The sequence below is a fragment of the Anopheles gambiae genome, chromosome 2, assembly GCF_943734735.2.
Source record: "Anopheles gambiae chromosome 2, idAnoGambNW_F1_1, whole genome shotgun sequence".
Taxonomy (NCBI): Eukaryota; Metazoa; Arthropoda; class Insecta; order Diptera; family Culicidae; genus Anopheles; species Anopheles gambiae.
In genome coordinates this window covers 102,880,890-102,991,634 of record NC_064601.1, presented here as the reverse complement: position 1 = coordinate 102,991,634, position 110,745 = coordinate 102,880,890, and the positions used below count along the sequence as shown (strand labels likewise).

The window sequence follows — 110,745 nt, the reverse complement described above, 5'->3', positions numbered from 1 at the left end:
TTTGTCGTTTATCTGTTGTTGTGTTATTTTTTTCTTCTCCTTCTTCGTTTGCGAAGTAATTGTCATTGTGTTTCCGTTTGCGTTGCTAATATCGCTCCACCTCCGTTTTTGTGACCGGCTTTCCCTATCCATTACTCACCGCTGCCTGTCATGTGTGATTTCGCAGTCTCAAAGGGGGGGGAGGGACGCGTGACCTTACCGCGGTAGGGCAACGACCAACATTTATGCGCAAACGTACGCAACTCCACGCGCCGCTCGGTGTACTGGATTTCGTCCAAATTCGGTCAAGTTGCACAGTGGTAGAGTCAGCCCTTTTTGATGAAAGTGTGCCAGACACCGGCGGGAGGGTGTGCGTGGTGTGTGGGGTAATTTGTCATGTGCCAATTTTGTGATAAGGTGTGTTATCATCCCCTCTTATGCCCATCTGCTTGTTCAATCGTTGTCGTACATGATGCACACAGCTTTTCCGGGCACAGCTGTGTTGCTATTTTGGGTGTTTTTTTGGTCTCTCTTTCTCTAGAAATGAGTGTATCGGCTGTGGGGATATCTTTACGCTTGATAAGCTTCATATATTTAGCAATGATGCACAGTGATTTCGTCATTTTCAAGGTAATTCTTTGGTGTGACCTTTGGAAGGCGGTTGATTAAGTGTGTTTTAAATTAGAAAACAAAAGTCTGCACGTACACGTTTTCTTCCTTCTTCGTAGCGACTATGATTCAGTAGATTTGTTTCTATCACAATTAAATTGTATCACAAGACAGAAGCTGGTATATCAGTTATTTTTGGGTAATAATGAATTAAAACTCAATTTAAATTTTTTTATTGATTTGAGTCTACATTAGAATTGAACCCAAGACGGCCACGACGTTGACGCCACGTCCATATGACAGCTGTGCCTGGGAAATGATGCAACATATTTCTATCTTCAATCTGCTCGTCCTTGGTTCAAATCCCGATGTAACCAGGTCTATCAAATGATGAGTAAATCATCAAAATCTTCTTGGTGTACAGATTCTTATTTGTTTTGAACAGAATCCTAATATAAATAATTAGTGTAAAACCACAAAAGATACTTTGCAACAAGAGACGCAGACACCATCAATCTCCAAACTACTTGATTAGGTCCCACAAGTGACGCGATCATCTTCTCATTCGCATTTCTCTTTCCCCACTTCATACACCCTCTGTCCATGCTATCCTCAACCGGCGGCAGAACGCTATCGCGATCATGCTCCAAGCATACCGGCGTTTCGCACAGACAAAAGACGAGAATTCCCCCGTCGCATGCATAACTCCGTCGGCATCAATTGTGTCCTGTGTGTGCCGGGTGTACGCGGCGTGATTGCGCATCGTTCGATTGCGCTTGCAGCCAATGGGAGAGTAGGACGTGCGCGCTAGCGTCTGGGGCTCGTACTCACCATCATTCCGCTTCCACCAGCCGGTTCTAACGCGCGCCCCAGTAGACCGATAATTGTGAATCCGTAACGTCACAATGTGACGTCATGGAAAAGAAGCGCGCTTCTTCCGCGTGGTGCGCCGCTACTGTAGCGTTCCCCCGTTCCTGCTTGTTGTAACGCACGACCGGCTGCGCTGATTGCGCCAAACACCTATCGCGCACGAAAACCCATGTGCTATCGCGTCGACCATGCACGCCTGGCGCGGTATTGCTGCCCTTTGCGCGTGCTAATCTTTTGGAGGTCAGCCCACTCGCTGACTCCGGAATGCTCGTGATTGTTGTGTGTGTGCGCGAGAGGAGGCAGGAAGGAAGTGGATTGTGGAAGCAATGCAGCTGGCAGCCCGCTGCTACTGTGGCTGGATCGGTCGACGGTGTGAGAGGTGTGTCCTTTGCATGCACGTCGTGCCTGATTTCTCCTGCCGTTCGGGGGGGAATTGCACTGAGAATGTCCGAGTGTCTCAAGTTACAACTGAGTGAAGTGGTATAAAAATGTATAAAATTATACACTCTACTTATGACCGCAGGTGTGTGAATAGGCGAACAAGCAAGGCCAGTGGCCTATCGACTGGAGGCACAGCAAAAAAACAGAACAATGAAACAAAATGTAGCCCCAGAGAGAGAATATCAAATCAAATATTTCCGTTCGACTTCACTTTTTTGCTTGGAGCACTTCTACCGCTGACCTTGCGTTTCTACATGGCGCGTGGCGGTTGATTTTAATTATCATGTTTAAGGAGCGGAGAACAAAATCGAGAACAAGACATGTTGTTGCCAGGGGTCCAGGGCGTAGGTTAGTGAAATCGTACCAGCGAGAAAATATAATGAAGCGCGCAACTTTTAGACCGTTCAACGTCAGCTGAGATGATAAAAGCAGTTAACCATCGCTAAAAGCGAAACGGAGCTTAATTTGAATATGAAACATCAAATTTCTGCTCACAGTGGGTAGTCTGCAAGCTTCTACGGGATAAAGGTCAAAGAAGTTACCTGATACAACTTCCTTTTCATCACAGACAACTTAATGAATTACCGATTCAAAAAGTTTTCAATTGCTGTATGAAGCAGAATAATCCTATCATTTTAATAATTACGGTATGACTTACAAAAACAAGGCGCAAAAGCATAAGAAAAGATAAAAAATTACCGAGAAGTTGCCCTTTGACTACCTTTTTTTTATCAATCATTAAGCTGTGTTCCTCAACCAAACAAGCCTTACTACACGGAAAAATAATCGAAGGTTCAAATATTGTGGCAATAACCAGCAGAATTAAGCATCGCTAAAGGCAAAACAAAGACCACATTGAATATATGTAGAAACTTCTTCACAATAAGGAGGATAGTCTGGAAACTTCTACGGGTTAAAAGGTCATGAAAGTTACCTCACACAACTTAACTCGCACAAATAATACATGCCCTCAGTTTCATCACTATACATACATATATATGAAAGGAAGAGTTTATGAAGCAAAATACGGTAGCGAAGAGGAGTGTAATGTATAATTTGCACAATTTTCCACATTGTAGTGCCGTACAACACACCACCAGCATATGTGAACCACAAAAAATTACCGAGAAGTTGATTTGACTATCTCTTTTTTACGACGAATAAACACGATGTGGTGATGATGAAGCGAGTTAACCATCACTACCCAAGTGCCACAAAATTTCCGAGAGATGTTGATCATGACTAAGCTGATCTTTTTCACCGAAGAGGTATTCTTTTGCTAACAAACTTAGATGTTTTCTATAACTTGAACTTTATAAGAACATGACGAATCGTGCTGAAACGATGTATCAGCTCGACTGTCCTTATTCAGCCAACAGATCGGTGAAAGAATGAGCATGAAAATCTGTGCTCGAGATTCCGGACATTCTCGGTGGACAGATCGATCCGGACAGCGCAGGAAACAGATACACAGGAAGTGAAACATAAAACCATGGCCAGTTTTCGTAGGTTTCGGTCTAGTGCGAACAAAATTTCCCCATTCATGTCTCACACGGAACAAATTGAGATAAACATCAACCTCGGTTATAGTTCCATATAGCGTGTAGGACATAATTAGCAAATTTCAACGAAATGAAGAAACTAGAAGTGCCTGTACTGTTTCTATTTCTTTGCATACGTTAGTTTGTGTCGCCGAGAGGCGTTATGAATCGCTAGAAGCAGAACAAAACTTTGATCGAATATAAAGTGACGATTGCTGATTTAAAGAGGGTAGTCTGAAACTTCTAGGGGACATAGGTCGATTTGAAAGTTACCTTACACAACTTGTAATATAACAGCCAATCTTGTTTAGTTTGTTACTTCATATTCGCCGCTTTTCGCGTTCAGTTTCATCTCTACGGCCCAACAGAAAGAGATGGAGAAGATATGCGACCAACTGTTTTTATAAAAGGTGTAATACATCTCGGGGCATACTGCCACTCACGATGAATACAATATTGTAAAAACATCTCAAAAAATTACCAAGAAGTTGATTTTGACTACCTTTTTTCCTTCTTGACTTTCAATTGAAGTGTTGATTGGACTAAACTAGTGATTGAAACTTCATTCCGTATCTACAAGGATCGCATTATTCAATTGATTAGGGTTTATTCAGTTGTAGTTATATGCAACATATGAAACAAGCTGCCCTCCTCCACGTCCTTTCCTTATGCTCCATGAAAAGTCTTGAGATGTTTTACTACGCAGCTGCCAGGTGGATGCTATAAGAGTGGGGTCCTTGTAGAGATCGTGTTGCATCAACCACAAAACTACGAAGCACTTAGCAGGAATGGTTGAAAGAAAACGTTACATTCGGTTCAATGCAGTTAAGAAGAAAAAGAAGAAGAATTTAAACAAAATTAAAGTTGCAAAGTTAATAGGGATTTGAGCGCACAATCTACACATCGCTAACTCACGAGGAAACGATGTGAGTGTGCCTTTACTAAAATAAATCATCAGCAAAAAGTGCTACAGGTTCTCGATGGATTCAGAGCGTCTAGCAAAATTTGCGCACGCTGGGATGTTGGCAGTGTTAGATACAACGGATGCTGTTAACATGCTGTCTAAACAATCACTAGAACCTAGACAAAACACGTTGACAGGTTATATAGTAACAATATGCCCTAACTAATCGAGTAGTCTGAAAACTTCTACGGGGCATAGGTCAATCATGGAGTTACCTTACACAACTTCATTGTTGGAGATATGATGAGATGGAATGGGTTGGATTATGTATGCAGAAACTAAGAACCTATAAGGAATGCATCAAGAAAACACTTACCGAGAGGTTGATTTGACTACTTTTTTTCATTTAGAATGTCAGGGATGTTACTATGGTGAAAATATATTTTTATTGATTATTGAATTTCGTTAATAAACCTCAGAGGTATTGGCAGTCGTTATAGCATTATTCTCCATAGTATCATCATTATGCAATGACAATGTGTTTTATAAAACTCAACATCGAACTGCAACATATTAACCCTGCATAACTTAATTTGTTACACAAAACCTGTTGTATAAAGTAACCAAGAACACGTGTCCGTTACAAACCGGCCGAGCATTTAATGTTTTACGTCGACGTACGTGATGATCAACGGCGTAGCGCGTAGGAAGCGATAGTATCGCATGCGTCGAACCCATATAAAAGCATGAATCCCAATCTACATCGGCACTCATTCAACGGGGGAAAAGGTTTTGTGAGAATTATTCATCGAAACCATTGGAGATGAAGATGAAGTTCTTCTGGCTGATCACAATCGCTGTGGTAGCGCTCGCACAGATGGTGCTAGGTGAGGAGAGAGATACTTTCGTAACATTAAACTAGATCACACCAACTAAACCGCATTGATCGTACAGGCTACCAAAATTACGGACAGTCCCTGGAACCGGCCGAGGAACAGTTCTGCCTGTCGGAGCAGTGCGATACGCCAACAAAGTGTCCGTCGGGCTCAAGCTGGAACGGTAAAGAATGCAGCCCAGACTGTCCGTGTGGGATGGATCATTGATGAATTATGTGGAGTCATTTCTAATTGATGTTACAAAAGTTGAATAAAAATGAAACATACGGACGTAGTAATATGTTCAACGAGGTTATTATATACAATTGGACGTTGATTGTGGCAGCTGTGGTGTAAACATGCGCACTGTTTGTTTGTAAATATTGCACGTTTGGTAGGGTAATTTTAAGCATCTTAATGAGCTTTTGTGTGAAATACCAAAGCTGTTGGGAGAGGAACATTAGTGTATGTCTCTCCACTATATAAATGGATGTAACACATTGAACAAGTAGCACATCGTTTCTGGCCCATACTGCAACTCTTATTAAAAAGGAACAACTTTTGTCATACTACAATGAAGACGCGCTCGTACGTGCTGCTAATTGCATTTCTGCTGATAGCTGTGCACGTTTCCACAGGTAAATTCCTAACGATTTCAGTGCACAATAAGTACAGCATATAACCGAGATTTTCCTTTGCAAAGGCTTTCCCACCACCGATCATCATTCGTCATTGTGCTGCAAGCAGTGTCTCGTTTGTGAGACCACTTGCAAACTGGTCGACTGTCCGGTGGAACCCGACACGGAATGCAATTGCCCGGATGGGTTCACCTTCAATGGGAAGGCGTGCATGCAGGACTACTCGAGCAAAATTCGTGTGCAACCCCTTTGCTGTTGCGAGTGTAGGAAACATTGTTAGGAATGTTCGTTTGTTTGGTGTCGTGTGTTAGTGTGTTGAAACATTCCTTTCCTGAATCATACAGTTGTCAGTGTATAAACTTGTTGCTGGAAATAAATAATCACATGCCATAGTGACATACAGTGTGCATGGTTGCAAATGATCGTTGTTTTTAAAATGCTTAACTTTTACAAGCTACCTCAAACATTGTTCCGCGAAAACTGTTTCAAAAATAAGGCTACGAGCACGTGCAGGTACCATCGATATGCCCGCTTGCACTGCGCAGTGCAGTGTAATAATCGGACTGTTTAGCAAAATACTTTGTTGTACTGCTGGAGCAGTTAAAGACATCTCGTTTATACATTACCAACATAGAAGCGTGTACTTATCCATACTTACATATTATCATATTTCCTCTGTAGCCGAACAACGACGGGCGCTATAAAAGGGTGTGCTTTCACTTACACGTTCCTGTAAGTAACGCTAGACAGGGGTCGTTCAACATGAATAACTTGCATGTAGTTTTTCTGCTGGTCGTGTTAGTTATGGGACCACAGCTCTCCTCAGGTGATGCACAGAGCGCGCGTTGATTTTGTGTGTCAGTGTTGCGGTTTTTTAAGAACTAATTTCTCTTTCCTTCCATCTAGGAGGTTGCTTCCCGTCGGCCAAGCTACGTCGAAACAGTTTACTACAGCTACTAGTGTATCGGGAGCATTATGCAACTGCGATTAAACGTAGTGCTGGTGAGAGGTGTTGTCCTGCTGGATACAGATACGACGGATGTCGATGTGTAAAATCAAGCGTACACGTTAATCCTTCCTCTCTCACTGGGATTAAAGCAAGTTTATGAAAAAAGGGTTCGTGTTCCTTATTTTTAAGACCGTTTTTCATTCGATTGATGAGGTATAATATGTGATATCTATCCAAATTAATCAATTAAAATTCAACAGAATATTGTGTTAAGTGGCTCGTTTATTTTTTAATTTATGACAAAAAGTCCTAAATGGTTGTTTATTTCATGTTCGTTATCACACATCTTCCGTTCAATGGTACGTATTGCATGGTACGTGCTGCTGGGTGAACAGTCTCGGACTGCATCGCGGACACTTGCAATCTCCGTATCCGTGGTTTACTCCAGCACATCGATACGGGTAAGGGTAGTTGTAGACCACCTCCTCCAGATAGCCCGAAGGATGCTCCTCGGTGTAGAAGACGTTCCCTCCGCACGACGGATATGAGACTGTATGATGGAAACATACGATTAATACATGTTTAAAGGTTCGAGAGAAAGTCCTGAGACTGTGAGTAGTTACTCACAACAATGGATGTGTGCAACACAGGCGATAAACAGAGCGAACGCAACAATCGTCTTCATGGTGAGGCTAGAAGCTTCGTTTACAATGGTCCGATGCTTTATCAACAATACAAAAAATTGAACTGACTGATACCAGTTTTTGTTGGCAGTATTTATATGAAGACCATGAACTCAGCATCCATTGTTAGAACCTAAGCCTACTGGAAAAACTAAGAAGGTCACGTCTAATTGATAAGGATTGTAACAGGTGAGGACAGAATAACAGAAAGTAATACAATAGTAAGTTAAAAGTAATGTCGAAAATATGTTTACAATGTTATACAACTTGATTATTATTTAATATCTAGGATCCTATTCTGAACACTGAATCGGAATCAAGTAATTTTGTCACAGCTATCTCAACAGATTGTTGATATTCCCTGCATAGACAAGTGTTTTCGAGATCAGTGCTTTGATCGAGATTGATGAACAAACTGTTTTTAAGTAAGCTGTATTGTCGCTTATTTTAGCTGTCCCTAAAGTTATCTCGATCAGATTTTCCAAATAAAAAATTAAAAATAAGAAAAAAAAAATCAAGATCTTGAACATTGATATCTTTATGTTGATCGTATGTATTAACTGGGTGACATTTTAGTGAGATCTATACCTCGATACATGTTGATTCCATTCGGAATAGGGCCCCTTATCTACCAGAGTAACACTTGTAAATATATTATATGCATTAATAAATTGCCCAAATTCTAGGCAGTTGAATACGGCAAGATGGTCAACACAATTAAAGAATGAGCGATTCCGATGGCGGTCTACGTCTGTCAGGCCTATCACTTGCATATTTATACGATTATTCATGATGTAGTAATAAATAGAAAATGTAACTCATTACTAATTTCTATACTATCTGCTTTTGAGTATTTATACAGGTTCATAATGAATATCGAACTGAGTGCAATAGGAACTTTAATGTTTTTTATGAATAAAACAAATACAAGTTATTGTTTCAAAAAAGCATTCGCCCCCTTTTTGTACAACATTTTTGTTTCGCCAAACGTGCACAGTGTTCTCTGAACTGTTTGCAAAACATGCGTGTACACGTGCTAACGCAGATAAACCCAAACAAGCCTCGTTTTAATCACTGACTGCTTCATACAAAGCCACGAGCTGTGAACACTTGCTTTTTTCGTTCTGTAAGTTTACCAACAATCAAACAAGCATCTTCAAAACGTTTATGTTTGATCTATATAAGGAATCTAAACATACTTCCCAAATCATTGCACAAAGAACTGTTTCGTGATATAAAATGATGCATCTGTTCCTTCCACAATCATATAACCATCTGCATCAGCTCAGTGTCATCGTCAACTCAACAATCAACAGCAATCAACATGAAGTACTTCTTCGCAGCATTTCTACTGGTTGTGGCCGTAGCTCAGCTTTCTTCGGGTTAGTATACAAATCATAGCGAATCTTGAGGGCCTAGAATATATAACATTATGTTCATTTTCACAATAATAGGAGCTTGCTGCCCTACGACAACGATTTGCAAGACCTGTTTCAAGCCGGTACTGGAATATCGCAACCATTACGTGGATCCAATCCAGCGTTGTTCGTGTGAAAAGTGCTGTCCCACGGGATACAACTATGATGGATGTCGATGCGTCAAAACGAGCACGTGTCTGAAATTGGTTCCCAGCCATTACTGAGTGTGCAACAGTGTGGGTTTCATGGCTTGTTTCGAAGTGTAACCAGGAAGAGTAAAATTACAATAAAAACGTTCCCGAACAGAACCAAACTGCGTTTATACCATTGAACTGTATATGAATATTCTAGGAGCTTTAGTAAAGTATTGTGAAAGCTATGATACTTTGGTTCCCAGCCATTACTGGGTGTGCGACAGTGTGGGATAAGTGTTTCATAGTTTGTTTCGATGATAAACTATATCCATCAAGAGTAAAATTACAATAAACACATTTCCGAACAGATCCAAACTGCATTAATACAATTGACCTGTATATGAATATTCTAGGAGCTTTAGTAAAGTATTGTGCAAGTTATGATAGTTTTGGAAGTATTTCGTAAAATACTGTAGTTTATTTCATGCTTCAGATCTCCATACCATTGAAGATGGGTTGAGGTCGATCACACATCTTCCGTTCAATGGTACGTATTGCATGGCACGTGCTGCTGGGTGAACAGTCTCGGACTGCATCGCGGACACTTGCAATCTCCGTATCCGTGGTTTACTCCAGCACATCGATACGGGTAAGGGTAGTTGTAGACCACCTCCTCCAGATAGCCCGAAGGATGCTCCTCGGTGTAGAAGACGTTCCCTCCGCACGACGGATATGAGACTGTATGATGGAAACATACGATTAATACATGTTTAAAGGTTCGAGAGAAAGTCCTGAGACTGTGAATAGTTACTCACAACAATGGATGTGTGCAACACAGGCGATGAACAGAGCGATCGCAACAATCGTCTTCATGACGAGGCTACAGGATTCGTTTGGATTAGAACGATGTTTTATAACTGTTTATTGAACTGATCTGTTTGTCGCTAGTTCTGTTGGCAGTATTTATATGAAGAGGTAGGTCTCAGCATCCATTGTCAGAACTGAAGTCCATGGAAAATACTGAGAAGGTCACGCGTGGGTGATAAGAGTTGTTAACACCTGTTAATCTGGGCAGAAGAACAATAGAGTAATAAAAGAGTCAGTTAAGAGTAATGCCGTAGAAATCATTATATTGAAACAATTATTTTTATTGTCACGATCAAATTAATTGGAATAACATACATGGAGTTAGTCAGAGGTCTTATGTGAGAACAGTTGGTATTTTCTTGTGTTAAATAGCGCCTCGTGCCTGATGACGGGTTGCTGTCGAACTCCTTTAGAATATGGCATGAATTTGTCATTTTTCTCCAGCATAAGTAAGAATGGCCGGGATAGCGCAGTCGGTAGAGCCTAGGACTTTGAATCCAATGTATCAATGGTTGGCCGGGGAATGCGTCGCTCATATACGCCGAGATTATTTGTATCCACCGTGATGATGGTTCAAGATTCATTTTCAATTAGGCATTTGAACATGAGTCTTAGACCATCAATCCATTTCACCAATCCAGTCGATTATTATTATTTTCTACTCGCATTGCAAGGCAATATCAAAAAGGGAACAGAAGAGTATGTCCCTTTTCCTCAAATCCCTGTGAAATTCGAATTAAATTTATCGACCATTAATGTGACGAACATAACTTCTACCATCCAACATAATATCGGTAAATTGATGGGTAAAAGAGATTTTTCTAAATAGTTACCAATTGCAGAGTGGGTACCTAAGATAAGATTTATCATTATCTAATGTACAGGATTTTTATATCAACTATTTCGGGAAAACTAGTCTCACAGTAATTACGGTATTGGCTTCTTAGAACCTGGCATGTCGATCACTGAGACAAGAAGTGAAATAATTTATACAGCCAATAGGCACAAATTCAATAATCAAATATTTTGTATCTAGTAGCTTCAGTTTGATCCTTGCATTCTTAGCAGTAATGTCGTTCAAACCAAGTATTCTCTTTTTCATAAGCGATCAATACCCACCCTCGTTGGACATCATTTTTGTCTCGCTAAACGTGCACAGTGTCTTCTGAACTGTTTGTAAAACATACGTTTACACGTGCTAACGCAGAAAAACCTACAAATGCCTCGTGGTAATGATTGACTGCTCAATACAAAGCCACGAGCTATGAACACTTGCTTTTTCGTTCTGCAAGTTTACCAACAATCAAACAAGCATCTTCAAAACATCGATGTTTGATCTATATAAGGAATCTAAAAATACTTCCCAAATCATTGGACAAAGAACTGTTTCGTGATAATAACAGGAGCTTGCTGCCCAACGACAACGATGTGCAAGACCTGTTTCAAGCCGGTACTGGAATATCGCAACCATTACGTGGATCCAATCCAGCGTTGTTCGTGTGAAAATTGCTGTCCCACGGGATACAACTACGATGGATGTCGATGCGTCAAAACGAGCACGTGTCTGAAATTGGTTCCCAGCCATTACTGAGTTTGGATTAGAACGATGCAACTGTTGCACAACAGTGTGGGTTTCATGTTTTCTTTCGAAGTGTAGCCAGGAAGAGTAAAATTACAATAAACACATTCCCGAACAGATCGAAACTGCATTAATACCATTGACCTGTATATGAATATTCTAGGAGCTTTAGTAAAGTATTGTGAAAGTTATGATATTTTTGGAAGTATTTCGTAAAATACTGTAGTTTATTTCATGCTTCAGATCTCCATACATTTGAAGATGGATTAAGGTCGATGGTTCCGTTCAATGGTACGTATTGCATGGCACGTGCTGCTGGGTGAACAGTCTCGGACTGCATCGCGGACACTTGCAATCTCCGTATCCGTGGTTTACTCCAGCACATCGATACGGGTAAGGGTAGTTGTAGACCACCTCCTCCAGATAGCCCGAAGGATGCTCCTCGGTGTAGAAGACGTTCCCTCCGCACGACGGATATGAGACTGTACGATGGAAACATTCGATCGATATTAGCTCATGGGAAAATGTTAAATTATAAGATAGTCCTGAGACTGTGAATAGTTACTCACAACAATGGATGTGTGCTATACAGGCGAGGAACAGAGCGAACGCAACAATCGTCTTCATGGTGAGACTGCAGGATTCGTTGGTATAAGACCGATGTTCTGTTAAGTGTTATTTGAATTCAACTGATTTATAACAGTTCAGTTAGTAGTATTTATATGAAGAGATGGATCTTTGCACCCATTGTTAGATCAAAATCACACGGTAAATACAAAGGTGGTCACGTTCAAATGATAGAAACTAGATACAATATCCCTATTCAAGTATACTTTTAATTAAAAAGTATTTTCTATTACAAAAACATGCATGACAATGAACACGTGAACCATCATGGATCGATAAGAACAGTTACAGTCAATTACAAAGCATTCGGAATTCAATTAGCAAAAGGTTTGGAAGGAACAGGTCATAAATACGTAACACGACTTTATATTGTGTTAGTTATTGAATATCTGCTGTTTGATCGACATGAAGTAGGTTGAATTCCCAACACGACAAAAACATAAAATAAAATACAGCAGTTCCCAACATCAGGCTCTGAACAATTTCATCAGCCATCAGCCATTCAGAAACAACTGACGGTTTCAAATCAATAATTATATAATCTAACTCTTCAAAGATATAAATTTTATAAAATGATTACATAATATTTACTGAACAAGTGATCAATTCGGATACCTGATCGAAATCTCGACCTAATCGTTCACGCGCATAATCATTTATTCATACATTGTTTATCAAATTGAAAATTAAGCTCCTAAGCGACCAAGGTTGTTCCGTCAAGTAAGAAATTATTTGAATAAATAGCCTCGATGTTCGCTAACTGTACTTGAATATGGCTATACGGATAAAACGCAACAAACTATAAACAGTTATATGAAATAAAATATTATAATAAAGTGTAATTTTTTTTTAGCATGTTTCATTGGTGCATTTCTCAAACATTTCTGTTCAGTTTACGCTCGCTCAATAGAGGTTAAAAAGAACAAATCAATACAGGTGTAAGGAAAACGTTATTTCTATGTTAAACAAGAGCAAATATCAGATCTAATACTTGTAAGACGATTGAATGTCAAATGTCATAACTTCATTTAGTGTTTAGAATAAATAGATTCATAATCTTGGTACTATTTTCGTGTTTGCAGTAAAAATAATGTATTTCAATTGCTCTTCATCGGATACATTTCATTTCCAAGTTTCTGTTTAGTACAGCGATACAAGCTGCCGAAGACAGGCACAATCCGGGACGCATTTGCATCCGTCCCACTTGTAGCCCATCGGACACCTCTTCTCCTCACACGTGTTGCACACTGGAGCTACATAGTTTACTCGATATTGCACTGGCACCGGCTTCTGGCAGGACGAGCAGGGCGCGACCGAGGGATAACATCCTCCTATAAAGGACATAAAGATGACAAGTAGTGAATTAATTGAGTCTCGGTAGTGCCAAGCATACTAAATCCTTACCTTGAGCAAGCTGAGCTACGGCCACTACCAGCAGAAAAGCGGCAAGAGTGTACTTCATGTTGAATGTTAGTGTATTTGATTGTGCGTCTGCTACTAGAACAAGGGTGAAGATGTGTCTGAATGGTTAGCGAATAGTTGTTGCAAGCTTTTATACCGCACGCTCTTTGTTCGTTCACCAGTTATATTGCAGAAGTTGTCAAGTGACTATCCATAGATGGTATTGCGTAACTAGCATAATACAGACCAACACGTGCAGATACGTGCTGCAAAAGAGGGCTATGGTAGGAGACTGTCTATACGCTGAATGAATATGAGGTGTTGTTTTTCACTTGCCTTTTGATTTGACTCTGTCCGACAGTCTATTTGATCTCACAAGGGACGGAAAATGAAAGGAAATTCACTATATAAAGCGAATGCATTGGATAACGATGCATTCATTGATTGTGGTGCAAGTAGTGCAGATACTCCAGTTTTTATAGTGATTACGAAGATCATACAAGATGAAGTGCATCATCAGCTGCATACTCCTGTGCATGTTTGCTACAGGTACGGTATATCAGAGATTCAATGTGTGATGCATACAAGCGTACCATAACAGGACTTTGTTTTCCTATTTCAGCATGTCTGACCTCGTGTCCATCCAAATGTGGTCTTCCATCGTGCCAACAGTGTGCAACGGTTCATGAAAAAATAACTTATCTAGACCATTACGTGGTACAGGAAGCACCGAAGCATCCGTACTGCGGTGTTCCAACGTGTAACAAATGTGCCAAGCCAGTTACTTGCAGACCAAAGTGTGTAGAAGTTCCCGAATACCAAAATGTGTATACGTTTGAAGAGGACCTTTGTCCCGAAGGATATTACTGGAATGGGTATTTCTGTGCTGTGGGATGCAAGTGTAAAACTCATAAGCCCTCTTACTACTGAAAGCGTAAATAAAAAAATGATACATTTATATCGAAATAAAATATGGTGATTGGTTTTTTTCCCAACCTGTCGATGTAAATAAGTGAGTCACCTAAAATTTGCTCTAACAGATCTCGAATAATCCCATGTTATCGACGATACTCAACTAGTAAATTAATGTAGTGTAGCATAACTTATTCGTGCATTTGTGCATGGGCAAATCAAACTCATTTTTGCATTGATTGTTTTTGTTCTTTATTTTATACTAGTTTTAGGAATTTTGTTAGAACAATGGAAGGTTAGAACAGGGTTAGAACGGAACTGGTTTGCATTGTCATTGCTTACAGAAATAAACCACGCTCTTCTTGAATCCTCATCTTTGATGAAAAAAAAAACTATGTTCTAACCTCTACACCGAAAGAGGACGGGACGGGGCGGGACGGAACAGGTCGGGACGAGACGGGACGGGAAGAATCAGAACGGGACGAGTCGGAACATTAACAATTGAATGTCGGTGCTTTGAATGTCAGATTGTGCGTCTGCTAGTAGAACCAGGATGAAGAAGTATCTGAGTGGCTAATGAATAGTTGTTGCATCCTTTTATACTGCAAGCTCTATGTTCGATCTTTAGTCACATGCGCCGGAGTTGTAATAAAATAATACAATCAAACATGTGCAGACGTTTGCAAAAACGGACCATGGTATCCAACGCTCTATTCAATCCCACTGGTATGGAAAAATGAGGCGAATGAGGCCAGTAGACTCAAAGTCTCTATAAAATAAAGTAGAATCAAAAACCTGGTATGGGCATTTTGGTACTGTAACTTATAAGCTCTCACGACAACGGGTCTTTTTCTCTATGCCTTTTTATGGTCTTTTGAGACTTTTTGGATATTTCAAGATATATTAGAAACTTTTCAGATGCTGTTAGATTCAAACATGTTTTATTGAAAGTTCTTTATCGTCAGTTTGGAATTTGTTATTTCTGCCTCTAATGCTTGCATTCACACGGTCCATGCTGTCTGTACGGGCACGGATACAGCTCGCTGCTCTTCTTTGGCTTGTTGCAAGTCTGGCAACCGTGGCAACTCTGGCACGGAACGTGAGTCAGACGTGGATGAGCTACGGCGCGGGGATAGCTATAGTAAGGGCTCAGATGGTTTTCCGGACATCCCAATACATGATGAGGAGCGACTGGATACGACAGATGGACTAGAATTGCCAATACAACGTTAAACTTGTATGTTTCCCTTTATACAAAACTGAGGCGTTTTACTTACATGAGTACACCTGAGTGGCACAGACAGCGAGGAAGGCGAACATTACCAGGGACTTCATGATTGTTAGTATTTGAAATTCTTTTAGATGTCTGAAGCACAAGAAGCGAAGGTATTGAATGATGTGTGAATGTTGGTTGCAATTGGCTTTTATACAGGTGTAGTACTACAGACTGCAGTCTCGCGGTTGTTGTCCATTTTTTGTGACCTCGCTACACGTGCTAGCGATAAAGGTTAAATGGTTTGGTAGTGCATAAAGGCACAATGCCACAAGCAAGTAGCTTAGACCACCAATAAAGGGCGAGGAATACATTTTGTCACTAACTAAGGCTTGGTGTTGTGGACCATGATGACTAGTAGAACAATTTTATTCATATGCACAGAGGCGTTTTTGCAATCTTAATCCTACAGTCGGGAGAACAGAAATATCCATTCCAAAAGTAACCATAAGGACAATGTTTCTCTTCAGATGAATTATGATCTTCTGATGAATTCTCACAGCTAGCCTCGGTCGTCGTGGTCACTTCGCATTTTGTGAACAGGTTTTCCTTTTCTTCACAATGGGACTGTTCCGACGAATGATCTTCTTCCGATGAGTGATCTTCCTCTGATGACTCCTCACAGCTAGCCTCGGTCGTCGTGGTCTCTTCGCATTTTGTGGAGTAGTTTTCCTTTTCTTCACATGCGGACTGTTCCGACGAATGATCTTCTTCCGATGAGTGATCCTCCTCTGATGACTCCTCACAGCTCGGCTCGGTCGTCGTGGTCACTTCGCATTTTGTGGACAGGTTTTCCTTTTCTTCACATGCGGACTGTTCCGACGAATGATCTTCTTCAGATGAGTGATCCTCCTCTGATGACTCCTCACAGCTCGGCTCGGTCGTCGTGGTCACTTCGCAATTCCTAGAGTAGTTTTCCTTTTCTTCACATGCGGACTGTTCCGACGAATGATCTTCTTCCGATGAGTAATCCTCCTCAGATGACTCCTCACAGCTAGGCTCGGTTGTCGTCGACGTCGTCGTGGGTGTTGGCTTGCGACTCTTTATTTTTTTGCCACACCGAACCAAACAATCTGGCTTTAGAGATGTAGCTGAGATGCATTTGTTGCACACTCGGTTTCTAAAGTAAGGGGTATGATCTTCCTCTACCGAGTAATGGTCTTGTTTGGCGGTATTGTATTTAGCTCTTTCACACTCATTGCAAGATGCAACACCACACTTTGTAAAACACCTGGCTAGACATCCTGTAAATAATATGTTCGTTATTTCAAAGCAATCATCTAAATTTTTAGTTTGAACATTTTTATCGTACCTGTAGCAAACACAAATACTAACAGACCGCTTATGATATATTTCATGTTTTATAGTTGACAAGTTTCTTCCACGAGGGCTACAATCATTATATGGAATCGGTGTCTGACACTTTCGCCTTATATAGAAGTTTTCGACACGTATTACATTCTAAGAGGGCGGATATATGCTCATACATTTAAGCTAAATGCTGATAATTAGCGCTAATTAGCGACAAAGTGCATAATTCGTGCAAGCACAGAATTTTTATTATGTCTGAAGCTATAATAACATACGTGTTGGTTTGCATCGTTAGCTGACTGTTATGCAATGGCTCCGATCGGAAGTCACGGGAACTACCTTCGATAACTCCTGCACGTGTTACAGGCGATCGAACAAAGGGCGTGCGGTATAAAAGCTTGCAACAACTATTCGTTAACCATTCAGACACATCTTCACCCTTGTTCTAGTAGCAGACGCACAATCAAATACACTAACATTCAACATGAAGTACACTCTTGCCGCTTTTCTGCTGGTAGTGGCCGTAGCTCAGCTTGCTCAAGGTAAGGATTTAGTATGCTTGGCACTACCGAGACTCAATTAATTCACTACTTGTCATCTTTATGTCCTTTATAGGAGGATGTTATCCCTCGGTCGCGCCCTGCTCGTCCTGCCAGAAGCCGGTGCCAGTGCAATATCGAGTAAACTATGTAGCTCCAGTGTGCAACACGTGTGAGGAGAAGAGGTGTCCGATGGGCTACAAGTGGGACGGATGCAAATGCGTCCCGGATTGTGCCTGTCTTCGGCAGCTTGTATCGCTGTACTAAATGGAAACTTGGAAATGATACGTATCCGATGAAGAGCAATTGAAATAAATTGTTTTTACTGCAAACACGAAAATAGTACCAAGATTATTATTATGAATCTATTTATTCTAAACACTAAATGAAGCTATGACATTTGATGCATTTGTTTTACAAATATTAGATCTGATATTTGCCCTTGTTTAACTTAGAAACAACGTTTTTCTTACACCTGTATTGATTTGTTCTTTTTAAGCTTTATTGAGCGAGCGTAAACTGAACAGAAATGTTTGGAAAACGCACCAACATACTCGAATTGTATAGTTTTATTGATATATTATTTTGTATTTTATTTCATTTTATATAGATGTAAACGTTTAATCCCGTCATGGGTTCATCCCCTAACAGACCGCGCCACCATACGTAGGACTGACTATAATGCTATGGGGGGGAATCAATTAGTCACTGAAAGCCAAGCCCACAAGTGGGTACAGGCAGGCCTTGACCGACATCGGTTGTTGAGCCAAAAGAAGAAGAAGAAGAAACGTTTAATCCATAAATCCGTATTAAATTACAGCTTGCGAATATTGAAGCTATTTATTCAAATATTTTGTTACTTGACGGAACAACCTTAGTCGCTTAACTTTAAATTTAGTAGACAATGTATGACTAACTGATAATGCGCGTGAACGATTAAGTCGAGATTCCGAACTAGTATCTGATTAATTGTTTGGAATGTATTATGAAAATTATACAATCGAAGAGTTAGTCGGATAATCATGTGATTATTGATTTTAAACAGTGTGCTTTGGAAACTAAATCCAAGACAGAATAAATGTATTGCCAAAAACGATTTATTAAGTATTACGCGCCAAAGAATTTGTCGGTTTTCCCGGGGTATGGTTCTAAAGAAAAACTCGTTTCTACTATTAAATCCTTTTTGCATCGTGTTTTACATATGTGTTCGTTTGAACTTCCCGTTTAATCGTTAAGGTAGTTTACCGTTGGTGCAAGATCCAACAAAATGGGAATTCAACGAATGTCGCACAAGTAGCCAAGATTCAATTACTATCACAATATGAAGGCGTGTCTATGATTTTGGCCCGTTTCCTTCAAAAACGTTTGCTAATTGAACTCCGTATGATGCAAGAGCTTTGTAGTTGACTGTAACTATTATTATCAATCCCAGAGACTTCACTAAACAATTCATAGGTAGTAGTGACGGGTGGTATGTACAAAGGGCAGGGATGTAATCAACACTAGGTAATGAATAGCACTTACTAGCAATTACAGGTTTATGGAGACCATTGCCGTGTTTGTTTTTTCCATGTTTCTTTAATAGAATTCCCCTTTTGATAAGGTGTATAGTTATACAGGGATAGTATGCCTAGTTCCTATCATTTGAACGTGACCCCATTTGTATTGACCACCTGATTTTGATCTAACAATGAATGCTGAGACCCATCTCTTCGTATAAATACTGCCAACAGAACTAGCGACAAACAGTTCAATTCAATAAACAGTTATAAAACATCGTTCTAATCCAAACGAATCCTGCAGCCTCACCATGAAGACGATTGTTGCGTTAGCTCTGTTCATCGCCTGTGTAGCACACATCCATTGTTGTGAGTAACTATCACAGTCTCAGGACTTTCTCTCGATCCTTTAAACTTGTATTAATCGTATTTTTCTGTCATACAGTCTCATATCCGTCGTGCGGTGGAAACGTCTTCTACACCGAGGAGCATCCATCGGGCTATCTGGAAGAGGTGGTCTACAACTACCCTTACCCGTATCGATGTGCTGGAGTAAACCACGGATACGGAGATTGCAAGTGTCCGCGATGCAGTCCGAGACTGTTCACCCAGCAGCACGTGCCATGCAATACGTACCATTGAACGGAAGATGTGTGATCGACCTCAACCCATCTTCAATGGTATGGAGATCTGAAGCATGAAATAAACTACAGTATTTTACGAAATACTTCCAAAACTATCATAACTTGCACAATACTTTACTAAAGCTCCTAGAATATTCATATACAGGTCAATGGGATCAATGCAGTTTGGATCTGTTCGGGAATATGTTTATTGTAATTTTACTCTTAATGGCTATAGTTTATCATCGAAACAAACTATGAAACACTTATCCCACACTGTCGCACACTCAGTAATGGCTGGGAACCAATTTCAGACACGTGCTCGTTTTGACGCATCGACATCCATCGTAGTTGTATCCCGTAGGGCAGCACTTTTCACACGAACAACGCTGGATTGGATCCACGTAATGGTTGCGATATTCCAGTACCGGCTTGAAACAGGTCTTGCACATCGTTGTCGTAGGGCAGCAAGCTCCTGTTATTGCGAAAATGAACACAATGTTATATATTCTAGGCCCTCAAGATTCGCCATGATTTGTATACTAACCCGAAGAAAGCTGAGCTACGGCCACAACCAGTAGAAATGCTGCCAAGAAGTACTTCATGTTGACTGATGTTGGATGTTGAGTTGACAATGACAATGAGCTGATGCAGATAGTTGTATGATTGTGGAAGGAACAGATGCATCGTTTTATATCACGAAACAGTTCTTTGTGCAATGATTTGGGAAGTATGTTTAGATTCCTGATACAGATCAAACATAAACGTTTTGAAGATGCTTGTTTGATTGTTGATAAACTTACAGAACGAAAAAAGCAAGTGTTCACAGCTCGTGGCTTTGTATTGAGCAGTCAGTCATTAACACGAGGCATTTGTAGGTTTATCTGCATTGGCACGTGTACACGCATGTTTTGCAAACAGTTCGGAAGACACTGTTCACGTTTAGCGAGACAAAACTGATGTCCAACGAGGGTGGGTATGTTTTCATAGAAGAATAAGTCTACTTATGTACGTTTAAATTTGGACGACATTACTGCTAAGAATACAAGGATCAAACTGAAACTACTAGATACAAAATATTTTATAATTGCATCTGTGCCTATTGTGTGTAATAATTATTTCTCGTCTTGTCTCAGTGATCGACATGCCAGGTTCTAAGAAGCCAATACCGTAATTACTGTGAGACTAGTTTTCCCGAAATATGTGATATAAAAATCCTGTACATTAGATAATAATAAATCTTATCTTAGGTACCCACTCTGTCATTGGTGACTATTTTGAAAAATCTCTTTTACCCATCAATTTACCGATATTATGTTGGATGGTAGAAGTTATGTTCGTCACATTAATGGTCGATAAATTTAATTCGAATCTCACAGGGATTTGAGGAAAAGGGACATACTCTTCTGTCCACTTTTTGACATTGCTTTGCAATGCGACTAGACAACAACATGTAGGGCACAATAATTTACTGTTGTTTACATTATTTGGTTATGTAGATGTTTTTGACTTCGTCGTCAAGAAAACAGCGAAGATGTAAGCCTTACATACTTTGATATGATTAATCGACTGGATTGGTGAAATCGATTGATGGTCAAAAACTCATGTTCAAACGCCTAATTGAAAATGAATCTTGAACTATCATCACGGTGGATACAAATAATCTCGGCATATATGAGCGACGCATTCCCCGGCCAATCATTGATACATTGGATTCAAAGTCCCAGACTCTACCTGCTGAACTATCCGGGCCATTCTTATTTCTGCTGGAGAAGCATGACAAACTAATGCCATATTCTAAAGGAGTTCGAAAGCAACCCGTAATCAGACACAAGGCGCTACTTAATACAATAAAATACAAACTTCCCAAAATATCATAGCTTTCACAATACTTTACTAAAGCTCCTAGAATATTCATACACAGTTCAATGGTATAAACGGAGTTTGGTTCTGTTCGGGAACGTTTTTATTGTAATTTTACTCTTCCTGGCTACACTTCGAAACAAACCATAAAACCCACACTGTCGCACACTCAGTAATGGCTGGGAACCAATTTCAGACACGTGCTCGTTTTGACGCATCGACATCCATCGTAGTTGTATCCCGTAGGGCAGCACTTTTCACACGAACAACGCTGGATTGGATCCACGTAATGGTTGCGATATTCCAGTACCGGCTTGAAACAGGTCTTGCAAATCGTTGTCGTTGGGCAGCAAGCTCCTGTTATTATCACGAAACAGTTCTTTGTCCAATGATTTGGGAAGTATTTTTAGATTCCTGATATAGATCAAACATAAATGTTTTAAAGATGTTTGTTTGATTGTTGGTAAACTTGGAGAACGAAAAAAGCAAGTGTTCATAGATCGTGTCTTTGTATTGAGCAGTCAATCATTATCACGAGGCATTTGTAGGTTTTTCTGCGTTAGCACGTGTAAACGTATGTTTTACAAACAGTTCAGAAGACACTGTGCACGTTTAGCGAGACAAAAATGATGTCCAACGAGGGTGGGTATTGATCGCTTATGAAAAAGAGAATACTTGGTTTGAACGACATTACTGCTAAGAATACAAGGATCAAACTGAAACTACTAGATAAAAAATATTTGATTATTGAATTTGTGCCTATTGTCTGTATAAATTATTTCACTTCTCGTCTCAGTGATCGACATACCAGGTTCTAAGAAGCCAACGCTGTAATTATTGTGAGACTAGTTTTCCCTGAATATGTGATATAAAAAAACCTGTACATTAGATAATGATAAATCTTATCTTAAGTACCCACTCTGTCATTGGTAACTATTTAGAAAAATCTCTTTTACCCATCAATTTACCGATATTATGTTGAATGGTAGAAGTTATGGTTGTCTCATTAATTGTCGATAAATTTAATTCGAATCTCACAGGGATTTGAGTAAAAGGGACAGGCTCCTCTGTCCACTTTTTGACATTGCTTTGCAATGCGACTAGACAACAACATCTAGGGCACAAATAATTTACTGTTGTTTACATTATTTAGCTATGCAGATGTCTTTGTCTTCGTCGTCAAGATAACAGCGAAGATGTACGCCTTACATTCCTTGGTATGATTCATTGATTGGATTGGTGAAATGGATTGGTGATCAAAGACTCATGTTCAAATGCCTTTGTGAAAATGAATCTTGAACCATCATCACGGCGGATACAAATAATTTCGTCGTATAACAGCGACGCATTCCCCGGCCAATCAATGATACATTGGATTCAAAGTCCCGGGTTCTACCGGCTGAGCTATCAGGGCCATTCTTTTTTCTGCTGGAGAAGAATGACAAATTCATGCCATATTTTAAAGGAGTTCGACAGCAACCTGTAACCTGGCACGAGGCGCTAATTAACACAAGATAATACAAACTGTTCTCCCATAAGACCTCTGACTAACTCCATGTATGTTTTTTCCAATTAATTTGATCGTTACAATAAAAATAATTGTTTCAATATAATGATTTCTACGGCATTACTCTTAACTGACTCTTTTATTACTCTATTGTTCTTCTGCCCAGATTAACAGGTGTTAACAACTTTTATCACCCACGCGTGACCTTTTCAGTATTTTCCATGGACTTCAGTTCTGACAATGGATGCTGAGATCCACCTCTTCGTATAAATACTGCCAACAGAACTAGCGACAAACAGTCAGTTCAATAAACAGATATAAAACATCGTTCTAATCCAAACGAATCCGGTAGCCTCATCATGAAGACGATTGTTGCGTTCGCTCTGTTCATCGCCTGTGTTGCACACATCCATTGTTGTGAGTAGCTATTCATAGTCTCAGAACTTTCTCTCGATCCTTTAAACATGTATTAATCGCATGTTTCCATCATCCAGTCTCATATCCGTCGTGCGGAGGAAACGTCTTCTACACCGAGGAGCATCCTTCGGGTTATCTGGAGGAGGTGGTCTACAACTACCCTTACCCTTATCGATGTGCTGGAGTAAACCACGGATACGGAGATTGCAAGTGTCCGCGATGCAGTCCGAGACTGTTCACCCAGCAGCACGTGCCATGCAATACGTACCATTGAACGGAACCATCGACCTTAATCCATCTTCAAATGTATGGAGATCTGAAGCATGAAATAAACTACAGTATTTTACGAAATACTTCCAAAACTATCATAACTTGCACAATACTTTAATAAAGCTCCTAGAATATTCATATATAGTTTAATGGTGTTAATGCAGTTTCGATCTCTTCGGGAATGTGTTTATTGTAATTTTACTCTTGATGGCTATAGTTTATCATCGAAACAAATTATGAAACACTTATCCCACACTGTCACACACTCAGTAATGGCTGGGAACCAATTTCAGACACGTGCTCGTTTTGACGCATCGACATCCATCGTAGTTGTATCCCGTAGGGCAGCACTTTTCACACGAACAACGCTGGATTGGATCTACGTAATGCTCGCGATATTCCAGTACCGGCTTGAAACAGGTCTTGCACATCGTTGTCGTAGGGCAGCATGCTCCTGTAATTGCGAAAAGGAATATAATGTTATATATTCTAAGCCCTTAAGATTCACCATGCTCTATATACTAACCCAAAGAAAGCTGAGCTACGGCCACAACCAGTAGAAATGCTGCGAAGAAGTACTTCATGTTGATTGCTGTTGATTGTTGAGTTGACAATGACACTGAGCTGATGCAGATGGTTGTATGATTGTGGAAGGAACAGATGCATCGTTTTATATCACGAAACAGTTCTTTGTGCAATTATTTGGGAAGTATGTTTAGATTCCTTATATAGATCAAACATCGATGTTTTGAAGATGCTTGTTTGATTGTTGGTAAACTTGCAGAACGAAAAAAGCAAGTGTTCATAGCTCATGGCTTTGTATTGAATAGTAAACCGTTATCACGAGGCATTTGTAGGTTTATCTGCGTTGGCACGTGTACACGCATGTTTTGCTAACAAGAAGACACTGTGCACTTTGTGCGAAACGAAAATCTTGTGCAACGGGTAATAACGTAAGAGTTGCTTCAATGTTAGAGTATTTCAGCTTTAAATACCAGTACTAATAATGAAGTTTGCAAAAACTTACATTTGTTACATCTGAAAGCTAGAAATCATGAATGACCGTGTATACTTCGTTTTTATGCATAGAAAATCATTTCAAATAATAAAACGAAGTATTGTTTATTAAATGAATACAGTCATTATCCGATATACGCTATCGTACGGGACCGAGCGCAATAGCGTATCTCGAGTTTTCGCGTATAGCGGATTTGTATGGAAAAATAGTTTACACTACCAGTTCGAGGGTTGAAAAATATCGCCACAGAGTTTTGCATTAAAGTTTTTTGTTGTAAAACAGGTATCTTTTGCATAAATTTAATGCAAAATGCAAAAAGAACATTAAGGAAATTCAAAAAGAGCATAAAATATTTCAAAGTATTAAAATATTTGCAAAAAACACATGGAGCTGTCAAATTTAGAGCAATCGCGTACTGCGAATTCGCGTATATCGAGTATCGCGTACTGCGGATAATTGCTGTACAATCATAAAGTTTAAATCTGTTATTAGTGATTGAAAGCCAATCTTTTTCTGAACCGTAAATAGCTATAAAATATAGTCTTTTTGTGAAAATTTGATATCAAAATTTTATTACTAAATTTTATTTTCTTGCAATTATATGCATAACTTCGTAGTATGTTAGTTTTTCAAACAGTAAAGAGAGTTTAAGTTATCTTTGAAATATTGTTTTCCTGTACACTATTTATGCAAACAAAAAAACTTTAACCTTCATTCCTAACTCCTATCCTTTTCTTTCCAAGCATATTATATATTTAGTGACGGGTCAAACATATTACCTAATAATTTAAAATGATACCTTATCGCTATTTATCAGCCAGATTTTGTCAACGACTATCGTCGAGTAAAACATTGCTGCTTTGTTTTTTTTTTTAATTTTAGGGCCTTAGTTAACAGCTAGGAAAAATGCTTTGCAAAAGAGAACGGTTTCTGCCAAACTATACAGGTCTTTAGGCTAATTTATACCATTGTAGGTCTCGTGGTACAGTCGTCAACTCGTATGACATTATCAACATGTCCGGGCATGGGTTCAAGCCACGATTGGATCGTGCCTCCATACATAGGTAGGACATGACTTATCCTGCTATGTGACTACCCTGCTATGGGTAATAAAAAAGTCACTAAAAGCCAAAGCCTACTAGTGGTTTAGAGAACCTTGTACCAAAAAGAAAAGAATATTTGAGTTCGTACTACGAAGAGTTTGTATAAGAATTGTATAAGAAAAAAGTTTATATAAAAAATAGGAATAACAAAACTACATTCATTTCTATAGACGTTACTGGTGCTAGACATCCCGGTATAAGATTTTTTAAAAGTTAAGTATCCTGTTGGCATTTCGTTTTCCTTATTTTATACAGTTTATGTCTTTATGTTTCATTATAAACCACACAGTCATATTGGAGGGTTAAATAAATAAAAACAGGCACAGTAAACAGATAACTGAACCATTCGGACCATAGAATTTTACAATTTATAAGAATAATAGTTAATAATTGCAGTACGTTTAACGTGTTTATTCAATTTCAAAGCATAGCATTTCATGGTTTATGATATCACGACATATTGATCGTTCAACTTCAATAAAGTGACACAAGCTGCCGAAGACAGGCACACTCCGGGACGCATTTGCATCCGTCCCACTTGTAGCCCATCGGACACCTCTTCTCCTCACACGTGTTGCACACTGGAGCTACATAGTTTACTCGATATTGCACTGGCACCGGCTTCTGGCAGGACGAGCAGGGCGCGACCGAGGGATAACATCCTCCTATAAAGGACATCAATATGACAAGTAGTGAATTAATTGAGTCTCAGTAGTGCCAAGCATCCAAAATCCTTACCCTGAGCAAGCTGAGCTACGGCCACCACCAGCAGAAAAGCGGCAAGAGTGTACTTCATGTTGAATGTTAGTGTATTTGATTGTGCGTCTGCTACTAGAACAAGGGTGAAGATGTGTCTGAATGGTTAACGAATAGTTGTTGCATGCTTTTATACCGCACGCTCTTTGTTCGATCGCCAGTAACACGTGCAGAAGTTATCGAAGGTAATTCTCGTGACTTCCGATCGAAACCATTTTTAAGTTCTTCGGTCTGAACCACACGTGTATCTGCAGCATGCCGGGACAAAGAAGTACTGCGTATATTTTCTTTTAGTGGGTACATAATGATTCCGGTTCGTTGTTTGTCACATGGAAACAAGAAGGTAAAGTTCCTATATAAAGCGGAAGCGTTGGATATCAATTCAAACATTCATCACGGTGCAAATAGAATCAACTCATCTTCAGAATCTTCTCGGTTCACACTCCTGCAGGATGAAGTACGCTTTGAGCTTCCTTTTCGTCGTGGGTTTTGCCACAGGTACAGTATGAATTATTCGATTGTAAACATATAATAACAATACTCTTTTCATACTTTCAGCATGTCTTGCCTCGTATCATGTAAATTCCTGCCGGAAATGTACTAAACCAACAACTCCGAAACCAAAATGTGTGGTGCATTATGTAGAAGAGGAAAAGTATCCCAATGATTGTGATGTGACCACGACTACTACCGAGTCTAGCTGTGGCCATTCATCGGAGGAGGAACATTGTCCCGATGGATATAATTGGAATGGGTATTTCTGTGTTCCTGAATGTAAAACTTCAACCCATAAGCCACCCTGTTACTAAGTGTTGGGTTTAGTTTCGGTTCTAAACAGAAATAAAATTCTATCGTGTCTACAGTTCTGATTGAAACAGTGTAGTTTTTCCATTAGATCCTAGATATGGATATGTTGGGAAATTTGCATCGATTGAAAAATGAAGTATGTTTAAATGATATCACATAAATTCATTCGATTAGTTTCATCGGACTAGGGGATGCAATGACCCACCAACACTATTATTGCATTCGTGTGGATGCCACATGCTACGCCGCTCAACCTTTATCGCTGAAACGTGTCACTTCTTAGCAAAAACGGGTCCCAACCATAATAGTGCACCTGTATAAAAGCTAATTCTGAACATCATCCAGGCATCATTCAATACCTTCGCTTCTTGTGCTTCAGACATCTAAAAGCAATTCAAATACTAACAATCATGAAGTCTCTGGTGATGTTCGCCTTCCTCGCTGTCTGTGCCACTCAGGTGTACTCGTGTAAGTAAAACGCCTCAGTCTAGTGTTAACGAGAAATGATAATGATTAAGCTACATTTGTCCTTCTAGTCCACCTACCGTACCCTACTCATCATTTGTTGGGATGTCCGGAAAACCATCTGAGCCCTTACTATAACTACCCAAGCGTCAATACTCTTCCCTGCCAGACTCACGTTCCGTGCCAGTCTTGCCACGGTTGCCAGACTTGCTACAAGCCGAAGAAGAGCAGCGAGCTGTACCCGTGCCCGTATAGACAGCATGGACCGTGTGAGTGCAAGCACTAGAAACAGCAAAATGACTATCGAATGAATCGAATGCTATGAAAATGAACAATAAATGGCATTGGATGTATAACATTGAAAATGAAGACTTCAATTACTCATTTATTATTATTATTTTTAGTTGTTTTGTGTGGGGTTGTTTGATTCTGCTTGTGATATTTTTTAAACATATTTTTTTCGACATATTTTTAAAAGATGCCAAGATGGCAACCAATCCACCCAAAGCCTGGTGTCCGTTGGTTGAATAAAATACTAACAACAGTTGTGTACAAAGACATTTTAGTTCGATTTAGTTTTTTTAAACTATCCTATTCAAGGCTTAAAATAAAATAGACTGCTAAAGTATATACAGATTCTTGTTTCTATTTAGAGATAACGTGCTACGCGGACATGCCGGTCTGTTTAGGCTTTTAATACTTATTTCCAGTACCATGCAAAGGGATAATCAGTGCTTGCTACGGGGGAACGGAGGCTTGAACGAGCATGTCATTGAATCGTACAAGTTGACGACTGAACCACAGATTAATGAAGATAATTACAGATTGAGAACATTATTTGAGCATGTATTTTTATTTGGTTCATTGTTTACGAATGGTGAAAAAATTATTTCTCCTTATTACTTTATTTCTTGTTGAAATCCGTCAACCGCAGATTGGTACAATCGGCAATTTGTACTACTTACCAACATACCTAACATGGGTACAATACCTGTGTAGATCCTGCCCTACTTACGAAAGAGTATTTGTCCCGTAGAAGAAGAATTTGTCAGACGCTAATCTTTCTTTTGGATAGTGGTATCTTATTGATTAAAATGTAACCAATTTACCCATGTCTTTGTACATGAGCAGCCTAAAGTATGTGGTCAGATTTGATAAACTGACATTACTCAAAAGCTTTCTGTTTTTTAGTTCGTTACAGAACTGTTATCAGAAAGCGGAGCGCTTCAAATATTTCATTCTTTTTTTCAGAAATTGTAATTTGATTTTTTTATAAATATATTATGTAACAGATTATGTTTATATGTCGTTATAAGCTTGGAAAAAGCTACACCGAAAATGTTTGTTTAAAAACAAACACCTTGCTTTGCATAAATTTTGGTACATATGAAGAATTTTTAAAAAGTGCATTTTTTTATTGCTTTACGAAAAGAAAAGATTTTATTGACAAAAAATGGTATGATTGGAACAATCATCAAACTCACAAATGGCCTAAAAAAATTTGGATACGCTGTTCATTATCAATAGTTTAATTTTGATCAGCTTAAAAATCTTTCATTTTATATTACTTTGGGTTAAATTTTACGCTTAAATAATTGTTCTAATACATGTAAATTGATACTTAGCTTCGAAGTATTCCCGAAGTAAGACTACTATAAAGATACCTAAATTATGTACTATGTGTACACATGCCATAACGCAAACTATCTTAATTAAAAAGTTTTACTTTTAGTACAAAGTGTATAATTTACCATTAAAGAATTTACCATTCATATTCTTGATTTCTTTGTTCCCCGAGAGCCCGCGTCTCCGTGATACGTTTTTGATATGGCCCACATTTTTTATAACCGGTTCACCACTAAACAAAAACGATCGTTTTGTCTGGAGTATTTGAAACGTGCTTCGACGTGGAATTCGAACACGAGCCAAACTATACGGAGCAAATGAGTACTGTTTTTCATATAAAAGCACCAGTAACGTATTGAAAACATCATCCAAACGCCTTCACTGCTCCTCACAACATCAGCTAAACAGCTCCAACCAGCATTCAACATGAAGTCTGTCATCGCTTTCGTTCTGTTCGCCGCCTGTGCCAGCCAGGTCTACTCAGGTAGGGTTTGCTAAAGCATCAAAATCGATTAGTAGTCATGTTGCTAACGAGTTGAAATGTTCTTATTTCACAGCTTGCACCAAAACGTACCCCAAGTACAGCCATAAAGTAGCGACTCCGGAAGAGCTCGGTGTTGTCGGTCATCATTACGGTTACCCAGTCGGTTACCCAGCCGGTTACTATCCCGGTTTGGCTTACCCCCACGGTCCTGCCTACTACCCATACGCGCCATCCTGTAACAAGGGCCCTGTTGTTGTCAACTACAACCACCCGTCTGTTTCTTCCTACAAGCGTCCCGGACCCTGCAGCTGTGGAAACTGTCTTTCCTGCAAAGCCCGACCAGAAAACCTGTACTACTCGGAGCCCCTCAATCCTACCTTCCATTACTAGGGATCTCGATTAATGAGACACAAACCGAATGATGCACTAAACACAGGAAGAAATAAAAACTCAAACATTACGAAACTTTAAACTCTATGCTGTTAATGCGAATCTGTTAGTGATACTATCCTCATGATTGAGAACAAAAAATTAAAATCCTTTAAGAGAAAATTAATCTTTTAGACGAATAACTCTCCCACATTATTCAAAATACACGTACGTTCTCAACAGAAGAAAAAATACCGAATTGCCAAAAAGGTTAAAAAACGATCTTCATACTTACTGCTTGGCAATAGTTTGAATTGCTGCGGTGCTGTCCAAAACTAATCCTCTTGTTATAGTCATGTAAATTCGTTAATCTAACCTTGCTGACCGAAACATCGACACCATCTAATCACAATATATTGGGCCTACCACGTTAACACTGCTCTTTTGAATATAATAAAGCGATGTTACGAGCTAGATTGACATATTATATGACCGTTGAAGCTTACTTTTATTTTCTACAACTACAGATATTATCTTTTTTTTAACTTTTAGAACATGCACACATAGTAAATGTATCTAAAATCGAATTTGTAGGTTCGCTTCTTCACCACTGTTAAAGTTTAACACTGTCTTTACATTATTTTTTACGAAGGCGCGAGACCGTGAACGGTTCCGGACACTCATGTGGCAGGCCAAGACCACAAAGCAAACAAAAAGGAACACTAAAAGGAGAACACCAAAACGGTTTTTAAACAACAATTTATTACATAAAAAATGCCCCCCCTCCCCCCCAGGGTGTCATCATTGGTAATATAACAGTTTTACTTAAGTTTATACCACAATTGCACGTACGTTCTGATATTAAACTTTACCCGTGCACGTGTGGGTACTACCATAGATAATGGAAATGTGCAACATCTCCTGCAAAAATGTTTATAATACGCAACAAACATTTCCAAGTCGATGTTATATTTAAGTTGTAACTAAACTCAGTGCCAAGTCGATGTTAAGTGTATATATTGTAGCTAAACCGAAACAATAAACCTTTGTCTTCAAGCAATTAGCAAGTGCAATTGTACTAAATCAATTGTTTATTCCATTGTATGCACATCTTAAGCCGTCCTATATAAACTCCGTCTCGATGTACAATTAACATCAAACAGCAGTAGCAGCATCTGAAGATTTACAGCAGCTCACACGAATCTATTCAACCCCTTCACCATGAAGTCAATCATCGCTCTCGTCCTGTTCGTCGCCTGTGCCGCTCAGGTTCAATCAGGTATGATCCATCTGTGAACCAATCTTGAGTATTTGATGATCATGTTTGATCGATCATTTCTATTCCAGCTTGCGTCAACACGAACTTACTCTACAGAAACTATGACTACGTGCCGGGGTACAGCGGTCTCGGATACTATTACAACGATGCGCTCGGCCTGTATCCTGGAGAAGTCCTTACATACGGTACGCACTACCCTCGAAGCTGTAGCTGTGGCAAATGTGATACCTGTACAAAGGTCTCCTATCCCTATGGATCCTACTACAGTCCCCTTTTGAGTGTTCTGTAATCGGACGCGAAGAGATATGTATCGGATGAAATGAATAAATTGAACGGATCTTGGTTTTGACATCCTTGGACAACTAATGGAACTTTTCTGTGTTTTTTCTTATCCTATTTTGTGTTATGATTGATTTAGTTATTTTATACTGAATTTCATTTTGACGATTCTATTGAATTTTCATCCAACTAATCAGTCTGTGCATGTGTGCATATTGCTTTTGTAAATAGTCCATGAAATGTTAATGTTATAAATAATCATTAGTAAGTAGTGATTGACTTCTAATGAAATTCTTCATTTGTTTCCAATATTATCAACACATAAAATAGATCACGATAAGATCTACTTCTGGTGATAAACCCTGAAAGAATTTCAAAAAAAGTTTATAATTTTACGAATCGATAATTTTATAGAGCAGGCAAACATAGTATAATTTCTGTATAAAAATTAAATATTATTTGGGTGATATCTCAAGATCATTAGACGATCCATTTTCAATAAGAACTGATACAGATCTGATTATTCGACAATTAGCAAATGATTTTAATGCTAGGAAAATTTGTGAAATACTCAATTTCATTCAAATTTGTTTAAAGAAGAATTAAATTACTCCGAATAATTTCAGTAAACATATAAATATCAAAATATCCATTGAAGGAATTCAAGAAAACATAGAAATATCATAAGAAACCTGCTGTTAGAGGACAACAACGAGCTCGAATAAATTACTCTTCCTCGTCTTTGATTCAACAACCGTTGTCGGTTAAGGTGCAGCCTGTACCACCCCTTGTGGGCTTGGCATTTTGTGGACTTATTCCCTCCCCCCCCCCCCCCTCCATAGCAGGATAGTCAGTCCTACACGTATGGCGGCACGGTCCATTCGGGGCTTGAACTCATGACGGGTATGTCGTTAAGTCCTACGAGTCGACGACTGAAAAAATAATCGTAGATGTCTAGCTGGCATGGAAACAACAATACTCAACATCCTGGACAAGATACAAATAGATCCCTGTAAATAGAAGATAATGGCGAATTACACCAATCAACGAAGAAATTAGTCGGGCTATTTTTGATCGAAATTCTCTCAGCCAAGTATACCCAGGATAACGCAAAAAATAGGGAGTAGAAGACACTCATTTGATCAATGTGAATTCGTCGGAAAAATCTGATAAAACGGCGGGGCCTCAACAATGAAGTGAATAAATACACAAATAAATAAATAAACAAATAAATATAGAGGTCATCTTGAATTATATAGCGAAATTGCATATCCGTTGCTCATGACAATAAAGGAAAAACTGTGCCTTGTTTTAGTTATGTATTGCAAACCAAGTTCTGGATCATTTATTCGTTTCGTTTGATGTATCTTTTTCGTTGGTCAACACGTGATGCTGACCTACCAAGGATTAATGTCCCTTCATTTCCGATTACAGAACACTCAGGAGGGGACTATAGTAGGATCCATAGGGATAGGAGACCTTTGTACAGGTATCACATTTGCCACAGCTACAGCTTCGAGGGTAGTGCGTACCGTATGTAAGGACTTCTCCAGGATACAGGCCGAGCGCATCGTTGTAATAGTAACCGAGCCCGCTGTACCCCGGCACGTAGTCATAGTTTCTGTAGAGTAAGTTCGTGTTGACGCAAGCTGGAATAGAAATGATCGATCAAACATGATCATCAAATACTCAAGATTGGTTCACAGATGGATCATACCTGATTGAACCTGAGCGGCACAGGCAACGAACAGGACGAGAGCAACGATTGACTTCATGGTGAAGGGGTTGAATAGAGATGTGTGAGCTGCTGTAAATCTTCAGATGCTGCTACTGCTGTTTGATGTTAATTGTACATCGAGACGGAGTTTATATAGGACCGCTTAAGATGTGGAAGGTCTAGTAGATGTATACATACACAGAACAAAGCTTTTTTGTTTTAAATTAGTCGCTACATGTTATTGAAAGTGTTGACGTTAGCAACATTGTACGGGATGTCTAGTTATGCAGATGTTTATATTATGCAAAAGTTGTAAGTGCAATAGGTGCAACTGCACGTATAAATTTCACAATTAATGTTTGCGTTAAACTTCTGGTTTCATGCGATTGACAAATTGTTGATATGATTTACATATTACTTACAACCTCAAGCATAACCGCATCAATTAAATTAATCAACTACCTTACCATTACTCTATTTAGTAACATGAAATCCTTCCATACGTCAACCTACTCGAAAGTGTTACAATGTAATGGAAAATCTGAACAATACCACGCGCCTTACTATAATCACACGTAAGAAGCGCTGCCATGGCTAGTAATAATAACAACCCAACGGGGTTTGTTTTGTTTTCTGTTCAACAATTCGTTACTATTATATCCTACGCTGTCCTATCACTTTATTGACACGTGCACATGCAGAGCCAGACAATTGGATGCTTTAAAAAAAAAAATCATTCTCTCGTAAGTTACTATATAAACCGAAATTAAAACTACCAGAGCATCAAACAACTACCACAGCTCATTCAGCAAACGAAAAACCAACAGTCCATCCACACCACCATCATGAAGTCGATCATCGCTCTTGTCCTGTTCGTTGCCTGCGCCGCCCAAGCGTTTGCGCTTCCTTGTGGTAAATACGAATAATGAGTTACGCAGTCAGACCAAAAATGGTAATCCGATTCCTGTTGTTACTTATCCCCTTCCAGATTGTAAGAAATACCCGTCCAACGTGGAGCGTCATTCCGTGCCGCTACACAGCGTGTGTGGCAGCTACTCCCCGTACGAGGTAGGATCCAACTGTCTGGTTAAGCACTTCCATCCGACGGAAGTGGTGAAGAGCTGCGGTAACTGTGGTAACTGCCCAACCTGCCGCCAGGAGTACTATCCGCACTATCCCCGCAAGAGCTGTGGCAACTGTGGTACCTGCTCGTCCTGTCGCCAGCCGTTCTACCCGTACGGACATCCTCTCTACGCTGCGCATCCCTATTTCTGAACGGTGCACGCAATCGATAATGAATGATGACTATCAATCGATGGGAATAAAACGATATTCTAAAGCAATTCAAATAAGTAACGTGTGTAGTTGTTATTGATAGGGTCTTAAAACTTGCAGTGACTTCATATGAGCTATTTTCCAATACCGAATATCAAATTCCCCTGGCGAAAATTGGCATAATCTTCTTATTTGGTGCAACAACTAAGGGTAGAAAATTAAAGACTAATAATGAGTTTTGCTTTACCTTCTTCTTCTTCTTCTTCTTATTTAGCGCACCAACCATAATCGGGATAAACCTTTCTAAGTTATTGTTGCACTTGCTTTCTAAATCATTTTGGTTGTCAGCCGGGAGGCAAAAACCTGTTTTAGTAACAAACCAAAAATCATGGAAATATCCCTGTAATGAGCTTGACTATATGCGATTCGTTGGTGTACTCATAAGCGTGATAGTCTACCACTGAGTATAGAGGATTAGTTGATTTCGAGCTTGAAATCACACCTAACAAGAAAAACTTTGGCTTGTTTATTTATCAACATCAAAAAATCTATTTCAGGGAGGGCTTGGTCCATCTTTAACCTGTTCGCGGGCTTTTTGTTAGATCTTACGTCTTGAGGAACGACCCACAAAAGTTGTCAACATGCCCCTCGTGAGTTCAAGCCTGGTATGGAACGTCGTCGCCTCGACGCAAGTACTGACAATCCGGCTGCATGGTGCAGAATAAGTCGAAAGCTTGTATAATCCAGGCCAGTACGACCGCATAGGTCGTTAAGACAAATAAAAAAACCATTTTTACACATTTGGCGAAAGGCCAGTGTTTCTAATGACAAACCTCTTCATATCTTTTTGCTCATCAGTTAGTATAGAGCCTTGAAGGAAAGCCTTGGAGGAGAACCTTATTTAAGAGAATCGCAGCAAGTAGGGTGTAGGGACTATGTTTCTTGTGCTGGGTGGCAGAAGCTACCTAGGTCAAGCGAAGATAAAGTAATTAAGCACAATTTCATTTTTTTAAAAAAGGTACAGCCGTTGTAAGTCGTTATTTCATCGGTTTCTCACATGCGGCGTCAAAAACGTTTCCTCTCGAACGCAACTAAGCGAGTTCCGTCACTTTTGGACTGTATCCATATTACAGAGGCTCATGTGTGTGAGTTCTGGTACAATGAATGTACGATATAGTTCCAGCTTTGTCCGTCGCGGCAGGTTATTTGAGGTAAATTGCTTTCTTAGTCTACAGATGACCGAATAGCTGCCGTGATCCTTGTGAGCAATTCAGCTTCCATGCTGTTGTTAGTGTTGACCTTTGACCCTATGACATTGAGTCGGTTATGAATACCTCTTTTGCTTTCGGTATTCACGCCTCCATTGCCCTTTTTTAGTTCTTCGTGACGGTTTTGTTTAGCGTCGAGTTGACCCTAGACGATTAAATTCCCGGAATGATGACCCCCCTCCAGATTTGCCTTGTGTAACCATACGCTCGAGAGGATGGAATAGGTCCGTGTACCTAAGCTTGGATATGTGATGACCGGTGTTACCACTCATGCAAGAGCTGGGACGTGTCCGGAACGTGTCGTGGAGTTGGATAAAAGAGCCTATATTATTCCTCTGAGGAGCTTTGGATGCTATCCGGATGCGGTTCTGATGGGCTTCGTTAAGGTATAATTCAAATAAACTAAGGGCTTAAACATACTATATAGAAACTTGTTTATTGTTTAGAACTGTTTAGTAACTTGTTTAAAAACAGTGTTTTATTGACACACGTTTATTGACCGTGCTAAAGATGATAGTCACGAACGAAAGTAAGTGCACGTAGACATCGAATCCAAGACATCGAATTCCTGTTCTGAGATACAGAAGGACATCGAGCCTTTTTTAAATATCTCGTAAGACACACACACTCTTGCTGAAGGCTGAAGATTTGAAGGATTCAAGGAGATTTTTTAGTTTGAAATCTCGTTAGAATCAAGTCCTCAGTACGCAGCAACTTTCAAGGAAGGACAACTGTAGGAAAAGCAAAACAGTCACACAACAACGAGTACTGACTACGATTGAGTAACATAGCCATTTATTATCGTTATCGAAATGTGAGTTTCAACCCACACGCATAAAACAATAGTCTCAGCACGTGTCGGTGTAGGAAGAAGAAAAGCTATTATGCCTTTAGAGCAGTATGTTACTGCTGTTAGTGTGTATTCCAGGTAATATGTTTGTATAAAAACAATACGTGTTGTATGACAGCGAGTTAGTTCAACGACATCCTTCCTCTGGCAGAATTACTAACTGGTGTTAAAGAACACGATGAAGCTGCTCATTGCCTTTACCCTGCTCGTCGTCTGTGTGGCCCAGAGCCAGTCAAGTAAGCAGGGCGGGCTTTACTTAAATTACTCCCTGTGCGATGATTGCAGTTGATCATACTTTCGGCTTCCAGGATACGCACCAGGACGTCATACGTACGATGTGGATCCAAACTGCGAACATCCGTTTTACGGCTTCCGAGGCTGCCCGTACTATCGGCTGAACAGATACTTCCCTTCGCTTCGGCCGTATTCTGCCGGGTGTGGATGTTCCAGCTGCGCAAAGGTGGTGAACCCTTATGGCGCTCCCTACCGCACGGATGCTTACGTTAATTCGATAGTCTTTTGAACCGTTCAGTCTTGGTGAACCGTTTGTGTGTTTCCAATAATAATAAAAAGTGTGACTTACTTATTGCACTGTATTTTCTATGTTTTTTTTTATTACAAATTACAACTAACAAGCATATGCAAAGTAAAAGCTTGTAAAAACTATGGCAAGCTGAGTGTATGAATTCTTCATTGAAGGAACATTTGGTGTTTTTTTTGGCATTGTTGACCACGCACCGGTATATGTAGACCAAACAAACAATGCAAACTTCCGTATGATTATGCAACAGTTCTGCGAGTTATTTACAAAAGACAGGCCCGTGTAGCAAACGACACCAGAACCGGCAGTTGATAAAACACAGTCCAGTGTGAAGGAGGTTTCCGATAGGTGTGGTGCTTTTAGTGCACCATAATATTGTTTATTTATTTATCTTTGTTTTTCGAAAGCTTCATAAAAATCAGTTGCATGAAAAATAAACAAACGTGTTTGTTTTATTTTATTTCACCAAAAGCAAAACGATTCATTCATTTTTTTTGCACCACGATAAAAATGCTGTCAGGTAAGTCTTACTTAATCATTTAATGTTTTTTTTTTTTCATTTCAATTATGCAATGTTGTATCTTTTACTATCTTTCATTAGATTAGATTATAAAACCACCATCGAAACATGCTTAGACAGCTTTCGGTCCAGACCAAGGATAATGTATTTAGAAGGTTGATTTTTATCGCTTTTGCTGGGCGACATTGTGGGGGACATCTGTCACTCTCTACATACAAATTTCATCACCCCGCACCAGCCCTCCTTGATTTTTATACCGGAGCCCCAGGAAGAGAAATGTCAAGTCGAGAAATGTCATTTTGCTCTGAACAACTTCACCTTGTCATTTATAACACCTTGGTCCAGACGGGATTTTAGACGGGTGAAGTCTTGTGGAAGCCCGTGCCTATATAACTTACACCACTGTGACAAGGGCTCCGCGAGGGATTTAAACAGTAATAAAAGAATATTATCCACATTATTCCTCGTTCACATATTCCTAGACCTTAAATACACAAAGCTTTGTTTTTTACAAATTGTTTTATATTAAGCTTTTTGTAGTTTGAATTCGTACACACTAACACATTGTAGGCAGATAGCAACATACATTCAGGCACGGTTGAAACGGTATCCGCAAAACAGGAAGCGAACATAAACACCTCCCCGCGATAGGGCTGATTCGGTAAACAGCAAATTGCAGGTTCGTCGCTTCGACCCCTTCCACGTGTATCTGCGAAAACGTGCGCGCATGCGGTACTGCTGGGCGCGAGGAGCTGCCAGAGCTACCAGAGCCTCGTTTCTCGAAACACATTTATCGTTTCACCGGGCATCAAATTGTGACCGTGTATAAAAGCGCTCCGCCGAAAACGGTCCACATTCAGTCAGCTTCATCCCACACAGCTACGTGGATACAAACAATAGCATTGTTAAGGTGTTTAGGAAACCAAACCCAATAACGGTGTAAAGCCAAAATGCGTTCTCTAATTGCGCTGATCGCTCTGTTCGCTTGCGTTGCGCTGGCGAATGCTGGTAAGTGAGAAGAAGAAAAAACAGGGCGTCAAAAACACTTCAGCGCTAATAAAAAAAAACATTTTCTTCAAAATTTCCAGGAAGCTTACCCCACAAGTATCCTTATACGCGCGGGCGCTGTTATGAGAACAGCTACCATGAGTATCCTTTGATGCCCGCGAACTTTGACAACTACTTCATGTACAACTACCTCAAGCCGTCCCCGAACGACGGCTTCCCGTACTATGGCTACCCGTACGGTGAGTGCAGCAGCTGCCGCAAGTACCAAACGGAGGAGGTGGCCGTCGTCAAGCCGGAGTGTCCCTGCCAGCAGCAGCACTAAATGCTGCTAGCCTTGTTTCTAGTCTGTATGCTCTCCAATGTGCAGAATGACGATTCAAAACAAGAACCTGCGTTACAAATAAATTCTGTCACAGTTACTGAAATGTTACGAGACGTTTGTCATCTGTTTTGTGGTTTTATCCTCATACTCTTTCAACACTTTGCGATTTTGGTCGAGCGCCAGTATTAATCATCGATTAGTTACTCACAGAGAATGTTTCATTTATTTCCCAAAATCAAACACTCGCACACTAGTTATTGGCATTACGGTAGAAACTTAAAGGTAGAGTAAAAACAGTAAACGGGCACACGCCGCATGTACACACGTGGTCGGCGGCACACTTCTCTAATGGTCAGCAGTTTTCAAAAACTCCGTATACTGCTCTTCGCTCATCAGCTTCGACAGCTCGTCCGGTTTGGTGAGCTTCAGCTTGAACAGCCAACCTACGGAAAAGCGGAAAAAGAGATGAGTTTTTCATCCCATAGCGCGTTGGCACGCTGCGCCCAATCACACACACGTACCATTTTCGTAGCAGGATGAGTTCACCAGACCGGGCGTCTCCTCTACGGCACCATTTTTCACCGTCACCTCACCGGAAACGGGTGAGTAGATTTCGCTCGCCGCCTTCACACTCTCCAGTGCGCCACACTCGTCCTTCTGCGATAGTTTGGTTCCGGGATCGGGCAGCTGTGCGAACACCACATCACCGAGGGCCTCCTGCAAAACGGAAACGGCACGCAAACAAGAAAAGGTCAATGAAGGCGCTGATTACAACACCGATTGACTCCCCCCGGGAAGGAGATAATTACCTGTGCAAAGTTCGAAATGCCAACCGTGCCCACATCACCGTCCACCGACACCCATTCATGCTTGTCCGTGAAAAGACGCTCTGAGGGAAAGGGAAATGGTACAGATAATGGATTAGCGGCACGCAGTTTTCGCCACGATCGGCACACGATCGCACTCGATCGTTCGTACAACAATTCAATGGCTTTCGCTTATCGGGCAAATGACCCTCAAATGGGTCTGGTATTCCGGGAGTTCATGCTTTAGCGCACCCCATTGCCCAATCACCACACAACACTGCCGATTACCGAATCAATCACGCGTTTCGTTGTCAACAGTTCGTGCACAAGTTTTTAGGCTGACGAAATCATGCCGCTGGCTCATGCAATCCACCACCACCGCAAGGCTGGGCGACATTTCGGGGGCCATTGTGATCGCGAACATGAGCGGGAAGGTTCTGGAGTGAGTTTTCTTATGTTTAAAGGTGATACAAACATTTTTGAAAAGGATTTTGCGATTCGGTTTTCGTTTACGACCTTATTGAACCATCTTCGCCGTTTTTTCAACCGCCACCCAAAGGTCATTTGAATTTTATAGCAACTGTTTGACGTTTCCGATACGTGTGTCACCCTGTGCACGATATGCGTTTGACAGGTGGACCGTATCCACACACGATCAGTGTGGCCAGATTATTTTGGTGGTTTTCGGTAGGCGCATCAAAATTTTTTCGGTAGTTTTCGGTAGGTTAAAACTCGAAACTTAACTCGAGTTGAAAGAAGTGAAAGCGAAAGAAGTGTTAAGCGTGATTGGGGGGGGGGGGGGGGGGGGTATTAATGCGCAAAATTAAAGTTCCATTTCAAATGAATATGCATCCTTTACTAAAGATATGGATTAGATTTGGTTCAGCGGTTACACAAATGTCTTTCTGAAGTGTTGATCTGAAAATAGTACTAGGAATTCTAAACCAAAGGATAACTAAGATGCTCATTCTTTTTTCTCAGTGGTGGCAAGTTCTTTTTCTTGGGGCTCCACGCGACCGCTTAGGGCCACTGCAGTGCTCCTGTGGATACGATTTTATCGTACGTGCTGTAATTTGATTCTCGCTGGATTATTTAGATTGATTTGATTGTTTGGCTGAGTTTCATCGTTCAATGATTACAAAAAATTGAGATTTTTTCCTTCAAACCCAAATATATATACATCGTTATTTCTGGTCACTTTGCCCACAGGGCAAGGCGAGCTTTTGGCGGCCACCGTCGCAAAACCGTCGCAAAACGTCAAAACCGGCGTCGCATGTACTGCAAACCGACGTCGCCAGCGAGCGAAACTCGCAACGATTTCGAGGCGCTGGCGACCAAAGTGGGTATAGGGACTAGGTGGGCTTATAGGTTTGGCGGGAAGGCCATATTGGACGAACGAATGACAGGAGGGGATTCGATTGTGATACGTAGTTTTTCACCCACACTACGACACATCATCCAAAATAGCCATTGGAATTCACACGCATACATCAACAAATGATCGAATCCCCTCCTGTCATTTCGTTTTCATTTTTCTACAGTACGGCTGTCAATTTGTTCGGGATAAGCCCACCTGTATAATAAACCCACTTTGCTGGCGACGGTCGTTTTTGACGTTTTGCGACGGTTGTTGACCTTTCGAGTGAGCTTTTGCCCTGCGGGCCAGTGTGACCAGATTATATTGGCAGATTTCGGCAGGAGCACTGTTGAGAACGCAACCATTTAACCGTCTTGTGTACGACCAAAAAACTTTACGTAATCGTACAACCGCCTACCCGGGTAGGCCATACAATTTGTATGGAAGAATGATGTTTTTTGTGATTAAAAGAGTATATCTTTTGAATTTGTTGTAAGATTTGAATGAAAACTGTCTTATAGGTTCATAATAATGTTTTATAACATATGGTTGTAAAATTAGAATTTTAAAAATCCTATCAATATTTTTTTTAATCAAAAATGTGCAGTAAGGCACGTGTCTGTGCTCCATTGCATGCGATTTTATCGCACGTGCTGTCAAACGCTTTTTCGTATAATATTGCGATTATTGGGATGATTTTAATAATAAAACGATTATGAAAAATTAAGTTGAGATTGTTCCTACAAAACACCACACATTTAGTTTGACAGATAAAATCGGATGCGGCGTCCGACGAAATCAAAAATTTTTGATTCCGTCGTACGACGAAATCACACGTCCGACGTTATCTGTCAAATCTCATATAAAATTTTGACAGACCTTCCGATAAAATCGCATCCGATGGAGCACAGACACGAGCCTAACTCCAACACCCCAACCGGCCTTGCCGCATGTTTTAAGTGGATGAATAGTCTTTTTCTAAGTTTTACTTACGTTTCTTTCAAAAGTTATATACATTTTTCAATTGTTTTGCTTGTTGTATAAACATATATGTTGACGATCTATAAAATATACTCATCTGTGTTGTGTACAGAAACAGTGCAGTGTAACCGCGACTCGATGCTGTCGTGGAACTGACAGCATCCGACGTCCGAATGGCCGTTAAGGGCTTCGGGAGCGATCGGGCTACCGAGGGTTCGCACTCGATCATAGGCTGCGACCCGACGCACACAACAGTCTTGTAGCATATACAGTGGAACGTCGATTATCCGGGCAGCTCGGGACCGGGCGTTTGCCGGTTAATCGATTTGCGCGGATAATGGTCTAAGAAATGTCAAATTCATATAAAAAATAAATAATCCACTAGTTTTATGATTAATTCACCTTGAATCAATCGATAAATCGTTAGTAGAATATTATTTTAATCAATAACTATTGGTTGTTGTTCATGAACAACTGTTCACGAACAAAAATAAATTTCGAAAACACCACTAGACACTACAGAGCTGCACAAAAAACTGGTTGCCCACTTGACAATCGCAGCAAATGTTCACTGTACGTTTGAACAGCTGTCACATTTATGCGCACGGTTAAGGCGGCGCTCTAGCAGCAATCGAACACGACATCCGACACGAACAAACCCATATAATCATATGGAGGTGCACTGTCAGACACAAACAAACAAACAAGACAAACATGTCAAATCCCATACATTTTTCATGTTCGATGTCGTGTTCGATTGGTGCTAGAGCGCCGGGTAAGCCGCCCGCCGGTTAATCCGCCCCCGGATAATCGACGTTCTACTGTATATTATTTATATTAGAATATAGTGATTGATACAGAAGAGCCGCGTGTATCCTTTAGTATCCTCAATTGTGCACCAGTCCGAAACACAAAAATCAGTTTTATTAAAAACTGGCTCCGACCGGCTCCAGACAACTTCGGAACCTCCTCCACTCCAATCCAACGGAGCAGGCTCTGCACCCACGGCTCCGAAGCTGACTCCGCTCCAGCTGCTCCGGAGTCGGCTCCGCACCTACTACTCCACATTCACGGCTCCGGAGCCGGTTTTTACAGATTGCACCAAAACAATCATTTTAAATATTTTTTTAAAACAGGAATATCCATAATTAGCTGAGTAAATAATGTTGAAAGGAATCTATAAAAAAATCGATAAGTTTTGAACATTGTTCAACAATCACACAATCACATCGGGTGTTATATTCTACACTTGCGAGATGATAGATTCGTTTTATACGCTATCATACAATGCCGTCTCTATTTGTTGTGGGCAACCGTGCCGACCCCTGGACTTGCCGTGGCAGTTGCGCTGCCACCGGTCAACGTCCAGGGGGACGACAGTGTGTCACGCACACTGTCGCACACACTAAGCAGCGCAAGGCTTAGTGTGTGCCGAGCGCACAGTTAGAGTGTGTTTGCGAGCCGATCGAGCAGGAGCTTTCGGCAGGGGCGCTCGGTGCGGCTGGTGCGCGGCCACCGCACTTGTTATTTTAAAGTGTATTGTGTATCTTATTTATTTTGTATGTTGTATGTTGTAGTGTAATAAAATATTTAAGTATAAAAACATTTAAGTATAAAAACATAAAACTATTGAAACGTTAGTCCAGAGCCGTTGGTCCGGAGCCGTTGATTCATCGCCGGCTCTGGAGCCATTGATTCGCCGCCGGCTCCGAGCTGTTGGTACGGAGCCGGCTCCGGAGCTGTTGGTGCGGGTCCGGCTCTGGAGCTGTTGGTGTAGATCTGGCTCTGGAGCCGTGGGTGCCATTGGTGCACTCCAAAACACCCATTCCTATTCGGCAGTAACACTATGACAAAAGTATGAATGTATGTGTTAACTTTCAGCCAATTATATTTCGTTTGCCTGTAGTGGTTGGTATCATTTTAAAAGAGATGATTTCAGTGTTAATTTCAAAATATTGTTACACATCATGCAATAAAATTTAACTGTACACAACTGTAATACAACATTTGAAAGAAAAGAAAAAGACATAAGCATCCACTTAAAACATGCGGCAAGGCCGGTTGGGGTGTTGGAGTTACTGCACATTTTTGATTAAAAAAAATATTGATAGGATTTTTAAAATTCTAATTTTACAACGATATGTTATAAAACATTATTATGAACCTATAAGACAGTTTTCATTCAAATCTTACTACAAATTCAAAAGATATACTCTTTTATTCACAAAAAACAGCATTCTTCCATACAAATTGTATGGCCTACCCGGGTAGGCAGTTGTACGATTACGTAAAGTTTTTTGGTCGTACACAAGACGGTTAAATGGTTGCGTTCTCAACAGTGCTCCTGCCGAAATCTGCCAATATAATCTGACCACACTGGACCGCAGGGCAAAAGCTCACTCGAAAGGTCAACAACCGTCGCAAAACGTCAAAAACGACCGTCGCCAGCGCCTCGAAATCGTTGCGAGTTTCGCTCGCTGGCGACGTCGGTTTGCAGTACATGCGACGCCGGTTTTGACGTTTTGCGACGGTTTTGCGACGGTGGCCGCCAAAAAGCTCGCCTGACCTGCGGACCAGTGTGGCCAGATTATATTGGCAGATTTCGGCAGGAGCACTGTTCAGAACGCAACAATTTAAATTTAATCAATTATTGGAATGATTATCCTGCTAGCAAAGAGAATGAAAAAGTGTGCGACTTTCAGACGAGGGGCATGTAGAAGCAGGGGGAGACGGTTGGAAATACACGGAATTACGCAGAGCCGCGAGCGTGTTTTGGTTTCCACACAGTTTTTGCACTACTGAAAAATCAAATATCTGTGATTCTCGGTAGGATAAATGGAAAATCGGTAGTTTTAGGGCGGTCATCTGTGAATCGGTAGGCATATAAAAAATCGGTAGGAATACAGATAAATCGGTATTTCTGGTCACTCTGCACACGATACAAAAAGGGCCGGTGTTTTGTTGTGATTCTTCTCTTCGTAACACATCCTCACAGCCTTTTCCCACACCCCGCAAGGGGACCGGGTACGATGAACCCGTTCTGGAAAACACAATTTTCACACCCCCAATCACACACACACACACACTGCAGAGGAAAACTTATATCTTCATTTACCTTTCAGCGCCACACTGCTGATGCTGAACGGACGGGCCCGCAGGGTCCAGCTTTGCGCGCTGGCCTTGGCCACGAAGCTGCCTAACCGCACTGTCGCACGAACGTGACATAACACCATCTTGATGGGCCGACAAACTTTATGTCTCTATTGCGGGGATCGTAACGCACGTATGGAACCGAACGGACTGAACCCGGCACGCTCACTGGTGGACTGCTCCGGCGGACGGGTACGTTCCACCCTGCTGCTGCGATGGCCGGGCGCGATTAGTGCTGGTAATGGCGGCTGTGTACCGATTGACCCCGGAGGGGCTGCCGGTTATCAGCGATACGTATGTTGGCCTCGGCCGGTGGTGGAACAGAGAGCAGCGCCGTACTCTATCGACAACGGTGCCCGGTGATGATGGTGATGATGATTTTCACTCACAAAACAGCTCGCACGAAGACGGAGGGCCGTGTGGGCCGCCTATCGCTGGGCCGTTTTTGCTGGTAAGTTTATTTACACACCCGCAGCAGCAGCTCTGGCCGGTGAAACGTTGGTTTGCGATAAGTTACGAAAGTGTTGGGAGCGGAGCGGAACGTCAACCGCTCGTGGAAGTTTGTGTTGTTGTCAAAGCACAGGGATTCGGCACAGGGTGACTCTGTTGTTGCGCGGGTAGGCCCGTCACATGGTAGCGCCAACGGTCGTTTTTTGCGCACTTAATTTCGTATTGCGTATAACCGCAAAGAATGCTAAAACGTGATTTTTGTTATTTTAAAATTTATTTAAAATTTAAAGTTTGCAACATGCTGCTTAGTGTATTTTGCAAACTTTAAAAAAAAGGTCAAATCTTCCCATTACCTTTTGTGCTTCAAAAAGCTATGATTTTTACGCATTAATCACGCGCAGGAACGGGTTAAGCGGTGGTTGCGTTTGCGACGATTATCAGCGCGGTTGCGCGGACACCAGCTCGACATTGACCCGCGTGAACTGCATCGTGAATGGTTGTGCCGCTGTGCGCTCTCCACTATCCCCTACCGAGCTGCCAGCTCCCCGGCTTCCGTAAACCGTAATCTCGCTTTCGTTGCTGGTGCTGGAAATCGCAAGAAGATTGTGGCCGTTCTCGATTCGAATCAAAACAATCGCTTGTAGACACTTTTCACTTTTAACTAGGGCAGCGTATTGGGTTGTGCGTGTGAAACATACAGAGAGCGAGAGAGAGAGGGAGAGAAAATAACCCACTCCCAGTCCGCTTTATTCATTCCTATCTGTCTACTTATCGACTAAGGGGGGTTATAGTACTGTGCATGAAAGCCCTAAGCATAGAAACACTCCCTACTGGAAACGCGAATTTCGCAGCACCGATCGCAACGGTGGCCGGTTTTCGAACGGATTGGTGCGCGGCATCGGCGGGCTGTAGTTGGGCGTCGGCAGATCCGTCTCCCCGCCGAGCGGTCCCGGGTTGGTAAGGTTCAGCCCGGTGGGACGCAAATTGACCGCGGCAATGCCACTGTTGTTCACGTTGAAGCTGTTGCGATAGTTAAGCTCGCGCGCTACCTTTGCCGCCGCCACGTCCCGTCGGACCACCGTGTTCATGAAGTTCTTTGGCGGGGGTGGCGGTGGGATGGGACGATTGTCGACTGTCGGACGTTCCTCCGGTTCGTTCGATTGCGGTCTGGCCAGGGGCTCGAGCGTACGGCTCACGACGACGGTTGGCTTTGGCTCGAAGGACCGCTGCTGCTGGCTCCAGTCCTGCTGCGGTGGGACGGGCGACTCTACCTGAATCGGTGCCTCGCTGATACGTTCCAGTGGGCGCCGGTACTCGGACACGACCGGCTGGGCGAACGACTGCGTGCGGGGTTGACTAAAGGGATATGTGGTGGGAGAAGAAGCAGTAGGACGGGAGAATACGGAAGAAAGCAGACGGCAGGGCGTGCAACAAACACTCACCTCATATCGTACGCATCGATGGGTGGCCGTCGCATCGTATCACCCTCCGGCACGTAGCCTCCGTTTGCCGTGCCACCGGTGGACTTTTGCTGCAAGCAAACCCCGAACGACAGAGAAACAGAGGTATGAAATATAAATCGCTGTGTACCGCCGTCTACACCCGATGATTGATCACCGATAAAGGTGGACGGATCGCACGGGCGTGTGTTAAGTCGGGTGGCTTTGATGCTTTATCAGAGCCAATCGCGCGTGGCCTTTGCTTACCTTGCGGCGCATCTGATTGTAGTCGTATATCTTAAACGTTTGCGTGAACATGAAGATCGCGAGCGACACGTTGACAATCCAGAGGATCCAGCCGCGGAATGCCATCACCATCATGATGCCGGAGACGTGCGCGGCCGTGGCCAGCACCTGGACCGCCGGTAGCACCTGCCCCATGTCGAACGGATACTCGAACAGTGCACGCTGGAGCAGGTAGCAAGTAAACATGTTCAATTGAATTTGGAAGGGAAAGAGTAAGCTTTTAGCGACCACTTACAACAATCGTATCGTAATCGATTGCAAACAGTATGCCCAGTGCCAGATCGAGCACGCTGATGATCATGGTGATGATGATCCAGATGTACAGGAACACATTTATGTAGCGCACATACTTGTGCCGTGCATCTGCAAAGGAGATTTTGGGGTGAGAAGCGATGGTCACTGGTTTGGAGCTCTTTTTCCTGAACAAAGCTGAGCTTACTTGTGAGCAGCGTCAGCGAGCTGATGCCCCAGAAGAGATGTATGATGAGGTAGACCCACACGAACGCGTGCACGTCGCCCGCGGGCATTAGATTGAGCGGCTGTACCAGTGACATGTCAATCGGTGGGATGTTCTGCTGCACGCAAGTACCTGTACGGAAGTCGTTTGAAGATTAAGTGCACATAAGTGCGTCTGTTGAGTGTTTTACTACGCTACTTGAGCACCGAGCCGTTTCTTTGCCAATTAGCCTTATGCTTAACGGGCAGTAGGCATTCTTCCAGACCATCATTAACATATTCAATTCAATGTTTCACGCATGACTCGACCTCCAACTCTATCGGGAGGAGGTCATAAACAGACATTCCTGCCAGCCTTGTGTGGGAAGCGATAAATCTGACTTCGTCATCGTGCCGTTTCTTTTATCGTTCTGTACCGCGCCTGAGGCTCGGGGATTAATTTGAAAGATTAAATCTTATCTGCATGTTCGCGCGATTTATCGTGGTCGCGTATCGATAGTGTGCCACAGAAGAAGGGTTCCGAACCAAAAAAAAAACCTAAGGATTCCGGTAACCGATTACTCAGAATTTATGTCACCCAAAGGAACAGGGTATGGAAGGAATTATGTTTTCGGAACCATTTTGGCCCGGGCGGCCGATTGCACACACACACACCGGCCTCCCACACACCGTCCTCTTCCTAATCGTGTCTTTCGATTTAGATAACGAGGCACCGTAAGGACGGTGTCTGCTTGCCCAAGGCGATTCATCATACGACGCCCCAAAACCTCGTTAGACACGAGATAGGTGCTTCTTCTTCGCTCGGTCGGTCGCATCCGCTACGTCAGGGTTTACTCACCGCGGAAGTAGATGTTAAAGAAGGTAAGCGTTAGCAGCGAGCCCATCGTGCTCGATTGGCCTGAAAAATCTATATCGCAATAGTACGAGATGATGCCCGTGATCGCGAAACCGATCCATATGAGGGATTGAAACTTTAAAGTGAAACAACAAAAAACAGACAAAAAAAGGGAACACATTCAGTTAGGATCACGATTAATTAGCACCAGCACCACCTTTCCACAGCCGTTAGCGACGATCACTTACAATGCCAAACACACCGGCAAAGATGGCAAACGGCCGAAAGACGTTATAGCTTGGGAGCATCATTTTTGGATGGCAGCGTGTCACGGATTTCTTCACTCCTACCAAGCAAACACTAGCGTAATCGCGTATACAAACACTAAGTTTTTTTTTCTTTCCTTTTTCTTTTCCTTTTTCTCAACACACTCGCACAGGTTCTAGCGTTGATGATTCACAGTGTCACATTTTCAAGCACACCCGTCGTAGATGGATGGGTTTTTGCCGAAAACGGTTCCGAAAAGGTACGTCGGAAAAGCGACGGAGAGCGCACTGTTCACACCTGCCCACCGGGACTGGTCAGACTGACGGGGTAAGTTAATATTTGTTGATCGAGACGTCCACCAAACTTCTTATCTGGTGCCGCTGCTGCACCGTATCGATACTAAGATAAGGGAACTCAAACGTCGTGAAACGGTCGGCAAACACCGTGAGAAACGATATCGATGTAGCGGGGGGTTGAGCGCGAAGCCCGACCACCGGACACCGGGCCGCGTGTTGTTTGGATTGATTTTTTTGACAGCAAATCCGAAAAGTAATGTTTTCCAACCGCGCGCCATAAACCATGGATGATGTGGTGAGTTACTTATCGGTAAACACTCAGGATGCAGGTAGTGGTTAGAACGTTCGGGAAAGATAGTGGAAGTAAAATTGAAATTGAAATTGAATAGAATAGAGTTAGAGTGTTTATTTCATAAATTAAAGCAGTGTAAAAACATGTTTATTTGGCAAACTAGTCAAATGAAACTGAAGGACACTTTTTAAACGTAACCGAAATTTGAAATATTGAAGCTGTTATACAGGTAAATATAAGGACTCACGTTAAATAGGACATGAAAAGCTTAAGTAATAGCAGGGGACAGACATATGAAGTCTATTTTTTTAAATAATTGATTGAAATATGCCGCAGCAAGGAAAATTTTAGTCAAAATAGAAATTGAAATTCGAAAACGACTAAGCGCCTAAGGTATGCAATACGAACGTCAGCCTTTGTACGAACATTTCACAATGGTTCAAGTGCATTTGACTAGTAGGACAGAATCGGTGTTGTTTGTGTGTTTGTTTATGTGGGTGCGTTTTCTTTTTGAGCATGTTGGAATACTTAATAACTAATTTGTGATCTAATTTAACGAACGTTCTTATTACATATTGGAGGAGCTTTCGAAATTCCCTTAAGATTGTCGATGGCCAGGTCTTTGTTCACATTCGTTAGCTTATAGTTTATTATAAGTTCTGGTTATTAGAAGTTTCAGGATTAGGTTAATTTCCATGGAGTTTGAGCCAAAGGAAAGAAACGGTAATTCAACTATTATGTCAATTTACTTATTTATTAATTTATTTATTTGAAATTGAGTTTCTTTTCATGGAAGTAGAAGATAAGAAAATCATATTCTAGTGAACGAACATCAGTTTGATCTTGTGTAACGTCCCTCGTCGATTGAAGAAGTTTGTGATATTTATTGACATTACAGCGTTTCCCACGATTTTTTGGTCGATTCCCATAATTTTTTGGTTCAATTCTATTGATATCCAATCGGACGATACCAATAAATTATGGGAACGAACTAAAAATCCATGGGATACGATGAATAAATCGTGAGACGAGACCAAACAATTATGGGAACCATAAAATCGTGGAAAACCCTGTATACTTCGTAGTAAGGACGGTTCAAAATGCTGTTTAAGCTGGATACAATCTCCTCATTTGTAAATTCCGACTTTTCTTTGCCAATTGACATAGGTACAACAAATTAAAACCACACCCATCATTCAATCTTTAACATAACCCGTATATTTTACTGTTTTTAAAATGCTCATTTAACACATCGACTTTGGGGGGGACTACACGTACGGGCAGAGTAGTAATGTTTTTTTTTCGCTACACGTATCACCATAAATCAATACTCTCGTTTGATGCACAAGTTTGCCTGTCAGTGTATTTATGGTCTCGCTAAAGTTTTCGTTAAGATTCCACCCAGCGCCCAAGTCTCTCTAGTTGAGTCTTCGGTCGAAATGGGTAGCATCCCATAGCACACAGTGCGCAGTGTTGTAAAAGGGAAAAGGGGGGATTGTTTTTGTTGTTTCTAAACAAGATAGGTAGAAATATTTACATAAAAATAGTAATAGCCCAACAGCCTGCACAGCTAGACTGCGTTGCCATCCATCTTTCTAGCCTCTGTTTGAGCTTCATGGCGAGGAGTAACTCGATCCACCGTATTAACCGGAAGGTCTACCGGCCTGCACTGACTAGTATTTGTACTCAGGACCGCTCCACTCTGTTTGGGGGAAGAGAAAGCGGTAATGGTGTTAAAACACGTTCAATTAATGTCTAAACTGTGACTTACTTCCTTCATCTGTGGTCACGCTGGACCGATCGTCCGGGAACGCTCCACCCTTGTGCGTTGGCAGCTGTTTCTCCTCGCCCGGGAAATCCTTCTCCTCGGTTAGCGTGGACGTAAACCGCTTGCCGGCAGGCTTCTTGTCATCCGCCGCCGGGAAGTACGACCACGGCAGCTGGTTGCGCACCTCCGGCGGAGCCGTTACCGAACTGCGCGGACTGTTGCCCGACTGTGGTGGCCCGGCAAGGTAGGAGAACGGGGCCGGTTGCCCCGGCAGATAGGAGAAGCGTTTATCGTGGAACGGATCGACCGTTTGCTTCACGTGCAGCGGCATCGGAATGGGCGATTCGTGTGCCGGGACGGACAGGTACGGTATGCTATCCTCCCGGAAGCTGCTACTGTCGTACGCATCGTTCAACGGTTCCACACTGCGCCGTACGTTCGGATCGGAGTGAGGGAGCTGTAGCTGGTTGGGCGGTGGCATTGGTGGATAGATGCGGGGAAGATGCTCGTGCGCCGGCTGGTGCACGGTTGGGAGTTGTTGCTGGGGCGCTTGATCGAGGTACCGGGTGGCGGACGGGTGCGTTTCCTGCCGTTCGACCGGTGCGCTGGAGGTTGGATGCATTACTTGACGTGGTTGCATCGAGTCGTGGTACGCCGGGGCCGGTTTGTTTTCCTTCCACTGCGTCATCGAGAGGCTTATTACAACGGCTAGGAATAGGAGGAACATGAACCAAAACACGACCGCTTTGCTGAAGGCGAGCCACATGAAGAGGGAGGGTGCAATGTAGTAGATATCGTCCACCTGGCCCAGTACCTCCCGTACCTCTGGGGAGTCTTGCACCTCTAGCAGGTTGATAACGCCATTCAGATCCTGGAAAATGGGAAAGATGAAGTTTGAGATGTTGATGGGATGTCAGGCCTGTGATATCAGACGCACCATAACGTTGATGAAGTCGATCAGATACGTCACGAATCCGGTGACATCGAGCGCCAGCACGAGGAACATCGCCAGGATCCATGGGTAGAAGCCAACCACTACGCAGCTACGTCCCAGGCAGGAGATGCACATCGTACCTGTGATGAGTTAGAAGTATCATCCCGAGAGAGGAATAAATGAATGAGATAGGAGGAGGAGGACTTATAGGCAAGGTTAAGAGTAGTTAACCTACCAAACAGCAAGACCGTAGTAACAGCCAGCGCACCATGCAGCGCAACAGATACGATGGCAAACACAAACGTACGCTCCACGGCATCGGTCTTGTCGGGGAATAGTTCGGGCACGTTTATAACATTACCGACGTCAATGCCTAGGTATTTCAGATCAACTGGACCACATTCTTCCGCTAAATGGTACAAAATAGGAAGAACGACATAACAGGGTTTGTCTTAGTTTACTCAAACAGGCGTAATATTATATTACAAAGTGCTACATACAGCGAAAGTAGAACAGGTACAGGCCGTACGTTTCCTTGGACTGCGTCATATCGATCTCACAGTTGTGCGCCAATATTGCAGTCGTAGCTAACCCGGCCATTAGCAGCGAGAATGCCTGTGAAAAATAGTGAAGGAGGAAGAGTGTCAGCACGCATCAGGGTGAGTCAGTTGCGGGGAATTAGATGTACTGATAATGGAGGAGGTTACAGAGATAGTGTAGCTGGGAGGCCCGAATTCCCCTTCGTTGGACTTCGTTGTGAATGAGCTGATTGTCGTTTATCTCGTCTGGCTAACCTGGCCCACAAGGTATGGCAAACAATAACATATTGAATGAAGTATACCCCGCGAAGAGCAAAGCAGGAAAAAACACCTCCCAAACAGGGTTCACATCCAAATCTCAATCTTGTGCGTTTTCCAGCTTTGCGCCAACACACACACTCCATCTGGGAGTCGTTGTACGTGACTAACGCCCAGTGTCCAGTTACAGAGTGCATTGTTGTTTTGTTGTTTTTTTTTTGTTCACCTGTTGTGTGCTATTTTGTGTGGACAACAAGCACCAAACAAAAACTGAAGCGTCACTCCAAGCCTTGCATCTTGAACGCGTGCAGCAAAAGTATAAGCAAACCGTATTTTCACCGTGTTTTTTTTGTAGCGAAATTCCAACCACACTCTGTTGGGGTGATAATTTTGGGACAATGGTAGGAATGTTGCAGGCAGAAATGATATCATTCCTTCATATTTAAAAAAAAGACAACAGAACATTTAATTGTTGGTAGTCAAATTTATCCCACTGAGGGCGCGGTGGTCAGTCGGGCGCAGCCACACAATCGTTTGCAAACGTGCGCCTAGGAAATGGGCTGTGGCGTGATGGGGCGCGAACTTGTGAAAGGGCAAGCGCGGTTGTAAACAAATCCTCTATTATCGGGTGGCCAACGAGGCGTTCATGAGCCAGGCCCCGGCACTGGCCCGAGCGATATATCCTCCACGTGACGTGCTGGTGTAAAACGAGGCGGTTATATCGCTACCCTGGGAAAGTGGAATGATATTTATGACCTATCTTATATAGGACCCGCTCACGTTTGTTTTCGCTTTGGGGTGGTTTATTTTCGATTTTTTTGTTGGTAAGTTACCAACTCGAATCAACTTCTACGCGCTCACACACCCATACTTTTCTCCTAAATTATCCTGGGCTTTTGGTAACAACCCCCCCACATTGGATTGTGGGTGGTGGGATGCAATAAAAGAAAGTGCTGGATATGATGTAATGTAATTAGCTACAGTGGGTGGTGCGTGTGTGTGTTTGTGTTATGACATTCATGTGTGAAGGTCAAGATGAAGGTAGAAGAGTTTGAAGAACCTGTTTAGGTTCGCCTGGGTTAATTAGCGATGGTGGTCGGAGTGGTACAGTCTGCAAGTTATAGTACCAAATCTCTTAAGGTCTGGGCTTTATAAGTAAAACTGATCCTATAAATTCACATTAATCACTCACAGTTACTTGGACAGAAATATTGGGACTAACTCTTTTTCTTCCTCTTCTTAATTCTCTTATTTTTCTTCTTTAGTGTAACTACCTTATATAGGCTTTCTTATAGGCAGGGATAAAACATGTAAGGGAACAGTACCAAACAGCAAACCAAACTTCTTAATGCGTTATCTCACGCTACAGTTATCCAAACGGATCGACGATACTCCAAACATATTCGGCAACGATAAGATCACTTTGTGTTAAGTACACGTGCACTGGTATACAGTTTCCGCACATTTACATGAAACTAAGGGAGCAAAGATTAAAATAGCAATGAAGAAGAGACTAATAGTGATCAATGATCATTTTTTGAGAACCTCGGACTTTGGATCGTATTTGAAGAACATTAGAGCCTTACACACCTCTTAAATTCTTTCCGATTTATGAATTTTCAAGCGTTTCTATTACTCTAAATAAGTTAAACAGACCTTCAACAGGCATAATAGTCTCCTTTTAATCGAATTCAATCTTTGTCATGTCCCCATGGTACAAGGACCAATCACCAATCACCAGTAATACCAAAGAAGTTTGAGATAAACCAAGACTGATTATGAGATTGTTGCATGAAGGAACTAGAAGAAGTTATTATTTGATACAAAAAGGCACAACAGTAAGTAGGTGATTAGGATGAAACCAATCACGAACTATTGTGTACAAGAAGAGGCCATTAGATTGGAGAAAAGGATCTTACAATCCGGGAAACCATAAATATACAAGCGCAACGAGTAAAACCGAAGCCGAAATGGTGCACAAAACATTATCTCTATCGGGTGTTAAAACAATGAATGAGTGATTGGGATGCCGGTTGGGGGCTGATAAGGATTAACAGATGGCACAGCCAACAGCACGGGGAGAGGGTGACATATGATGAATCATGTGTATGCGCGCGCGGGCGCGAGTGCTTTCGTGGACATTTTGCACTCACTAATGCGTTGCTTTTATCAGAGATCAGTGTAAGATAGCGGGAATGATTCATTGTTTTCAAAATAGCTGTTTTCACCTTATGGGCTTATTGGTTTGTGTTTTGTACAATTTCTCTTAAAAGCTGCCTTCCTAAGATCGATAGTACGCTTTGTCTACTAAATTACTTCTTAAATTTCCACTTTAACGCTAATCCTGATCATGTTCTTCTTTATAAGCTTATCTAACGTACAAAACTCACCCTTCTCCAAGATACTCTCCCTTTCCCAATGCGTAAAACAATTCAGCAATCCGCAATGCCATAATCGTTATCTTCGCAATAGGCTAATCAATGGGCCATCCCAGAGCAAATAGCTTTTCTACCCCATTCTGCCGTTCAACGATGCGTCATTTTCCAATTCCCCCCAAAAAAAAACAAAAAAACAACAAAGAAAAGTAACTTAGCGATGTGATATGAAACACAAAGACAAACCCTTTCCCGTGCATTCTACATCCGGGATGGCAACGGGCAATCGCTTTTCGATTGATTCGCCCTAATATCTTTGACCGCGTCTTGCGAGCGAAAGCCACCAAAGATGCATTTTCTATCCCACATCCGGTCAACGTAAACAAGACCTCTGAGTAGCTGGAGTAAAGTGGGGAAAACACATCTCCTCCACCGCTCGCTCGCTCGCGAGCGCTTTCAGCCGTGACAAACTTACCAGCGTGATCGTGCCTATTACAAACACGGTCATCCGTGGACCGAGTCCACACAGCGTACAGCTGAAGCCCATCTTAATGCGGCCACCAGGCGACACTGCCCGAAACTGTGATGCCCGATGATGATGATGATAACGGATGATGATTCTCGTTCAGTTGAGGTTTCGTTTGTTTCCAATTTCGAGGTTCGTCGCTGTTGTTCGTTTCACTCGTTGTTGTTTTTTTTCTTCGTTTTAAATGAAGGGGATAAACTCGTATTTTCTCTCGCGTTTTGCGACACTTTTAATTCGTTAGTTATCTAGTTGTATAACATGCTAGTTATTGCACACAAAAAAAGAATGCACAAAAACATCCACAAAAATCTTTTCTTCTTGCCTGCCGGCCACTGTACAATCGGAACTAGAACTCAGAGCGCTCTCTTGCTTACCGCACTGCGCACCAGCACGACGAACCGAACACGAACCGTCCCGTGGCGCGTTTCCACATTTTCTGACCGTACCGCGGCGAGACGTGCACCACCGAAGCGTAGCCACCGAAAAAACGCAGCCCAGTGCCCCAAGTGTGTTAAAACAATAAAATCACTCCGCGCACACAACACCGCACTCGCACGGTCGTTAGCGCTCGGGACTATCAGCTTCTGGTGGCTTTTTGGCTGATTAGATTCGACAAATGGGGTTGTAGCGCGGTGTTTGTTTTTATCCCAGCTATCACAACCACACAGACACACACACGCGTTGAGGGTGGTTGAGGACAGGTCACGAACACGAAGGCAGATGGGTGGGTGGTTTAATCGAGGTGCAAACGATGTTTTGTTTGCGCCAAACGGTTGCAGATGGCCGCCCGGAGCAGAGTGTTCAACTGATCGTCTCGCTGGACTAATGGAGCTGGCTAAGATCGATCGATGCCATCCGGAACCGGATAGCTGTCGCCTAATTACCAACAATCGATCGACTCTCACACTCTACAGCAGCAGCAGTAGCAGCGACTCTTCTACACTTATCAAGTGTCCGCGAGTGACTGTTGCCGCAAGTACAATTTGTCATCATCGCGCCTGTTCGCGCGCGCAAAAGGTGGTCAAGCAAGGGGAGGATGATGGTGATGATCGCAAGCGCAAACCGAGGTGGAGCACTGTTTAGATAGTTACCCTCACCCGGTGCTTTCTTGCGCCGCCTGTGATTGCACCTAGGGGTTGGTGGGGGGATGAGCCCCAGCCCAGCGCAATGTTGTGGAGTGGCGGCACATGTGCGTTAGTAGTTTACCGGCAACAGTGAAGCAGTTGCGCATACACAAAGACACACAGTAACACGCACACACCTAAGGGAAAAAGCACAGCCAAGATAAGCTGCCAAGGTGCACGTACCCCCGGTGTATATAGCTGCCCGATATGCATCAATAACGAAATTCCGAGCGCTGACAACGGTACGGTTCGAGGTCAGTTTTGGCCCGGCCCCGAACCATGATTGATGGCGTTGCGTGTCTTTTGTTCCATTTGCAATCACTGTGTCGCGTTCCCTTCGGCATAAGGGATGCAGCCGTGGGGCGCGTAGTGAGGTGTACAATTTTGCGCGCAGATCAGCGATCCTCGCCCACCTACACGATCGGCACCCTTTTACTGCCACGATCGTAATTATTATTTGCAACAGCAAACAGAAATAAAAATCGGGCCATTAAACGGTGTTTTTGTACGTGTAAGTGTGTGTGCAATTGCAAACTGATCATTCGATATCGCTTGCCACGGGCGATCGTGTCGAATGCTTCCGAATGCTTCTTGCATAACTGACAAGTTCCTACAGGTGTGAGAGCTTCCGCAACGTGTGAACGCGCGCGCGACTACTACTACTTCGCGTCCAACATGTTGTCGGACCGTATCTTTTCTATGTCAATTTATTAGGTTGACGTACATGGACGGACTTTTTTGTTTCGTTGTTGCGCTTGGCATACAGGAACCAGTCGCTTATCGGAAGTGTCCCATCACATTCGATTGCGTGATAAGATGGGAGTTTGTGGTGCAAGATTGATGCGCACCCATGGTCAATATTAAGCTGCTTGTTTGTATTACTTTTGCATTTAATTTGCAACACTTTTAATTTCCTCCAATGGTGGCTATTTTTTAATCAAAATTTTACCTGCGTGCTTTGTTTCTTCCTGATGCTTGATTGCGACATTTTTTTAAGCAAAACTCTTGCCGCGTTGTTGTCTGCTTATCGTGCTTGCTCAACAACGGTACTAGCTCTGTGCGATAAGCTGCACTTTGGTATGATAACGCTGACGACACCATTACGACCCTGCCACCATACCCGCCATCGGCAATCTGGACTAGTTTTATCGTCCCCTCGCTTTGGCATTCGCATTCCACTCTTTGCACATCTCGTACGCCAGAGAGTGAGCTGGGTAATTAACCTGCTGCTGCTGCTGCTGCTGCCGGAAACTGACCCAGGAAGGAGCTGGATAGTGCCGCGTAGTACTGTCTCTCGATCTCTGAGACACAAATGCGCCTAGAAAGTAATGGCTGGGACCCGAGAGCGGGTTTGAGCCGGGCATTGATTTCCTGTTCCGATAGAGGGTGCACCTCAGCATGTGTCCGGTTGGGTGCGATTATTGTACACTTTTTTTTCTTTGCTTTTAATTTTTTTCACTCTCGCGGTTGGTGTGGCACGGGGGCAAGACAGACCAGTCAGGAGGGGGTTGGCTGTGGCGTGTACTGTTTTGTACGCGCGTAGAATTATAAATAATTCTATTGCTAAAATGGTGCATTGTTTGGAGTATTCCGACCACGCAGATCTAGGGTGTTTGATAGGCAGTGTTTCATCTCGTATTAAATAGCTTAGACGCCCGCCCTTGAGGCGTAAATTTCGATGAACGTATGAAGGTTGTTTCCCTGTTTGTGATTTTATTGTAGGTATTGATTATATAAATATGTTTTTCTTTATTTTTAATTGAAAAAGTATCGGTCTAATTAGGTCTAATTCTAAAGAAAAGTTGATCGGATAATCGAACGACTGTCGATCTTGCTAAGAGGGGATTATTATTATGTTACGAGCTGGATTTATAGTTTTGAAGTAAAATGTCCTCTTTGTATTTAACTTGTTAACATATCGCTTCTGGCTTCAAATCTTAAATAATGGATCTCCTTGTTATGGATGGTTCATAGATGAAGTAACTGCTAGACAAAGCAAAGAAATCTTCTCGGTGGAGATGAGCTAAAGATGTTAACGATCGTTGGATAGTAGAATAGCTCTATTAATATTTATTTTGTTTATTTTGGTTGCAAATGTTTTAAAGAAAGTGATGGTCGTATGGGTACAATGCTCAAATAGCACGACTTATCAATATGCCTCTCATGAGTTCAAGTCCTTTGTGAACCGATTCCATTTACTCAGAACTTTTGAGAACAATTAGACTCAAGCGGTCCGATGGTACAGTCGTCAGCTCGAACGGCTCAATAACATGCCCGTCATGGGTTCAAGCCTAGAATAGACCGTCCCCCCGTAGCAAGGATTGACTATCCGGCTACTTGGTAATGAATTGAGTCTCGAAAGCCTGTACAGGCCGGCATGTCCGCGTAGGACGTTACGCCAAATAGAAGAAGACTCAAGCGCCACAGATGAAGCTTAAACAACTTGAAAATTTAATATCCCTAGAAAAAAACGAAAGCTCCATAAAATCACTGGTTTGCTCAATAGATGGCGTTTTAAAACTCATCATTTTATATTGCTGTCCTTTTCTTGCAATGTGTTTCGCCTAGCTTCATTTAATCATGACCTTTATACCCTTCAAACTTTCCGAGCAAAAACTCTACGTGAATGGTCGGGTGGTCTGATACGTTGGGTTACCTTTTTTCTATTTTTAGAATGCATCAGAATTACCGTCTGCTAAACGAAGTCTTTTTAGATTCTCTTTAGCTTTAGAGCTTGAGCCGTTTAACACTCGTTTAGTGGTCGTTTAGTGGATTTGTGGCACTTGGGGAAGATTAAAATGTATTAGATTTTTTAACATTTTCTAAAATTAATCCCGATAGTATCAGGATAAATTTAAAAGGGGTTAATTTATTAAAATTGCATTGTTTGGAGTATTCCGACCACGCAGATCTAGGGTGTTTGATAGGCAGTGTTTCATCTCGTATTAAATAGCTTAGACGCCCGCCCTTGAGGCGTAAATTTCGATGAACGTATGAAGGTTGTTTCCCTGTTTGTGATTTTATTGTAGGTATTGATTATATAAATATGTTTTTCTTTATTTTTAATTGAAAAAGTATCGGTCTAATTAGGTCTAATTCTAAAGAAAAGTTGATCGGATAATCGAACGACTGTCGATCTTGCTAAGAGGGGATTATTATTATGTTACGAGCTGGATTTATAGTTTTGAAGTAAAATGTCCTCTTTGTATTTAACTTGTTAACATATCGCTTCTGGCTTCAAATCTTAAATAATGGATCTCCTTGTTATGGATGGTTCATAGATGAAGTAACTGCTAGACAAAGCAAAGAAATCTTCTCGGTGGAGATGAGCTAAAGATGTTAACGATCGTTGGATAGTAGAATAGCTCTATTAATATTTATTTTGTTTATTTTGGTTGCAAATGTTTTAAAGAAAGTGATGGTCGTATGGGTACAATGCTCAAATAGCACGACTTATCAATATGCCTCTCATGAGTTCAAGTCCTTTGTGAACCGATTCCATTTACTCAGAACTTTTGAGAACAATTAGACTCAAGCGGTCCGATGGTACAGTCGTCAGCTCGAACGGCTCAATAACATGCCCGTCATGGGTTCAAGCCTAGAATAGACCGTCCCCCCGTAGCAAGGATTGACTATCCGGCTACTTGGTAATGAATTGAGTCTCGAAAGCCTGTACAGGCCGGCATGTCCGCGTAGGACGTTACGCCAAATAGAAGAAGACTCAAGCGCCACAGATGAAGCTTAAACAACTTGAAAATTTAATATCCCTAGAAAAAAACGAAAGCTCCATAAAATCACTGGTTTGCTCAATAGATGGCGTTTTAAAACTCATCATTTTATATTGCTGTCCTTTTCTTGCAATGTGTTTCGCCTAGCTTCATTTAATCATGACCTTTATACCCTTCAAACTTTCCGAGCAAAAACTCTACGTGAATGGTCGGGTGGTCTGATACGTTGGGTTACCTTTTTTCTATTTTTAGAATGTATCAGAATTACCGTCTGCTAAACGAAGTCTTTTTAGATTCTCTTTAGCTTTAGAGCTTGAGCCGTTTAACACTCGTTTAGTGGTCGTTTAGTGGATTTGTGGCACTTGGGGAAGATTAAAATGTATTAGATTTTTTAACATTTTCTAAAATTAATCCCGATAGTATCAGGATAAATTTAAAAGGGGTTAATTTATTAAAATTAAAATTTCAATATTAAAAAGAAAATTAAACTGAATTAATAAGACGGCCTGAATTTTATACCGCTCAAATCCCATAGTGCAAAGGACGGCTAGAGAAAATGAGCGAGATGCAGCTATGTTCGAACGTCAAAAACCCTCGCTTTGGCCTGCGGGCCCACGAAACGTAAACAAAACAGTACGCCTGTAAAACGTACCGCGCTCCAATTGAGTGTAAAGTTTGTAGTCTTTTGAACTTCATCTTAACTCGCTGGACAATTACTAAAACAGTTAACGCTACCAACTTATCGTCTAATGAAGTGTTTCGTGTCTGGGTGTGACACAGACGATAACGTCGTCAGTTATACATCTGTGTTTTACGTAAAGTAAGGAACGAAATTTCTCGCTCGCTGTTGCTAACCGCTACTTCTTTTGCTAATAAACGTTCCATTCCCACAATTCCAGCTGCCCTACCGATCCGACCATCCAGCAGCAATGGTTCACCCTGCTGGAGGTGACCGATCCCGATGCCATGCGTGCGCTGGTAGACGGACGATCGAAAGTGTGCAGCTGCCACTTTACGGAGGACTGCTTCGGGCATCATCCGGTGTACGGGTATCGCTATTTACTCGCCACGGCATTACCAACAGTTTTCCCCCCGCGGAAGGAGATTGAACAGCCGAAGCCCGATAGCGCGGAGCTGGAGAAAGATCCGGCGCTTGATTATTTTCTAGTCTATCTAGACGATCCTCCCGGGCCGGCCTTCATCGACCAGGTGGCATTGGCGGGCGTGACCAGTGGGCTTGATGTGATTGGAAATAACACTCCCTTGGAAGTGAAGCCGGAACAAGAACAAGCGGCCATCCAAGAGGATGATGCGGAGCTACAAGAGGAATCCAACGATGTGGTAACGATTGAAGATGAAGATGGCGAAGATGACGATGCCATTGAACAAATCGGTATAGAGTACGCCAATGGCAAGTACTACTTTCTTAAGCTGGATGATGAACCCGCCCCCGTCGGTGATGTGCTTGTTTCGGCAGAGGAACCGAATGGAAACGAACTGGAATTCAGGAACAGCGAAAACGCCACATCAACTGATGCAGATCAGGAAAAGAGTTTACATGATCTGAACGAGAATTTACAGCAGCTGGACAAATTCGTTAGCCAGCAAGATGTAGGAGAGGCGGACGAGTATGACGAGTACGAGATGGATGTAAGCGACCAAGAAACAGAACAGTTTGCCGGCAAGCAAGTGCACTTAGAGACGGTGGAAGAGAGATCGGATACAGATGTGATCGAGGTAAAGGACGATACGGAAGTCGATGTTGTGAAGGAAGAGTATGAAGTTACATCGTCCAAGGATACGGCCAGCGACTCGGAGACGGGTGGCGACGACAACGACTACGACTGCGACGCATTGAGCGAGGCAGATTATGGACCGATCGAGGCACTGGAGGAGGTGTCGGTGTGTGGTGATAAAGTTCGGATTCGCGATGAGAACGAAGGCCTAAACGTAGGTAGTGCTATATAAGGAATCAAAGAAAGTAAAGGATTAAACATGTTTTGTTTTTTTAAGCGATTCTTTTGCGAATATTGTGGGCGAGGATTCCGGTTTAAAAGCTTGAAGGATCGCCACACCCTGGTACACACGAAGATGAAAAAGTTTTGCTGCGAAGTGTGCGGAAGAGGGTAAGTAAGCGGATTGCTGTTAAACGGTGTTTTAGTTCAGTGAATAATTTCTGTCTGTTATGTTTCGTCCGCTAGCTTTACGCAAAAGATCAACCTAACCATCCACCTGCGCACGCACACGGGCGAAAGTGGGAACAAAAAGTTCACCTGTCAGATCTGCGGGAAGAAGTGCATCCGGATGAGCGAGCTCGAGGCGCACATGACCGCCCATCTGCGCAAGTTCCCGCACGTGTGTCCGCTCTGCCAGGAGCGCTATTCGGACGCGACCGGGCTGTACGACCACTTCCAGGTAGAGCACCGGAGCGAGATGACGCTGCGCGAGCTGATCGATCTGCTGTCCGAGAACGAAAACGCAATCGTCATCTCGGACAAGGAGGCACCGTCCAACATTAGGCGGGACGATGGTTCGTACGAGTGTCCCGTGTGCAGCAAGACGTACCGCATGGAGGCCAACCTCGAGCGGCACAAGCGCAAGATGCATGTGAAAATTTACAACTGCCCACACTGTCCGCGCAAATTTCTGTACAAAAGCCTGCTGCACAAGCATCTGCCCTCGCACACGCTCGAGAAGCCGTACCAGTGTCCGCACTGTGCGCTCTCCTACACGCAGCGCGTCAACCTGCGGGTGCACATGGAGCGCAAGCACGCGCAGCAACTGAAGCAGCCGAAGAAGGAACCGAAGACCGCCAGCGAGCCGTCCTTTGTGGTCGCGACGCTCAACGCTGACGGTGACGTTGTGGAGAGCATTGAGACTGCCCAGTCGCCGGCGCCGCCGCCGCCACGGATCACCGGGCCGCGAACACACGACTGTGAGGAGTGTGGGAAAAAGTTCCCCCGCAGGGCGTCGCTGTTGCAGCATGCAGCGGCCCACAAAAAGGTGCACAACCCGACCACGTTTGACTGTGAGGTGTGCGGTATTTCCCTGGCCGCTCGCGTAGCGCTCGAGAAACATCGGTGGCGGGTGCACGGCGAGCAGAAGAACAACATGAACGTGATCAGCAACCTCGATCTGCGGAACGTTACGATTTTACCAACCGCCGACAACCGGTACCTGGAGCTTGGTGAGTGGATTGGGGTGAATTGTTGTGCGTTGCTTTCGGTCGCTAACAGCATTTCCTTTTTTTCTCGCTACAGACGTGCCGGACACTATATCAGAAGATTACGAACACGAAGATTAAGGAACGAGGAGTAAAAAGTCGCCGTACTGTTGCAGGTATGGCAACTCAGCTAAGAGCATCACAGTAGGCAACAGACAGTACAATTTGTTCCTGAGTTACGCGATTAGTGCCGCTCTCCAGGTCTGCTTAAGTCGAATATCGTGTTGTAAGGCTAAAGATAGAGCCATAGAGAATACGTAATTTATCGTTAAAGTGGGTGATTTTACCTATGAAATTGTTGATTTTGGATCATACATTCGGAAAATTAGTATATTTTTTTATTTTGGACGATTTTACGATTTCAACAAACTACTAATTTTACATTCCAACATTTGCGCAATTTGCTCCAAAAACTGTCAATTTATTTAAACCGCACCATCTCAAACCCTCTATAATTGCGTAACTCAGGAACAGACTGTACAAAGGCTAACAGTAAGCTGTAAGTCGACTGACAATTCGAACTCTTGAGTTTAATTTTTTGCCACTGATATCGGGTAACTCTGGGATGTCCACCATAAATTGTAATTGGTGAAGAAAGAAGACTCCTCAAAATGCCAAATTGCGCGTTTCGATTGCTTTATTAATATGTGTAAATCCGTAAATCGCTATCACTTTACAGTGCAGTGTTTTGTGAAAGTAGCACAGAAGAAAGAAAGAAAAAAATAACAAAACAATATAATCTGGGGAGGGGCTAGCCACAAAAACGCACGCACACATTGGCAGCGCGCAGCAGCATTATCGGTCATCATCCCCAGACCTCCACGGCTGACGGAGCGAGCGTAAGCTTCAAAAACACAGAGTGTCAGGGCACACCAGTAGTTGTAGTACATAGCGGTAGGAAGGGCAGTAGACAGCAAGCGCCTCCGGGGTTGTTTTTTTCTTCTTCTTTTTCGCTAAGCAATGTTCCGCGTAACCTTCCGGAAGTAGTTCTGCATCTGCTTCATCCGCACGTCCTGCAGCTTCCCGACCCGGCCCATCAGCCGCTCGTGGCGACACACCTCGCAGAACTGGCGCGTCACCACGTGCATCGGGCTGCGGTAGTAGACGTCCGGGTTGCCGTTCGTGCTGTTCTTCCGGTGGGCCCACATGTGCAGCATCACCTCGACGAACGAGATGACGAGCGCGAACAGCTTCGGCGTCACGAACAGCAGCGGCAGCAGGAAGAGCAGATGTGCGGTACTGTTATAGCCGACCGTAATCTCCTGTGGGTCCAAAGAGAGAGACAGAGAGAGAGAGAGAGAGAGAAGAGATAGTAGTAGATTTGAGTGTTAGTTGTTGTTTCTGGATGCAGTTAAACGATGCTACTAATACTATCTGAGCCCTACGAATTAAGATCTTAACCAGACGCACGCAGTCACACATACAGACATCCATCCCCACACACACACACACACACCCACAAACATTCACTCCACGGTAGCTCTTATCACTAAGCTTACTAAGGCTAGTACTACAAGGGGGGGGGGGGGGGCAAAAAAACAAAGGTTAAATAGGATAACACACGAAACGTTCGTCTTCTGTACCTCGTCCGCGGGCGCACGCGCCCCTTCAGGCGTGCCTTGGTCCATCGCGTTCGGTAGCAGTAGTAGTAGCAGAGCGTAGCCTAGAGTAATAGCCTAGAGTACCTAGAGTGTATGGATGTCATTTGACAGGTACCTCCTTCATCATCGGTATCATCTTTTGCTTGCACGCCATCAGCGCGCAGCTGACGCTCGGGGCGGCCGGTGCCGCGGGCCGCCGGCCGATGATGCCGCACTGATTGCGCAGGTACTGCTTCGGTATGTGGAACTTGGAGCGCCGCCGCCGCGACCCGGCCTGCTCGGTCGGGTCGCTGCTCACCTCGCCCGTCTCCTTGTCCAGATAGATACGCTCACGATCGTACCCGCCGACCGTGCCGTACTCGATCTCGCCCGTCTCGAGGTTCAGCATGTCTGCAAAGAAGCGGAAGAGAGACGAAAAATTGTGTGATTTGGATAATCTTGATTGATTGAGCTGCTAGTGTGAGTGTGTGTGTATGTGTGTAATATGCACTAAATTGCGTCTTCGCGCGGAGAGGAAGCGGTGCAAACTTTAAAATGATTGATTGCGCGAACAATCCAATCTGCTGGACGAAAACGCTTTTCACACATTATTTTTTATTCTCCCTTCCCGGTTTTTGTTCCCCAAATGCATGTGTGTGTGTGTGCACAGCCGAAATTCTAAGTTGGTAGTAAATTATGCAAATGGCGTCAATTACCAACGCGACGATCGACGACCGTAAAACGTGGACACAACCAGCAGTGTGTCCACAAGAGTCCGGCCAGACACGAGACATCACACCGGTGGCAAGCAAAAACAAACCAATAAATTTCCATCAATTCTCTCCACGAGGCGTTGGGTCAATGTGAGGGGGGGGGGGGGGGGTGCACGTTCCCCCGAGCAAGTCTGAGGTGCAAAGGCGCTCCTACGGCGCAAGCTAGGAGAAACCTTCGCAACCCGCGCGGTCGTGATTGACCCGTAAAGCATAAATTTATGTGCAAACTTGCCTGTATGTTTGTGCGTGTGTGTGTGTGATGTCTTTTTCACGTTTTTTGGTGAGACATCTGGATCCCTATCGATGGTGTTTTGAGGGGGGGAGAGAGAATCACCGAAACGATGCAAACTGCTCGTCTTCATTTAGTCTCCTCGGGACCGCTAATCAGCATGCGACATTTGCACGCGAGGAGACTGAGGATGAGGAGAAGGAGCAGGAAGAAGAAGGAAGCAATGGTCAAGCATTTGCTGGACCCTTGAACCCTGCAGCGCGAGGTCCGCACGATTGCGCTGGACCGGTGGCCTTGCTTGATGGACAATTCGGTATGCTAATAATGGTGCGCAATGAAAATGGGCAATTATTGTTAGATCGGTAAGGGATATTGGAGTCCCTAGATTTTTTTGTTGTACCTGGTACGGGACAATTTGACCATGGTCCAACATTGTCCAATTTATTAAATGTTTTCCCTTTAGGTAAGTTTGAAACAGCCGGAATGGGGCGCACAGAGGGCTGTAGTTGCACGCTCACTTGAAGCGATCATGTGTGTGCCCCTACCCTAACGATCGTTGCAATTAACCCACACGCCACGCTCCATTCGCGTACTACGATATACGAGGAAGCAAAATCTCATCACCCATGCAATGGAATCGCTCTTAGTAAACATCGATTAACGCTCATTTACCAGTGTCACGTTGACGCGGTAACGATGGAAGCTGTTAAATCGGTTACTACAGAATGGGGAAGAGCGAAATGAGTTTACTCTGGACGCTGGTTGTAGCTCGTGCCGCCTAAACTACTCCGAGTACCGTCTGTGGGGGGTATAAAGTGCCACTTTTTAAGCCATCCCGAGCGCTCATCATCATTTGTCAAGCGGGTGGAGGTAAGTCAGAACATTAAGCTAAATGTAGGGCTTTTTATTTGCCCATATAAGCGACGCGAAATGTGTCCGGGGAATAAAATTGTCACACAAAACACAATACTGATTGTATAAGAGGGTTTGCAACGATGTTTTTTGTTTCTTTCTAATTATGATTAGCATTGTGTGAAATGTTAACGATTTGTGGGCGCTTCAACGATCGTTCGTCAGCTGTCATTAATAAATGACATATAGGTAAAAGGTAAACTGTCGTAAAAGTGCATACGTTTGCATATTCTTGGCGCCGTGAAAAAATCAATTTTATTGGAATACAAAAATTCTACAATGTTACACTGATTTCCGAGTCAGTTCTCAATACAAACAGCATTCTTTCAACGCTCGCGAGATGATTTTCGACAGCTGTCAGGCTGTGTTTTTGTCAGCTGGACCCTTTGAAAAATATCTCGCGAGTGTTGATTAATGCTGCTAAAATTGAAGTCTGACTAGAGAAAAGAGTGAACTATATTGAAGAATTCATTCAGATCTTTGTAGGATCTTGTTTGTACAAATATTGTTGCAAATGTTGCAAAGGGGCATTTCAGAATAGAGAAATTCGTCTTCACTTTGTCATTATTTTCTTTACTATTATGTAAAAAAATGAACAAAAAAGCTAAAAGTTCTCCAAAAAAAAAACTGATGTCGAGAACATCTGTTCATCAATTACAAGTTTGGACAATTTTGGACATTAGTTTGAAATACTTGTAATGAGGAATACGGTTTAAAACAAGTGACAGTGTCAAAAAGCTTGATGTTATTCAGTCTTCCTTTGTTTTTTTTTATTTTTTATTAAGAGTTCATAGTTCATAGTTCTTCTTCTGTTTGACGTAACGTCCTAGGCGGACATGCCGCGGCCTATACAGGCTTTCGAGACTTTATTCATTAACAAGCAGCCGGATAGTCAATCCTTGCTAAGGGGGGACGGTCTATTCTAGGCTTGAACCCAAGAACCCAACCCAAGATGTTATTGAGTCGTTCGATTTGACGACTGTACCACCCCGTGGGAGACGGGAGAGTTCATAGTATTGATACTTAAACATTCTCCACCTATTCTAGAGAGCTCAAGTTTCTAGGAAATCCTATTGAGCCATTAAACCATCGGAATATAGTTATTAGCACATAACATTCTATTATAATGAGGAAATTTGCAGTAAAATCCCAAATGATTTCTCAACATGCTGCTGTACAAGCACCAGGCACCCAGACGGCAATACATTTTCAGGTCAGGTTTGTTAACACAGGTGATAAGAACTTATCAAAGCGAAAGGAAGGAAAAAAGCACACATTATATATTTTCCATGTTTCTTTACCAAGTAGAATTTCTTCTTATGTTGGTGTGTGTTTCTTAGCCATTGGATCACCATTTAAAGTAAATGAAACCAATTAAAACCATCTTGGAGCAGGGATTTCCGTTGCGAGCAGTGCTAATAATCCTCTTATTATCAACACCTCACTTGATGGGGAATCTCAAATTAATCGCTAACGCTGTTTGCCAACCAAACCAGCATGAAAGTGAAAATGAAGCCCAATTATTATCTGTTCCGATCGATCAAAATGCGATTCACAAACAGCCTAGCAGCAGCAGCAGCAGCAGTAGCTATAACGGGCTAAGCCCCCATAATCGTGGTCATTTTGCTGAAGAGTATCACCAGCGTACCAACGGCATTGAACCGAGACGATAAGAGACCTGGTGATCCCTTCGTGTGCGATACCTGCTATTTGTGTTTTTTCCCTGTTTTCGCTCATAATCAATGTGTTGCGGTACCGGGCGCAACATTAAATGCCACGCATGCTTATCTTCGTATGCCAAAGATACCCAACCATACGTTTGCGCACCTTAGAAACAAGAGCCCACTTCCCCTTCGCACAACGTTTGAGATGAAGATTTGTAGCAAACAATTGTTCCATCAGCGTGTGATAGCAACCACTTTTGAAGGTTGAAGGTCTGCCAAGTCAAGTTCAAGGGACATACCACTATTAATGGGTTTCTCCATTTGGTGTCCTGTCCTTTGTGCTACCGTCCAATGACAAATGATGTACTGTTTATGTATCCCCCGTCTTCATATGCATTAAGCAAACTCAAACCACAAATTATCGAGCCTGTAAATGTACATGCTTCATTGACAACAGCCACAAGATTTGGTTGCTGCACAGCAATTAGATGCCATCACGCAGAAGTCACAGGCCGTGTGCGGCTATTAATCTATTACCTTTTCAAGCCTTCGCGCACCGACTTACCTGGTTCGTTTTGCTTCTTTTTTATCCACAGAAGAGAACGCAGAAGATGCTTGATTGTTGGCTGAAACGTTAGGCCTTTTTTGCTGTTGCTGCTGCTGCTGCTGCTGCCACAACCCTTCAATTGTATGGCACACGCAACGAACCGCACCAACAAACGCTAGCAGCACACAAAAAAACCCGATCTTAGGCTTTTGGGGACGTGGAAGAGAGGTACTTGTCTTCTTCTTGGTTCTGTACACGGCACAGAAAAGTTCTCTTCTGAACACTGCCGTGTGTGACGTCAGCCGTGTTTTGGGGTGGATGTCCAAAGCCAAAAAAAGCTCCTTATGTTTGGCCTCCTTACCGTACCGAAAGGGCGTCCGTTCTTCTCGTATTACCGGCCAGGTGGGGGGAGGGGTTTTAATACGATCGCTCGCTAATGTTTTGCCGTGTATTGTCCGTCGTGTCCGTCGTCGGCAAGTGTGCTAAAAAACTGCGCAACAACACCAACACGCCGGCGCCGCCGCTACCTCACTGATCTTTGATTTCCTTCAACGGTCAGTTCGAGGGGTGCTGCCGGCAACCCCGCTGAGTAGGGGTGGAAGTAGGGTTGATATTGTTGGAACACAAACACACACACACACACACGCGCGCGCTCGTACAGACTTGCTTTTGTGCTTTGCGAACAAAATGGACGATGGGGCTTTCGCGGCTGAATACGAAGCGATCCTTTGCCTTTCCCTGCGTGGATGAGCGTGTCCTGCGTTTACTTCCAGACGTGGGCTGTATCTCACATCTTCCCCAGGCTTCTACTGCTCTTCTACTTCACCTCACTTGTGGGCACACAATCAAACACCACCGCGTTATTCGCTCACCGTCGGTTGCGTTCACCGCGATCACCTTTCCGTCGCGCGTTCGACGACGGCCGGCTGACGATCATTTCCTAACGCTCGCCAACACACTCCAGCACACACACACACAGACACACACACGCCCCGAAATAACGTTTCGTCTGCCCTCGTTTTTCTGCTTTCACCTTCACCAGTTTTCTTCTACCGCTGGTTGTAACCTTTGACTTGTGCACCCCGTTGCGCCTCCACCGAACTTGAGCGTTTGTCACTTGGGTCACACGATTAAAACTGGCTAATTTATTTTTCACATTTACCCAACCAAACTCCCTTGGCTTATCTTCACTTTCTGGTGGGGGGATATTAGAGATACTCGCTCAAGAGCACGATCCGCTTCGCCGCGAGTATTTCAAGCGAATGAACACCGAACGCCCGTACGCATCTGAGGGGTTGCGCGTTGAATCACGCAAAAACCCCACACCGATTGCGATACGCCGACAAACACCAGTAGGTTCGGTGTTGGTGTGTGTTAGTGTTAGCGCTGAACAATGGGGCAGAAGGATGGAAATTTAGGGAATATTTTTTCCACCCCCCCCCCGCATTACAGTTTGTTTACCTTTTTGCGCATTAAAAAGTACGCAAAAAAGAAGCACAAAAGAACACGTGGTGTGTATGCAAAGGAAAATATTTAAAATCTAAAAATAGCCACTGCGCATTTGGTGGGGCCACGTGGTAAGTGGAAAAGAAAAATCGGGCAGAAAAACAACCCCCAAAACGCACCCACTTTCGGTCAATTCTTTGTTCGCCTGCGCCCCATAGTGCTCACTGCTGGTGGCGGTTGTTTGGGGGTTGTTTGGGGGTTGAACAGACCCTATGGCTGTGTGTGTGTACACTTAACCATCGATCGCTTTGTTTGCGAACGACGAAATCTTCGCCCCTCCGTCCGCCGCTGTGTGCGTGTGTTTTCATCTTTACAACCCCATCCGCAAAAGACCACGCCACCCGGCTGCGATACGGCGCCCCGCGTGTACGATTTACTCGACTTCCCGCGAGAGCCGAGGGCTTTTGTGTGCGCGATCACAAAAACAAAGATTCGACCGGAACCGGAATATCGAAGGGGGGGGGGGGGGTTTAGAGAGACAGGTACAAAAAGGGGTAAAAACAAAAGAAAATCGCTCATCAAAGGAACGAAGGGTTTTCTAGTGAATTCTCGTGATTTACACGGCTTCCGGCTGTTGGGTTTTGCGGCTGTGATCGAGAAATTGTTCGCTTTTTGCTTATCAAAAGCAGGGGAGGGAGGGGGGCTATAGTGTAGGGGGGTGTGAGTGGGTGCGCGCAAATCAGCAACGAGCGATAAGATAACGTGTGTCCCCCCGGTCGGCCGTACGGCGGATTCCCTTTTTTGGGATCCTTTTGGGATGGATTTATGATGGTGTGGAGACGGAAGATTGCGAAATTGTCGCCCCCCCCCCCCCCCCCCTCCAATGGTGGGGGAAGGCCGTGTGGGAGGTAAAGCAACTGCAGGTTTACGTGTGTGTGTCTGTGTTGCCGGTCGGCCGGAGTGGAAAGCAAACACACTTGGCCGAAGGTTGGAGCGTTCGCGACTGCCGCCGACTGCCACACTTGACGCTACCATGGGAAGGGAAGGGAGAAGGTTTAAATATTTGGACAATTCGGGTAAACTTTTCAAATCGATCTTTTTGGTTTTGTTTTGCTGTGACGTATGCGTACGATCGCTCGCACACACACACACACACAGACAGATACAAACACGTAGTAGTGAGCTGCAGCATCGATAGTACGTTTTTCTAGTGCTGATTGGTTTCAATTTGGCTGTGGCCGACGTGTGGCCGACCACAATTAACCCGATGTGTCAAATTTCGCGCGCAGGAGGCTGGTGGAGGGAAGGGAGTAGGATATTATAACTACCCCAAAGCATCGGCTGTCCTCCCATCCGCCCCCATGGACAAGGTTATTAACATCCTAACAAGCACAATGAAAATTGACACATTTTCGGCAGTTGGGGTTTTGGGGGCTGTTTTATTTTGGGGTGTTGATGGGCGGAATGAAGAAGAAGAAAAATACCCACATAACGAGTAAATTGTTGGTGGATGGTTAATTTCAACCCTCCACTAAAACAAAGGATCATGGTGTGAGGGAAGTATTAACGCGATCTTGTTTTAATGATTTCATTCAGTGCAGGTCGGTTTTAAAGACGATCAATCGTTTATGGTCTAATTTATTGACAGCATAGGGAAGAACTGTTTAAGTTGAAATTACGCCTTAATGGCCCGGTTTAGACAGATAAATGGTTGTTTTATCAGAATTAGAACACCTCACCTGGGCTGTCGCTAATGAGGTAATTTATTCTGAAAACGGACTTAATATTTATATAGGGTTGTATGTTCGGATGTCCGTTCGTCCCTTCTGGAAGGACGAGACGGTGGCCTCTAATTTTTTTTTAGAATTCGAATCGAGGTAACGGCCATGCCGTAAAGTTGTGCATTTGAGGAAAAAAAACCGCATAAAAATCTATATTTATGCCATGTTGTCTGCTCTTTGTTCCTTCTTTGCAATGAGTTTGTCCCAGTTTTTGTCCTTCATGATAGAATTTCAACCTAATAATAGCATGGCCATTAGTGGCAGTGGCATGTTCAGGTTTACGTCTGCATCAATGAATGCAGCAGGGTTTTATGTGTTTTACAGGTAAGAATTTAAAGTTAAAAATAGATAAGTAATTAAGGAAATCTACTTAAATTATACTATCACATTACAATAGAATGGGGATACCTAATTGGAAAAAGTTCATAAAAAAGGATAGGATTGAATCCATCCAGGATCCTCAACAGGAGTGGATCCACTCTAACTATTTTATAAACCAGCAAGCCACGACGTGATCGATTCCGATCCAAACGGTCCTTCCCTAGCAAAGACTGACTATCTGACTGCGTGGTACTGCTGGGTAGGTGAATTTTGCAATTCTTCTGTCAAGACTAGTGTTGCGTTTCATGAATCTTTCGTTGAGATTCATTCATCTCCATCTTCAGTGATGAGTGATTCGAATCTCGAATCGACTCTTCAAAGATTCATGATTCTCAAAAGATTTATTTATCTCCAAGGATTCATGAATCTCAAAAACATTCATAAATCCTCAAGCATTCATGAATCTTGAAAGATGAGTCCATTGAAATTCATATATCTACAGATCTACATTAATCTTTAGAGATGTATGTTTTTCAAAATATTGAGTTTGCGCGATCCCACCTAACAACATGCCCGTCTTGGGTTCAAGCCTCACATGGACCGTCTCCCCGTAGCAAAACAAACTTTCCGCCTGCCAAGAAGTCTCGAAAACTCTTATAGGCTGCCATGACCATGCAGGCCCACGTGGGACGGTACCGTGGTACAGTCGTCAACTCGACCAACTCAATAACATGCCCGTCATGGGTTCAAGCGCAAAATGGACTGTCCTCCCGTAGCAAGGATTGACTATCCGGCTGCGTGGTAATGAATTAAGCCTCATAAGCCTGTATAGGCCAGCATGTCCGCATAGGACGTTACGCCAAATAGAAGAAGAAGATCACGTAGGTTGTTACGCTAAGAAGAATAATAGGAAGCTCACGCTCGATGAATCGTTTGGAGATTTATGAATCACTTGAGATTCATGAATCTTTCGAGATTCTTGTATCTTTCGGGATTCATGAATCTTTGTACATTCATGAATCATTGAGATTCATCAATCTTATCAACCGAGATTCAGATTTATTGAATCATTTCAAAGATTCATTCAGATTCATGAATTTGAATCAGATTTACCAAACACTAGTCAAGTCTGATGTCAGCGAGGAATTTGATATGACAATTCTTCTCGCTAGTGTAATAATGCGCAACGAATCAGAATTGCTTTTTTTGTTGTAATTACAGTGGAACGCCGTTTATCCGGGCTCATCGGGACTTGACCTCGCCCAGATATGCGAATAACACGGATAATGAGTCAAATCATATATTTAAGCACAGATTCTTGATTTTTGTTTGAAATTTATCTTATGTTTTGATACAAATTAGCAGATTTTTATTAACTTTATGTTTTTCCAATGAGAATATTTGAAATTTGCCATGAATTATAGTGTTTTTTGCTATGATAATGTGCTCTGTGAACCGTTTTTTTTTTCTTTTCAAATATCCTCCTCAGAACGCAATGTCACCTTTATATTGAACTGTCATTTCTCAACAGCACGGATAAACGGAGAGCCGGATAAAAGGTACTCGGATAAACGGTGCTTCTCTGTATTCTAATTCAACGATCAAAACAGTTGATAACACGTTGAAACTTCTTCTGGTTAGTTTGATGGCAAAAAATGTAAATTCTCATTGGCATGATTGAATGGCGCTACACTTAAAACACATACCAGACCTTTAATCCTTCCACCTATCGGTCTTAATTTAGTGCGATACAATTCCAAACATTGGCGCCTCGGTATAGGCCACCTATACTCGCTTAATTAAACCTTCCATTTCCTGGCGAACCGACCGGTTGGTGGAAAAATTTCCATTTCCCACGTACAGCGTAAACAAGCCGTCGTAAACACCCATCGCGTCATCATATCTTCGCGTACCAAGAGCGCGCATGCATCTTCACCAAAGAGATAATTGCATTCAATGCACAGCGCTGCACAACGCTCCTACGCGGTCCTACGAACAATGTTTGCCAGCCACTTTGGGCCACTTGTTCCCTGCTCCGGGCGCAATGCGTGCGCGCCAAACACGTGACAGCTGGACGGAGCGAGCGCAAATTCGAGGCGTACTCGCGACCGGGCCGTTTGCATTCAATCAGCAACTTCAAACACAGGGCGGGTAATAAAGTGTAAATAACGTGCAATCTTTCTGCCACCGATATGTGTCTTACACGGCGGGGGTCGTTTTTATTTATTTATTTTTTTTTACAGATCTATAAATAGTATTTGCCTGTGCTGCTTTATATCGTAGCCTTTTGCTCTGTACCGTCGTAAAGTATCGCACAGATAACAGATTTGCGTCGATCAAGAAGTCGATCGGTGGGCTAGGGGAAGCTACACTGTGCTGGCAGCTATCTCCAGATACTCCCTGGCCGCCTCGCACAGTGTCCGCACGCTGCGGCGCAGATAATCCGGCTCGTGGAACGCAAACGTGAGGCGCAGAAAGTGGCGCGCCTCCTTCGCGAAAGAGAACCGTACGCCGGGAATGGCGGAAACGCGATACTTCTCCAAACAGTACCGATTAAACTCGGCACAGTCGATGTGCGATGGGAAGCGGATCCACACGAAGTACCCGCCGTTCGGTTTGCGGAAGCTGCAGCCGGCGGGAAGGTGCGCCTGTAGCGTTTCCGCCATCGCGTCCAGCCGTGCGGCGTAGTTGGTGCGGTAGTGGTCCAGCTGTCGCCGTGCCAAGCCCATCTGGATGAGGGTGGCCACTACACCGCCGGTGTAGTTGTTGGCCGCACCTCCACTCATGAGCACTCCACTGGGGGGGGTGGGAAAAAAAGGAATTTGCATGCATTAAAATCATTCTCCTCAGATCCCAAAGCCCTTTTTGTAGGCGACGAACCGCAACACGGCCCCTCCTACCTGTTGCGGAATGCTTCGACACAGCGCGGAGGACACTCCATCCAGCCGAGCCGTATGCCGGGCGACAGGATCTTGGAGAAGGATCCGTTCGAGATCACGTTGCCGCGCCATCCCTCCACCCGGCCCAGGTCGGCGATGTCGCGCGCGAACAGGCGCTTTGGCGGTGGCGCGTCCGGATCAGCGTAGTGCAATAAATTGTACACGTCGTCACACGCAATCAAGATGTCGGTTGCGCGAGCGAGTTTTATCAGCTGTTGACACTTTTCTGTGCATCAAGTGAACCAAAAAGAAAAAGAAGAAAAAATCCATGCAATTCCAACAAGTACAATGGGGAATAATGCCCAGCGGCATTATTTGGGGAAGGGTTTTCATTATCAGCAATTCCCATCACGCACATACACACACACGCACATTGGCGCCTTACCACACTTACCCTCGGAGAAGACGATACCGGTCGGGTTGTGGAACGTCGGCATCGTGTAATAAACGCCCCAAAATAGTTTCCCTTTCGTCGGCTCGAACCGGTGCTGATCGATCAGCGCCTGCAGAGTGGCGATGTTAGGGCCGTCCTCGTCGAGGGGCACTAATCTCCCGAAGGACAAATAGAAAACTCACATTTAACAAGGTGTGCGGGGAGGGGGGAGGGAGTGGGTGGGTGTGCTTCCGCTTGCTTCCCTTGCTTGCTGCGCGATAAGATTCAACACCTACCTGGTACTATTTTCATGGTATTAAACTGGGCGATGGTTTCGAGCGCTATCATGTACGTGTACTCGTCGACGAATATTACGCCCGCCAGATCGACCAGGGTGGAGAGTATCAGGTGCAGCCCGTTCGTCGCACCACTGGTTTGAACCAGATCGGACCTGATTGTGTGTGTGGAAAGAAGTGGGTGGTGGGAGAGCGATGAATCAAGGGTTGGGTTATGCCTGATAGTACAACCGACACAATCCGGGCATACTGATAGCCGAATTGGGCAGTAGCATCAAACCGGTATCACTTACATGTTTACCTCGCTCCGATAGCCGTCGGCAAGGAAGGAGGCGAGCGATTTGCGAAATTCCGTCGTACCAATCGATGGACCGTATTGGAAGAGGAAGGATGAATTTTTTAGCTCATATTTCTGGAATGAAATAAGATAAAGCAAAGACTTTTAATACGCACAAAGACAAAGATTTAATACGCAGTACAGACAAAATTAACGTTTAAAGTTTTTGTGTAATACAATAAGTACAATATTAACGTAAAAAGTCTCTAAGAAGTGTTATTGTTTGTACTTTATATCCGATTTTGAATTACTTTTCATTAACGCTCATTTCAAACGTGAAACGCTGCGACGGTGACGCCATCTACATGTCAGTTTGTGAAATACTCTATTTGCCAGCCTTTTGACAGCATTCATGGCATGACCAGAGAGACCAGAAATAACGATTTATCTGTATTCAAACCGATTTTTTATTTGACCGATTCACAAATGACCACCCTAAAACAACCGAAATTCACAGAATTTTTTTATAAAACTGACCGAAAAGTTATAAAACCATTTCCCAAATTATTGATCTATATGCTTTTCCTAAATCTATCCTAAATTTTCACAATTTTACACGATATTTGAGAAAAATTGGAGGTCTGTTGAATGAAACTAATGGATATGCACAGGCACGCTTAAATCTTCCACCCTTTAAATATGAGAGCGTTTCTATATACACCGAGAAAGCAGCTTAAAAAATAACTGACAGCGACTGACAGCATTTTCGGTGAGAGAAATCTCCTCGGCATGCAAAGAACGATGAAACTGAGAAAAAAAATGAATTGGCTGTTTATGCCGAACAATCAATTATAGTTTGCATTTTTGCAGTCTAATAATCGTAGAAATATTACTAAAAAGTAAAAGAAACTTTTTGACCTCACCTTAGCGATTAAAATGGATTTTTTCAACAACATTTTGAAAGTCTCATCTTCGACGCTTTTCGGAGCATCTACACACACCGGCGTGAGAAACCGGTTGACAATACTCTCACAGCCATCTCTCACCGCGCGGCTACATGAGGTGAAATATACAGCGAAATGAACTATTTGACAGGTGAAATATCTGACAGGTACAGCTAAAGGGTTGGGGGAGACACAACATCCGCTTTCGAAATTCTATTAAAAATAATATATTCATAAGTAGAACATTCCCTAATTAGAAGAAATTATGAACTGTTGACTGAAAATTGACGAAGTACTCGATATTGAAGTTATTTAATGGATTTAATTACGATTTTGTGCACGTTATTTGTTTACATTGCACATCAGCTGGTTGCTGTGATGCTTTATCCGTCAGATATTTCGCCTGTCAAATAGTTCATTTCGCTGTATATTTCACCTCGTGTAGCCGCGCGGTCACCTGCAGCCTCGGTGTATGCAGAAATGCTCCTAAAATTTTGGTGCTCCTACCAAAATCTGCCAAAATAATCTGGCCACACTGGACATGACAGCTCTCAAGCGAATCAACACAGTTTGTTTACAGTTTTACAAGCCACAGCATCCGTGTCGTGAAAAAGTACGTGAAAATTAGTGAAAAACACAAAGTTTCCAACGATTTCCACTAACAACACCTTCCTTACCTCTTCCTCCAGCACGATGTGGGGTGAACAGAGTGAAAAGTCCGCCCCGTTCGTGTGGAAGAAGAAGCTCGAGAAGCAGGGCCTGAAGGACATCTCACGGCGCGAGCTCGAGGCACTTAATAGGAAAACGCAGCTCGAGAATGTAATCGAGCTGGAAAAGATAAAAAAGCGCCGGCTGGAGCGAGAGCACCAGCAGCAGCAGCGGGAAGACGATATGTATCTGATGCAGCGCTCGAAGGAGGCGGCCCAGTTCGACGAGTGGCAGCGGCAGGAGGAAACGTTCCATCTGGAGCAGGCGAAGCTGCGCAGCAAGATCCGCATACAGGACGGGCGGGCCAAACCGATCGACCTGCTCGCCCAGTACATCTCGGAGCAAAACCTGGAGGAATCGATCGAGATGCAGATGCACGAACCGTACACGTACCTGAACGGGCTGGGGCTGGACGATCTGGAGGACCTGCTGGTCGACATCAAGGTGTACAACGAGCTGGAGAAGGGGAAGAATCTGGACTTCTGGACCGATCTAACCATCATCGTGGACGATGAAATTCACAAGCTGCGCAAGGTGGAGGCGGAAAAGCAGCGCATTGCTGCCGGGCGTCGCGAAGGCATCCACCAGAGCGTGGCGAAGGATGTTACGCAGATTTTCCGCGGCAAAACGGCCCAACAGCTGGAAGACCTCAAGAAGAAGATTGAGGAGAAAATTGGCAGCCAGCAGGACGGGCTCGACATTGGCTACTGGGAGAGTTTGTTGTCCCAGCTGAAGGCACACATGGCACGGGCGAGACTGCGCGACCGGCACCAGGAGAACCTGCGCAGCAAGCTCGAGCTACTGAAGCAGGAGCAAGAGCAGCAGGTAAAGAAGGAGGTACAGTCGGAAGACGATGAGGCGGGTCCGTCCGGGTTGGGACAAGTGGACGACTCCTCCTCGAGGGACAGTGCGGCCGTCCAGTCCGAATCTGAAGCGGCCGGACCGAGCAAACCCACGCAAGACACATACGAATCGGACCTACTGAACGAGTGCTTCGAGCAGTACAAAAAGGGTGGCTATGAGCCGAAGTACCTGCAACCTGGTGACCTGGAGCCCGGCATCGAAATCATCACCGAAGACAAGGACGAAGAGATACTGGATCTGCTGCGACAGAAGGTGCTCGGCATCAACCAGGACGAGGAGCTGTACTCGCGCGAGGAGATGCTGCTGCGCAAGGAGGCACGCCGCGGCATGGACAACGATGAGGCCGAATTTTCCGTCGAAACGCGTGTCGACTCGCAGGTCTACCTGTGGTCGGACAAGTATCGGCCACGCAAACCACGCTACTTCAATCGCGTCCACACCGGCTTCGAGTGGAACAAGTACAACCAGACGCATTACGATATGGACAATCCGCCGCCGAAGATTGTGCAGGGCTACAAGTTTAACATCTTCTATCCGGATCTGATCAACAAGAACACGACGCCACAGTACTTCCTGACCCCGTGCTCGGATAATGGCGACTTTGCGACGCTGCGCTTCCATGCTGGGCCACCGTACGAGGACATTGCGTTTAAGATTGTGAACCGCGAGTGGGAGTTTAGCTACAAGCGGGGGTTCCGGTGCCAGTTCCAGAACAACATTTTCCAGCTATGGTTCCACTTCAAGCGCTACCGCTACCGCCGTTAAGTGGAAAGCGTGGGGGAAAGGGGGGGGATTTTATGTTGTATTATTTAAGTGCGCACGTAAGCAATTGACTAATAAAGTACAGATTTGTATGGTAAAATAGACAGAAATGACTAGTTTTAAATATTTCAAAAAGCTTATTCAAGCACTAGCAGTGATTTGAGATTATTAATATGATTTAGAAGCGAAATAAATCGTCCCCACACTTGTTCTCCCCGCCCGCTAATCTCTTATCGCAATTCACGCACAATCATCCCGGACAGTAAGCATGTGATTGCGGGATTCTACATCGCCTCTTACTTACGATCCGCTCTTCGGTAGCTTGCTGAAAGAATTGCGCACTCTTGCCAAGCAAATCCGGCCCCGGTGCACCGGCCGACAGGTTGGCCACCTGCTGATCGTACACGTTCAGTGCACCGCCATCGAAAAGATGGTTCATTGGCACTTCCCGCCGCTGCACGGTAGCAGTAGAACCTTCCATTTCCGCTCCAAACTGGCACAGCAACAACAACAACAACAAAGCACGCTAATTCTAGTTCCGATAGAGCGACCACTTCCTGCTTCCGGTACACGTTTGCTAGGAGAATCCTTTTCCGTAGGTACAAAGCACGACTGCTTGGATTGTTTTGAGCACCGTGCACTCGTGTACGCACGCACGACACGAACTGCGCTTTGTTTACACACACTGTGGTGCGCACTTTTGACGGATGGTTGCTGCGCGAAGCGATAAGAGCGCAACAGCGACCGAGGGGTCCATCGTTGTTTGGCATTTCTTGCCAGACGATGATTTTGGCTCCTCAGAACACTTTTCCCTCACAGCCCCAGCACTCACTCACCATTCGTTTAGCAGTGGCTTGCTGAAAGATGTAACAACACTCCCGCAGCAGCTTCTCCGGCGGCAGTCCCATGCCCATGATGGCCGTATCTTCCGTCTTGTAGACGTCCATGGTAGGAAGATCGAAGTTGTACCGCTGGCTAATTTCCTGCCGAACCGAATCCATGGTGCTGCTGCTGCTGCTGCTGGGGGATGTATATGTTGCCAATGTGTGCACCGTTGCACTAAACCGTATCGAGTGTGTTGTAACGGCTGCAGCTCAATGCGTTTTTATAGTCTTTTTTTACCTTTTGCACCTAACATGCTCGTATCGTTGCGTTTGCATGCTTGATCGAGCAGCACGAGGTGGTGGGATCTTTTCTTTCATTAGCGCTATTCGATCGAACAGTTGTAGATGCATTAATTAAATAATTTCTGTATTTGTTTGTTTGTTTTACAATTGCGTTTGAAACGAACTCCATCAGAGACTTAAGGCCACAACTATGCTAAGGAGAAGAAGAAGAAGTAGAAGAAGAATGGGGGAGGCAATAATTTAGTTACACCTTCCACGTACGGACCTGAAACCGTCAGCACATTGCCGGAATGTACATTACACATTGTGGAGGGGGGAGAGGAGGCATGGGAATTAAAACAACGTCCTTTTTTTTAGGGTAAAACAAGCTCCAAACTATCTCTTGACTAAAATTTAGCTAAAAACCATCCATCGTTTTGTTTTGGAGGAATAAATTAATACTGATCAACAACCAACACGTGCGAGTCGCAAGATGACCAAGCAGGCCACGCTTCCACGCAGTGGAACGACCGGAGCGAATGCAATCCTTCGCTAAGCTTCACTCTGCATGCAGTGTATCGCCGAGTCTTCCGAAAGCTCATCAAGCGAGGAATCTGGAAAAAATGAAATCAAAATCAAGACATCTTTTCACTGGGCAAGAAAGCGTGCTTCGGGATCATCTTACCATGCGTACTGTAAGCGGACGATTTCGAGGAATGATTATTGTTGATATTGGTGCTGTTATTATTATTATTATTGTTGTGATGATGGCTACCGAAGCTGCCGTTCGGCCCGAAGGGTGACCCACTGAGGACGCCCATCCCACCACCCGGCCCAAGGTGCAGCGAGTTGTGGACCGCACCACCGGCCTGCTGGAAGGTGTACGAAAGCTGCAGGTTGATGTGCCTCGCAAACGGATTCATTTCACCTTCTCTAGGAACTGTGGCAAATAAGAAGAAAAAAAGAAGAGTGGATTAGTCTTATGTACATGAGAGAACCAGACAAGTAAGGGTATACCCCAGTACCTTGAACGTGCTTTTTCTGGCGTGCCCGGGAATTCTGGAACCAAACCTGGGTGACGCGCTTGCTCAGCCCCGTCACCGAAGCTATCCGCTCCAGGTCCTGCCCGTCCGGGTTGCTGTCGATGTTAAAGTTCGCCTGCAGTATCTGCAACTGCTCCTCGGTGAACGTCGTCCGGACGCGCTTGGTTTTGTTGTTCTTCTGGTATCCGTCCGCTTCACAACCGTCTGTAAGGATCGATATTAGTTTTCGCAACGCCTAGAAGTCTTACGCCGGCCCTTATGCTTACCATCGCTCGAGGTGCCGCAGTCAAACATCTCCGAGTAGTGCGTCTTGCACAGTACCTTATCGTCTACGAGGGCGAACTGTTCTCCGGTCGACAGCTGGCGCCCACAGCTATCACAGGCAAAGCAGGCAAGATGAAAGATAAGATCGCGCGCCCGTCGCACCCAGTCGGTGGCACTGATCGTGCGGCTGCACCGGGCACACTTCGTACCGAACCTCCTGGAAAATGGGGAAAAGAGTGGTTGGGGAGGGGAGGGTAAGATCAAGAGAGTGAGATTCGTCGTCATTGCAGATTCATCAAGTACATTAAGTAGAAGAAGAAAAAAAAATCCGTGTCTGCGAAAGGGCAAATTGCTGGAATCTATACGGTTAAAAGGTTACAGTGATGTTCTAATTTTGCTTGCATCACTGTAACCTTTTAAGTTATACTAAGTATTTATGTATGTTTCTAAGTAAGTCTCACTAAGTATTTATGTATGTTTCTTTTGAGTTTTTTCCTAAATTTTATAAGGAAATTTGTTTGTAAAAGACCAGCCTAAATCGGGTTTCATGATCAATCTGTAATTGACCAGGGCATTGTCAGGACCAGTTAAAGAACCGAAATTTGTTTTAAACTCAGATCATGAAACAGATCAGAGACCCTTTACAAGCCTGAAACTAACACAATTTCCAGGGTCAGACCCCCCCCCCCCTGGACGTGCCTATCAGTGACTTACTGATTACTCATAGTAGGATATTTAGACCTTAGTATAAGAAGGTCTATACGGACATACAACCCATAGTGGTTATCTTGTTAAGTCGTCCTTTAGTTTAATGTTGTTATTTATTTATTTATATATCAATGTTGGCCCTGTTATCGTCCTGTTCCTTTTTAAACTATCTTTAACGCAATTTCTACTAGAATCACTACTGGGTCTTTTTAAGCTGGGTTGTTCTCTAGTTACCACCTCAATAGTTGGGTCGTCTCCTACCAACGAGTTAGCATTGACAGAAAGAACCACTGGCATCGTTGCCATGGGACTATTAAGCAAAGTCATTGCAATGATTTTCAGTTTGGATCACTAAGCTTTCAGAATAAAATTTATTGGTGCACTTTTTATTCATCACATTCACCGTCTGTAAACTACCTAACTGCTGTCGAGTGCGAACTCACTAGTTGGCAAACGATCGTATCCCAACCAGTGAGGTCATACTGTACATACTTTTCATACTTCTGGGATACTTTTCAATGAGGTTCTCGTCATTAGGGTAGTTGACTTTTTTGTACCATCTATTCTCCAAACCTTTTGATGTTTGAAGATTAAAGGCTTAAAATAAGATCAACGGTCAATAAGATCATGCCTTCAAATGTTTTTAACACTTTGTATCAACATTTAATGGAGATAGCTTATTCTAAAACGTACAAATAAAGTACTTTTCAGATTTAAAAAAAAATCTGAAAAAGTACTCGTAAAACACCCTCTAATCATTATATGTGTAAAAAAATTAACCACTTGTGGTCCCTGACAGTCGACCGGCACTGTACACCGCCGACGAGAACGGAAGTGTCCGGTGAGCACACGCGGAGCCTCAATTTGCCCATTGTGTTGTTCCATATTATGACAGCCATTAATTATACAGCCCGATAACATCGAAACAGCGATGCTGGTGGTAGTGGTGGTGGTACTGCTGCTGGTGCTGCTGGCATGGAGCCCATGCATGCAGCACTGCACCCATGCACATTGGCACTCGTGCAAACCAGAAGCAGCAGCAGCACCATCCCCGACGAGGGTCGCGTGCGGAATATCACTTTGTTGATGGTAAATTTTCACCTCATTTGCATGAGCGTCCTCATCGTTCTCTTCGCGCGGTGTCTCTACAGCGCACAGACGATCGTATCCAAGACGATGAAACAAAACTACTGTTCACGTGGTGGTAGCTCTACGCAAAAAAAAATGGTAACATTCCTGCTAACAAGATGCCCCCGAGTGCGGCTGGGCAGAGGACAAATTTCGGGCGCTTTCTGCTGGGTGCTTCATCTTGGGGGCATCAGAATGAAACAAAACAAAAAAAGATTAATCCATCCCGGAGCGCCAAAGCGCGTCCGTGCTTTCGTGAAAAGTTATATCAACCATTTATTTAAAGTGAAGTGTCTGTTTGTTTTCGGAAGGGCAAACAACAGAATGGCAACCAACAGCAACAAAAAAAATGCATTCTCCTTCACACACACACAGCCATTTGCATCGGGGGAAGGTCTCTCTGGTCCTGCAGGAAGTGCAGTTGATGAGATGCACATTGGCATCGCGCCCCAGTGCATGCCCCCCCCCCCCCCCCCCTTTCCCCTCCGCGTGCGTCCTACAACAGGGGACAGGTTGACGACATGGGGAATGGTAGGACATTAAAATTAATGATTATTTTTATGCACTTTCGATGTTTGCGAATCTCGAAGCTGGCTTCTGTTTGTTTGCTCAATGTTGTGCTTTTTTGCACTCTTGTTATTTTCTCCCTTTTTTTTTTGGTGCTCGGTTTGCTCGGCTTGTAGAAAGGTGCGATTGTCTGTTTATCGTGGCAATCTCTACCCAACACGCGCTCACCCGGGGATGGATTATCGAACGAGATCGATGAAGGTGATAGTAAATAACAGGGAAGAGGGTGAGGGGGGGTGATGCAAAAACTGCGAGCCAAGTACAAACAGTACGAACGAAAGGACTTAATGAATGACGGTTTGATGTTTGATGAATGTTAAAATCAAAAGATTAAATATCGGAATTCGTTTTTCACGCGCTCCGCTGGTGCTGTTCTCGCTCTGATCATGCGAAAGGGAGAAAGGTCACTGTTTATATAAAAAAAAAGTTAAAAACAAAAGGCAAAATCCACATATTTTAACACACATATGATTCGTTGAATATTTGCAGAACATCGTTTTATGCAGAAAATAATTTACCTAATTTGGTTAATTTAATTATTTTATATTACGTCTCCTAAGGATCAAGAGATCCAAGTGTCTATTGGTCAGTTGGTTCTTCTTGAACATATTTTAAATCTTTTTGCAGAGTAATGTAATTTTAATTTTGAATTGATTTTTATTAATTTGTATTTTTGGTATTAAATATGTTTATACTAAGGGCAAACTGCAAGCTTATTTGTTGGAGATGAGTTAAAATACTTATTTAATGACTATAGCTACGTGTTAAAAAGGAGTAAAAGAGGCCTAAAGGTAGTATTGTTGATGAAAATAATACTAAGGATACCTAAAACATGTGGATAAAACCATGTTTTAGATATTTCAAATTAAAATATACAAACTCTTAAGTTGGTAATAATGCAAGCTAATAAGTCTTGCTTTTTATATTGGTTTCTTATAATTACCGACCACACTTCTAAAAAATCTGAAAAAACTGAAGGATTTTTAATCTAGAAATCTGTTTAGGCTCTATCTGTCTGTTTTATTCAATTTTCAAGCATTGAACTTTTCACTAGAATACAATCTTTTAAACAAAAATTGAACCTTAAAATAATGCTAGTTAATGTTGAGATCATATGCCTTGCCTTTTACTATTTATTTGATCAAGATCCAGACCACAGGCTTATCCTTCGTTTGGCAAATCTACATTACAAAAAACTCGAAGTACAAATTACGATCTACAATGGTAAACTTAGCTTCAGTTTTGTTTTTACATATTTTTCTTATCAATTATTGGTACTAGAAACAATATTCATTACGGGTTTACACAAACACAGTAGCAACGCCTTTCTGTGCAATCTTTACTTTTATTTGAAGCTTCGAACTATTTTATGAAAATCCTGCAACCAGTCCAGCAAAACAATAAAACCCACTGAATCTCCATGAGCTGCTAGGAAAAAAGTGCAGAATAAATGTAATAAAAAACAGGTCCACTAAAGAAATAATCTATCGACACTGTTTGTCCGTGTGCACTGTTTATACGCTCATAAAACGGTATTAACAGCGGTTGCATTGCTCATGCGAGTATGTTTTCATTCCACGGCCGTACAGATGCTCTTCGACAGCCTCGACAAATCGTGCTTTTATGCGTGCGTGCGTAAGGCAACCCCTTTTGCTCGTGTAGTGTAGTGATGGAGCAGGAATGGGTGGTAGCAGCAAAAACTACATAACCCGACGCACACATCCGGCCATTGCGTTCCGGGGGTGATTGCCGAGATTACTTTATCGAAACGGCTCCACCTTACCGTGAGCGCTTCACATCTTTATTGATTGTGCGCGATTACGCATTGCGCATTGCGCGCGCAGTACGATCGCGGGCAAGTGTGGCGATCGTTTAGGTATCGTCGGCGCGATACCTTCGCTACCGTTGAGCACGCTGCTTGCACACACACGCATCCCCTTCCCGTGCCGTCCTCGTTTGCAGAAGGAACCACTGACAAGCTGGTCGATTTGTATCGGTATTTGGTTGCGATCTCTTGCTGCAGATATTTTCACGATTCGCAATCGTGTTCGACCGTTTCGCCATCCAATCGCCTGGGCCCACGGGATACGCTGCACAGAAGCCGACCCGAAGATGCTGCACCCGATGCCACCGAAAGGGGAATGATAAATTTCGAGATATTTTCCAGGATTATGTGCATAATTTGCTCTCCCGCGGATGTCCACCGCGATGCGGGGTGCTACCCGCTGTTTCGCTTGGTACGACCGGGGACAAGGAGAGCGTTCCCCGGGCATTCTGGTTTCGGGTGGCAGAGGGTGGGTGACCACAGTTATCGACCGGCGAAAACACTCGACAACTTGCAGCCGGACCACGGGAGACGTGCTGACTTTAATTGCTTTACAAAACCGGGCTGCTGGTGCCGGGGCTCTTCATTACAATGCACGGCAAGTGATGCTGCGCTTCGGAATGGAATGGTGGGGCAATGGAACTTTATTTTTTCGCTGTGTCGATTGGTTTGAAACCGCAGGGATGGGCAACTTAGCATCTGCAGTAGTAACAGGGTTTTTTGTTATGCTTTATATTTTATATGTTTGCAACGTTCGGCTAGATGGTTTAATGAACACATTTACATTGCAGAGTCCTACAATAACATAACATAAACATTGATTCAAGATAATAATGTATTATCCCACGATGGTTCAAATATTAGGCTACAAAAATGGTATGCTTTGGGAAACTTAAAACGCCTTTCGTGTGGAATATAAAACAAAATGTATATTGGCTCTTGTTTTAAGAAATGAAACATCATTTCAGTTTATCTTTCTTGTTCCCTCTGATGAGACGAATCCTGTCAGTGGGGCCCTTCACGATTCTAGTCAGCTTTTTGTATGGAGCGTGACAGTTGGAGGCTGAAATCATGTAAACACTCCATACAAAACCACACATAAAACTAGCCTGCAATTTTCAGTCTAGATTATTCTAGCCTCAAAGCTAGAATTAGGTTCGAGTACCTTCTCGAAAGTACGGTGTTGTTTACAAATCCGGGACAAATCAAGGTGCATTAGAGATATCAGTTGAGGGAATCTAGAATCAAAGAGTATGTAGTACAGGTGGTTTCATAGCCATTTTTTTAAACCAATTTTGATCATCATTTTTTGACAGGATGATGATGATCATCCGGTAAAACCTTTTGCTCAATCAAGCTTTCTGGAGGCTTGACGAATACACAAAACATTCTTAAAATCTTCATTCAGAAACAGAGGTGATAAAAATCAGCCTTCTAAATACATACACCTTGGGATAAGCCCACCGGTATACTATACCCACTTAGATAGCTGCTCGAAAACTGCTATACAATGCAAACATCTGACAGGAGGAAATTTCAGCCTACGAACTTAAAAAGGAAAGGGCCCCATTGTTTTCCGATATCGCCATCGTTTCGCCTTTAGCGATTTACATATTTTCAAGATTACATTCAAAAAGATAATTTCAACATGAAGTGGCAAGCATCATACGTCTATAGCAGAAAATGCTGTATGTGTTATTAGTCAACTGAAATCAAGACGAAAATGGATCGTCTTTCCCCAGTTTCACAAATATTTAAAATGTTTAGGGGATCATACTCAAATTGAGGCAAGCCATGGACATTCTTTATCTGTTTCTAAATCTTGAATTTACAAAGCTTCAAGTCTGAGAACTATTGTAATCAATGGTGTGACGGCGAATCATCAAGAAACGCCTTGAGATGAAGTGAGGAATCCTTTACTGTACTGCCACAAGACATACATCATCATAATAGAATAGTCGTTTTGTTAGCCACTTCAAATCTTTGATTTGTATCTTACGAATTAGAAGAATTTCAAGAAGCGTTACACCGCCAACGATGTTGCTCACCCCTGCTTTCCATTGCGCTCTACACTTTTTTCGCGAAAAATCACTGCACCCGGGGTTTCCGGAAACTTGTCTCTCGGTAAGCCACCAGGGCTTGAACTACAGCAGCAGCAGCAGCAGCAGAAGCAACACACCCGATGCACCCTTAGAAGGAGGTGCAATAATGAATTTTATTGCCTCGGAAATTAGCTCCCTCTTTCGCTCTCAGGATGGGGAGAGCCCACCTATTGTTTAGAAAGCATTGCAGGCACCAAACGAAGGAATCCCTTTCAAGTATGAAGGCCAACCAAACGGGCAAGGTATGGGAAGAACGTACCAACGGGTGCCCAGAATGTTGTACATCGCGATGTTTCTCAATGGTGACTGGCGGTTGGTCAGTCTGGGGGTAGAGGGAGAACTGGGGAAAAGGTACACCATTCCAGATACGAATTCGATTGCAGCAGCAGCAGTGGACTCGCGTACTACATGCGTACTGCATGTTAAACGTTCTTGAAGCGCGTGAAAAAATATGTCGATATTTATTATTTTCTCTCCTTGCGATTCAGCGTGTTTCCTTCTTCTTCGATTCCTCCCCTTAGTGTGCCAGAGTAGAATAAGGGGGGGGGGGGGGCAAGGAAGGAGTGTTCTGTTGCATTGATTGCAATGTGCACAACAACCGGGTGTACAACCGGGTGCACGGGTCCCAATGTTGCAACATGCACGAAAGATTCGAAACAAATGCAGCAATTAAAGTGCCACAGTGCCGTGCTGTGTGCCGTTTGGAGATGTCGTGTTGGAGAACCAGTAGTACAGACACACACATATACACACGGGGAGACACTTGGACTTGGTGGTACAGCGAACGGTTGGGAATCATGCTCATGTTCGACGGTACCAGATGTCACCCGGTTTGGAGCAGGAAGGCACATGAATTTGGAACGAGTTTTTGGAACCACCCTTTCGACTGTCCTTTCCCGGTAAGGCACACACTGGGTGACACTGCTCCGAACAAATCCGGTACAGGTTTTGAGGTATCATTGATAAACGTACAGAACAGCACCGAAATGGCAATCGAATTCGTCAATGAATGTGAACGTGCGTGAAATTGGTAAGCATTGGTATCCTCCCTTTTTGCCGGATTCAGAAGCTTTTGAATGTGCCAAGAAGTTTCAAGCATTAATGAATCTTTGACACTGATTGTGGCCCATGTTGGAAGAAAATCCCATATCTCGTCTTTGTTTAAATTCAAACGCACCGCTTTAGAATGTAAAGCAGATGCAACTTTTGGTGAATTAAAAATACAAACAACGCGCTCAATTAGACGAGAATCAGCCCTGTTGATGTTTTCTTTTGAAGAATGGGCCCCTTGTCCGATGCTTTACATGTTACAAACTCTTTCCTAACAAACCACCTACAAAAACCTCTGGAGGAGAAGAAGTCCGAAGAAGAAGAGTGTTTGCCAAAATTCACGTCTTCTCTGAACCAGCCAAAAGAACCCCGGAGGATGTAGATTTGTCAAACAGGGTCGAGAATTTATTCCCTTGCCTACATTAGAATAGCTGATGGGAGTTAACTGAGCATGAAAAAGCATGCCGTGGCGTGCTGGCCTTACTTTCGCGCGAGTGGCCTTCATGTCTGGGACCTTGATGGTCCAATCGTGATGCCGTGTTGATGGGCGGTGATGCATACATTATTTTCGCACCCATGTTACAGCACCGGCCGGCTACACGGCAGCAACTGTTTATTTATTAAAATGTGCTGCTTTCCGATTGCTTCAAAGCCAGTGCAAGCGTTTTGGGGAGGAGTGTATAATGTGAAATTCATATTTTTCCTTCCCTGCCCAGGTTTGTTCGCTGTCTGCCCTTTGATCATCGCAAACATGGGTTATATTAATGAGAGCAGGGCCACTGCTTCACCGACTACTAATTGTCGTCAAATTAATGAGTTGCACGAGCCGTCCGTTCGTACGCAGAAGGTCTCTAAGGGTCTCTAAGGACTCTGGTGTACTATTCCTATAGCTTGGAATGGTTTCAAGAGTCAGCCCGGGGAGTGCCTTACTTGGTGTAGTCCGTTTTGCAGTAGATTTGTCGCTCGCGCAGAAAGCAGGACGGTTGATGGTCGAGCGGTGTGTGGCAGATGCAGCACCGTAGGCAGGCGGAATGCCACGAGCAGCCACCGACGTCTAGCAGGAACTGGTCCGATATGGGTTCACCGCAGGCCGTGCAGGATCGGAGCTCTTTCTGGAGGGATAGAAGGACGATAGAGAAAAAAAACAGGTTCATAAGTGTACTAAGGCAATATTCTTATATTGTAATGCACTAGAATCAATCCATTAGGAAGCACTCGAATCGGGTCTTCTTGTGTATTTAATTCCAATTTGATTCTCGTACAAGCAACTTCACACTGATTGAGGAATCGCTAAGGAACGAACAGACCCAACCCGACACACTCAATTACATCTTTTACGCCTGTATGTTGTTTTCCGGCAACAAATGGCAACGAACGGGCGCTTGGCACTGTCCGGAAAGGGAACCCTTGTGCCAGAAGGACACCATACACCTTTACACCAGGGCGGGTGTGTACCGAACCCAGAAATAACAATGGCAGAGTTCCTGCTGTGCCGAAGTGGGTACTTCAGTTTCTGCACAGCACTGCAGCATGATGAATGATGCGTGTACAAGGGCTGTCCGTTGCACCTTTAGCACCCCGTGCAAGGACCCGCTTCGATTCGAAATGTGACAGTAGGTTGGGTTGGGGTTCATAGAATGATATCGGAGGAAGAAAAAAAAGGAGGAATAAACGCACATCACTATACAAATCCTATTAACACTCGAGTTGTGTGAGAGGAGAATGAAGATCCCTTTGCGTGGCGGTCCTTTCTCTTCCAGCCACAGAGGTGGCAATGAGCGCCGCTTCAACAATGAGCTTCTAGGGGTCGGTGAAAAACGGGCGTTACATAATCACGACATGACTTTCTGGCTTGTCTATCCTAACCTTCGCCTATAGGACCGGCACCGCAAAAACACACATACACACTCGACAATAAATGGCACCTTTTGCGAGAGGGACCAGCCAAAGACCGGACAGATGATTGGGAGTCCTCGGTACGTTCACAGTCCTCGGCGCGAAGATTTATGATCGTACAGCTGGTCGAGATGGTGCGGGCGTGTGCCAAACTACGGACAGTACGGAAAGTGCACCGTGCATCGGGAACGTTCCTTTGTCTGTCCCGCGTTGGGATCATCCGGGTGTGATAGTCATTTGATTGCCGAAACCATCTGATAGACCCACAGCTTTGTGGGTTTATTACTGGTGGGCTTGATTTTTGTGAGGTTTTTGATACAATGTACGATGTACAGGGAGGGATTTGATTTGTTACCTTTCGGGTGAGAACCGTTGCGGGGTGTAAACATAATTTTGAACGGCACATTGTAACGGCTAGAATTTGGGATTCGATGTTGTTTGTATACTCAAGGTCACGGTGGCGCTAGTGAGGTTGACAAAGGGTACAGTTTTTGTAGAGCGTAAACGATCATCCGGAATGGGGAATAAAAGGATAAGCAATTAAGCTGTTTTCAGTCCGCAATTGTACAACTAAGTTTAGATATGGAAGTTAAAGTTACAAATATCCTTACCTCGCTCAACGATTTAAGGTCATTCATTGAGGATTTAAGGATCTATTAAAGGTATTGCAATGTTGACATTACTGGATAATAGGAAAGTTATCCATATGATATTTGCTCAATATAGATATATCGAATGACTTTGTCCTTGAATATGTCTGATACTGTTTAATCAGTGCGTCCAAATTTGATACCATTTAAACATTTTGGACTCTTTTATTGCCTTTTGTTTGGATGTTCCTTCTAATCCGATAGTAATGCTCACTGCTCAAGGTAAACTAAGGAATGTCCGTAAAATCGTGAATATCTGTCATCTTTTGAGGCTTTGAAATGAATCAATTTTTGAAATAGTGATGCTAGTTTTTGCCACGTTGAGTAAAAATTTGCTGAAATAATTGAGGGTAAAGTAACCCAATACCATCAATTCTGATATAGATTAAAGCAGATTACAGTAGACTAAGGTAGTTGACATCTAGAATTCTCGAATCAAATCAGATGTGACAGCTGATCATAGCAACCATAGCTAGTCTTATTCAAGTTGAAATCTGTCCGTATCAAGTTCAATAATAAATGGTGTCAATTGCCTTATTGCTTTATTGTTTTTCACAAAATCTATCAGTTCAGTACTTAATACCCGTGTGCTGCTGGATAAACTCGAGATGGTGCGACACCTTGGTCAGCACACCCGGGTACGGTGCAACGGCGCACGGTTTGACGCTCCACGACACGATACCGACCTGGACACCGTGATGGAGCAGCGGACCACCGGAATCACCCTGTTGTGAAGCGTAGGTAAAACATTTCGTAAGTAACTTGCAACCTCCAAACATTGAATCTTCCCGTTCCCCTCCCTGTCAACTTACACTGCACTGTCCCTTGCCACCGCCGGGAATGGCGGCACAGATGTGCGATGGATAGATCGTGCCTGTGTGGATCGCATTGCACTCCTCGTTCGGAACGACGTAGTAGTCGACGCGCTGCAGTGTAGCCGGTGCCGATCCACCGGTCGCCAATAGACCCCAGCCGATCAGTGTCACGCCCAGATCGTCGAGATCATCCTCCACCTCAAACATCGGCGCGGGCAGGCGGACCGGTTGAACGCTCTCGCTAAACACGATCGGACGCTGCAGCTTCAGCAGTGCAATATCGTTCAGATGGCTGTTGCGTGAGTCGTACTGCGGATGGGCTATGACCTGCGCAATACCGTACACCGAGTCGTCGACGTCGCGGGAGATGTTGGTACGCCCGACCTGAATTGTTTGGAGGTACGTTGTGGTGGAGCTCACGCAGTGGGCCGCCGTCATTGCCCACAGCTCGGACAGGATGCTACCACCGCACGAGTGGCCCCCGGTACTGCCGCGAAGCGACAGCATGAACGGGTAGTCCAGGATGGATGCATCCGTTCCGTTGACAATGCGACGATCTGGACCCGATTCGTCCACAATCGTCGAGCTGGACGCGGGAATGGCTGTAGAAATTGGGATTGTTTTTAAAGGCTCAGAAGAGAAGCTAAAGATGTTTTCTTACCCAATGCCACACCGAGCAGGGCGAAGGAAATTGTAAGATATTTTGTTTGCATTTTTAATGCTTGAGTATTGCTTGTTGAAAGCACTTGTTAAACGTTTGTAAGTTGTTTGTGGTATGTCTTCTCCTTAGACGCGGAAAAGTATTTATACTAACCGATAGAGACATCATGATATCGAGCATAATCTTATCACAGCGCAGGGAATTCCTAAAAGGCTAGACGATGCCAAACCGGCTCGAATTGGCAAATCATCTCACAGAATTTCTAGCTCAGTAGGTCAGTTATTTTGAACAAAAACAAACAAAGCAGCAACAGAAATTACATGCATAGGTAGCGGTACATTAAGCTCAAAATTGCTCATTCACAGAGTTGATCTTCAATCTCGGCGATTAGTCAATCGTCTCGCGTGACGTCGGGCTACCGATATCGATAAGAACGGCGTGTGCATCGGTTCCTCAGCTGATAAGGCTCGGTGCAGTGCCAAGTGCAATTTTGGTCGTTTTTTGTATTATTGCCTGCACTGCCATCGCTATCAGGCATGTAATCCTCGCGAAAGATAGATGTGACTGGTTGTGGGGTTGTCCTGCCTGGGCTCTGTAGTCTACGGCGTACCAAACTGACCTGTATTTCAGGGAGCTGTCCGGATAAAGCAACACTTACGTTTGGAAGGCAAAACCTTCCCAAGGAAGAGCGCCCATGTTAATGAGCGTCAAATTTTACTCGCTTTTAATTGTGAGCCACTAAAAACTGTCACCTTGAGGCCACGGTAGAGCCACCAAAACGATTGCCACCATCATCCACCTGCCAACGTGTGGGACCGTTACCGAAACCATTACCTAGCTGCCACCGGACGGTGTGGAACATATTAAAATGATATAAAAAGTTGGATCGTAAAACCGCTGACTTCTCTCGTTGTTCACCATCATCCCCAAAGGCAAGTCAGATCCCGGGCTTCAGCTCATTTGCGTAATCGAGAAGCTGCGTTGCGTGGATCTGCGCGTTCGACAGCACGGCACGCTGCTCCGGAGGTGCCTGCTTAATGATCCAGCCATTCCCTCACGGGTACCGATCGCAACCGGTGTCTTATTATGTGGCTGTTTCTCCAAAGCAGTTACCACTCTCACACTCATCGGAAACTGACGGTAGCACATCGTTTAAAAGGTGCATAAACTGATCCGCACTACCTTCCGAAAAAAGCACACGCACGCACAACGCACAACCGAAGCGCGTCACACCAATTTCGGACCGTAAAATTGTATCCCGCAGGATGTGTCAGGTTGCACGGTGGAAGCTTTTTTCGTGCCGAAGCTTAACCGTATGATTGGCACACCGGCATTGGTTGCATCGAACGCCCACACTGCTGTGGGGCAGCTGTCAAGCCATTACAACCACCGCATCCGGCGCTTTTTGTTTATTGGGGAGAACCCGGGTCGTGAACGATGGTTCTCCCGGGCACGGTCAACGATCGCATAACGCAGCTACGCTGCAACCGGGCGACCAATCGAAGCTACACCAGCAACTCCACTAATTAATCGAAAGAATTATCGGCTTTTGACAACGGTGAATAAAGAATTTTTGCATAATATGCATAAACACGGCGGCATCTTGGCGGACCTGAAATCGCTTGTCAAACGGTGCGACCCGCCAACGCGCCGAGCGCCTGCTCGTACACTGCAAGTGGAGCCAAAATGCCATTCCACGTTCGTTGGCTTCATGGCATCGGTGGAGCAGGGACAGGGCGAACAGGTTCCACAGCCCAGACGCGAAGATCAACGGCGTGGACATTCCCGTTTAATTACTCTCGCTTTATTTTGGTTTTGTTTGCGGTTCCTGGGGCTGTTCGCGTCCCATGCTTTGCTTTGGTGTCGAATGAGAAAGATTGCCTTCTTTCACCTCGTTTGAAATAAATTTAAAATTCAACATCGAAACATTGGAATTGGAGGAGCGTGTATGGGAGTGTAGAGCGGGAAGGAATGACACATCCAGGACAGTATGCATGTTTTTGGGATGTTGTGGTCAATATTGGAGCTACTGTGTAGAGATAACCGATGGTGTTCGACAATTTATGGAGGGAATCATTGAAGAAACAAAAAGGGTTTCAGAAATAGTAACCAACCAATGTAAGAATGACTCAGAATTGCATACAAACAGGATGTTTAGGAGATCAATAGTCTGTAAAAGTTTGTTCAATAAGTTTAATGCTTTAGAATATTGTTCTCTTTACTTATGTTAAATTCGTCAGAAGTTATTCAAGGTATCAAGATAGCTAAAAGCCCACACTAAACGAACGATTCATCATAGTCTTGCATCGGTAGCTACTACATGTACGTTGTGAAAGTAATTGCTTCTCCCACCTCAAGAGCCTTCACACAAATCGTGCGAAGGTTAAGAAATCGGGCCCAAACCATTTGGTTTTGAGTCCATCAATGTACCGAAGCCGACCGCTGAACCACACTCATTGAAGCACCTCAGCATCTTCACACCTCTCGACTGGATCCCAGTACCAGCTAACCGGCATTTCCATTCATCCACCTAAGATCCTCATCTAAGGACAGACGCGCGAAGGTAGCTCTAAGATCTCCAAAGAGAAAGAGAAACGCACCCGAAACAGAGAACAAAAAAAAAACTACAAGATGTCCCAGAAAAAATCAGAACACTCCAAAAAAACACCTCGACCGACACCGATCGCGATCGCAGAAGCTGGGACGATTTCTTCAGGAGTAATAATACAAAAAATAAGAGATCCGAACGTGTCAGGCATTACAAATGATTGATTGATGATTATTAAATTACTTTTGTGCGTTACTACAATTCCGACCGCGTACGGTCGTCTCCGACGCGTCCCGGAGTTACAGCGCCACGGCACAGCTCAGCCCGTGTCTTATCTTGCGCCAAATTTACGTCGTAAAGAAGCAATGGGATGGGGAGGTTGGGGAGGGCAACTGAGCACAAAAAAGAGAACTAGATATGTGTGTACAACTTACTTCGCTACGCACCGCCATAGCGATGATGACCGGGGAAGGTTACCCTCCGTGGCTTGGGTGATGTGTATTCGCTCTGGAGGGTAGCGAAGTAACACGAAAAAAAAGTCTTAGTTGAGAAGCGCACCCGAAAATCTTACACATCGAGCGAAGACACACAAAAAATAAGCCCATCCATAACCGATTAGCGGCGATCAAAAGCGGGAGATGTCAGAGCTTTGGAGCGTTTGGAGGAGAGAGGGAAAACTGAACTGGAACTGATCGGTTTGACCGGAGATCGATTATCGTCCCGATCGGGACGCACGTATGTAGAGACACTGGATTACCTTTAGGTAGTGGTGTTCCTTTTCTTTTCTTGTTTTTTTTAGACAACCTGCTCTTTATCGCCTTTGGCTGGATGTTTGACTTATATCCCTTCTTTCAAACGTTGATACGATCAAGATCAAAACTTTTGTATGCTTGCAAGTTTCCAACTTCCAAACGGTATTGCTCTTTGTATCCGTTGGCGAATGTTTGCAAATCGTAACGAATCAGACGAACTTGGAAATGGAAGCTCTAATGTTAAGGGGCTTCAGGAATTGACATAATCTTTCGCTACCGTGCATGACACGCGGGCAAAGCATATTGACACAGTGGCTTACGTTATCTGTCGCACCGTTTGCAGCAAGTTCTGATCAATCTGTCCGTTTCCAAAACCGATCAAACATACCATTTCCAGAGGACACTCCTCCGGTCGCGACATGTGACGAACGATCAATCATTCTGCGTAGCCGTGTGTGTAGCAATCCATCCATCGAAAGATCGCTGCTCTCGGTACTTCCGGCAGTCGGTTGGAAAGTAGCGAAACGCACAACCGCAACAGACGGGAGAAACGATGTTCCCACAAGCTAACATCAAGCACTGAGCGTCAACAATTTGTAATTTGTACCGGACGAAGTGTGTGCTACAAGCATGACGGCTTGTACTACTACGAGACCACTCGATCGCTGATGTCTCTATCCCGGATCGGACCCGACAGAGATCCGTTCCGGCCTCGCGTTGGCAGAGTTGGCGTTCAATTGCCGTGACTTCGTTGTTTAATAAAATAATAATAATAATCAAACAAAATTGCGCTAGACGCTTCAGCAACCGAACCAGCAGCCAATGGGTTCGCGAGGCCACATTTGAGCAAAATGACCGCCCAAACAATAGCAAACAGCAGCCGGGAGGGAACGGGTATCGTTTATCTTCCTGCCGGCACTGTCCCGGGAGCAAACCATCGCAGTCAGGGGAGAAGAAAGTGAACGAAGCCGATCAGCAGCAGCAGCAATGTCTTGATCGGGGGACGGTGAAAAGCTTCCGGAACTAATCGCACCCAAAGTCAGGGCTAAGCGAGAAGTAGAAGAACAGCACCCGAGGAAGTGTTGGTCTATGAAATCAACCGTCCGGGCGTTTGGGTGAACCGGCGGCGGTACAATGTAAGTGTGGTTTCGAGATCGATTGAAAAACGATCATCATTAGCGTGGCCCTCTGGGGGTGAAGAGTTTTCACACACAGCAACCGCGGGTGCCAAATCACTAATGTCCCGGCCACGGGCAGGGAAGAAATCGTTACGGAAAGCCTTGGTGTAGGGGCCTGGTCTTCCCACCACGGAGACGGATGGAGCCGTGAAATCACGATCATCACCCTTTTTCTTTCTAAAGGCAACACCATCACACGTCCATCGTTGGTAGCAGCGGTCGGTGATGGCGACCCTAGCACAAAAGCCGATTGAAACAAATCACTTAATTAATGTGTCGTCTTTTTCGAACGGACATCGAACGCTACCTTTGTATGGCGTTTTGTAGGACGAGATCGTTGGCCTCAGAGATCGGTAGCGGGCGATATCCCATGAAAGTAGCAGAAGTTCCACACGTTCCGATTTATGGCGGGGTTTGAACGGGTGTACCCTTGTGGACCGCCAAGTTTTGCGAAGATGCCACGGGTTCGTGGCTTGGTGAGACCCAACCGGCCCATTAGAAGCAAATGATTGCAAACAGAAGCGCTTTCGGGTGCGCTCTGGAAGAGCGAAAGAAGGTGGAAAGGCTGTGTCGTGTCGGCTGGTGTAAACTACTGCAAGGCATGTGGTAGCAAAGCGTTTATCCGTTCGTAGAAATCGTTCCCCAAAAAGACGTTCGACTATTATCCTGGGCACTGGGAGAGAGATCTATTCAGGTGGCGGGATTTCGGAGAATCTGAACCACCAACAGATCGTTTTGCATCGATATGAAAAGTTATGGATAGGTGGTGGAGGTTAAGACTAGCAAATATGGCTGCGTTGTGCATTGGTCGTCGTCGAACTCATTAGATGCGATTGGACACCCAAATTCCACGACTGTCCCTATTTGGTAGGTTATTTTGTTTATTAAATAGAGTTGCACATTCCTGTGACTCAAATGGTCATATATTGTTAATTTTATGACACGTTTTGGCTATGGTGGGAATATTCGAACGCAGGAAATAATTAGAAGCTGAAGATGTTAAATACATTAGGCGATGGAACTGAATGAAAATTATTAGTGAACAAAATATATAGGCATAGTAGGTATTTTTTGCTAAACCAAAAATCCTAAAAGCAATAAATAACCTCAATGCTGATGTTTGATGTGTATTATTATTGTTAGATTCTCAGTTTTTTCCATTACTTGTGTCAGAAACGTTCGATCAATGTATTTAAATTTAAATAACTAAAATTAAATGATAGAAAGTGACCCGCTCTGTTCTCATTGGTCCCCATCCTCATCATCATTTTGTTCTCTACATAATTATTTGTAAAAATCAATTGAATATTTATAAAAAGTTTTTTTTTAATAAGTTAAACATATAATATAATAATAGAGCTAAACCATCTCCTAGCCTGAAGCTCTAAGTAGAAAATATTTAACTTTCGGTTTCATTGACAATTTAAATTGAAAAAAGCGTTTATTCTTATATTAATTTTGTTACAATAATGTATAGCTGTAACGATATTTCTTTTGTACTTGTTAAAAGCATAAGGGGAATATATATTTATTTTTTATCTTTAATTAAATCCTTTGTAATACTACTACTATAATAATAAAAACGATGAACGGAATTTGGAAGGAATGGCGCCCATTTTACCGACTCCTATTTTCCAAATTTTCCATCTTGTTCTCTTTTTCCGGAAAGGGGGCACCCGGGTTTGAACCGGGGACCTCTCGATCTGCAGTCGAATGCTCTACCACTGAGCTATACCCCCTTGCACAGTTGCCTCACTATGGTCACGCTATAAAAACCACCCACCAAACGTGCGCCACCATCACACGCTCGATGACACAATCTCAGCTTTGCTCAGCACAATGTCCGCTGTTTGCGTACACACAGCGCAGAAGAAGCGCCTCCAAGCACCGAGGCCACCGAGGAGGCGAGTCGACCCACACGCACTGGGGGCAAGTTTGTGGGTTGCTAAAAATAAACGCACCCAGAGCGAGGCCAGACCCCGACACTTGCACACGTCGGTAAGGGACGAGTCGCTAGAGTCAGCATTCTAGCAGCAGTTGCGCTTGAACGGGCCAGCCGGGGGCACGGCTGCGAAACAAGTAATGGTTGCGTTCACATTGCTTATCAGTACAACATGACGGTTTACAAGCAGTCTATCGAACTGTCTTAATTGCTGTAATTTATGTGAAGTAGAAGTGGCGAAGAAGTGCTGACGGGGCGGATGCCCTCGAACGGTTCACTTTCCGGGTTTAGTTAGGGTAACTGTGTATCCAGTATAGTGTATTCAATCATTTTCGACTTCAAAACAATCCGTTGTATTGTATCATAACACTCATAAATCACAACCAAATATTCATCTTGGAGTGATTTTCCCAAGCTCCTGTCAACACCTTCACTCAAAACGTGAATGGGTGATGGGCGATCTTATCGCTTTCGACGGGGTCAGAAACAACATGACAACACCGATACACGACATCGATCCTCACCAGAGCTCCCCCAAAAAAAAAAAAAAAAAAAAAAAAACAATCCAGCTTTTGAAGCTCGTGAGCAACCAATTTAGATATCACGTTATTTTCGAGATAAAACAAAGCCACAAGAAGCGATCCCCTTTTCCCCCAGGCCGATAAACTTTACAAATGATCTTTTGAAAACGTCAACCCAGAGAGTCAAAGTGCGTATTCCATCGGAAAGGCTGGTTCTGAGTGGCATTCCGTTAGATCCAAGGCTTCGGTTTCTCACCGTGCCTGTGTTACGGTGTCGTATCATCGGGGTCTCTCGGCCTCTGCATATCCTCCATCGTCACAGCTTTCCCACTGGCCCCCAGCTTACGATAATCTTATCTGCATAAATATGTTTTATTTTATGAGTGAAGATTGACTTTTTGGTCGATTATTACAGCTGGCACCGGACGGCTTTCATCTTTGCCCGCCAACCTGTCTTACGTGTGGTGCGTTTCGTTTTGTCGTTTTTTTTTCGACTTCCACTCTCCTTTCCTCCGCTGCCGACCCGTTCTGTCATCATCGCCATTGACACTAACCAAAGCTGCCGTCGCAATAGCTTCTTACCTTCACGGGTAAACACCAGAAGTACGACACGGCTAAAGTACGACCATTTTTCACCCACCAGACAGAAGGTTTTTGTGTCAGCTGAATAGCTAAAGCCGAGCTGCACCGTGCTTTTAGCCCCGAGCTTACCGTTGTGGGCTTTATTGTAGCCCGAGCTGACTGGTGCTCATGCTGCTGCTGCTGTTGCTGGTAGAATGGTTTCACGAGAGATGCTAAACTGTCAACTCGATAAGGGGACACAGGCGTCTTGTTCCAGTGCACGCGGGTGTTGTGGTGAAGAAAAGAAATAGTAGCCCTCTAAGCGTAGCCCCCTTTTTCTTGCCGGCCAGCCCGGTCGGTTTCGATGACAATAAACATAATATCGAACGATTTTTTATGCTAATTTAATTTGTTTTTCTTGCCGTTCTGTTCGTAGGCCGGTGGTGGCTTCTTTTTTTGTATTCTCCCATTTTTTGTGAGAAGCTTTTATAGCCCATCAGGTGGATTGGGTCGGGTGTCCCGTAGACCCATGACCCATAGAGCATGGGACGATTGGAATACAGATCTCTTCACTCGATCTTTCCGGTACGCCTGGGAGAAGATTATTCTTTAAATCCAAACCGTTTGCCGTAACTCAGCTGGTCGGACGATAATCGCAGTTCTTTGAAAGGATCAGACGATCTCTTACAGGCAATCATGGTAGATTGGGAGGGAGGAGGAATCTCAAGGTCTTTGAGTTATTAATTTTATTTCGACAACTTTATCTCTCATTCCGCACGACACGTTTCATGGTGCATCAATTCCAAACTTTTATGAAACACTGTTTTCACGGATTATAAATTTCCTAAGCTTTTTTGCTGCACGACGACGATCTCTAATAACGATCGTCACCGGGTCAGGTCTGTAATGTTTGTGTTTTAAGCGCACAGTATTCATTAATAACAAATTTTTAATGTCTGTATGCGTGTGCGCCCTTTTGGTCACACACTTACGAAACCAGAGCACCATTTCCCATCGTCTTGGCAATGCGGATGGTCCTTGCGTTCCAAGGAGCGTGTGAACAGAGCGCGTGGACCACATTTTTCCGATGGGAAAACGTGAAGGCATCCGATGCGGGACCACAACGGACTTATTGCTTCAGATCACGACTTAAGACACTGCCGGGAGAGACCTTGGAAAGGGCGAGAGTGCCTCGATCACAGTGTCCAGCTAACTGGAGCATTTGGTCAATGCTCGTGGTGGTCAACTTGAAAGAGGGGTCAGAAAACGACGCCAATGCGCTGTCTCAAAAACACAATTTGCTGGTTTATCTAGGGGCCCCCGGGAAGTCAAAACACAACCGCCAGAACAACAATTTCGGGGCAAGTAAGTAAGCCATAAAATCGTCAGACATGACGCATAATAACACTCCAACTCAAACACCTCCAATGGTGACCAAAAGAATGGATTGGCTATCTAATGCTTCTCCCCTTTCCCCGGGGAATGCCATTCTCCAGTGGCCATACTAATGATTAACGATCTATTTCCGGCCAGACTTTCCCGGGAGTCGTCGCCCTGCGCAGTCGAGACATAAAGCCGACTACTTTATGACGATTTCCGGCATGTTGTACAACACCTTTTGGGCGGGTAGAATTTTTACGATCCTCCAGCACGCATCGCCGACTTCGGTGCTTCCGTGCACTATCGGGTGGGGTCGGCCATCTTGAGGCAGTTTGAGGCTGGCAGCAAAGCCAAACAAAGGCTTCACTACGCGCACAAATCGTGCTGCTCGGGATGGGCAAAACCATCATCATCTTAACTAATGCTGCTTTTATGAGATCTAAAGGTGAGGTTTGTTTTATGTAATGAATGCGAAATAACACATCGACAGACGGACGACGGAGATGTTCCGTGAAGGTCAGATGCGTCATGCTGTGCCCGGCACGGGACGGCGTGAAAAGTTTGCGTGAATTTTAGCAACTTCTAAACATCGCTCCATGAGTTAACACATTTCGAGAGCGTGTTTTGGGGGGAGTAGTTTGACTGGACATTCGCCACATTGCTGCCACTTGGCGTGGAAAGAGATCCAGCCTGGATATCTATGGCGCCCTCAAACCAGAACCGGTGTATCATATCCATACACCGGGGTAATGTTTTACAAAATATTTTACTCCCCCACAGTCACTCCCACCTCCCACCTAAACCAATCTCACATCTCCATCCCCGATCGAAAACGCTGTAAAACCTCAGGCTCTGGGATCTTTATCGGATCGGTATCGCACAAGAAACATGCAATGGAGAAAAAAACACTCTCAGCATTTCGTCTTAGTACAGAGACACGAGGAATGGAATGGAAAACATGAAAAAAACCCCCGCATAACAGCATCTGCCGTTCACTCGGTTCACCCACCGCGGTTGCTCCACCGGGACGGCACCATCATCAATCAGCAATCTGTTGAAAGCGGGTGGGAATGCATCCAGGAAGCATTGGGGGGCAAGAAACCGGAGCTCACCGACGGCCACGGAAACATGCTTTCGATGATAAGAGGAAATCATATATGCAAGCGAACATGCTAAAACACGCCACACACTGGGCATCTGGAGATGGAGCACGGTAGATACGTTCGTCGCGATATCTCACGGACACACGCAACAGATAGTAGGGTTCGCACTGGCTACGGAATGGACTGGCTTTCGGAGGTCGCCGACTACCAGACCAGCGAGGTGGTGGTGGGTTAGAAATTCATGACTTCTGATTGTATGAATTCGATTGCGATTATGGGGTGTGGGAGCGTAATTGGGTGGTTGGGGTGGAAAAGTGCTTACACGAATCCGTGATCCGATGTGTCTGTGATTTGTAGCTTTTGAATGAAGCTGATACATCGTTTGGGAGCAGATTACTGTAATAGAAAAATGGCACTTTGCACACTGTTTGACAGATCAGTGACAGATCCTCTACGAACGGGCGTTTTTGTGTTTCATTTCTTCCAAAAAGGGAACACCACTGATGATGAAGTCATTGGCTTCTTGCCTCACCAAGATGTCTTTAGAAAACGTCCAATTTTATTATGTTAAAATATTCGTCGCCCCAATGCTAGCCAACTCTAACATCTCATCTGACGTCTTTATTCGAGCAATCTTCCAATAGATTACAAATAAAATAGAATACACTATCATGTGCTTTCCGCTTTGTTGTTTGTGAAATAAATCGCCCAAATGAAAGTGCCGCCTTTCAGCCGAGAAGTCACCGTGGGGCCGTTCCGTGCGTGTTAAACGATTTTATTGATACGTGTTCTGCTGTGTGTGTCGCCTTTCAAAAAAGCACAGGTAGAAGAGCCAAACCCCTTCAGAAACCTGTCCATAGACGCCAAGCACGGTTTCGGCACTCATCTCATCCCGCTTCCAGCCAGCATAGAGATCGCCGCTTTCAACCCGACCCCTTTCGAATGCTCTAAAACAACGGGAGATCCTTTCGGACTTGGACCGTGTCGCCGTGGGAGCCGGGAAGATTGAAAAATCGACCCCCCTATCCCGTGCCACTCCACCTAGCCCGCCCTGTTCCCTGTTCGGACATAAACATAAACAACGGACACAGATCCGCCAAAGCTCCTCAGTTTTAAGCATTAATTACCTTTCAATGTGTAATATTTTAATATTTTTATGATACCCCCGGCGGTGGCGGTGGTTTCCTCCCGGCCTTCGCAGCATCCTTACTCGGCATCTCGATTGCATTTTCGATGGATTTTGTTTGGCAGTTTGGGGAGAACTCCGGATCGAAGGGATTCCAATCTGGAGCTGTCGCTCAGTAAAAGATGCCGAAGCGATGGTTCTGCAGTTGAACGAAATCAAATCGAACAAGAAGAAGCAAGAAACACTTTGTCGGGCTCGAAGAACAACTCACTACTAAATCCTTCGCGCTCGCTTGCTTCCGCGGCCTGTCCATAATCTGTCCGAATGGACTTAATTACTGGCGTTTATTTGTCGTTTATGTAAATTTATGATTTGATCTCCCTGAAGTGGATGACTCGCAGCCCGGGACAGCATGCGAGCGTTTGGCTCGTGGATATCGCTGGGTAACATTGAAAGCCTGCCCAAACATTTCAGTTGTAACGACGTACGGTACCTGCACTGTTATACGGATGTGTATAACAGTTTGCAGCACTTGCTGTTGAGCAAACGAGCACGCCTTCCTTTGAAGTGATCCAGATCGACGATCTCATAAATTTGGTTTAATCGAATATCCCTCGCCATCCCGGTACCTGATTTACGATCGGCTTTTCCCGATCCAAAAGGTTGAAAAACTCTCTCACTTTCGGCAGCACCCTGTGTTTGATTAATTCTTTTCGGCGACTTACGCGTGTACGACCTTTCCCTGGTCCCTGGTTGGAGCACACGGTCCGGTATTCCGATGATGCTCTGTCGCTATTTAGGTATTATTTTCGCCAAACGGCTCGTAAATCATGGCACCGAACGATACGGCTGCGCACTGTTACGCCTCTTACGCGCGGGACAATATTTATCATACGCAATGACACAAATCACGCATTTATCTTCGCGCTAAGCCACTGCCGCGATGTCGATGTCCACGCGCGTCGTTCATTCGTTCGCTTGTGGGGAGAAAACTTGGGCTCGGGAGATTTTCTTCACGCACATTAGCCGCTCGCGCACACAATGGGGAGCGATTGCTGTTCCGCTCGGTTTTGGTGTCCGCGAAGCAGGAAGCGCAGATGAGTTCACACCTTCTCGGTTGCCGGGCGTTCGTTACTGCTTTATTGAATTAAATGTACCCGACGATGGGCTCAACTGCGAAAGTAGTTGCATGTGCATTGTCACGGTCAAGTTTAGCGGGCTCGGTAACTCCGCTATGCTCCTGCCCAATGGGCCATAACTCATGCACGCTTGCCCACCCACATTTGCACTAGAAAAAGAGGGCAACGATTTGGCTTTGTCGGCTCAACGTCCGACTGATCGGCGATTTCAATGAAAGGATGCCTTTCTTAATGGAAGCTAAAAGGATTACTTCCACGAGAAATATTGCACGGCCTTGCAAGGGTGAATGGAGAGGCGCAGAGTTTGCCAATTCATTGTAGTTACTGGTTGTACTTGTTGATGCTCTATCGAAGTACAGCTTCAAGCGCTTTTATAGACTTTTAACAATTCTTAAGAGCCTGGGAGTAACGAATTAGCCCAAGAATTTGGGCAAGGCTTTGGACTTCAAATGTTTGGGATAGTTTAGACAGTTTAATATTATGAATTGGGACTACAATTTGTATACAAAGTTGATCAGACAGATTTTAAGCTATTCAATTTCTACTTTCTGTCCCCAATAATGTCGATAACACAACTGATCGAGGTTTAAATATGTAACTGTTAAACGAAAGCACTCACCCTTCTTCAGAGCTTTTAAACGCCTTTAAACGCCTTGTGGCGCGTGAAGAAGAATTGCGAATTTAGAATTCCATCGAATTGGCAAACGAAATACCTTCACAACGCTTGGGCAAAACATCCCCTCCATGTTTTTTTTCTATATGAAATGACTTGAAAACTGATGAAGGTTCTAATTCCTACCACACACCGCTGTCGGCTTCATAAATTTACATTATGACACTTTTTGTTGTACATTTTCGAGCGAATGTGGCTACCCCCGAGAGGATACCAAAATCAACATCTTTTCCGTTGTGTTTTTTTTTTGTTACTCTGTTTGCATGCCGATGACGATGATGTCGACGGGCCCAGGTGGGAATTGGACGCACGCCGCAGGAGTTCGTGACGAGAGCGCGCGCGGAAAGGCGAAAACCTCATTTTTTGTGCCTTTGGTGCGGCATATCCTTAGCTGTCCCGTTTGATGTGCATATGTGTATGTGAGTGGCGAATGTGTTGCCAAGTGTTCGTGTGTGTGTGTATGTATATAGAAACATTTATCTCTTCGGATCGGGTCAAAACTTTAAATCGATTTGTTTGAGAATCACAATAGCACAGCACAGGAAAAAAAATAAGCTCAATAACGATCAATTTCGTTGCGTTTCATTTAGAACTTGCTGCGAGCTCGAATGGCACATGGAAATTCGGTGTTGTTATTTTTGTACGCCGGTTTTGTACTCATAAAACCGGTTGTAGGTTTTGCAAACCGCGGTGCCCCTGCAAACAGGCTTTATTAAAAACCAATATCCAATACGAATGTAATAAAATCAAAACGTTTCAATTTTGTTTAATTGTTTCGAAGCTCGTTTCATTTTAAGAGTTTCGGGTTTTGGGCCCGTTCGAATGTGAAATTGGAAGAGAATGAAACCCCATTATCCTGCGGTGTACCCAAAACACCGACGGCAAACCTTGATCTTGATAGTTGGTGGGAATGCCTTTGCTTTTAGAATTATATTATCTTCTTACCTTCATTATATACAGCTGTTCTATTTTGTGTTTCGTGATACACTCCAGAGCGGCAACTTTGTTACATTTTTGATTAGTTATGGTTTATTTAAGACCATCGATGCTCATTTAGCTATATTTCACGCGTCACGTAAGAAGATTCCTTTGACTTGTAACTGTTTTTCACCTGGTTATCATCTTTAATGTATTTTGATTTACTTTTCAGATGTTTAATGCCGATTTGCCAAGCATCAAAAATGCTCCAATGTGGCTTGTGTTATAAAGACACTTGTCGTTAATCCTTCCTATTTAAATCACTTCTCACTGGCTGCAAACATCACACTGTACGCATTTTTTTTTTTTTTGTTAATCTTTCAGAATTCATTTCTATCATAGCTTCCTAGATCGTTGACTTAAAACCGAGCTAACCGCTCAAACCTTTTTTCCGTGAAATTTGCAACCCAAATGGATAAATTTGTAGAAAATTCCCTTTTTTTTGGGCATTTAGTTTCATCCAAACATTCCAAACCATTCCACGAATACTCCTTCACCGCCTGCTTCAGCTGTGTGTAATCCTTGCGGTTCGAGGGAGTGGTATTTTCGCGCGCGCTTTAACACAATCCGCGCGATCTCGATCACTTCGATCGATGCGACACCGTACGCGCGTACCGTAAACAAAACCGCCGCCAAGGAAATGTGTTGGTGCGCGCACGTCTAATCGTAACCGTTATTCGCCCGGGACTGGAATCTCGCGATTCTCGCGCTCTTTTGACAGTTTGTCTGCAACACCGATACAAACACGCACACACACACACACAGACACCAAACAGGGGATGATCGCAGGTAAATAAGCGGTGCCGAAACGACGCTGCAACCCTGGCCCGAGTAAGGGGTGTGGGTAAAAGAGAACGACGAATTCAAGCACGCCACCCCACCACCCCATATGGAAGCTGCACCCGGGGCATGGTGGACGGAGTGGTGGGGAATACACTCAACATGCAGACGCACTCAATTTTCTCTGCAGCCGTAGCTCCGCCTTCGTTTTTCGAGCCCGTTTCGATCCCTTCTCGATGAGCGTCATCATCGTCGGTGGCAATTTCCATCCCTTATTTAGTGGCAGAATTTTCCTGCCCTTTCTTCCTTTTACACTCACACACACAAACACACACACACGCATACTGACATACACGTACACTTATAGGGACAAATAATTTACATCGATTTTTTTTATTAGGTCATTTTTTACAACATTATTTCCGGCCGTGTGTGTGTTCATGTATCAGGATGGATGGGTACGCTTTGTAACATCGCCGGGAGGGGCTCTTTCCAATAAAAAATCCATCCTCGTTAGATCAAAGACAATGTGCTATCTTTCGCTCAGGTTAGTGAGTGCGTCTTCTTTTTAGTATTCTCGCCCTGTCAGCCCGAGGATCAGGATATTCGTTCGTTCGCATCGCGCTACAAGCAATTAGCAGTGCACAAACGAGTACTTGGAAAATTGAAAAAAAAAAACAGGGGACTGCCGGGTGTGATTGTAGCTTTAACTGATTTAATGTAACAGCGAACGGTGGATGCTTGGGTTTGGGTTTAAAGACCGAAAGAGGAACCGTTTACCGTGCTTTTCAAATGTTGAGATTTATTGCCCGACAATTGTAGTCGTTTATGGTTGATTATTTTCCGTTTTTCTAAATAGCAGCTTCTAATCATGTGTCTAGTTTAGGATGAAATACTATAGGAATTATGGCAAATGAGTTTAAATTAATTATGAGCCTCAAGCATCCCTCAATCCATAATTATACTTGTTTCAGTTTCAATGTGTTTCCAACTAAACTTTCCTTTGTGTCCTTTAAAGGATTGTTTGATAACTATCTTAATTATGGTAACATCTTATACTTAGAACACATAAAAAAATCATTAATCAATAAGCACAGCCATTTGCTCCTTTTCAAAGTTATGTTATGTGTTATCAAAAATAACACTTTGCAATTTCATGTAGTGAATATTAAGAGGCATTACTTTAACGCCTTCATGTATGATAGCCAGTTATGTTTCCCGGGAAGCCATGGCTGTCATATATGATAGTCAGGGATTACTAGCTTTAAATCTTCATATCTTGTAATAGATAAGGTCTATTATCATGA

General features: G+C 43.6%; 9 protein-coding genes, 2 long non-coding RNA genes and 1 other non-coding gene across 14 annotated transcripts; 3 read left to right on the top strand and 9 right to left on the bottom strand.

The window, feature by feature from the left end:
* The first annotated feature begins 6,544 nt into the window (after positions 1–6,544).
* LOC133391245 (uncharacterized) lies at positions 6,545–7,070 on the top strand. The gene is made up of 2 exons (XR_009764715.1): positions 6,545–6,683; positions 6,764–7,070. It is a non-coding gene; the product is annotated as an uncharacterized LOC133391245 (long non-coding RNA).
* A 19,163-nt stretch (positions 7,071–26,233) lies between these two features.
* LOC1277149 (uncharacterized) lies at positions 26,234–26,701 on the bottom strand. Its single transcript, XR_009765585.1, has 2 exons — positions 26,589–26,701; positions 26,234–26,515 (listed from the first exon to the last, which is right to left on the bottom strand). It is a non-coding gene; the product is annotated as an uncharacterized LOC1277149 (long non-coding RNA).
* A 12,881-nt stretch (positions 26,702–39,582) lies between these two features.
* LOC1277146 (glycine cleavage system H protein) lies at positions 39,583–46,399 on the bottom strand. The gene is made up of 4 exons (XM_316586.5): positions 45,676–46,399; positions 40,226–40,305; positions 39,938–40,133; positions 39,583–39,859 (listed from the first exon to the last, which is right to left on the bottom strand). Exons 1-4 carry the CDS (start codon positions 45,791–45,793, stop codon positions 39,762–39,764), a joined length of 492 nt encoding a protein of 163 aa, XP_316586.5. The 5' UTR covers positions 45,794–46,399; the 3' UTR covers positions 39,583–39,761.
* Positions 46,400–46,834: 435 nt separating this feature from the next.
* LOC5667217 (uncharacterized) lies at positions 46,835–49,615 on the bottom strand. Its single transcript, XM_001688843.2, has 7 exons — positions 49,445–49,615; positions 49,200–49,332; positions 48,345–48,494; positions 48,141–48,268; positions 47,867–48,067; positions 47,603–47,691; positions 46,835–47,516 (listed from the first exon to the last, which is right to left on the bottom strand). The coding sequence occupies exons 1-7, from the start codon at positions 49,505–49,507 to the stop codon at positions 46,988–46,990; spliced, it is 1,293 nt and encodes a 430-aa protein (XP_001688895.2). The 5' UTR covers positions 49,508–49,615; the 3' UTR covers positions 46,835–46,987.
* Positions 49,615–65,145, top strand: LOC1277133 (zinc finger protein 568). 2 transcript variants are annotated; one of them, XM_316572.5, is made up of 5 exons: positions 49,615–49,790; positions 62,203–63,253; positions 63,317–63,429; positions 63,505–64,490; positions 64,564–65,145. In XM_316572.5, the coding sequence occupies exons 1-5, from the start codon at positions 49,648–49,650 to the stop codon at positions 64,605–64,607; spliced, it is 2,337 nt and encodes a 778-aa protein (XP_316572.5). In that variant the 5' UTR covers positions 49,615–49,647; the 3' UTR covers positions 64,608–65,145. The 2 variants fall into 2 exon arrangements, with proteins under 2 accessions (XP_316572.5, XP_061503199.1); XM_061647215.1 differs by lacking the exon at positions 49,615–49,790 and adding an exon at positions 61,844–62,123.
* LOC1277144 (uncharacterized) lies at positions 51,247–57,419 on the bottom strand. Its single transcript, XM_061647217.1, has 6 exons — positions 56,401–57,419; positions 53,254–53,368; positions 52,989–53,162; positions 52,757–52,893; positions 51,823–52,690; positions 51,247–51,753 (listed from the first exon to the last, which is right to left on the bottom strand). The coding sequence occupies exons 1-6, from the start codon at positions 56,470–56,472 to the stop codon at positions 51,725–51,727; spliced, it is 1,395 nt and encodes a 464-aa protein (XP_061503201.1). The 5' UTR covers positions 56,473–57,419; the 3' UTR covers positions 51,247–51,724.
* Positions 65,146–71,557, bottom strand: LOC4576568 (uncharacterized). Its single transcript, XM_001237837.3, has 3 exons — positions 70,250–71,557; positions 66,243–66,517; positions 65,146–65,788 (listed from the first exon to the last, which is right to left on the bottom strand). Exons 2-3 carry the CDS (start codon positions 66,513–66,515, stop codon positions 65,480–65,482), a joined length of 582 nt encoding a protein of 193 aa, XP_001237838.2. The 5' UTR covers positions 66,516–66,517; positions 70,250–71,557; the 3' UTR covers positions 65,146–65,479.
* A 4,398-nt stretch (positions 71,558–75,955) lies between these two features.
* Positions 75,956–81,964, bottom strand: LOC1277140 (uncharacterized). Of its 2 annotated transcripts, none has more exons than XM_061647214.1 (6): positions 81,779–81,964; positions 77,681–77,799; positions 77,388–77,542; positions 77,113–77,262; positions 76,680–76,944; positions 75,956–76,575 (listed from the first exon to the last, which is right to left on the bottom strand). In XM_061647214.1, exons 1-6 carry the CDS (start codon positions 81,941–81,943, stop codon positions 76,146–76,148), a joined length of 1,284 nt encoding a protein of 427 aa, XP_061503198.1. In that variant the 5' UTR covers positions 81,944–81,964; the 3' UTR covers positions 75,956–76,145. The 2 variants fall into 2 exon arrangements, with proteins under 2 accessions (XP_061503198.1, XP_316579.4); XM_316579.4 differs by lacking the exon at positions 81,779–81,964 and adding an exon at positions 81,247–81,673.
* LOC1277141 (splicing factor Cactin) lies at positions 79,080–81,052 on the top strand. Its single transcript, XM_316580.5, has 2 exons — positions 79,080–79,221; positions 79,298–81,052. The coding sequence occupies exon 2, from the start codon at positions 79,302–79,304 to the stop codon at positions 80,943–80,945; it is 1,644 nt and encodes a 547-aa protein (XP_316580.5). The 5' UTR covers positions 79,080–79,221; positions 79,298–79,301; the 3' UTR covers positions 80,946–81,052.
* Positions 81,965–82,172: 208 nt separating the features above from the next.
* Positions 82,173–109,365, bottom strand: LOC1277139 (LIM/homeobox protein Awh). Its single transcript, XM_061647498.1, has 6 exons — positions 108,626–109,365; positions 91,666–91,847; positions 83,358–83,572; positions 83,074–83,295; positions 82,734–82,988; positions 82,173–82,662 (listed from the first exon to the last, which is right to left on the bottom strand). The coding sequence occupies exons 1-6, from the start codon at positions 108,629–108,631 to the stop codon at positions 82,601–82,603; spliced, it is 942 nt and encodes a 313-aa protein (XP_061503482.1). The 5' UTR covers positions 108,632–109,365; the 3' UTR covers positions 82,173–82,600.
* On the bottom strand, positions 93,826–94,873 carry LOC1277138 (chymotrypsin-1). Its single transcript, XM_316577.5, has 3 exons — positions 94,758–94,873; positions 94,094–94,698; positions 93,826–94,006 (listed from the first exon to the last, which is right to left on the bottom strand). The coding sequence occupies exons 1-3, from the start codon at positions 94,807–94,809 to the stop codon at positions 93,851–93,853; spliced, it is 813 nt and encodes a 270-aa protein (XP_316577.5). The 5' UTR covers positions 94,810–94,873; the 3' UTR covers positions 93,826–93,850.
* On the bottom strand, positions 100,903–100,974 carry Trnac-gca (transfer RNA cysteine (anticodon GCA)). Its single transcript has one exon. It is a non-coding gene; the product is annotated as a tRNA-Cys (tRNA).
* Positions 109,366–110,745: the final 1,380 nt, after the last annotated feature.

Bases quoted from the DNA above. Each gene is read 5' to 3' on its own strand.
- LOC1277133 (XM_316572.5), top strand. From the start codon at position 49,648: ATGATTCACAGTGTCACATTTTCAAGCACACCCGTCGTAGATGGATGG. The intron at 49,791-62,202 runs GTAAGTTAATAT...CCACAATTCCAG, and splicing joins GGACTGGTCAGACTGACGGG to CTGCCCTACCGATCCGACCA. The intron at 63,254-63,316 runs GTAGGTAGTGCT...TGTTTTTTTAAG, and splicing joins ATGAGAACGAAGGCCTAAAC to CGATTCTTTTGCGAATATTG.
- LOC1277144 (XM_061647217.1), bottom strand. From the start codon at position 56,472: ATGGGCTTCAGCTGTACGCTGTGTGGACTCGGTCCACGGATGACCGTG. The intron at 53,369-56,400 runs GTAAGTTTGTCA...TATTTTTCACAG, and splicing joins TAATAGGCACGATCACGCTG to GCATTCTCGCTGCTAATGGC. The intron at 51,754-51,822 runs GTAAGTCACAGT...TCCCCCAAACAG, and splicing joins CGTGACCACAGATGAAGGAA to AGTGGAGCGGTCCTGAGTAC.
- LOC1277139 (XM_061647498.1), bottom strand. The intron at 83,573-91,665 runs GTAAGGCACTCC...CCCATTTTCCAG, and splicing joins TGCAAAACGGACTACACCAA to GAGGTTCGGTACGAAGTGTG. The intron at 82,989-83,073 runs GTACTGGGGTAT...TATTTGCCACAG, and splicing joins CCAGAAAAAGCACGTTCAAG to TTCCTAGAGAAGGTGAAATG.
- LOC1277140 (XM_316579.4), bottom strand. From the start codon at position 81,423: ATGGAAGGTTCTACTGCTACCGTGCAGCGGCGGGAAGTGCCAATGAAC. The intron at 76,945-77,112 runs GTAAGTGTGGTA...CTTGATGCACAG, and splicing joins CGGTATCGTCTTCTCCGAGG to AAAAGTGTCAACAGCTGATA. The intron at 76,576-76,679 runs GTAGGAGGGGCC...CACCCCCCCCAG, and splicing joins GTCGAAGCATTCCGCAACAG to TGGAGTGCTCATGAGTGGAG.
- LOC4576568 (XM_001237837.3), bottom strand. From the start codon at position 66,515: ATGCTGAACCTCGAGACGGGCGAGATCGAGTACGGCACGGTCGGCGGG. The intron at 65,789-66,242 runs GTACCTGTCAAA...TTGGACCCACAG, and splicing joins TGATACCGATGATGAAGGAG to GAGATTACGGTCGGCTATAA.
- LOC1277146 (XM_316586.5), bottom strand. From the start codon at position 45,793: ATGGTGTTATGTCACGTTCGTGCGACAGTGCGGTTAGGCAGCTTCGTG. The intron at 40,306-45,675 runs GTAAATGAAGAT...CCTTTCCCTCAG, and splicing joins CAGCAGTGTGGCGCTGAAAG to AGCGTCTTTTCACGGACAAG. The intron at 40,134-40,225 runs GTAATTATCTCC...TCCGTTTTGCAG, and splicing joins GCATTTCGAACTTTGCACAG to GAGGCCCTCGGTGATGTGGT.
- LOC5667217 (XM_001688843.2), bottom strand. From the start codon at position 49,507: ATGATGCTCCCAAGCTATAACGTCTTTCGGCCGTTTGCCATCTTTGCC. The intron at 48,068-48,140 runs GTAAGTGGTCGC...TACCTGCTCCAG, and splicing joins TCGATTACGATACGATTGTT to CGTGCACTGTTCGAGTATCC. The intron at 47,517-47,602 runs GTGAGTGTTTGT...ATATCCCTTTAG, and splicing joins ATCGATGCGTACGATATGAG to TCAACCCCGCACGCAGTCGT.
- LOC1277141 (XM_316580.5), top strand. From the start codon at position 79,302: ATGTGGGGTGAACAGAGTGAAAAGTCCGCCCCGTTCGTGTGGAAGAAG.
- LOC1277138 (XM_316577.5), bottom strand. From the start codon at position 94,809: ATGCAAACAAAATATCTTACAATTTCCTTCGCCCTGCTCGGTGTGGCA. The intron at 94,699-94,757 runs GTAAGAAAACAT...CAATTTCTACAG, and splicing joins CCTGCTCGGTGTGGCATTGG to CCATTCCCGCGTCCAGCTCG. The intron at 94,007-94,093 runs GTAAGTTGACAG...GCTTCACAACAG, and splicing joins GTGGCAAGGGACAGTGCAGT to GGTGATTCCGGTGGTCCGCT.